We start from the raw sequence: 101,059 nt of genomic DNA, 5'->3' as shown, positions 1-101,059 counted from the left end.
GACAGCAAACAACTTTATAAGGTCTTATCTCAGTTTTATAAGACCTTTATAAGATCTTTATCTCAGCTCATCCATTAAAGCAGTGAGTTCTCCCTCAGTTGTCCCTACACCTTCTGCAGGACAGTCTCAGAATGGGGAATTCACCCTGATTGTTAGGTTAAGCTAATGTCAAGAGAGGGATCCTGTTCTACACTAACTCATAATCACTGGCTATGCCTGTCTGGACAGATCCACAGTGGGTGGATTCAGCCGTGATGTGTGGATTGAAACAAAAAATGAATACTGCTTCTTCCTTTACCCTAGCCCCTCTACACCTATTGGGGGGAAACTGAGGCAATGGGATAAGTGCTGAGAAGTCAACAAGGATTTATTAAGTATTTCCAGTGTGCCAAGCACTGAGGATACAAAGAGAGACAAAAATGGACAAACTATCAGGGCATGAAGACACTAGGTCATGTGATAGATAGATTAGGAGTAAGGAGGCTTGAGCTCTTCCCTGAACTAGCCACACAGTCTAGGGCAAGTCAGTCACTTCACAGACTGTTGAGAGCTGGAAAGGAGCTCAGAGGCTGTCGAGTCTAAACCCAATCAGTGAGAATTCTTTGCATAGCATGCAAGGAGACTCATCCAGCTTCCTTTAGGAGATATTCAAGGATGGGGAAATAATGTTGCTTTAGGAAGAATTTTGAATTTGGAGTTAAAAGACATGGGTTCAAATCTGACCTCAGACATTTCCAAGCTGTGTGATCTGGACAAGTCACTTAACCATGACTGCCTATCCCTTGCCAGTCTTCTGTGTTAGAATTTATACTAAGACAGAAGGTAAGAGTGGAAGGAAGGAAGGAAGGAAGGAAGGAAGGAAGGAAGGAAGGAAGGAAGGAAGGAAGGAAGGAAGGAAGGAAGGAAGGAAGGAAGGAAGGAAGGAAGGAAGGAAGAAGAAAGGGAGGAAGGAAGGAAGGAAGGAAGGAAGGAAGGAAGGAAGGAAGGAAGGAAGGAAGGAAGGAAGGAAGGAAGAAGGAAGGGAGGAAGCAGGGGAGAGGAAGGGAGCAGGAGGAAGGGAGGGAGGGAGTAAGGAAGAGAAGACTTCAGTTTCCTCAAGTATAAAGTGATGGAGTTGAATAAATGAATGAATAAATAAAAATATATTAATTGCTTATTATGTGCAAAGAAGGTGCAAACAGTACAAATGCAAAAAGCAAAAAATAGTGTCTGCCCTCAAAGAGATTACATTTAATGGAAAAAACACAGCACATACTAGGATGATGGCCAGGGAGACATACCACCAGGGAGACCAGGAGCAATGACAGAGTTGATTTAAGCAAGTTCAGGGTTCCAGGATTGGGGGTGGGAAGGAGAGTGAGAAAAGGGTCAATGTCAAAGGCAAAGTAGTTTGGAAGATTATGGAGGAGATGGCCAGGGGTGACCTCTAAGATCCAGCTCTAAATCTAAGCTCCTATCACCTTCTGAGGCAGCCCATTCCAATTTTGGGTAGTTCTCATTTCAAGAAAGCTTCTCCTGCTGTCCAACCTAATTTTGTCTTTCTGTAACTTCCACCCATGACTTCCAGGAGAAGCAAATATACTTCAAATGCATGAAAATGGTGATGCTACATTACTATCCCTACCTGAGAGACTTCTTTCAGCCAGGGTTCTTTGCCCATCTGCCCAGTGAAGGGATAGACTTAATAGTCTCCAAGGTCCCATTCAGCTCTGAAATTCTAGGTTTATTCGGTCTATGATTTGTCCAAGAGAAAGCTAGGACAAGAGGTTCACTGAGAGGTCCTTCCTACCTAACTCACTTTTCGTTGCCTACAAGCTCTAAATGAGGCAATTTGCTACATCTCGAGTTTCTCAGTTTTTATGGGACTAGATGGCCTCTCAGCTCTCTCCCACCTTTAGATTCAGGATCCTATAGGGAGAAGAAAATGGTCAAGCACTCCAGTATCTGCCAAGAAAATTCCATGGGCAGTATTGACATGCTACAGTCCATAGGGTCATGAAGAGTTGGACACAGCTGAACAACTACAATAAGGAATTAGCTAAGGGGTGCAGTGTCCATCATTCTTCCGGCAGGGGTGGGTGGTGAGCTTTTATCTCCTGTCCTCTAGAATAATGGTTTACCATTTCACTGATCAAACTTCCAAAACATGTTTCTTCTTTACAATATTACTATCATGGAGTGCTAGACCTGCAGACAGAAGACTAGAGCTCAAATACTCCTTCAGACACTAGCTGTGTGACCCTAGGCAAATTACTTTGCCTTTGTCTGCCTCAGTTTCCTCAACTGTACAATGGGGATAATAATAGCACCTACTTCTCCATCTAGGTGTGAGGACCCAATGAGGTAAAAACGGAAAGCCTTATTGCTCTGCGATTTAGGATGGCGTGACAGCTGTCAAATGGATGAAGGATGAGCCTGGTTCTTTTGGTCCCGGGGCAATGGGCTGAAGCTGCAAAGAAGCCAATGTGGGCCAGAAGTCAGGAAAAAACGTGCCCCGAAGAGAGCTCCTTGTTCACTTCCTTCTTCCCTCAATGGAATGGGCTGATGAAATGGGTCATGAGTTCCCCATTCCTGGAGGTATCCAAGCAGAGGTAGGGCGGGCTCTTGCTCCGCAGCCTGCACTGGACAGTCCAGGCAGTGAGATCCCTGCTCTTCAAGGTCAAGGCCACCACGGCCCCTAGACCAGCGTCCAGCCCGCGGGCTCAGTGCCCTCGAGGCGCGGCCTCCTTCTCTTCCCAGTCTTTCCCTTACCCCTTCTCCCCTGCCCCAGCGCCCCCCTGCGCGCCCTCGAGCCACGCGCCCCGCAGAGCGCGCCTCCGTGCGCGCGCTCCTCGGTCCCGCCCCCCCGTCACCGCCCCTCCAATCGCGGCTGGGGCCCGGCGCGACGCATTGTGGGAGTTGTGGTCCCTCCCCCGCCCGGCTCCGCGGAGCGAGCACAGCGGCAGCAGCGGGGGTCGGGGCCGGGGAGGCAGCGGAGGAGGAGGCATCCCCGCGAGGCGGCGGCCAGGAGGAGAGGAGGAGGAAAAGGAAAAGGAAAAGGAGGGGGCGGCCAGCCACCCCCACCCTCCCAGGCTGGGCGGGCCGAGGGCGGAGGCAGCCCCCGGCCCCGGGCGCGGCCAGAGCCAGGTAAGGGACGAGTGAACGAGGAGCGCCCGAGGGATGGAATAGGAGGAAGGATGGGGAGGGGGAAAAGAGGAAGGGGATCCCCTGGACCCCAGCCCGGCCTGACCCCAAGGGTCAGAGGCTCCCACCGCCCTCTGCTCATCTCCCTCTCCATCCTGCCTCTCCATCCCTCTTCATCCCTCCTTCTCCCCACCACTACCCCTTCTCCCCATCTCCCTCCCCTTTCCCATCATCCTCTCTCCTCCCCCTCCCCATCTTCTTCCTCCCTCTCCCAACTATCCTTCCCTAGCCTCTTCTTTTCCTCCTTCCTGTCTCCTTTCTCCCCACTCTTTTGACTCCTTGTTCCCTCTCCTCTCTTCCTTCCCCTTCCTGTCCTCTCCCCACTCCTTAACTCCCCTCTCTTCTCTCCCCCTACCTTCTACTTCTCTCCTTCCCTACTCCTTCTCACTTCTTCCTTTCCCTCTCTCCTCCCTTCCCCATTCCACTCTTTTCTCATCTCATTTCTACCCCTTTCCCGTGTCCCTTGTTTCCCCTGCCTCCTTCTCTCCCACCTACTCTCTCTTCTCTCCATCTCTGCCTCCAAATGCTAGGAATGGGGGAGGGGACAGTCTGTTTTCCCTGGAAAGGCCTCTTCCTACCTGCCCCAGCCCTGATTACTTCTGCCAGGGTTATCTAACCCCTTTGATTAGAGTTCCCAAACCTTAAGCTTTAAAACGAGATGAAAAATTAGATTGACCCTTAGAGCCCCCATCTCCCCAAATCTACTGATTAGCACCTAGATTTGGGGGTCACAAGATCATGGATGTAAGCTGGGAGAGACCAAAGTCAAAAGACTTGTTTTCAGCTGGTGACTCATTTTCTTACTACTTCTATGACCAGAGACAAGTCACTCACACTCTCTGGGCCTTTTCTCCATCCGTAAAAATGGGGGAGTGGACTAGAATGTGATAGACAAACTCACTGGCCTGAAGCTAATAAAGTGAAATTTAATGGGGAGAAATGTTAACTCTTGTACTTGGGTCTAAAGAATGGATGTCACAAGTACAAGAAAGGGGGAGCAGTCATGGTTAGGCAAAGACTCCTATTAATGTGGAAGGAAGGGAGGAAGGAAGAAAGGATGAGAGGAAGGGAGGGAGGAAAGGAGGAAGAAAGGAAGAAAAAGGAGGGAGGGAAGGAAGAAAGAAGGAGGGAAGGAAGGAAGGAAGGAAGGAAGGAAGGAAGGAAAGGAAGGAAGGAAGGAAGGAAGGAAGGAAGGAAGGAAGGAAGGAAGGAAGGAAGGAAGGAAGGAAGGAAGGAAGGAAGGAAGGAAGGAAGGAAGGAAGGAAGGAAGGAAGAAAGGAAGGAAGGAAGGAAAAGGAGGAAGGAAGGAAGGAAAGAAGGAAGGAAAAGGAGGGAGGGAAGGAAGAAAGGAAGGAAAAGGAGGGAGGGAAAGAAGGAAGGGAGGGAAGGAAGGAATCAGAGATTTTAGTGGATTACAAACTCAGCTTGAGTCAATGGTGTGATATGGCAGTCAAAAAGCAAGTGCAATCTTCATCGGTTATAATGGTCCTTCTGAACCCTGTCCTGGTGTGGCAATGTCAGAAGTAGTACGCTCTATTCTGGACATTGCTGTTTAGGAAGGGCCTTGAAAAGCTTCACAGTGTCCAAAGTAGCATGGTGGATGGCCTTGAATTCATACCCCTATTGGATTGGTTGAAGGCACAGGAGATGCCTAGCATAGAGAAGCCTTGGGGGTGACAGGACAGCTCTCTTGTCATTCAGATAAGATCAGGCTAGAACCCAGAATGGTGAGTGGAAGTTCCAAGAGGCACATTTAGGCTGGATATAAGAGAAAACTTTCTAACTAGTCAAGCTATCCCAAAGCGTAAGAGGCTGCCTTGGGAGGCTGTGAGTTCTCTTGCATTGGCTGTCTTCAGGCAGAGGCTAGATGACAAGATTTTGGTTCAGGTATGGGCTGGACTGGAAGGCTACTGAGATCTCTTCTAGCCCGGAGATTCTGTGCTTCTGTGACTAGATGTTTTCTCAAACCCTTCCTTACCTTCTATCTTAGAATTAATACTAAATTTCAATTCTATGGCAGAAGAGTGGTCAGGGCTAGGGGAAATGGGGTTAAGTGACTTGCCCAGGATCACACAGCTAGCCAGTATCTGAGAGCATATTCGAACCCAGGACCTTCCAGTTCCAGGCCTGGCCTCTCAATTCACTCAGCTACCTGACTAGCTCTCCAGATTCTACAGTTTGCCCCCCAGACAGGTCATCTTGGAGCTTTTGGTAAACAGCACATCTACTAGATTGCCTACTCTGCATATCAGATCCTGCCAGTTTTTTTGGCACAGGACTAGGCACACGATAGGTGCTCTTAAAGTAGTCCGACTGTATGGGAGGGACAGCTGGGTAGCTCAGTGGATAGAGAGCCAAGCCTAGAGATGGGAGGTCCTGGGTTCAAATGTGACCTCAGACACTTCCCAGCTGTGTGACCCTGGGCAAGTCACTTCACCCCCATTGCCTAGCCCTTACCACTCTTCTGCCTTGGAGCCAATACACAGTATTGATTCTAAGACAGAAGGTGAGAGGTTAAAAAAGAAAAAGGGGATTGTATGCCTACTGGAACCTAGCTAGCACCTGACCCAAAGCAGGCACTTAATCTAGGCTTTTGGAATAAATCCTGCTGGTTCAAGGAGGAAGACCAGCCATTGCACTGAAAGATAACCCCGTCTGTATTTGCAGGGAGGAGAGCGAGGGCTACACATAAGGAGACCAGAGACTGCAGGGGTCCAGCTACAAGGCACCATTTAGCCTCAGCAGTTCCTGGGCATTCATACATGTTGTAAACATTTATTAAGTACAGAGAAGCAGTGACTGGAAGCTGGAAATCCAGCCCTGCCAAGTCCCTTCTCTTCTCCGAGGCGCCTTCCTTTGTCTGTCAAATCAGGTTAATGATCTTAACACTCTCTACCTCACAGGTTGTCGAGAACAAAGTGCCGTGTAAACCGTGAAATGCTGTGTGAATGTGAGTCGGGCTTGTTGTCATGGGCTAAACACTAGCACTCAGGGAGGTACCAAGATTTTGCAAAGGCTCCAGGAGCAGCAGGCACGAGATTGGCTTAAACGTAGCCTCTCTCCGGGCCTCGGCCAATGATCTCAGACTTTATGTTCCCAGTCTAGACCAGCCAGATCAGTCTGAGATTTGGTGGTGTGTGACACCTAGCACCGGAGGGGCCAGGACCCTGGGCTTGAGAGCTAGCCTCGGGCTGGAGTTTGGGGCTTGTCTTTTAGTATGACTGTGTGACCTTGGGCGAGTTAGCTGATCTCCTGGGCACTAGTACTACTCTAGCTTTTGGTCCTGGGAAAGTCATAACCCCCCTGAGTCTCAGTTTCCTCATCTGTCAAATGGGGATCATAATAACACTTACCTCCTAGGATTGTTGTAAGGAACACATGAAATGCATCTTTGTAAAAATGTTTAATTGACACTGTAACTGTAATTAATAACTGCTTGCTCCCTGCCAAAAGAAGGATGGCTTCTGATGGTTACTTTCTACCCTTTAAAAAAAACAAAACCCTTACCTCTTGTCTTAGAATTGATATTAAGTGTCTGTTCCAAGACAGAAGGGTAGTAAGAGCTAGGCAGTTGGGGTTAAGTGACTTGCCCAGGGTCACACAGCTAGAAAGTGTCTAAAGTCAGATTTAAAGCCAGGACCTCCTGTCTTCAGGTCTGCCTCTCTAACCACTGAACAACCTAACTGCCTCCTACTTTCTACTCTTAAAGTGAGTTGTATTTGTGTCCACCTATCTTTTAAAACTCTTACCTTCTGTCTTCTTATCAATTCTAAGACAGAAGAGCAGCAAGGGCTAGGCAATCAGAGTTAAGTGACTTGCCCAAGGTCACACAGCTAGAAAGTGTCTAAAGTCCAATTTAAAGCCAGGACCTCCTGTCTTCAGGTCTGCCTCTCTAACCACTGAACAACCTAACTGCCTCCTACTTTCTACTCTTAAAGTGAGTTGTGTCTACCTATTTTTTAAAACTCTTACCTTCTGTCTTCTTATCAATTCTAAGACAGAAGAGCAGCAAGGGCTAGGCAATCAGAGTTAAGTGACTTGCCCAAGGTCACACAGCTAGAAAGTGTCTAAAGTCCAATTTAAAGCCAGGACCTCCTGTCTTCAGGTCTGCCTCTCTAACCACTGAACAACCTAACTGCCTCCTACTTTCTACTCTTAAAGTGAGTTGTGTCTACCTATTTTTTAAAACTCTTACCTTCTGTCTTCTTATCAATTCTAAGACAGAAGAGCAGCAAGGGCTAGGCAATCAGAGCTAAGTGACTTGCCCAGGGTTACAAGTATTTTAGGGTAATTTTGAACCCAAGTCCTTGAGAGACTCCCGGTCTGACATTCAGTCGCCTGTGCCTGTTTGGGTTTTTTGTCTTTGTTTTTAAACAATTGAAGGCCTTCACTGCTTATTGCAGACACAGTGAATTGAGAAGCAGCAAAGCATGCTGGCTGAAGTCCTTGCCTCAATTTTGCTAGCCCCAGGACTTGAGGTTTGTGCTCAGATTTTGCCCCAGACATTAGCGTTCCTTCACGTTCTCAGCCTTAGTTTCCTCATCTGCCCGATGAGAATAAGAACCGCAGGGATCCTCTCGGGGTTGTAGTGATGATCAGAGGAGATAATCTGGGTGCTGAAAGGCGGCATAGTTTGGCCGGGCCCCCAGAACAGCCGACAGCCATGGCAAGTCCCTATTTCAGACTGTTTATAGTCTCGTGGAGAGCACTGGGCAGAGAATCGAATCGGGAGTTCCTGGCCTCGTGTTCCCACCAGTCATTTGTTTATCATCTCAGCCTCTCCTTGGAGAGAGATCTGTAAATTGGCAACATGGGTAGGGAGGGGCACCCCTTATGGAAACCAGCATCTCTCTTCATGTGTTTGACTGAAACACCTGCGATTCGAGAGGCAGCTTGGGGTTTCCTCTCGTGGATGTCTACCTGTTCAGTTATTTTTTTATTTTATTTTTTATTATTTTAATCTTTGAGATTATTGCTTCCCTTTCCCCTCAAGAGAGTCTGAAGGGGCAGCTGGGTAGCTCAGTGGATTGAGAGTCAGGCCTGGAGACGGGAAGTCCTGGGTTCAAATCTGACCTCAGACACTTCCCAGCTGTGTGACCCTGGGCAAGTCACTTGACCCCCATTGCCTAGCCCATACTGCTCTTCTGCCTTGCAGCCAATACACAGTATTGACTCCAAGACAGAAGGTGAGGGTTTAAAAAAAAAAAAGAGAGTCTGAAAATCCAGGCGGTTATTATGGTTCTCTCCAATGGGCCCTCCTCAACTGCCACACACAGGATTTCCAGGAATCCTCAGTTCCAGGAAAGGAATTCCTAAGTTGAAAGGCCTCACCCTTGTTTGCCTACCTTGCCCTAAAGGAGAAACAAACCACCACAGGGGAGAGGAGGGAGGACTTGGGGAAGGAGAGTGCTGGGAGGATGCCGGAAGCCCCGAAAACCTTGATTGACAACCAAAAGGAGTACAGAGCACCCACATGACAAGAAACGGTGACGTCACCATCAGAACTCGATTTCTATTGCCCAGTAAGTCTCTGAAGCCCTTGTCCTGGGCCCCAGGGTTCCGGGTCAGCCTACCCAGGTGGCTCTACCCTGATGATTCCGTGAAAACATGCGGAGCGTCCAGCTGCTAAGAGAAGTCATGAGACAACATCAGCCCTATCTGAGGGAAAGCTTATGTGCTTTATTAGACAGGTCTAGACTCCACAGCTTCCTAGGCAAAGGGCAAACATTTATTTCCAATTGTTATATCAGGTGCCTTCCCCTCTTTTTCTTTTCTTTTTCTTTCTTTTCTCTTTTCTTTTCTTTCTTTTCTCTTTTCTTTCTTTTCTTTTCTTTTCTCTTTTCTCTTCTTTTTTCTTTTCTCTTTTCTTTCTCCTTTCCTTTCCTTTCCTTTCCTTTCCTTTCCTTTCCTTTCCTTTCCTTTCCTTTCCTTTCCTTTCCTTTCCTTTCCTTTCCTTTCCTTTCCTTTCCTTTCCTTCCCTTCCCTTCCCTTCCCTTCCCTTCCCTTCCCTTCCCTTCCCTTCCCTTCCCTTCCCTTCCCTTCCCCTTCCCCTTCCCCTTCCCCTTCCCCTTCCCCTTCCCCTTCCCCTTCCCCTTCCCCTTCCCCTTCCCCTTCCCCTTCCCCTTCCCCTTCCCCTTCCCCTTCCCCTTCCCCTTCCCCTTCCCCTTCCCCTTCCCCTTCCTTCCCCTTCCTCTTCCTTCCCTTCCCCTTCCCCTTCCCCTTCCCCTTCCCTCCGCTTCCCCTTTCCTTTCCTTTCCTTTTTTTTAAACCCTGACCTTCTGTCTTAGAATCAAACTGTGTATTGGTTCCAAGGAAGAAGAATGATAAGACGAGGCAATGGGAGTATAAGTGACTTGTCCAGGGTCACACAGCTAGGAGGTGTCTTGGGCCAAATTTGAACCCAAGACTGATTGCTATGCCTTACCTATTCAGTAATTTCAAAAAGAACCTAAAGAAGTATAAACGGATCCCCTGGAAACTCAACTCTCTGCTAAGTGGCTTTTAGGGGAAGAAGTGTTTTCTTTGTGTAGTTGATACTCAAATATCACATATCAGATATGTCAGATGCGGGGGTGGACAGGATGACCTCGAAGGCCCTTCCAGCTCCAAATCTTTGGTCAGTGCCATCAGAACTCTGTTTGCAGCTTCTAAAAACAAAAATATCATGGCGCCTAATAAATATTTTTGACTGGCCGATGGCCTTGTTTTTAGCTCATTGTTTATCCATTCCAAACATGGAAACAGTGAGAATGGGATCGAGAAACTCTTGAGATTTCTCTTCCATTTTGTTCTCTATAAAACTGGGGAAAGAAACCAGAAACATTTGGAGTGCTGACCCATTGTGGGTCAGTCGAGATCCACTCAGTGTTGGCTTATAGTCTCAGCAGTCACTGATCAAATGTGCTTCTTCTTGAACCCTTCTTTCCTGCCTTGGAATCAGTCCTGTGCATCTGTTCCAAGGCAGAAGACTGGTAGGGGCTAGGCAATGGGGGTTAAGTGACTTGCCCAGGGTCACGCAGCTAGGGAACTTACATTCTAAGATACATTCTAGAATAAAGACCCATTTGCTTTGGTTCTAAAATCCGTGAACTTCCACCCAAATAGTTTGCCTCTCAAATAGCCCCCCGTTTACACAGGCAGCTTTCTGGGACCAGGGACGGCTCCCCCAGTTAGGGCTGAGTTCGCCTCCAAGCCCGTTACTCCTGACTTCTCTGAGCAGCTGGACGCTCCTCGCATTTTCACAGCATCATCAGGGTAGAGCCGCCTGGGTAGGCTGAGCCAGATCCCCCGGGAACTTGCTCGGCAATAGAAATTAGGTTCCGATGGTGCCGTAACCATTTCTTGTCATGGGTTTACTAGATTCTGTGTTTCTTTGTGACCCCGTTTGGAGTGTTCTTGGCAAAGAAACTGGAGTGATTCGCCGTTTCCTTTTCCAGCTCATTTTACAAATGAAGAACTGAGACAAACAGAGAAAAGGGAATGGCCCAAGGTCACACGCTAGCTAGGAAATGTCTGGAGCCCAGATTGGAACTCTTCCTGGTTCCAAGGCCAGTGCTGTCTCTAACCATTGGACCACTGAGCTTCCCTGCAGCTAGATACTGCTACCAGCAGCCCTAAAGGGGTCAGGGGGAGGCTCCATGGCCCACCAGCACTTGCTCTGCATCTCTTGTGCTGTGAAAAGGAGAGGATTCCTGGAAAAGGGCCACATTTGCGTTCCTGGTTGGTAGCGACTTTAGGCTGCATCCTCTGCTTTTCTCCCCTTCGCAGGAGAGAATACGGAGCTACCTAACTGATTTCCAATCAAGGACCAAGTACCTTCTCGAGGTCTAACCCAGCAGACGTCTCATCTCCTCTCTCAGAGATTCCAAAGAGAAGGATGCTCATGGCTGACACCAGAGAGCAACGTGGGTAAAAAAATGGGAATAACAGGGCTCTCACAAGGGTCACGTGTAACGTTATCTAGAAAGTGATCGGCAAGCCTAGGGGCCCAAGTGGCCAGAGTCCAGGACCTGAAGTCAGGAAGACTCATCCTGAGTTCAAATCTGACCCCAGACAAGAGATGGATGACCCTAAGCAAGTCACTTCACCCTGTTTACCTTCGTTTCCTTCTCTGTAAAATAAGCTAGAGAAGGAAATGGAAAATTACTCCAGGATCTCTGCCAAGAAGACTCCAAATGGGGTCACATAGTTGGACAAGACTGAAAAATGACTGAACAATAACAAAAAAAAACCTTAAAATGCTTTAAAAATATAAACTAAGCTAAGCTGATCCCCACTCTGCCACTTCCTGGCTGGCTGACCTTGGGCAAGTCACCTCACTTCTCTAGTGCTCAATTTTTTTTCTTTCCCCAAATGACCTCCGAGGTCCCTTCCAGCTCTGGGATCCTCTAATTAATCTTAGAAAGCAAAACTTGGGCTCTGATCAAACAGCCTCCTTTGCCCTTTGCCTCAGAAGCTTGAGGATCTAAGCCTATCTAGTGAAGCATCTAGGAAGCACCTTCTGTTAGTGGAGACCAGCCATTGATGAAATGGAAATCGGGCTCTCCCATCAATACCTAATCTAGGGGCGGCTAGGTGGCATGGTAGATAGAGAGCTGGGTCTGAAATCAGGAGGATCTGGGTTCAAATGTAGCCTGAGGGGTTGTTGCATGGTGGTGGTAGGACCTAAGAAGCCATCCACACACCCGAAAAAAAAAGGAAAATCAATCACCTCAAAACAAATATGGCCCCAGCTATGTGATCCTGGACAAGTCACTTAACCCTGATTTCCTAGCCCTTGCTTCTCTTTTGTTTTAGAATTAATACTAAGGGGTGGCAGCTGGGTGACTCAATGGATGGAGAGCCAAGCCTAGAGATGGGAGGTCCAGGGTTCAAATTTGACCTCAGACATTTCATAGCTCTGTGACCCTGGGCAAGTCACTTAATCCTGATTTCCTAGCCCTTGCCTCTTTTTTGTTTTAGAATTAATATTAAGGGGGCAGCTGGGTGGCTCAATGGATAAAGAGCCAAACCTAGAGATGGGAGGGAGGTCCAGGGTTCAAATTTGACCTCAGACATTTCATAGCTCTGTGACCCTGGGCAAGTCATTTAACCCCATTGCTTAGCCCTTACTGCTCTTCTTCCTTGATTCTAAGATGGAAGGTAAGGATTTAGGGGGGGGGGAGACAGAGAGAGAAGGAAAGAGAGAAAGACAGACAGACAGAGAGGAGACAGAGACAGAGAGGGGAGACAGAGACAGAGACAGAGAGAGACAGAGAGGAGACAGAGACAGAGAGGGGAGAGAGAGAGAGAGAGAAGAGAGAAAAGGAGAAAAATGAGAGTGATAATGAGAAAATGAAAAGAGAGTGGATGAGAATGAGAGAGAATAAGAATGAATGAGAGTAATGAGAGAATGAGAATAAAAGAGAAAGGGAGGGAGAGAGGGGGAGAGAGAATAAAAAAGAAAGAGAAGAGAAGAAAGAATGAAAGTGATTATGAGAGAATTAAAGAGAAAGAGTGAATGAGAATGAATGAGAGTGATAAGGAGAGAATGAGAATGAAAGAGAAAAGAGAGAGAGAGAAAGGCAGTAAGACAGAGAGAGAGAGAGGAGAGAGAGAGAGAGAAGGACGGAGAGTGAGAGAGACAGACAGAGACAGACAGAGAGGGGGAGGGAAAGAGAGACAGAGAGGGAGAGAGAGAGACAGACAGACAGAGAGACTCAGAGAGAGAGACAAAGAGAGAGGGAGAGAGACAGACAGATGGGGAGGAGGGAGACAGAGAGAGAAGGAAAGAGAGAGACAGACAGACAGAGAGGAGACAGAGAGGGGAGAGAGAGAGGGAGAGAGAGAGGGATAGAGAGGGGGGGTGGAAGGGAGAGAAGAGAAAAGGAGAATAATGAGAGTGATAATGAGAAAATGAAAAGAGTGGATGAGAATGAGAGAGAATAAGAATGAATGAGAGTGATGAGAGAATGAGAATAAAAGAGAAAGAGGGAGGGAGAGGGGGGAGAGAGAATAAAAAAGAAAGAGAGGGGAGAAAGAATGAAAGTGATTATGAGAGAATTAAAGAGAAAGAGTGTGAATGAGAATGAATGAGAGTGATAAGGAGAGAATGAGAATTAAAGAGAAAAGAAAGAGAGAGAAAGGCAGTAAGACAGAGATAGGAGGGAGAGAGAGAAGGAGGGAGAGAGAGAGAGAGAGGGAGAGGGAGAGACAGACAGAGAGAGAGACAGAGAGACTCAGAGAGAGAGAGAAGTCCTACTAAGACAGATGGCAAGAGTTTAAAGAACACACAGTCTAATTGGGGAGCTTATATTTTAAACGCGCATGAGAAACCTAACCCACTTCTGGGTCTTCACTTTTCCCAGCCTTGAGCCGCTTCGGGACTATTGGAGAATGACTCGTCCCAGCTAAGGAACCCAACTCTGCCTGGTCTGCCCCCTCCCTCCCCTCCCACGTGGCAATGACTTTGGCCAGAAATGAAGAGGTGGTCCGGCGTCCCGGGATTCGTCCATGAAGCCCAGGCCGGCGTGCAGGGAGCAGCCGCAGCCATGCCTTCCCCTTCCTGAGCCCCCTCTCCTCCTCCGTGCTGCCCTGCATGGTGTGGGTGCCCTTGGGACATCCAAGGACCAATCGCCTGACCATCCTCCGCACGTCTAACAACAGCTGCACGAAGATGTCGGTGGCGTGGCTGCTGGACTGGAGCTGGTCGCTGGACGGACTCCGGGACTGCATCGCCACCGGCATCCAGTCTGTGCGGGACTGCGACACCACGGCGCTGACCACGGTGGCCTGCCTGCTGGTGCTGTTCGTGTGGTACTGCTACCACGTGGGCCGCGAGCAGCCTCGGCCCTACGTCACCGTGAACGCGCTCATGCAGAGCGCGGACGTCAACGGGCTCCAGAACGGCTACGTGTACTGCCAGTCCCCCGAGTGCGTGCGCTGCACCCACAACGATGGCCTCAACCAGAAACTCTACCACAACTTGCAGGAGTACGCCAAGCGCTATTCCTGGTCCGGCATGGGCAGGATCCACAAGGGCATCCGCGAGCAAGGGCGCTACCTGAACAGCCGGCCGTCCATCCAGAAGCCCGAGGTCTTCTTCCTCCCCGACTTGCCCACCACTCCTTATTTCTCCCGGGACGCGCAGAAGCACGACGTGGAGCTGCTGGAGCGCAACTTCCAGACGATTCTGTGCGAATTCGAGACCCTCTACAAGGCTTTCTCCAACTGCAGCCTTCCGCAAGGATGGAAGATGAACAGCACCCCCAGCGGGGAATGGTTCACCTTTTACTTGGTGAACCAGGGGGTGTGCATTCCCAGGAACTGCAGGAAATGCCCACGGACGTACCGCTTGCTCGGCAGCCTTCGCACCTGCATTGGTAACAATGTCTTTGGGAACGCGTGCATCTCGGTCCTGAGTCCCGGGACGGTGATCACCGAGCACTATGGACCTACCAATATCCGCGTCCGATGCCACTTGGGTACGTAAGTTGTCAGGATAGGAGGGATGAAAGGCTACAGGAGGGGCCGTTCCTAAGTACGCTCAACTCATGTTATCAGAAATCCCAGGAAGGGGGGCAGCTGGGTGGCTCAGTGGATTGAGCCAAGCAGGACCACGGTTCAAATTTGGACTCAGACACTTCCTAGCTGGGTGACCCAGGGCAAGTCACTTGATCCCCTTTGCCTAGTCCTTACTGCTCCTCTACCTTGGAACCAATGCACAATATTCCATGAGCTGTGTGACCCTGGGCAAGTCACTCCACCCTATTTCGCTAACTTTTTATCACTCTTCTGCCTTGGAACCAATACTTAGTATCAATAATAAGACAGAAGGTAAGAGTTTGAGGGACGGGGTAATATCAGCCTCATAGGACAGCTAGGTGGCATAGTGGCTAGAGAGGACCTAAAGGATCTGAGTTCAAATGGGACCCCAGACACTGTTTTAGAATTGTTACTTAGACATATTGGAAGCAAATTTCTCTCTCCATTCTGTCACTTAAAAAAAAAAAGTGACCCAATAGAGAGAGAAATCTGCTTCCAACAGACAGAAAGTAAGGGTTAAAAATAAAAAAGGGATCAGCCCAGCTAATGGGGGAGACACAAGTATATCACCAGGGTATGAGTTCTTTGTGGCCACAGCAATGCTTGGGGACGAAGGCGTGGAAACATCACCACCTGCATCTGTAGGAGGGTTGTCCACACACTGCTGAAATCCCAGCACCCCAAAGGACCAAAAGAAGTCCTGTGGCTTCATCAGTCAACATTTATCAAGCCCCAACTCTGTGCCAGGCACCATGCCAAGTGCTGAAGATACAAAAAGAGGCAGAAGGCAATCCTTGTCCTCAAGGAGCTTACTGTCTACTGGAGAGGTGGTGTGGCAAGCCTCTCTCTCTCTCTCTCTCCCTCTCTCTCTGTCTCTCTCTCTCCCTCTCTCTCTGTCTCTCTCTCTCCTGTCTCTGTCTCTGTCGCTCTCTCTGTCTCTCTGTCTCTCTGTCTCTCTATCTCCTGTCTCTGTCTCTGTCTCTCTCCTGTCTCTGTCTCTCTCTCTCTCTTCTCTCTCTCTGTCTCTCTGTCTCTCTCTCTGTCTCTCTGTCTCTCTCTGTCCCTCTCTCTTTCTCTCCTGTTTCTCTCTTCTCTCTCTGTCTCTTTCTCTGTCTCTCTCTTCTCTCTCTGTCTCTCTGTCTCTGTCTCTCTCTCTCAGTCTCTCTGTCGCTCTCTCTCTGTCTCTCTGTCTGTCTCTGTCTCTCAGTCTCTCTGTCTCTCTCTCTCTCTGTCTCTCTGTCTCTGTCTCTCTCATTCTCTGGAAACTGCTCTTGTAAGTGCAGAAATGGAAAATAAGCAGACATAGTCATTAACCAGAACACCCCATTCCCCAGCCATCTGGGCAAGAAGGAGGTTACTGTCTATTGACAGTTGGCCTTGTTAGCATTCTTGGAAAGGGAAGCGTTCTAAGGGGGCCTCGGCAAAGGGAAGCTTCTAGCAGAAGCCGCTGATCCCAGTGGATTGGCTTTAGAGAGGAGGGAGGGGAACTCTGGAGAACAGACTCCTCCAATGGAAGGGGAGGAAGGCATCCATCAGATAAGGAGTGTCTGGGCTGCCTTGGACCAAGGGCAGAGGAGGAAGCGGGCAGCCCTCCAGGGAAGCTGCAGGCAGGTCTGCAGCCTCAGAGTTCTTAGAGTCGAGATGAGGCGAGGGCAGAGGACCAGCCTCATGAAAAGGGAAGTCTGTGCTGTTCCACCTGAGCACGTGGAGCAGACAAGTCATATTGGGAGAGGTTAGAGGAAGACGAGGTCTGAACTGGTCAGGGGAGGCTTTCTGGGGGGGGGAAAGGCAGCACTTGAGTTATAGCTTGAAAATTCAGGAGGATTCTGGGTAATAGAAAGTAAGGGAGTGGGTCTTTCCAGATGGGAGGTGGGAGTGCCAGAGGTGTACTGAGGGTGAGGGTAGGTGAGGAGCTGGGGAGTAGTAAGCACGAAATAAGAGTAGCAAAGACGTTTGAGGAGCCTTGAATGGCAGACTCAGGAATAGTGGATAGAGAAGCATTATTTTTGAAGAGGGATCTGATATGATTGAATTGAATTCAGTAAACATGGAGCTTCTGTATACAAGGCAGTAGTGAGGATTCCCAAAAGATGGCTCACTCGTCCTTCTTCCAAAGACTTGCTGTCTAACTGGATGGGGGGACGGCAAAAATACAAGGAGCTAGGATACAAGGGAGAGTGAATTCAGGGCAAAGGGGAGATAATAGGCCGAGTGCTGGACTGGAGGAAATCAAGCTCACCAGCAAGGGTTTGTGGGGCAGGATAGTAGGAGGAAGATGGCCTTGAAGGAAAGGCCAGATTTCATTTCAGGGAGGAGGGAGCCAAAGCAGGATGAGTCAGGGAGGGAAAGAGAAGATCAGTTTGGCTGAAACAGAAACTACATAAAGGAAATAGTGAGATAAGATCAAGCCAGTGGGTCACAACTATATGCAGAGGGTTGTTTGGTGATTTTTTTTTAAATAAAACCTTTACCTTCTGTTTTAGTATCAACTGAAGACAGAAGGGCAAGAGCTAGGGGTGAAGTGACTTGTCCAGGGTCACGCAGCTAGGAAGTGTCTGAGGCCAGATTTGAACCCAGGACTCCCTCTCTCTAGGCCTGTCTTTCTATTGTGCTAGCTCGCTGCCCCCCATAAAAGGGCTTTGAATGACAATTATGATGAAGGCAGCCTCTGAAGGTCATCTGCTGGCACTGTGAAGAGTTGGGAGAAATTTGAGGCGGGGAGACTTGATAGAAGGTAAAAGGCGTGTATGTGTGTGTACGTGTGCGTGCAATGTATTTATATCCTCCAAGAGATTGCTTACACAGATGCCTGCGATGTGGAAGTTCCTCTACACTCTGGAAAGCAATTATTCCAGCAGCAGGACTCAGGGCTGCCAGGTCCCTCTGCTCGAAAGGTTCCAAGTAGCAGCTTTCAGACCAGCCTAAATAAGTGAGGAGAGGCTTGTTGCCTTCTAGAAGGTTGTCCACAAGTGGGCCTTTTTCTCCATTAAAGTAACTCATGAAACTATTAAGATCCAGAAGGATCACGATCTGTACCTTTGGAGGGAAGTCTACACCCAGTTAGGAAATGGTAGATCCTGAAGTCCCGTGTAAAACACAAACCCTTGTGAATGGACTGGGGTCCATCAGACAAAGAAGGTCTTTCTGCTAGAAAACTGGAGTTAGACATCAGGCACATTTCAAGTCCCCTAACGATGGGCCTCTGGGTTTTTGCTGTGTAATGGGCGCCTGATCAAAAGATTTCAAAGCTTTATTATTAGAAAGGTCCTTATTAATCATTTAGTCTGACACTCTCATGTTGTAGCTGAGGGAACAAGCATCTGAGAAGATCAGTGCCTTTTCCCAGAATCCCACAGCGAGTAGGCAATAGAAGCAAAAGTCAAACCCAGACCTGCTGATTCCAAATTCAGTGATCTTTCCACAGATCCAGGTTCCTGGGTAGCCAGCTGAGCTTTAGCTTTCTTGAGATCCGCACTCCTCGGATGAATGTTCCCTTTCTTGCCTTTTTTTAGGCTCTCTCAGGAAGGGAATGGGTTGTAGCCAAGAGAGCCCGCTGTCTCGTGTCTCTCATGATGGGAATGTCCAGCTCAGAAGCTCAGGGTGAGGCCACCCCTCCCTCTTCACAGGCAAACCATCTGGGATCAGAAAAGAGGCAGGACCCTGGCAGCAGGGGCCGACTATAAAAATAATTTTAGGGTTGTGACTTAAAAATCTAAATTAATTGGTTGCCAGTGAAAAATCCCAAATAAAATACCCAAGTCAGTCTGGAATTTTATGGTAATTTTAATTAATATAGAAGGAAGGATTTTAAGGAGAAAGAGGGAAGAGGGTATATAGGATTTCTCCCACCTGGCCTGTGCCAGGGGGAGTTCAAGATCTCCGCCACTGGGTCTCTGAAGGAGATTAGAGGCTTCTAAGAGGATAAAGTTTGGAAAGTAAAGGAGGGGAAACTCAGTCAGCAACTTACCACTGAACCAGACAATAGCTGTGGCCACCCAAGGTGCCGGAGAGAGGAAGTGATGCAAAATATATATAGACCTTTTACTCTTGTATCTCCTCTAAATTTTCACGTCAACCAATCACATCAGAGGCTTTTCTCCAGGACTGCCCATTCTTTAGTTCTCATCTTCTTTGATTAGATTATATCTTTTGAGTTACTTAACACTTCTTTTAAGTTCACCTTTTGTTAGTTCCTTAACCTTTTTGTGATTAATTTACCCTTTATAGTTACTTAACACCTTTTTGTATTAAGATCTAAAAATAGACTTAGCTTAAAGTTCTAGCTTCACCATAAAGAAAGAACTAAGTACCTTCATTGTTCAATCAGGAGATTACAATTTCATCTTCTCCATAAAGTAAGATCTAAGTAGGGTGGAGTAATCTAAATTTCACACCCCCTTAAAGGGCACTGCCCAGAGCCAGGACATTACCTTCCCACTCTGATTCTTGAATGTGACCCGTTCCAGGCTAGAGTGGCAGCTGAGATCTATAGCCCATATATTACCCAGCATTCCTAATGTATTGGTTGCATTGCCAATGAGCTCCAAAATGAGGCAGCCTTTGAGCCCAAAGAGCCAGATGTTAGTGGAGCATGATACCCTTCCCAGCAGCCAACCATCAGTCAAGTTCAGAGGACAATCTCATCTGGCTTCAGCTCCCAGAACAAAATACATGACTTTGTGGAATAAATGCAAGTTAAACACAGGTTTTTGATTAATTAATTAAAATGTTAAAATACTCATTAAATCAATTTTTAAATTTTAATCAATTTAGACATTTTAATTATTCCTGATTCATTTTAAATTCATTCATGAAAGCTCCTTTTTCTCTTTCTTTGTATGTTCTTGTTAGATTTTTGGCAGCCCCAGGGGAGTAGCCCATCCACCTAAGTCTTGGGGGAGACCAGCAGCTCTCTAGATTAATGAAGTGACAACAGCTAGTAGGCACCCCGCTTTCTCTGTCCCCCACGCCTGACTGAGTCTTCATCCATTGTTGAGGGAGAAAGTCCTATTCTTTCTTTCGAAAAAGAATTTCAGGCAAAACATCCCCCTCCTAAACCACAAAGGCCCCAAGAGAAAAGCCATCTTTGGCAGCGTGGAGTTGCTCCCCAGCTTCCAAGATGCCTAATGCTAGCCAGGACAGAGACGTTACCCAATCACGTAGTGAGATGTGGGGCAAGGATCATTTCTGCCAGCAAAGCTAATCTGGTTGGCAATGGAGAGAAATGGTAGGCAGCTAGAAAGTGGGTCTACAAAAGAAACTCAAGCTGGAGATCCAAAGCCAGGAATGTTTTTCGGCTCTAATGTGGTGAGTGGTGATGAGTCATGCAGAGGCCCGTGGGAAGGAAGGGCATCTTTCCTCTCCACTCCAGTGGAGGGGGGCAGGAAAATAACTGATTGGAAGACTTCCCTCCGCCCCAACTGTGCCCTATTGGAGGAGCTCTGTCCAGTGTAACGGGCCTAATGATTGTCAGTGAGCCTTGAGGAATCGCCTTCTGTTTGTTCAGGATGTGGTGGGTTGCTTTTAGGTCACAGACACATAGAAGAGGGAAGCAAGGAAAAAATTGTAAAAATCACTGAGCCCAACTTTGTTATCTGATGATGAAGAAAGTAGAGGCTCAAATATATCTCAGTGGCTAGAGAGCCTGGCCTCTAGGCAGGAGGTCCCGGGTTCAAATAGGATCGCAGACACTTCCTAGCTGTTTGACCTTGAGTAAGTCACTTAACCCCAATGGCCTCACCTTTACTGCTCTTCCGCCTTGGAACCAACACAGTATTGGTTCTAAGATGGAAGGTGGGAGTTAAAAAAAAGTTTCAATGACCCCTTGAGTGGGGATTGGTCTCAATGGTCTCTGAAACATCATTCCAACTCTGCAAGTCAGATTTTCCAATTGGGCTCTGTTGCAGAGGGCAGGGGCGGAGTTTTTCTAAAACAGAAGGTATGGGCTTATTTTTTTTAATGTTTTCTTTTTTCTTTTAATTTTAATTTTTTTTAGTCAATTGAGAACATTATTCCTTGGTTTCAAGAATCATATTCTTTCCCTCCCTTCCCTCCCTCCACCCTTTAAAAATGTTTTTTAAAAAGTGGAGGCCTAGAAAAGTATCATCCAGATGGCAGCAGAGCCTGGTTCCCTGCCTCCAAGCCCACTGCCCTTCCCCTTTTCCCCATGTTGCTTAGAGCTCCTGGTACCCCTGCACGAGGAATCCATCCTGGGGCAGCTGGGGCCCCGTCATCGTTGTCATCCATGGCCGGTGTCTGCCCGTTCCAGGAAACACATTGGCTACTGTTGAGAAATGCATTATGTGCACAAATCAGATTAGCTCTAATTGGACTAATTACCATGTGTGCACTGACGTGGCTGCATCCGTTTTTGTGGCACAGCGTACGTTACCAGCAGGATGATGGCAGCGGGAAGGAAGTGTTATGTGTTCCGCCTCTGGAGAGGAGGCCGTGTGTTATGGTTGAGAGTCCTGGCCCGGGAGCTGGAAGGCCCTCAGCTGTCGTCCGGCCTCTACGTTTGCTGACTTTGCAGCAGCCTTCATTTCTGAGGGAGCTGTCCTGGGCTGGGCACTCCGTAAGGCCTAGCGGGCCATGGAAATGGCGGCTCTTATCATTATTGGGAAAGGAAATTGCAGCAAGGGAATGAAAGAACTTGGGCAGTCAGAGTTGCCATAGTGAGTCAGTGAAGCCAGAAATAGAGGCGCAGTGGGCCAAATGCTCTTCTGTGGCTCCTTCTTGATGATCTTATGTGAATCTAAAGAAAAGTTTCCTTCTGGGTAAATCTTTCCAGAAAGGGCCAGCCGGTTAAATCATAATTAAAGGCTTCAGTGTGAAGGTTTCACTGATAAATGACAGAAGCAAGAGGTTATGGGGTAGCAACTCAAGGCAAAATTTTACTGGTTTACTTCTTTGGTCCCCTAAACCCGAAAGGTTCTTTCCCTCCTATGAACTACATTCATATTTTGTTTGTTCTTCTTTCATAGTTATTATCACAGTCACGAGTATTCATGTTTTATTTGCTCTAGTAAACTAGAAGCTTCTTGAAGGGAGAAGCCATGTCTTACTAAAACACAAAAAAATCTTTATTGGTTTACAGTCTTTATTACCAAAAATCGTAAAAACCTGTAAACTTAAAAACTGAGGGGGCAGCTGGGTAGTGGATTGAGAGCCAGGCCTAGAGGCAGGAGGTTCCTGGCTCAAATATGATCTCAGATACTTCCTAGCTGTGTGACCCTGGGCAAGTCACTTAACCCCCATTGCCTAGCCCTTTCCGCTGTTTTGCCTTGGAACCAATACACAGTATTGACTCTAAGATGAAAGGTAAAGCATTAAAAAAAAAGTTGAGGGTATGAAGGATAGCATCACCTATGGAAGGGAAATTGGGCATTTTCCTGGGCTTGCAGCATGGTTTGAATTGGGAAATACTGGTTCATATGACCTCAGATTTCCTGTCTAGTTCAAACATTCTAGAGCCGTTTGTTTTGGTGATTAGTTGTGTCTGACTCTCCATGACCCCATTTGGAGTTTTCTTGGCAAAGATACTGGCCATTTTCTTCTCCAGTTCATTTTCCAGATGAAGAAACTTAAGCATACAGGGTTATGTGACCTGCCTTATACCTAGTGTCTAGGGCAAGATTTGAATTCAAGTCCTTTTAACAGCAGGGCTGGCGCTCTATCCAACTGGACCACCTAGTTGCCTAGAGCCATAGCAATTCTAGAACTCCTTCCATCCAAATCATTATAATGCTAGGAATCCTTCAACCTTAGATGATAAATACTAGAGAAAAGAAAGCCCTGTGATCTCGTTTCCACATTTCCCTTTTGGTGTTTCCTCCTTGGGCTTTCTCATCATCTTGCTCATCACTTGGCATCGACTCCAATGGGTTTGAGTTATTAATCTGGTTTTCTTTTATGTATTTCCAAATCCTTCAACCATCCTGATTTGTCACAACTATGAAAGGCTACAATTTTAGTATTTCCTTCCAGGTCTCCTTTGGCCTTCCAGTAGGAGATGAAGGAAACTCCTTGTATTGATAAAGTCACATTAGGCCCTTATGGAGGTGATGCATACCATGAGGTATGCCATCAGGACTCATCTCCTTTTGAGGTTGTTAAGGGTCCCTTTGTGGTCGCCAGACTATTAAGGGTAAATGTTTGGGTTGAGAATGAAATAATTATATTAGTGGTTGCCAGGGATTTAAATTCTATCCCAATGAAATACTCAAGTCAGTTTGGGATTTTGTGGTGGTTTAACTACAATAGAAGGAAGAAATTAAGAAGAAGTAGAAAAGGGAAAGGGTATAAGATTTTCTGCAGCCTGGCCTAAGCCAAGGGGAGTTCAGAGGCCTCAGCCAAGGGGCCTTCTCAGAAGATTAAATCTAACTCGATTTCCAGCCACAAGGCCTCCTCTAAGATGAGGGGCCTCCTCAAAGGCCTTTAGCAGGTCAAGGAAAAGAGGAGTCAGCCTTCTCACTCAGCAAGGTACTTAAGGGAAACCGCTTCACCTAAACCATGCTACATAGCTCCTCCTCCTCCTCCACTGCAAAAGTCCACCAAAGCGGTAAGCACACAAAATGCCATTGAGAGAGTGATCACAGGAAGTGACGCAAAATATATAGGCAGTGCTTTACATCACTTCCTGTGTCTCACATGTACCAATGGTGGCTTAAGCTTGGCTTAGGACAGCCCAGGGGGTCAGTCAATTGTTTCTGATTTGTCACTTGCTAGTACATGCTGGTCATAGGCCATCCTTCCCTACAGTTAATCCTTACGTGGGGGTGTATACATTCCTGGTTGCTAGAATTCTAAAGACTAAGCAGGGTGGAGTAACACCAAAATTCACAAGGTGCCAACACCTGGAGTACAATAAACAGAATTCCCTAGCAGAGGGACTTGGTTTAATGAATACTAAGCTTGGTCTAGGAGGTACAGATGAATACAACCCAGCCTCTGCCCTCTGTGAGCTCAGAGTTTGGTAAGGAAGAATAGATTTTTGTCCTGAATAAATGGAGATTTTGAGCCTTTGGACTTCGTCCCCCCTGAAGTCCCTTAGTATTTCCCAAAATTCCCTTTTCCTTGGTCCCCGCATTTTGTGTGATTATATTTAAGTGGCTGTAACTCCTCCCTCTTTCTCTTTTTGAACCTGCAACTGGGCTGAATTCAGGCAGTTCTTTTGTCCTAGTTATTATTAATAAAACTTTAAAAATATAATACTTAGTTACTGAATAGTAATTTTAAAACTCACAATCCCAAGTGTTGCCATCCTGGAGTTGCCATTTCCATCTTCCTACTGTGTCTTCTAGTACAGTAACGAGACTGAATAATACCAGGTTAGTTATGTTGGGGTTTTTTAAATGCTTTCTTTGCTGAAGTGGAATGCCCTTTGAATGTCTGACTGTTCCTGACTCGTGCCTCTTGTTCTCTTTTATTTTGAACCCAAAGGTCTGAAGACACCCAGTGGCTGTGAGCTGGTGGTAGGAGGAGAGCCCCAGTGCTGGGCAGAGGGCCGGTGCCTGCTGTTTGATGACTCTTTTCTGCATACTGCATTCCATGAAGGCAAGTATCTTCCCCATCACTAAAATGTCTCCCTAGTGAGTCATCCCATAAGGAGGCTGACAGATAAAAAAGAAGGAGCCCTCCTACCAACTGAGGTTCCGAAATGGTACCTTTATTTTCACCTTCCCCATATTTCAGCTCTAAAAGTTTGGTGAGTATGATTTTCAGAAGGGAAACCCTTCCTGGTTCCATTCTAGATCTTCTAAGGCTCCATGCCTCCTCCTAAGGGGTTGTTCTGGGAAGCTGGAGATTTCTAAAGAGATCTTCTTGGGCATGGCATTCTAAGAATTGGATGGCTGATTTGGACATCATTTTTTCACTCATACATATAAACAGACATACATTTTCCTACCTACATATATATGGGTATATATGGTCAAGGGACTTGCCCATAGCTAGTTAAGTGTCTGAGGCCAGATTTGAATTCATGAAGATGAGTCTTCCTGATTCCAAGTCCAGTGTTCCATCCACTGCACTACTTATGCATGTGCGTGTCTGTGTGTCCTGGTCTATAAACAGGCCAGCATTTGAAGTCCTTCCAGGTTCTAGCCTTATTTGCAGCTTAGTGCATCTTGGGCTGAGGGACAAGACGAACACATCTGCCAAGTTACAGCACAGTCTGAGATGGCGGGAATATTCCATGATTCTCTTATGTCCCATTTTCTCTGTAGGTTCAGCAGAAGAAGGGCCACGCGTGGTTTTCATGGTCGATCTGTGGCACCCGAATGTGGCAGCGGCTGAACGCCAGGCCCTTGATTTTATCTTTGCTCCAGGACGATGAGCCCGTCTCTGTGCTGGAGTGGGTCAGAGGGACAGAGGCTTAGCCTGGGAAGGGCTCCGGCACAGTGTGCCCCTTGCTGAGGTGGCACTGCCATAGACAGAAGCCTGCCTCAGTAGAAAGCTTTCCTTTGGGATTCATGCCATGTTGTATTTCTCTCTTCCTTGGTTATTGTAAATGGAAGTTTCCAGCTTGTATTTTCTTAGGTTTGGTTTTTTCCAATCATCCGCTCCAGGGGTTTCTTTCGAACACATCTCTGCATTGTTTTCTCTCCGTGACTAGGTACAGTCCCCCTGTTGTCTTATGTTGCTCCTGTGTTTAGAAGTGTTAAGTATCAGAGTAACCACAAGGTTGTTTGTTAAATGTCATCATGTGAAAATTCTTGTGGTCGTCTTAAAAAAAAATAACAAAACGAGGAACAAAACCAGAGGGCTGCCAAGCGAGCTCAGCTCAGCGTCTGTTGCTGTTCTGATCATGACCACAGCCGCCCAGGGGCCAAAGGGACACGGCCTCCGGCCCCAACCCCAGGCTTCGGGGGCTGTTGGGCACAGCGTTTGGGGCAGCTTCAGGACCTGGGGAAACGGCACTCCTGTGCACCGCTGCTGTTTGGCTGGTGATCTCAAAGGGCATTTAGACTGGTGGAACTGGAGACTTTTTAAACATCCCTTTCCTACCGAGCTGAAGCTGGTCCCTTTGGGCCCACTCCTGGCTTCCCAAGGCCCAGGCCCAGAGAGGGTGATTCTCTTACCTCACTGCCTACAGAAACCCCACTGCCAAATCGGGCATGAAGTATTCCCAGAGTGAGTTCTTTTCAGCCAACTCGTGCTCAAGGTAGACTGCAGGTTAGCTGGAAGGCTCTATGAGGAAAAGGAATCGCTTGGTCGCTGACATTCCAGGGAGGCCTCTCCAGCAAAGCTGGAAGCTGCCACTTGACCGGTCTCTGTTCTGCTTTGGGGTTTCGTCACCCACGATGCTCATTTCTTGTCTGTTGCACAAACGTCCGCCGTCTGGACGCGGGGTGGCCTCTGGATGTGGCCTGGCCCGGGCTGGCCTACTCCATGGTCACTGCCAACTGATTGTGTGGGCTTCTTAACGACGTGGCGTCGATTAACCCCCAAAGCACTCACGGCCTCTTTCCCAAAGCGCCAGCCTTCAATGAAGGATGTTCGGTCCTGCGTCTGGACAAAGGGCCGGAGACTGGCCCGGCAGGACGGGGTCGTGTCACCTGGGGGCTCGGTGGTGAGGAAGCTGCCTCCTGTTGGCCTCGCTCGCCCATTGCACTAAATGCCTTTATCCAAGCGTGTGTCCTGGTCAGGATGGATGGGGAAGGAGCGGAGGCCCAGCACAGACTAAGCAAGGGGCGTCATCCCCTCAGCGAATATTCTGAGCAGAAAGCTCCTGGGAAGAGCACACAGAGAGCAGCGAATTTACTGGAAAGGCCCTTGCAGCGGTCACTAGCCAATATGCAAAGGAAGTGTTTAAACAGAAGAAACATTTCTGTGCTTTTTTCAATAACCGGATGGTGGGAAACGGCAGAAATTTCAACTACACCTTAAGGATTTTTACACCTGACAACAACTGAGGTGCATGATTTCTACACATATTGAACACTCTAAAATGAGTCAACAAAGCAAATAGTATTTATAGGTAAACCGGTTACCTGAAGGAGCGTGGCCTGGATGTGGAGCAGGAGAATAATAAAGAACTTGGCTGAAAACCAGAATGAAGTGGTTTTGTTGGAAAGGCTTCCTGGCCCGCTCGGGCAGTCTAGATTCGGGGCGCGTGGGGCTCTTGTTCAGAGGAAGGGAGGCCATGAAAATGGCTGGTTTTGAACAAAGAACCAAAGGTCGATTTTAAGAGAGAAGCAGGAGGAACCCTGCTGGATTATGAATCATTTCAGAACTAACAGTTTTGGCTTAGTTGCACAAGAGGCATGGCGGGTAAGCTTCCTGTCTAAGCTGGGGAGGCTGGTAGGTGGTGGGCTTCGTGGCAGAAGGTAGTTCTCCCCGGCTGCCTTCTCTAATTCATGGCCCTGGGAGTAGGGGGTTGGGATAAAGGAAACATCAATATTATTTTGGGGTTTTTTTCCCCTTACTCTTGGCTTTTTATTCTTTAAAAACAGAAGTAAAGGGGGTGGGGGGCAGAGAGCCAGGCTTAGTGATGGGAAGTCCTGGGTTCAAATGTGGCCTCAGATACTTCCCAGCTGTGTGACCCTGGGCAAGTCACTTGACCCGCATTACCTAGCCCTCACCATTCTTCTGCCTTGGAACTAATACACAGTAGTGAAGGGTCTGCAAAAGCCCAGGACTCACGTTTGCCCAAAGAACAGCAATTTCAATTGATTTAGCATTTATTTCCTGTCGGTCATCTCTGGCCTGTTGTCTTCCGTGCGCAGAAAAGGAAGAGGCCCCAGCCTCGGGCTGTGACGTTTCTCACTGTCTGAATGTGTGCGATACCAACAAGGCAATTACTAAAGTAATTTTCACATTACTGCCAGAGCTGAGCAAGGTGCTAGGAAAGGAGCAAATCCGTAGCGTGGCCTAAATCAAGCTGCATCCCGGAACCAGGCAGCAGAGCCAGGCCTGGAAGGACCTCAAGCCATCCTGCCCCCCTCCTAGGAAGCCCTGAAGCGCGCAGCCCGGTTACATTGTGTGTCCTCAGAGGCAGATGCAGGGCTGGCTGCCCCCACATAGCTTTTTTTTTTTTTTAACTCTTATCTTCCACTCAATCTATGCTGCGTGTCCCTCTGAGGCAGAACAATGATAGAGCTAAGTGACTTGCCCAGGGCCTCACAGCTGGGAAGTGTCTGAGGCCAGATTTGAACCCAGGACCGCCTGGTCCACTGTGCCACCCGGCTGTTCCCACCACTCCCCATCAGCCAGGTCGGCCACAATCTGGAGCCAGGCTTGTACTTTGAGAATAAAACGGATGGCCACTTCAGGAGCATCTCCGGTTAGGGACCTCCCCATTCCCACTTGCTCCCAGGTAAAGCCCCACTAATTCGGTTTAGAAGTGGGGAAATGGCAGGACGTTCGGCTGTAAGTTTCCTTCTCCTGACAGATGGCAAGAGCAGGAGCTGGGCCGATTGTCGCACTGGCTGGCAGGCAGCATCAGACAAAAGGACTTATTTACTTTCTGCTCCATTAGGGAGCACACCCAGCTCACTGATCCTAATCTCTTCCTCCCACCCTCTGGATACTTGAACAATGCTTAGATCTTCAGCCGCTGTTCTGGAACGCATCAGCACCATCCACCGCCTCGTCCCTGACGCCCAGCTGGGCCTGCACAGGGGGTCCTGCTCGCTTCTGCCCACAGCACGACTCCCAGTGGCTTGGCGGAGCGCTGTGTGGCCCCAAACCACACAAGTCGCTGCCTTCCCTTTGCTCACCCTCAGCGGCCCTCACTGGTCTCTCACTCTTGGGGCCTCCCCTCCCCTCCCAAGATCTGCTTGTGATGTTGACATATAGTCAACCTTGAGGTCCTGAGCCACTGATAGGAGATAGTCCTTGATTTTGTTTTAATCTCTTACCTTTCATCTCAGAATGAACACTGTGTATAAGGCAGAAAAGCAGTAAGAGCTGGGCAATGGGGGTGAAGTGACTTGCCCAGGGTCACACAGCTAGGAAGTGCCTGAGGCTAAATTTGAACCCAGAACCTATCTCTAGGCCTGGCGCTCAATCCACTGAGCCATCCTATTCGTTGGATTTTTGAAGGACTTGGGAAAGAACTTGGGAATTAGTCCCTGAGGAAAGGCGAAGAGCAGTTTTTCAGCTCTGCCATGAAGTGCTTCTCGTGTGTTAAAAATGAATGAATAGAATGAAACCTGCCACGACTTGAAATCATAGTCTCAGGAACTAGAGGGCACCCTAGATTGGAGCCCTCTGCTCTGCCCTCACACTCTGGTTGTTTTTCGAACCAGAGCCTTGCTATGTTGCAAGGCAGATGCTGTGCTTAAGTCAGAACTTGGGGGTGGGGTAGAGGGTACAAAGAGATAGATTGAGGTATGATATTATGTGAGGGAAAGCCCCCTTCATTAGAACCATCCCAAAGGGCACAGGCTGCCTAGGGAGGAAGAGTTTCCCTCTCTGGGGAGGACTCCAAGCACAGGCTTTCTTTGGTCTTCCATCCTGCAGGGATTGGAGCCGGGGGTGTGGGGTGGGGAGTCTCTCTCCTCTAATGGGCTGTGAAGCCAGTCTCTTAGCAAACAGGTCAGCTACTTGTGGCTTCATTGCCCCTACTTCCTGGATTTAGATCTGCTTCATAAGAGTCAGTGTGGGAGCAATGGGGTGAAGGGCAAAGGAAGACCGGCTCTCTTATGAGGTATTTCTCAGGCATCAAACCTTTTAGCACTTAAAGTGTGTTTGGGACCAAACGCATCCTCGCCAAGTAGTGGAGTAGGGCTTGTCAGACCAGAGGAGGGATGGTCTGCTCTTTCAGAGTCGGACACCCGCCAGCACACAGAGTCGCTGCTTCATGAGGCGGGCCCCGCTTTGGAAGAGGTCTTCAAACAACAGCACATCAGGAGGGGCCTAGCTCCAAATGGAGTACTGGAGTCTGAATGTGGAAAACCCAAGACTCCACATGCTGGCATTTGGGCAGAATTTTGGACAGGGCACATTCAAGCACACAAGGGAGTCTTTGAAAAAGATTCTTTTCTAGATAAGAAATATTTTTGTCATAAATAAGCCCTGGGTTCAAGTTCAGACCCCAATAATAAGTGGCTCTGTGACCACAGTAAGTCATTTCACTTTTCCGAACCTCAGTTTCCTCATCTGTCAAATGGGGATAGTTAGTGTTGCCTACCTCACGGGGCTATTGAGGAAGGAAGGAGCAGCCAGATTTCCTCCTGTGAGCTGAGAAGACTGAGATTCCTAAGGTGGTCGCCTAGTCACTGGAGGGAGAGCAGAACTGATGCTATTCTTTAGTCAGGCCTCTGCTATTTGTAAAGGACAAATCATTTGAGTAGTCAAACAAGTCATAGAAAGATGCAGAAGTGTCCACAAAGCACATTTATTGACACATTTGTGACTCCTAACTTGTTCATTAAAGTGTACTGTTTAGGGTTAGGGATATAGTAACATTTCAAATTGCTTCCTAAGAATGGGTGTTTATAAATAAGAATAAACAGCGCGCCTTCAAAGTTAATACATCAGTTCACTGTCTTACAGTTTTTCTTTAAACCCTTACCTTCTGCCTTAGGATCAATGCTATGTTCTAGCTTCCAAGGCAGAGAAGTGGTAAGGGATAGGCAACGGAGGTTAAATGCCATGTCTGGGAACAGATCTGAACCCAGGACCTCCCGTCTCTAGGCCTGCTTCTCAATCTACTGAGCCACCCAGTCACCCCCGCCTTACAATTTTTTATGTCTTGATTAACAAAAAGGAATCCCAAGTATTGCTGGAAGAGATTGGGTTGTGCCTTGGGATAGATGTTTTGCTTCTAACACCAGAAAGGTCAGCTGGGGCAGATTCTCTAACAGCAGCCTCCCAGCTGGACCACCCTGGCCCCTTCTCCAAAGGAAAAGCGCCAGACTTAACAATACAGGCTTGTGCCAAATGGCTTGGGGGGCAGGGGGTGGACCTGTTTGTACCGTAAGCATCGGAGAAAACCAACAGTATGACGACTTTGCAGCCAAGGCTCATGGCTGTTTTTTACCAGAAGCAGCACTACCCAGCCTGATTGCCCACCTTACTCTCCAGCGGGGGCTCCATATGGCTTATGGTTGTTTCCAAAAATCGAATTTGTATCCTCATATTTCAAGAATTTGCCCTGACTGGGGAACCTTTAAAGAATGTGCTGCAGGCTCTGAAAGCTATTTCCATCGAGAAGGCCCCAAATAACCTAAGCAATGGTGACCTCCCTGGAACAAGTGGGGGGTCTCCCAAGGTGACAGCTTTGAAGTGGACAGCCCTGTCCAGGTGTGGACGTATTGATCCAACTGCTGAAAATACATCACCGTCTGCTGCTATTATGACCACACCCAGTAAGACGGGGAGAGGAAGCTTTCTCCTGGGAGCAAGGCCTGCTCAGGAGGCCAAGCTACACCTGCAACAGAGTGATTAAAAGGAGCCAGAGAACGGGCGGTGGTAGCAGCAAATGCAAACAGCACCTTCTGAGGCTCGCAGGCCAGGCGGCCTCGGCCTCTGCCTCTAACTCCTGGGTGACTCACTCCTTCCTGACAGATCCACGGAAGCTGCACAAAGGCTCTGGACCTGCTGGTCTCAAAGGGAATATTCCCACCACACCCCCAAACCCCTGAAAAAGAAGTGCTCAGCAAAAATCAGGCCTGATCCCTCACACCTCACCAGAACCTACAAACGTGCCCGAGGCAGGGCAGGGCAGGCCTGGGCTGGCTTGAGAGACGGTGACGGGAGCTCAGCCTCCCTGGAGGAGCCCCTTCAGTAGCCTCTCTGCTGGAGCCATCATCCATCCTGCTCAAAGTAAGTTCACGCCATGCTTCAGAAGCTTCTGCTTGGCCTTGCCAGGGAGGGAGAAAATGCCATCCTGGGGGCTGGGAAAACCAGAGCTTCGAGTCGGGGAGGCCATCTGCTGGAAATAGGTTTCCTGGGCAGGGTTGCAGCAGGCATACACTGCTGTGGAGGCATTTCTAATGGAGGGAGAGAGTCGAGGACAGTCACAACAGGTCCCTGCCTCAAACTGGAAATCCCCAACCGTTAAAGATCATTTTATAACCAGATTGGACAGGGAGTTTTAGGGCTAGATGGGACCTGAGGGACTATCTAGACTAAGCCTTATATTTTACAGATGGGAAATGGGTCCAGTGAGGGGGAAAAGTCACACATGAAAAACCCTGCTCACGACAACAGTGCAACAAGCGGCTGAGTTGATGCTGAATTCAAAGGCAGATTGCAGAAATTTAGAGCTGAAGGCGCCCCCGGGGGCCATTCTAGTCCACCTCCCCTCGATGTAGAGGCACCCAATGGTCCCAGAAAGGAGAAGTCATTTGTATAATACAATAAGGAACAGGGCTAAGCTTTGAACCCAAGTCCTTCTACCACACCAGGCTGCCTCTCCTACAATAACACAAGTCCCATGGTTAATAAGTTTGTCATTTGGTCATTGCAGTCACGACTGACTCTTCATGACCTCTTCTGAGGTTTCCTTGACAAAGATACTGGAATGCTTTGCCATCTCCTTTTCCATTCATTTCATAAATGAGGAAACTGCGGCCAACAGAGTTAAGTGGCTTGCCCAGGATCACACACAGCTAGCAAGTGTCTGAGATTAGATTTGAATTCAGGTCTTCCCAACTTCAGGCCATATGCCTTATCCACTTAGCTGCCCTCCTACAATTTCAGTTTTCAGGAATTCAATTCAGCAAGAATTTATGGAATGCCTGTTCTGTGCCAGGTACTGTTAGGTGATGAAGACAGAAGGACAAAAATGAAAGTCTCCCTGCCCTCAAGAACCTTCTATTCTACTGCAGAGAATGTACTATGTTCAGGAATAACATGCTAAATCTGCATTTGGTCATGTAAGGTCTGTGTGCCACTTATGGAGGATAGGGATCGTGACCTCCATTTTAAAGGAAAGGAAAATGGATCCCAAAGATATGAAGTGAGAACCCCACACCCATGGGCACTGTCGAGTCAGCCTGGGGTCAGAAGCACGGCCCAATTAATGCCTAAAGTAGAAAAGGAGAGCATCTGGGGCCTCTACTGATCAGGAGAGTCTGAGAATAGTAGGAGAACACCAGACTGATAGAAGTATGAATGAACCTGCGAGTGAGGACTAATAACTCATATTGAGGGGGCAGCTGGGTGGCTCAGTGGATTGAGAGATGGGAGGTCCTGGGTTCAAAACTGGCCTCAGATACTTCCTAGCTGTGTAGCCCTGGGCAAGTCACTTAACCCCGATTGCTTAGTATTGATTCCAAGACAGAAGATAAGGGTTTAAAATAAATAAATTTTAAACCCAGATTTATAGGGCAGTTTAAGGCTTTCCAAGCATTTTCTTCTAATAATTCTGAGACACATGACCACTGCCATCGTCCTCATGTTATAGATAAGGAAACTGAGGCTCTCTAACAACATCACTGAATTGCCCATGATAATAGCAATGATGATGAGTATCCAAGGTAGGATTCGAAATCAGACCTCCTGACTCCAAATCCAATGCACTCCCCACTGGGGCAGCAACCCACACTAAATGATGCCACACTCTCCAGATTAGAATGGGCTTTGCTTAATAGTCCTGGGAGGAGGCAGAGTAAGAAGCACTGGGGCATAAGGAAGCGAGATCAGATGAAATGACAAGCCCCTGGGCCCCAATGTCTGAGTCAGGCCTCCACCCAAGATCCACCCAATCCAGGGTTCTTTCAACATCCAAGGAGCTGAAGGATTGAAGGTATTGTGACCAGCCAAGTTGGTCCAGAGAAGCAGACTTTCAGGGAAAGCTCCAGAAAGGAAAGAAGACATCCTTCATCCCTTCCCACCCCACTACCTGCCCCTGGCCCAGGAGGCTGGAGGCGGTCAGCCTGGGTGGCTCCTCTCCCTTCCAGCCTAGAGGGACCCAAGGCTCCTGCAGAGCAGGGCTGCAGCAGCTCTCGCCACAACTCAGGGGGAGTTCCTACACTTTTCTGGGATGCTAATTGGATTAGCAGCTTAAATACCAGCTAATACTACCTTAGGTGCGCTAACTGCCAGAGGCTGCTGGCCCTTGCACTCAAAATTTCTCACCACACTTCAGTGCTCTGCCCCAGGGAGTTCAGACAGTGAAGGACTCAGAGAGAGCCAAATACTTGACCTTTAGGGCTTGGCACACCAGGTGTCACAGGCCTTATTTTTTATGACCAACCTGCTAAGGTAAGCATATACCCACATATACTGCCCCACTCCCCCCCACCCCCTGCCCCAGCCCAGTTCCTAATGCAGTACAACTTTCTGTTGCCAGTTTTGGGAAACCTTGAATACAAGCCCAATAAGCCAAACTGATTATGCTAAGTTCTATTTAAATACTGGATGGACTGTCTAGTCCTGGAAGGCAGCAAATACCCTGGCACAAGCCTTGAACACTCATTTCAGGGGCTCAACTCCTCTCTCCACTGAACTTCAGTCATTCCAGTGGGCGCCAAAAGAAAAAAGTCCCATTTCTAAGAGGCAGCAAACCCTTTTTCCTCCAGTGAAAAAAGAAAAGAAGAGATGGTGGCAGCAAGGCTCAGCAGCAGAGGGAGCAGATGAAGGCCTGGAGAAAAGGGAAGGGACTCACACGAACCAAACTCTTCTCCTTTCTTTTTCTCATTGCAACACCTTCATTTCTAAACATTAACTCTCTCCCTGGACCACAGTTCCTTCATCTGAATAATACAGAGACTAGGAGGTAAGAGCCCACAGCACATATGACCCAAAGCTCAGGATGTGTCATTTGATCCTGCTCCCCAAGAGAGAAGGTTATTTCTACTCCAAGTCAGTCTTACTTTTTCTTCCTTCCTTTCTTTCTTCCCTCGCTCCCTTCTCTCATTTTTCTTTTTTTCCTTTCCTCCCTTTCTCTTTCCTCTTTTTCATCCTTCCTTCCTTTCCTTCCTTCTTTCCCTCTCTCCCACTTTCCTTCCTTCATTCCTTCTTTCCCTCATCCCTCTCTCTTCTTAGCTTCCTTTCCTTCTGTCTTGCTCTAACAGGCTATCCAACAAGTATTTATTATACAACTACTATATACAAGGAATTGTTCTAGGCCCTTCAGAACAAAAGATAATCCTGCTCAAGGAGCTCAGGTTCTCCGGGAGGAAGACCACACATCAACAACCTATTCACTTCCCAGGTAAGTTCCTACTTGGAGAGCACTTTGAGAAGGGAGAGAACACTGACTGTTCAGGAGAATGGTTGGATGGGGGAGGGAGGAGTGGCCAGGAAAGGCTGTCCTTAAGAAGTGGAGGGGTGGGAGGGAGTGAAAAGAATCTTTTTAAGTTTCTTAGTTTTATGTTGACTAGGAGGTTTTGAAAAGAAGTAGAGTTAATGAGAATCATAGCAAAAAAGAAAGAAAAGAACCCTGATGAATCGTTTAAAAATACAAATGAGAGAACAAAAGAAAATGCAGAATAGGGCCTAAACAAGCAAAGCAGTTGAAACTACCATGTTAAATTTGAAATATTTATGTTTTAAAATCTGCCTATAAGGGGGAAACTGGGTAGTTCAGTGGATTGAGAGCCAGGCCTAGAGATGGGAGGTCCTAGGTTCAAATCTGGTCTCAGACACTTCCCAGCTGTGTGACCCTGGGCAAGTCACTTGACCCTCATTGCCTAGCTCTTACCACTCTTCTGCCTTGGAGCCAATACACAGTATTGATTCTAAGACAGAAGGGAAGGGTTTAAAAAAAAAAGAAAGGAAAGTATATAAAAATAAATTATAAAATCTGCATGTAATGGAGGCTCACAATTTCATATGTGGTCCTCTTTTTTTTCTGTTCTTGGAATGTGGAAATGTTCATGTTAAAAAATAAATAAATAAAAGAAAAAGTGGGCTCTGAAGGGGTAACAAGGTGGATAGAAAGCCAGGTATAGAGATGGGAGGTCCTGGGTTCAAATCTGACCTCAGACCCTTCCTAGCTATGTGGCCCTGAGCAAGTCACTTAACTCCACTTGCCTAGCCCTTATCACGCTCCTGCCTTGGAACTGATATTTAGTATGGGTGGTAAGACAGAAGGTAAGGGTTTAAGAAAAAAAAGAAGTGCGTTCTGAGTCAAGATCTAAAGGTTCAGGGGAAGCACGGATAGAAATGAATAACTGAGGAGAACATGTCTCCTTGGTAGAACCTGAGGAGGAATCTTACCTGACTGTCATCTCATACAGAGTTGGCAGCTGGGTGAAGTCAGAATGGATCAAACTGACTGCCCGGAGAAGGTGTTGATCCTGGGAAGTGGGTGCTTGGGGCAGGTTGGCTATTGAGAGTTAAAACAGAATCTGTAAATCGCAAGACCCGCCCCCGACCCCCTACCCCTAACCCCCAACCTCCAGGGGAAACTATGGCATAGAAGGGAATCTTCAGAGAGAGACAAAAACCTCCAAGCCTAAATCAAAGTCAGAGAATAAAAGTGAGCCAACTGACAGCTATAAGCAAAAGCCAGTTTCTCCTCAAACCCAGGCTCAGATTCATCTGCTTCCCTGAATGCCAAGGAAGGGAGAATGATGACCTTTTAACCATCGCTCTGTGGTGGAGCTCACCCCCCATTTCAGAAACGTCAGACCAACAAGGGAAGCTTTTGCAAACTCCAAGTGAGTCTTTATTCCATTTCAGAGCAGCCCTGGATGACCAAGCACAGCTTGCCTTACCAGTGAGAACATTCTGAATGCTGTCGTAGTGCAGAAAGTTGTACGTAGCTCGGACAGGCTCCTCCTGGGGCAACGTCTCCTTCAGGTGAACCTCCAGACCGTTCAGTGACGCCAGGCTGCTGTGATACTGGGGAGGAGCCAATGGAAAGGAGCACTTGAAAAGGCTGGTTAACCTCATTTCGAGCAGCCGCTTCAAAGTTTTGTTTTGCTGCAGCAGTGACTGGGTTCACAGCCTGCAAATAGCAGAATCTCTCGGTGGGAGCTAAGACATAACCCCAAAGAGGTTTTTCAGAGGTAGAGTGAGCTTGAAAGCCCCCCTTCGGAGGCATTTACTACCTACAGATGTTTGCACACAGAGTCTTAATGGCTCTTTGACAATGCAGGAATTCTAATGTGGGCTTAGAACAACTCTGACCAGGAGTTCGGCAAACTCTTAGACCCCAGTGATTGAGAGCAAGCACAGCAGATGTGTGCAGGACAGCGGCAGTGGGCTGAGGCGAGTTCTAGCTGAGAAAAGGTGCTCCATGAGGCCCCTCCAGCGAATGGGTCCTAACGAATGCTGGCCACAGTCCCATGGCCAGCGTGGCTGCTCAGTCACTTCCCTCAGTCAGTGAGATGAGAATTAGCAGTGTGATATGTGTGCCTTTAATGGGCACGCAGAGATTATCATCTGACTGTGCAACAGCTGTGGGAGAGAATTAACTGTAATGTGCACTGACTTGGGCAGAATGATCTGGGAGTGAAAGAGAAGACTCCCAAGTCCTATTCTGTAGCATCCCCATTTTTGCCCTGTGATAATATTGATCACAGAGGTCAGCAGCCTAGGCTGTGCTAGAGAGAGCCTTGTCTTGGGCACAGCTTTCCATGAATACATCAGATGCTAAATAAATGAACTTCATCGATAAGCCCTGGTTAATGAAGTGATGAGGCCAACCTAATAACCTCCACCAAGAGGGCCTGATAAACAGCCTGGCCTGTTGCTGTTTGATCCCATTTAGAGATACCTTCTTGTGATTAAAAACAGAACCAGAATGAATGCCTTCTTGGGAGCTCCTGAACAAGCTACCTGGCCACTGGATCTCCTCTCAAGTGTGAGGCTAGTTCTTCTGTGGAAGAGTGCAGGAGGCCACTGGCATGCAGAATATGCATGGAAATACTTTAAGAGACAAAGCACTTTCATCACCCCCACTGGAAGGCAGTTAAAACAAGTTTACAGGTGAGAAAACCAAGGCTCAGTGAGATTCAGTGACTTACTCAGTAAGTAGCTACTAAATCCTGGAGGGGGCATTCATTCATTCATTCATTCATTCATTCATTCCTTTAAGCCCTGATACTAAGTATGAGTTCCAAGAGAAGTAAGGGCTAGGCACTGGGGGTTAAGGGGCAAGTGACCAGGATCAGCCAGCTAAGAAGTGTCTGAGGCCACATTTGAACCCAGACCTCCCATCTCCAGGTCTGGCTCTATGCACTGAGCCATCTTGCTGTCCCTGAAGGTGGCATTTAACCACAGAAGTGCTGACTTCCAGGCAAGCTCTTTCCACTATACCATGCAGACAGTTGCCTAGAGAACCTCTGGCCAAGAGCACTGGCAAGAACCCCCCCCCCCCAATAACATCTTCTGAACATAACAGCAGCATCTGAATGCAGGGCTTTGGATTCCCAATCCAAGGCTCTTTCCCATTTTATTTATATATATATAAAATATATTTTAATTTATTTATATATATATTTAAATATATTTTAATTTATTTATATATATATATATAAATGAAATCTATACAGGCTTGTTTACAAGCACCAGCTCCATGAAAGGATCTGTTTCCTTGCACATTGAAATTCTCCATGGCAGGGCTTCTTGCAAGGTCTGAGAAGAGGTTCACCATGAGCCTGGGGCCTGGGCCATGGGCAGTTATAGCAGCTCCCTGCTGCCCCCTGGTGCTGTCCTGGTCCCCCTGCACCCTTTTCCCATCTTTCTCTCCCTCTGAGCACTTACTGAGATTTTCACACCAAAGAGGAAGCAAAGCCACCTAAAGCTGGGCGGACTAACTTCAAACAGAGCTCTGGGGTGGCAGGCGACATAATCGGTGCAAAACTCCGAGGTGGGAACGATCACGGTCCCTTCTCTGCCTGTGCTGGAGCCCTGGGCCTCCGGGCCAGCAGCCTCGGGGCATCAGAGGGATCCTCCCAGGAGGCTGCCAGTCAGCTGAGCTCCTGAACCACAAAGATCCTCCAGTCTGGCTCTTTCCACCATTCTTACGAGCACGTCACACCTAGGTCACCAAAGGCCCTCATTTCAAGGAACACTCAATGCACAAAACAAGGCCGTTGCACCCTTGCAGAACTGGCTGTTCCTTTACAAGCTGGACCTTAGAAGTTTCTCATAGCCGTCATGGCTCTAGTTGCCAAGACGAGGCATAGACAGATCTTCAAAATTCAGATCCAGGACAGAATTCTGCTCTCTCTTTTTTCCTTGGATACTGCTCTATCAGCAGCAGGGATTTAACTGATCTCATTCTAGGGATTTAATCTGCTCCCTAAACTGTTCTTAGGCAGAAGGACGACTGTCTGCTGTTTCTGGGCTCTCTGGGAAGATGGCCCGAGTGCTGAACACACCTCAGCCCCTAAGAGCCAGGCTTCTCATGTCCCCTGCAGGGCACACAGGTCCAAAAGCTGAATTCTCTTCAGCTAGATTCCCAGAACTGTAGTCAGGGCTTCCAGGGGCTACTCATGCATAAAGCCCCTCCTCACCACAGAGGGGGAGAAGCTGAAAAAGCTCCATCTGTGTTAGCTTGTGCCTGGAGGCGATCAGAGCATCAGGAGAGAAGTTGTAGATCAGGCAGAGAAACCTTCTCTCTTCCATGGGATTTGTGCAAGGAGGGCCCCAAACCCCTCCTGCAGCCTCCTCCCCTTCCCCACGTATGCAGCAAGGTGACTTGCCCGCTTAAAGAGGGTCACAAGCTTTGCATGCTAATGAGCGAAGCTTAAAATAATATAGACCTAAGAACAAAAACAAGGCAGGCCCCAGAACACCACTCACCCTGCAGCCATCTCCTTGAGCAGTTTCTGGATGCCACTACACTCCCTGCCATCAAAGGAGGCAGTTACCATGGCAACTGTCATCTTTCCAATCCCACACCCCAGAGGCCTCAAGGATGCAGGAGCCCCATCGGTCAATGTATCACCCGAGCCGTACAACCTTTTCTAAAGGAAGAAAGAGTCAAATGCCAAGTGGTGACCAGTCTGGCCATGCCAACGCCAAGGATGGGTGAACCATCACTACTTCTCCCTCAAGTGACACAGTCGGAGGCTGCTGGACCTGCCAAGATCCAGGGCTGAGGCCGTGGACAGGAGGCCAGCTCCACAAGGCAAACACTGATTCAGAGGAACCCATGACCCATGACCTAAGGCTTCCCAGGAAATCAAGGAGAATCAGTGAGTGCTGGGGGGAGGAGGGGGGGAAGGGGGGAATGGGGGGGGGCAGTTCCCCCAGAGAACCACCTACTGGGCTCATGAGCAGGCCCTGAGCAGCCATAGGGTAAGCATAGCAGGGGCTCACCCCAGTACACCCCTCAGGCTAAAAGGAGGAAGGGAGATGACCGCCAATGGGTGGGTGCTGGCGGCCAGGACAGAGCACTGGATTCTGAGTGGGAACATCAGATCCTCAGTCCAGCTCTGCTGCTTCTTGCTTTTGTGAGGCTAGGTGGGTCATGTCTTTGGACCCATCCCCTCCTCTCATAACATGAACGTGAGGGACTGGCCAACACTCTCCCATGATCTTCAACCCTAAAGAGAAGTAAATTGAGGTCTGGGATCACTGAGACACTTAAGTGATACAAAGAATAGAGCTCTGAGTCTAGAATCTTCAAGAAGACCTGAGTTCAAATCGAGCCCTAGACATTTACTAGCCGTGTGACCTTGGCCAAGTCACTTACCCTTTCTATGCCTGTTTCCTCATCTGTAAAACAGAAATAATAATACCACCTACCTCACAATGTTGTTGTGGAGACCAAGTAAGATATCTGCAGGTGCTCTGTAAATGCCTCCTCCACTTACCACATCCTCGATGAGTGCTGCATCCTTGAGCAGAGGTTCTTCGGCCAGCAGGGACAAGGCCAGCCCTTTAACACTGTGAGTATACAGGTACATCTTGACCAGTATGGGCTGAGGGTTCCTCCAGGGGAAGCTCAAGTCAGGTCCAATTGTAGAGAAGTCACTGCCCTGAGACCCCAGTGAGCCAGAACGGCCCCCCAGTCCATGGGCTGACTCCTGTGGGCTGTCCCCTACCACAAGCTGACCAGAATCCTGTTCTTCAGCAGAGAGCTCCTCCTGTCTTAGATGCTTGGAGCCTGAGAGAGATGAGGCCATGGGGCTGCCAGGCGTGTGGGGGAGATGGCCTCCTCCGGGAGCATAGACCTGGCTGGGACTCCCTAAATCATCTTCACAGAGGCCTTCCAGGGGGGTCTGCATGAGTTCCTTGGGAGGGCACGAGGTGAGACTACCAGGGGATCCCTCTAGTGACCCAGGTTCTGCTGCCGTTGACTCTGGACTAACGGTGTTCTGGTATGGATCATGACCCTCATGGGAACAAACACTTGGGAAGTCCAAAGGCACTGAGGATGTCTCCATCTCCTTACCTCCTGGACTGGGGACTGCAGAAGGTTGGGAGAAGGACCCATGTTCCCTTTGGAGCAACCCGGGCTCCTTCCCTGGGCTAGTGCCGAGTCCTGGTCCCTGGCTCTTAGCAGGCTCTTGAAATCTTGGGGGGTTGATGCTATCTGAGTTATGGCTGAGCAGATGTCCTGTCCCCTCACAGGCTTCTGTGGGACCATCTGGACAAACGGAGTCACCCACCAGTGCTGTTGCCAGTTTCCAAGCCAGATAATCGTCATCCCCATGGTCGACTCCTCTAGGTCCTGGAGGACTCTGGCTCCCTTGAGTCGGTGAGTCTGGTTTCTCTTTGCCTTTGGCCAGAGTTTCAGGAGACCTGATAAATGAGACAAATGTTAGGGACATTCCCAGACGTCGGCCAGTTTCAGAGAGCAGGCCACTCGTTGAGAAAGCTAAATGATGATTGTACTAAACCACTAATGAAAAGTCAACAATACATCTCTTGGGCAAGGTGCCTCCAGGCAATGGGAACACAGAGAGGAAATGATGTCTGACCCATGTGCGTGAAACCAGTCAGTGCCCTACTGCCAGGATGAATATCAAGGAATGGGTATAGTTATTCTTACAACAAAAATAAAAGCAGTATGAGGGCATTTAAGGCTTAAATACTACCTGGCCTCATTTTCCTCATCTGCAGTATGACCATAATAGCAATATCTGCCCAAGGAGAGTCACCGGCAAAAACACCGGCAATCTTAAAACTGGGCAAATGCGAATTTTTGTTACTGTTGTCACAGTTAATACAGGCTGGCCTGTCTGCAGCATCAGAAATTGACAGAAGGGCTTTGAGATCAGTGGTCACATCTGGCCACTCACCCCACTGAAGGGCCAAGCTGCCCACATGGGGGATGTGTGTGTGTGTGTGTGCTGGTGGACGTCTACCAGAATTGATGTTCTGAACATCCCACCTTGTCATCCATTCTACTGGGAAATCTCGAAGGCTAACAGCTTCATCTTCTGTAAGGAAAACAGGGGTGATCTGGACATTCGCCGGCAGTGCACATTCTGGAATTGCAAAATAGAATAAAGACTGAGTGCACCCACATAATAAACCCTTAGCAGCAAAACTTGGAATGAGCTCCCAGCCCATGCTGCCACGGGGAAGAGAAGGGAGATGCCTGGGCAGGGGATCGGCAAGCAGCATTTTGGAAGGAGACAGCTGAACAAAAGCAAATTAAAGGTAGGTAGAGGGGAAGCCCAGGCTGGGATGGGTGGGTGGTATTATGATGAGGTTACAAAGGGCTCACAGAGGTCCAGGCTTCTGGATCTTTTCTCATCTGGGCAATAAATAAGCTCCCCTGATGACAGTTCTCTCCAGTAAATAATTGCCAGGTAAAATCCTTTACTGGGACCCAAAGACTCAAAGGAATCTTGGAAATCATTCAGCCTGGGGTGGGTGGGTGGGTGGGTACTGTACTGCATCTAGCCCCTAAACTGCCTTATAAGACCGAGTCTCTGGTAGAAAGAACTCCCTCATGGCAGCAACCCCTAGCTCTACCCTCAGGCATGGCCCAAAAGACAGGCACACAGCCACCTCTGGAAGCTGTCTGGACAGTCACAGCAATAACAGAGAAGGATCAGAAACAAGGATTCAAAAGTCCTGGCTTGAAAACCGAGCTCAGAACCCAGGACTGAGAGACAGGCTTTTCTTCGTCTGTTTTCACCACCTTGTGACCAGATGAAGGAGGCATATGGGGATACAGAAATAATCATTTACGTTCGTCAGCCTTTAAAGCCAAACATGATTCTTAGGGGGTAGCAGAAGAGCCTGCCATTTTCAAGATGCTATAATGACTCGGAGCACTTACCATGTTCATGAAGGGCGTCCCTTCCTGCAGGTAGATTCTGAAAATAAACACACATCAGTTGGCTCTCACTGCTGCTCCCTCTTTCACTCCAAGTTGGGCCTGACCTAACCATCAGGAATCTACCATACCATCTGCTTGCAAAATTCAACTGTGCACACAGAGTCCATCTTTTGTCTAAACCAAGAGCAAAACAGATGGGCCAGAAGCTTTCCCAAGCTGCTCACCCACTAGCATGGCAGGGATTGGGCAAGGAGAGACTACAGGCCAGCGAGCAGCGCCCACTATTGGCTTCCTTTGGCAAACTCGACTCCAAACTCTCAATATTGGAGTCAGAACCCCATGTTCTCTGTGAGGCCATGAAAAACCCTCATCTAGAAATTCCATTTTTGGATTTGAGTCCCAGACCTGACACAGGTATTACGGCCACAAAGAATTATGGGCTCAAGTTTCTGGGGCTTTTTCATCTGAGCAATAAATAAGCTCCCCGGGGGCAGCTGGATAGCTCAGTGTGTTGAGAGCTAGGCCTAGAGACGGGAGGTCCTAGGTTCAAATCTGGCCTCGGACACTTCCCAGTTGTGTGACCCTGGGCAAGTCACTTGACCCCCATTGCCTAGCCCTTACCACTCTTCTGCCTTGGAGCCAATACACAGTATTGACTCCAAGACGGAAGGTAAGGGTTTAAAAAAAAATAAAAATAAAAAAATAAAAAATAAATAAATAAATAAGCTCCCCAATGACAATTCTTTCCAATAAATGGCCAGGTAAAATCTTCTACTGGGACACAAAGACTCAAAGTATGCCAGAGTTAAAAGGAACCTTGGAAATCATTCAGCCTGATCCCATCATTGTGCAGGTAGGAAAACCTGGCCCAGAGAGACCTGACCAAGGCCAAATGTCAGCCAAGTCAATGGCAGAACCTCAGGTATCCTAAGAACAGGCCAGGATTGGTACCACTACACCACACTGCCTCTCACTACATTTGTGAAAAACAAGGCTCTCACATTTTGCTATTGTTCAGTCATGTCTGACTCTTTGTGGCCCTACAAGAAGTTTTCTTGGCAGAGACACTGGGATGGTTTGTCATTTTGTTCTCCAGACCATTTTACAGATGAGGAAACTGAGGCAAACAGGGTGAAGTGACTTGTGTCTGAGGCCAGATTTGAACTAAGGTCCTCCTGACTTTAAGCTTGGTGCTCTATCCACTGTGCAACCTGGCTGCTTTTCTATCTCACAGGTGGATTCTTTTTACAAATTCCACTATCTGTCTTTGAGTATATTAACTCTAACAAGGTCATTAATAAAAATGTCCCATTTGCTTCCACATCCCTTTCCTGGATACGCTTCCCAGATGGGTGTGGTTTAAACTGCTTTACTTCTTACAAGTTAAAGGCAGGGTGTATGGCTAGACTGATTTTGCTTCCTTCTCTCAGCAACACCTAACACAGGTCCCTCTAGGTTTCCTGGGTCTCCTCGATTGTCATTTCTTATGATGCAATATGACTCCACCCCATTCATAAGCCAGGAATGGCTGTCATTCTGGAATCACCAGACATGTGAGTTATTAGCACATCATACTGCTTCTTCCACATTGATTTTCATGAGGAAAATTAGAACGAGGAAAAAGAAATCTAGGAAAACTGAGCTCTTGTTTATAGCAACTGACTTTCAGCTCTCTTCATACTCTCCTACTTCAAACAATCCAAGCTCCCAACGACCCTCCAGAAGCCCCCATCAAAACAAAATCACATGCAAATGACCTAAGGTCAACCGGGGAGGCTTTGACAATATTTAAAAAATAAAACAAAACAAAAAAAATCCCTTACTTTCTGTCTTAAGAGTCAATACTGTGTATTGGCTCCAAGGCAGAAGAGCATAAGGGCTAGGCAATGGGGGTTAAGTGACTTGCCCAGGGTCACACAGCCAGGAAGTGTCTGAGGCCAGTTTTGAACCTAGGACCTCCTATCTCTCAATCCACTGAGCCTCCCAGCTTCCCCCTTTGATAGTATTTTTTAAAATTAATTCTTCCTTCCATATAAGTATATCTTCATGGGAAATCAAACTCATCAAGTCCTGCTTGATGTGAGGAATTAACCAACTAAGGCCACCACCTAGATAATTGGTGTCACAGAAAAATCACTTGACTCTGGAGTTGAGAAAATTCTGTTCCAATTCCAGTTCTAGCAATTACCAACTGGGTGCCTGCCCCAGGGCAAATCACTTGGCTCCTTGGAGCCTCAGCTGTTTCATCTGTAAAATGAAGGTGTCAGGCTGTAGCATGTTTTAGAAACTTGCTAGTCCTACTGAGAGCTATTGGTTTGCCTTTCAGCTTTCTCCAGTGACTTTATTCCTGAGAAACGGGAAATGGCCAGAGTGCAGTGGAGGGGCAGGAGTGACCCCTGCAACTTGGGAGATGGCACAAGAGACAACCTGGAGGGCCCCCTCTAACTCCAGCTGATGAAGTCGATTATCCAACTACAGCTTCTGGATAAATCTACCACTTAGCATCAGTCACTCTGGAGAATGCCAGGTTCAAGGGGAGAAGAGAAGGAACAGGCAGGCAGCCCAAACCCCACCCTTTACTGTACCTTGTGAGGAGATGATGCTCGATGGAGAAGGATTTTGGCAGTGAGCGAAGGTGGCAGCTGGGTACTCACAATCCTAGGAGGTGCAACACACAGACAATAACGAGTGACTCCCGAGGCCACGGAGAACTCAGCGGCAGATGCAGGGTCTCATACAATTCCTCCCAACCAGGAAAGTGGCAAAAATGTACAGGACAAGGGCAGCGAAGTGGCTCTGTGGATAGAGCACCAGGTCTATCTAGAGACAGGAGGACCTGGGTTCAGATCTGGCCTTAGAGACTTCTTAGCTATGCGCCTGGGCAAGTCACTTAACCCTCATTGCCCATCTTCCTGGGTTCTTAGTAAACAACTATTTTAAAAATGATTAGTTTGGGGGGCTGCTAGGCAGCACAGTGGAGAGAGCCAGGCCTGGAGTCAGGAGGACCTGAGTTACAATCTGGCCTCAGACACTTCCTAGCTGTGTGACCCTAAGCAAGTCACTTGTCCTCAATCTTTATCCCTCTTCTATCTTAGAACTGATCTTATGTACTGATTCTAAGACAGAAAGTAAAGATTGAAAAATAGATAAATAAATAACTCCAGTTTCTATCCTTCTCCATCCCACTGGGGACAAATAGCAATGTAAAATCCCTCAGAAATATACCTATAATCCCAAGATCTATGACCTCGGAATCTCTTTCTGCCCACAATTTCCTGACCTTTCAATCTTCCCACAAGCTAACTCCTGTAAAGTGTAAGTTGTTAGCACGTTTTTCTTTTCCTGGAGCCTCAGGTTGCCTCTCTGCACCTTCCTGTGGGGCATCCTGGTCATGTCTTCAGGGACTACTCAGAACAAGACTTCTCTCTTCTCCACAGGGCAGCTCCAGACAACAAGCACAGCCAGCCCTTCTCTTATCAAGATAAACAACCTGTTCTTTCAAGTGACCTTACTATGGGATGACCTTTCAGCTCTTCTTCATCCTGGTCACCTTCCTCTGGACACTATCAGTGTCTTTCTTCTGTGCTGCTCAGTACTGACCACGTGTGGTTGGACCAAGGCAGAATATAGCAGGCCTGTTACCTTCCTAGCCTGGACACATCTCACAGCCTAACGCAGCATTAACTTCCTTTGGTAGACAGATCACTGATGTCTCAAGATGAGCCAGTGGTCCATTAAGACCCCCAGTTCTCCTTTTAGATGTGTCTCTGTCTAGCAGTATCTACCTCATCTGGAACTCATGGGAGTAAGGAGTAGGTGAGACAATGAACAGAGTAGGAAAAGTCACACAGCCAAGACAACTGAGTCCCTGACAAATTGAAGTTCTCCAATTTGACCTTGACCCACCTGGCTACACAGTCATTCTGTTATTTCTTCCCTGATTTTGTGACTACCTATAATAATGCTACGATTCCCTACTCTCTTCAGACTTTTCTTACCACCCTCTCACCCACTTTCAGGAGAGGACATTGAGGCTATCCTTGTCCCCTTCTTTGCAATTCTATAATTCTAAATCCTTCTATGGCATCCCCCACTCTCACCTCCTTTACTTCAGATCTTTGAGAAAGAAAGAGCACTTCTTCCTTGCTGAGACCACAACTTCTCCTTGTGCCCTTGATTCCATTCCCTCCTATCAATGCTTTCCGATTGAATGCCTTCTATAAAGACTACCCTTCAAATATTCCTCTCTCATCTTCTTTCTCTCCATTTCAACTATTTTCCTGTTGCCTAGAAGCCCACCCAGGAATCTCCAATCCTTCAAGAACTTGTCACCATCATCTGTCCAAACTACCATCTCATACCTCTTCCCCTTGCATAGACAACTGCATAGAAATGTTGTCTGTACCTCCATTTTCTCATTTGCACATTTCTCGACCTGTTACATTGGGCTTCCAACCTCAACACTCAACTGAGTTGGTTAACAAGGTTGCCAATCACATCCAAGAGCCTTTTAAGATTCTCCTTGACCTCTGCAGGCTCTGACATTGTTGAGTTCTCATCCTTTGGCTTCTGGGGTCATACTTTAAGCTAGTTCTCCTTCCACCTGACTTCTCCTTCGCCCTTCTTAAAGCATCAGCCATCTCCTGCCATGTGAGTGTACATTTTCCCCATGGTTCTGCTCTGGATCCCTTTCTTTCTCTAGACTCTCTCCCTTGGTGATCCCATCTGCTCTAATGAATCTTCTATGCAGATAACTGCCAAACAGAGCAAGCAGGCAACCTATCTAGTCCTAATCTCTCTTTGCTCCTGCATTTCAGTCCTACACCACCCCCTGCCTGCTGGATAGCTCCACCTGGAGCTCATTAGCATTTCACACTCAGTACATCCAAAAGTGGACTCATTATCTTTTCCCCTTTCCCAGCCCTCCTACCCCCATGCCTAGCTTTCCTCTGAAATTCTCAATTTCTATTTCTAATCACCCAGTTTTGCAACCTTGGAGTCTTTATTCTCTCTTCTGTAACCCTAAGCCCACCCCCAGCTCCATTTTTAATCAGTAGTCAAGTCTTGTCAATTCTATGGATGGATGGATGGGTGGACAGACAGACAGACGGACGGATGGATGGATAGACAGACGGAAGGAAGGAAGGAAGGAAGGAAGGAAGGAAGGAAGGAAGGAAGGAAGGAAGGAAGGAAGGAAGGAAGGAAGGAAGGAAGGAAGGAAGGAAGGAAGGAAGGGAGGGAGGGAGGAAGGGAGGAAGGAAGGAAGGAAGGAAAGGAGGAAGGGAGGAAGGGAGGAAGGGAGGGAGGGAGGGAGGGAGGGAGGAAGGGAGGAAGGGAGGAAGAAAGGAAGGGAGGAAGGGAGGAAGGGAGGGAGGGAGGGAGGAAGGAAGGAAGGAAGGAAGGAAGGAAGGAAGGAAGGAAGGAAGGAAGGAAGGAAGGAAGGAAGGAAGGAAGGAAGGAAGGAAGGAAGGAAGGAAGGAAGGAAGGAAGGAAGGAAGGAAGGAAGGAAGGAAGGAAGGAAGGAAGGAAGGAAGGAAGGAAGGAAGGAAGGAAGGAAGGAAGGAAGGGAGGAAGGAAGGAAGGGAGGAAGGAAGGGAGGAAGGGAAAAAGCCTGGAGAGATGCCTCTAAGTTGGGGAAGTTATAGTATATATGTGATAAGAATACTATTGTGATGTAAGAAGGTGGTTTCAGAGAAATCTTTGAAGATTTGTTATGAACTGAGGCAGAGTGAAATGAGAAGAAACAGAGGACAATTTATACAATGACAACAATATAGTAAAGACAACACTCTGAATTAGGAACTGTGATCCGTATAATGATGGACAACAATTCCAGAGGACTGAGAAAATCTGCTGCCTGCTTCCAGGTAGAAATGATGGACCCAAGAGGATGGCCAAAACATTTTTTTGGATGTAGCCAATGCAGAAATTTATTGTGCATAATGTCACATCTCTGCAACAAGGATTTTATTTTTCTTTCATTCTCAATTAGTTAAGGGAAGAAGGGGGGGTGGGTTGGAGTAGGAGGGAGGAAAGATAGATTTTTACTGATTGAAAAAATTTAAATTAGTTCTCATTAAAAAATAAATTCATCCATCTCCACAACCCCTCCAACTTTACCCCACCTCCCCCCAAATCAAATGGGGAGCATCTTCTGTTTCAACACATGTCTATACCCTGAGTACCAAAGACTTGGCTTCCCCTCTCAAGACCACAGGCAAGAGGGAGCTCTGGACAAGGCAGTCAATGCCATGCCAAGCTCTGAAGCATGTATGACTACCACAATAAATAAGATGGGCCCCTTAGTGACTCACAGTCCCTGATAGAGGATGCAGCCAGCCAGAATGTGAGGGTATCGCTGGCAGGTTTGCAGAATGAGAGCAGCTTTTAGTAAGAGGAGAGGCTCCACCTGTGGAAAAAAGTCAGACAATAGACAACACATTAAAGAGGACAAGATGGAGGCGGAATGGACAATCCTAAATTTAACTCTAGAAAAGCTGAGCATGCTATATGGTGAGATCTGAGTCAACCACTTGGCCTGGCATTGGTGAGGACAGGCTTGATAGCTAGAAGAGATGACAAATTGCCCTCCAAGCCATCCCTGATGCTGAGTAAATGAGGACATCTGGATGGCGGGGGGGGGGGGGGGGGGGGGGGGGGGAGGGAACGGACTATTCTCTGCCAAGGGAGCTAGAACTACCCTTCAACAGTGAGTGGGAGGAAATGGTTTCTGATACTAGCACTGGTGCTAAAAATGGCCTAAGGCCCCCCACCCACCCCAATACAATTAGTGCCAGCAAATATCAATCAGCCCTACTCCACCACCTTCCTCCAGAAGCACTCCAGCTCCTCTCCTTGTCTGGTTTCCCTTACAACACAATAGAAAGACAAAACCCCAGGCCGGACCCAGAAACATTTCCTTGGGTGAGGATGCTAAAACTGTCAGAAACTTGCTATAATACCTGACAAGCAAACTCCTGGCCATCTCCCTTTTCAGTAACAGTGTCCTAGAAATGTCATTAATTTGTTGGTGCTATATAAATAAGTCGATATCTTGGGTTTGATCCCCTTTTTTGTTCAACCACATACTAAAGACATCTCTCAAGTCCATGAAGACATTATTAAAAAAAAACACAAACTCTGTGGACTTGTGAGTTGGACTCTGTGTAAACCCATCTTCAAGGCTAGAGAACTGACTGAAGGCAACTAACCAACCAGGAAGCTTTTATTCAGCTTCTACCAGGCCAGGCTCTGTACCAAGCGCTGGAAGCCATGGGTGAGTCATCACCATCCCATTTCTAGATACTAGGCACCTTAGCCTCGAGAAGCACCGAAGCCACTAACAGAAAGAGCAGTCAAGGAAATCAATCTCCTCAGCCACCTTCAAGGACTTCAGTTTTCAAAGAGAAAAAAACTCCCTTTGTTTCCCTTGGGTGCCTTCTCAAAGGACATAATGTTCACCATTATACAAAATACCAATAAGCAGAGTGTGGGATGCCCAGGTCAGCTGCCTGCCCAGCCCACCTCTTACCCACTCCCTCCCCAGAGCAAAGAGAATGTCTCCAATTAAAAAGCAGGGGCTTTGCCACCTCTCTCTCCCACCTCAATCTAGTCTTGCCTTCTCTCTTCCCAAATGTGGCCAAAACTTGTATCAGCTCTAAGTAGCGGAAGAGTGGGTGATTCTGACCACCAAATCCAACACCCCTAATGAGATAGGAGCAGAAAAAACAAGATACAGCCCATGGCTAGAGCACATGTTGAGAGGGGCCTTTAGAGTCTTAGGTCTTCTCAACACCCCCCATATAGATCACAACTTCTCTGTAAAACAGGCAGCTAGGAGGCAAAAGGGATAAAGTGCTGGACTTGGGAGTCAGAATGACCTGGGTTTAAATTCCGTCTTGGCCATTTCCCAGCTGTGTGACACAGGACAAGTCACTTAACCTCAATTTTCTCTTCTATAAAATGGGGATGATTATAGCAGCTATTTCTCAGGGCTATTGTGGGAATCCAGTGATGGTAACATCTGTAAAATGCCTTGCCAACCTTAAAGCATTAGAGAAAATGCTAGTTACTCTTATTAAAAAGAGAGAAGTCGGGGGCAGCTGGGTAGCTCAGTGGATTGAGAACCAGCCCTAGAGACGGGAGGTCCTAGGTTCAAATCTGGCCTCAGACACTTCCCAGCTGTGTGACCCTGGGCAAGTCACTTGACCCCCATTGCCTAGCCCTGACCACTCTTCTGTGTTGGAGCCAATACACAGTATTGACTCTTAAGATGGAAGGTAAGGGTTTTAAAAAAAATTAAAAAAGAGAGAGAGAAGTCAGACTTAATGGCTTCTAAAGGCCCTTCCAGCTCTTAAATCTGAAATCCTAAGACATTATTGCCTTAGAGAAATGCCAGAAACTCAAAGAAGATCACAGAGAGTAGGTATCAAGGACACATTAGAATCCAGACCTTCCTGGTTTGGAGACCATGACTCTACCCATTTGGCCATGTTGCTTCTTTATAGTGTATAGTGTAAAATCATATAGATTATATTACATCGTGCAATATCATATATGTGTGTAAGTGTGTTTATATGGACATATACACAGGGTAGGGCCTGGATATGGTCTAAGACCTATGGATGGTTGAAACGGAGAATATAAGCTAAAACCTGCTCAGCCCCCAAAATATGTGCTCTCTCCTGCTCCTGCTCCTTGGCGTGGCACACCTAAACCTCCATCCCTCACCATAAAATAACAACAACAATAATAATAAGCTTAAAAAAGTGAAAGTGAAATCAGAAACTGCCTCAGGTCGATGCCTTCACTTCCTGGTTGACCTTGGATAACTGAAACCATGGAAAGCCAAACCACAGATAAGGGAGTTCTACTCTATAGGCATATGTGCATGGAGGTGTATGTGTGCATATATACATATACATAGATATAGATATAGTTGTTCCATTTTTAAAATAGGCTGGAGAAGCAATTCTTCTCCTACATGTAATAAATAAAGGGCAAAAGGAGAAGTTAGGTTACCTTAGTTTTGTCCAAGTTCCAAAGAGAATTGAATATTTTGTGCAGCTCATTGGTATTTTTTAGAATAGAGGTGATGAAGCTATCCCACTCTTTGCTGAGCTCTTCCTGAGGATGATTCTACAGTGGGAAAGATTCGCAGTAAATTCATTCCACCTGAAACAGCCTCTTGGGCCAGGGTCATTCATCCCCAGCTCTGCTCTGCTCTCCCAGGGAGTGGGGAAGGCCCCTTGACTGCACACACTCTTTTCAGCAGTGCAGCCCAAGGCCCTGGGGGTTTGGGATGCTCTCCTCCAGTTGCACAGGCCTGGAAGCCAAGAGCTGAACAAAAACACCTGCTTTCCAACCCTCAGAATGCTCAGGCTGAGCAGAAGGGAAGACAACAGGATGGACCACCATGGCCATTGACTGCATCCACGGGTGCTCAGGGAGAACTCTGTCACCCGCCCAGAGGGCAGATGCTAACAGCTCCAGGAGGAAAAGGATCTTCCTATAAATAGGATCAAAGAGCAGCCTCAGAGTTACTGGTAACATTTGTCTTCCAAAAGGGCCCCGCAGATGAAGCAGTGTAACCTAATCTATAACCACATACCTTGTAAGCTGGAGAAATGGGTCCATTATAAAAACTAAAAAGTCCAATCAGCTGATCCAGGAATTCCTTGCATCTGACATCAGGGAGGTCTATAGTGCAGCCCAGCACCTTCAGAACACAAGAGGGATACCACAAAGCTGCAGCTAAGGCCATGCTCCCTCTCACTGGGGCATTAAACATCTCCATGGTCTGGTCTCACCACCCTATCCAGGCTCCCCAACACAATCCTCTGTTCCAGCCTGCTGTCTTCAAAGAGCCTTGGATTCCTCCTATCCCTCTTCATCATAACTCCTATTGACTCCCACTCTACTGCTCTCCCTGGCTTCTTCTGTTCCAATTAATGTCCTTATCTCACAGGACCCAGCTCAACAAATGACTCTCTTCCAGGAAGCCTCTCCTGTAAAATGCACTAATATTTTTCTTCTTTGCTGAAAGTCCATCATACTGGTGGGAGGCAGCTGGGTAGCTCAGTGGTCTGAGCCAGGCCTAGACATGGGAATTCAAATCTGGCCTCAGTTACTTTCTAGGCAAGTCACTTAACCCTCTTTGTCTAGCTCTTACTACTCTTCTGCTTTGGAACCAATACTCAGTTTTGATTCCAAGATGGAAGGTAAGGGTTTAAAAGGAAAAAAGTCCATCACACTAACTATATCATATGATATATCCCATTAGACCATGAGCTCCTTGAAGGCAGGTCTGTTTTTTGCCCTTTTTGTATCCCCCAGGGCTTGGCACAGTACCTGGCATTTAGCATGTATGAAAGGGAATTCTTTATTCTCTTTGTCTACTTTGAGTTAACACTTAGTCAACTCTTTCTTTTTAGTACCCCTACTTAGAACCTAGCTAACCACTAAGTAAAGAGAGCTCCACCCTTTAACCCAATCAGTCAGAAATGTGTGAATCCCATGATAAAACAAGGTTTACAACTTCAGAGGCCTAGAATAAGAATTAACGCCTTCAGAGGTGAGAAGTGAATCCCATAAGACACTGCACCCCTGGGCAGTGCTGAACCATTTGGAAACTGTGATTGGCCCCTGTGAAGAGGAGAAGGGACAAGAAGTCACTATGAAGAAAGCTCCTGAATTTCTGGGGCTGGGTAGTCGGCTTCAAGAAGAGTAGGCTTCAGGAGTCATCGTCAGCTTGAGTCATCTTGACCTGCCTCTTGGAGAGAACTTGGGTGAGTGAATAGCTGGCTTTCCTTTCCTGACTTCCAGAGAGAGTTAACTTTGGTTGAGAGGGTTATCAAATTGTGCTTGGCTGAGTCGAGCACCAGAGAAATATTTTGTGTGATAGGCTAGACATCTTCTCTATACCTTTTTGTATTTCTCTACTTTTACTCTTTCCACCTCTTTTGTAAGTAAAAGCTATTAAAAGTCATTGACTCTGAGCTATAATATTTTAAATCTGTGACCATCACATTAATTATAATTTTCATATATTTTAGTCACACCATTAAAGTATAATTCATAAATGTTTACTGGCTGACTGACATTTTGGAACCTGATTATATCCTATTTAGCCCTTTATTATACAGGACTTGGAATATTTCCAGTTTTTCTATGTGTAAGTTTCTCATGTCCCTAAGTAGACCATGAGCTTCCTATACAGGGGGCCCTAGAATGCTGTGGTCCCACAGAAGACATTCAATGAATACTTGCTTAACTGAATAAACTACCTGTCTCACTTCTATAGAAATAGTCGTGAGGTACTCCACTGCACTAACATGTAGGCTACCCTTGAAATGAGAGACAGACATAAAGCAAATGGCTATGTGACCCTGGCTCACTTGTTTGGCCTCCTGGTCCCTCAGTATCTTTATCCTTGCCAATAGGCAACTCGACTAGTTTAAAAGTCTTAAGATTCTGGGCAGCTAGGGAGAACAATAGATAGAGAGCCCAGCCTGGAGATGGGGGTCTTGGGTTCAAATCTGGCCTCAGACACTTCCTAGCTGTGTGTCCCTGGTGAGTCACTTAACCCCAAATGCCTAGCCCTTACAACTCTTCTGCTTTAGAATCAATACATTCTAAGACAGAAGATAGGAGCTTAAAAATTTAAAAAGTCTTACTAGCTAAAGAAAGCACATGTCTAAATTGCTTTATGGAAATGAAAATGTCTTTAATTTTGTGTTCCCTAAAACTCAAGGAATTATACATCTAAATACATATAACTATACATGCATTCCGGTTTCTAGGTCATCCTGCCCATAATCCTGATGAACCAATACAATTATGAAGGCAAAAGCTCAATTTGTAAATCAGACTAAATGGGGGTCCTGGCTATTGGGCAAAAGACTACAATGCCCTCTGGTTAGAAACAAGCATTAGGAAGTATCTGGCTGCAGAGAAGGGAAGAAGGTGACTGTTCTTACAAGCAGTAAATAACATCATGGGCTTGGGTATTTTTTGACCAAAGGACTCATACTGTCTAAATTTAGTTACACCAATCTTTTTTACTTTTGTTTTTAAACACTTACTTTCTGTCCTAGTAACGACTCTAGAAGAGGAAAGGCTAGACAAATGGGGTTAAGTGACTTGCCCAAGGTCACACAGCCAGGAAGTGTCTGAGGCCAGTTTGGAACCTAGGTCTTCCTGACTCTAAACCTGGCTCTCTATCTACTGTGTTGTCTAGCTTCCCCCAAACTAATAATTTTTTAATAGCTCTCAACTAAGACACCAGGAAGACCAGAGTTCAAGTTCTGCCTCTGACACTCCCTGACTGTATGGCTCTCAGAAAGTCACTTGACCTCTAAGAGCTCTGGGCAACTCCCTAAGACTCCAAGTTCAGAGAAGTTCCCCACCCCAATGAAATCCAGGGCCTATTCCTATCTCATAATAAACATAATTTTAAACTTACCCAAAGGTAATCTCCGTCTACCCTTATGGCAAATTTCAATTTCCTTAGGCGAATAAGACTGGGAGGAGAACCAGAAATTTCAAAAATACAGCGGACAACTCCAGCAATCTGTCCACAGAGTAACTCCTGCTGGTCAAGGGCAGTCTGTGGGAAAGGAGTGAATTCCGTTGAAGAAATTGAAATCCTGCCCCTCTTGCCTGGACACAGAAGGTTCACTCACTATGTGGATGGTTGAACAATAGAGAATATCGACCGAGTGAGCCTGCCCACATTCTGTACTGTGGAAGCAGGAGGGAATAAGCACATAGTAGAACTACAGGCCAGGCACTGGGCATGAGCACATGCAGAAAAACCCTCGCCTTTCAGGGCTAAGTATCAACCTTCTCTAAAGACCAGAGTGGCACAAATTAAGGGGGTAATCCCAGGACCACGATGAGGACATTGTCCAAGCCTTGGTTATCACATTAGTTGACACTAATATCTACTTTGCTAAGGAGAAGGAAAATGAATGCAGGGGGGGACAGCAGGGATGGTTGCAGTAGGACAAAATAATGCAGAGAGTTCGAGACTAAAACCTGCAATCTGATGACTAAGGCCTGGGGATAAAGTGTGAGCTTCATGCAGACAGATTTTATGCTTCAACTATAAACTATGTGTCTTCCCAAAGGCACGGTCTGAGTTCCAGTGACATGGAAAGTACTTTATAGATCTTTGTGGTCATGCTTGCACACGTTCCAAATAAAACAAAACATTCACAGCTCACACATGGCTGATGGCCCCACTATTACTACTGAACTTTCAAAAAAGTTGTCATGTGGGAATAACAGGTGTTTGACTCCTGAGTAAAGAAGTGGCTTACCTGAGAAGGGTAGAAATAGCAAATGCCAGCCCTTGTTGGGTCTCCTTCTTCCTTTACCTTTGAACCATCATAAAGGAAAAAATAATTCCACCTAGAGAGACAGAGAGGCAGGATAACAGCATGTTTCTTAGCATCTGATGGGGCTGCCATTTTTAACATAGCTTCTCATCTCCACCTAGTCCCTGGAAGGTTCATGATTCAATGTCAGTGAATCCTTCCAACTCTGGAGAAAAAGCACAAAACTCATGCCCAAGTGCCGGAATGTTAACCTAAAAAGATGCCTCTACCCATTCTGAATCATGTGTCCAGAAAAGAAGAAGAGTAAGAGAAAGGAGAAATAAAGTGCTCACAATGACAAATTATCTTTGAAACAATGAGCCTTCACTTTTCAACCACACAATTGACCACTTTCTCTTGATAACGCAGTTCCTGCAGCACTAAGAGGAAGTTGGAGGCAGTGGATAATGTTAGCACAGTGGAAGCCAGGATAATGCAAAAGACACCCAATGATATCAGAAGAGCCCTGGGAACCCAGACTCAGATCTGCAGCTGAAAGGGCCTTCATGGCCCTCTAGTCCAATACCCTCCTCCTCCAGATGGAGAGGCCCATGTCTGGTCTAGAAGGATGGGAGTCACAACAGTAACAGTAGTAGTAGTAGTAGTAGTAGTAGTAGTAGTAGTAGTAGTAGTAGTACTACTACTACTACTACTACTACTACTACTACTACTACTACTAATACTAATACTAATACTAGTACTTGCTAGCATTTCTAGGGCTCAAGTTTTGCAAAGCATTACACAAATATCTCATTTGATCTACAAAAGGTTGGTGTTAGAATTATCTCCACTTTACAGATGAGGAAACTGAGACAGATAGTAGTTAAGGGACTTGCCCAGAGGCACACTGCTAGAAGTATCTGAGGCCAGGTCTTCCTGACTCCAAGAAGACATTTAAAGTGTTTGATAAGTTAACTTTGATTACTGAATTCGATCGCTTTGTGTTATAAAACATCTTGAAATAAATCAGGCAGCCAGCTGTATCCTGGTCAGACCTCCACGGATAGGGAAATTCAGCACATCGCAAACATTTGCCATCCCTCTACAATGATGGAAATGACTTAATTATAACTAACAAGAGCTGACATTTATATTATGCCAGAACGCATCCAAAAGAACTATTCCATACAGAGGGTCGCAAAAATTGTGTGAGGCTGAGTAAGAGTTAAGTACTTGGGTTGGTCCTTAAGGCAATGGTGGCATGCTCACTTTCTGACAGATTTTAAAAGGCGTCAACTTGCTTGGGAAATGGCTTACATAGTGGTCCAAAGTGTATAAGCCTGACAGGAGTACTGGAGTCAGATGGCCTGGATTTGAGTTTGGGGGCAGTCACTTATTAGGATAGTGACTCTGGGCATGTCATTTCACCTAAGACCATCTCCTTGTTGATTAAACAGGTACAATATAACCTAACACAGGGCAATCATGAGGAACAAATGACATAAGAGATGTGAAAATCTCCTACATATAAACTAAAGGAGGTAGGACTAGGCAACAGTTAAAGGGGTCTGAGCAGGACTGAAGGCTCAATCTGTATCACCAGTCATAGAGGGCAGCCAAAAACAATGGGTCTTGGGGTGCATCAAAACAGGCAGAGGCTAGAAAGAAAGAGTGCTCATTTCATCTCCCCAGACTGTCTCTAGAGTACTGGGTGTGGTATGAGAAACCACAGTTTAGGAATGAGGCTGATAATCTGTAGGGTGTCTAAAGGAGGGCAACAAGAAAGGTAAGGGGGTACAACTTAAAACGGATACAGTAACTGTCTCCAAATAGTCAACCAGCTGCCATCTGGAAAAGGGGTGACCTCTATTCTAAAAGGTGCCAAAGGGAAGCACGAGGGTCAAGGACAGAAATTTTCCAGAGAAGGGGTAGCTAGATATCTCAGTGGATTGAGAACCAGGCCCAGAGATGGGAGGTCCTGGTTTCCAATCTGACCTCAGACAATTCATAGCTGTGTGACCCTAACCAAGTCACTTAACTCCCATTGCCTATTCCTAACTGCTCTTCTGTCTTGGAACTGATTCTAAGATAGAAGATAAGGGCTTAAAAAAATAAAAAAGAAAGAAGTTGCCCAGAGGGCAATTGAGGCAGGACATAAGGAAAAATTTCCTGATCATGAAAGTCATCCCAAAGAGGAATGGGAGGTCCCAAAGGGTAGGCAGTGGGTTTCCTTTTTTTGGACATCTTCAAGAAATGAAAGAGTACATGCCAGTTATGCTGTTCAGAGATGGCTTAGACTAGATGGTCTCCTGGATCCCTTCAAAACCTGAGATTCTGTGACTTTACTAAAGCACTTTGAAACTGTATATTATCTGCTGCATGTAAGGTTTATTAAACATTTTGTTGGACTGAAGCTACTATTGAATCAGCACCCTCACAAAATGCATTTTAAAAATACCTGGCAGAGCTGTTTCGCAACAGACTACACGTAATTCATGAGGCTGATAGGCTACTCACCAAGAGACTGCTTTGGTCCCTGCTGAGACAGAGGTGGCCATTTACTTGAGGTTGTCTTACATCTGCCTCATGCTTCTCACATGAGTTCTCTCCACTAGAAATTGCTCAGCCATCTCTCTTTTCCAGAAGCAACTCTTCTTTGATTTTTCCAATCCAATGGAAGAAGGCCTGGTGGCCTTTATTTTAGGTGTTTCTAATTACAAAACTGAGCTTGAGTGAAGGTACAAGATGCCTTCTTCCTTGCAGGTCTATGGGTCTCTTGAATGTCTCAAGGGAAGGAGATAGAGCTTTATATCTCCTTATCAGGAGATCTCCTCAACAAAACAAAGCTTCTACCAAGAAATCCAAGCCGACTACACAGCACCCAGTCCTAATGCATTCCTTTATCCACTGTACTGAGAAACTTCCAAGGCACTTTTGCCTGGCAAAATCCTATTGGAGAAGCTCACACTTCAGACTCAGAGGAATCACTCGTTCTCTTCCAGTTCAAAGATGACCAGATACTTCTATTTTCAAAGCCTGTAGCTTTCAGTTCAAACCAGTATTTTAGTCCTAGAATGAATATAATGAATAAATTATTTCAAAGTCCATGCTCCCATCATGTGACTTAACAGCCATCAGCAGATGCAAACATTTTCAGAGCTTTCTTTGAGGTTTAAGAACTATTATTAAGAAAAGAAAGATTAAGAAAAGAAAAATGTGAGGTCCTGGATGAAAATCTGCTTCAGATACTTCCAAACAGAGTGACTCTGGGCCAGTCATTTAACTCCAATTGCCTAGCCCTTACCACTCTTCTGCCTTGGAACTAAGACAGAAGGTAGGGGTTAAAAAAAAAAAAGTAAATGGGTGGAAGATCACCCCAAAAGAATCAAATATCATATAAACGTATACTATTCTCCTAGATTCATATTTCTCTTTATTTCACTTGCTTCTTACAAAATCCTTGTGAGTTAAAGATCCCCAGTATATTCAACTTAGGAGCAGAGGGCTCAAAAGTCACATAGTGGATAAACCAGGAAGCAAAATTTGAATCCAGATTTTCTAGAACTTTTCACTCTAAATCTGGTAATCTTTTCTCTCTACCCTTCTCCTCCTCCTCCTCTCCTCACTGGAGTTGCTATCCAGTAATGAGGAGGCAAAACTTCAGGATGAAGAGGGTAAAGCAATCGAACTGTTGTAGGGGGCTTGAGGTGAATCCCCAGGGTTTGGGAAGGGTACCTTTTGCAAGGATGCAAGACTCTGAAACTTAGCTTAAAACTAAAAAGAGAAATTTATTCATTTAGAAGGTAATGTTGAATCTGGCCAGAAGGACAGTATAGGTGGAAGACTGCCTTCTAGGGGAATAGCATGAGTGGAAAGCTTTTCTCCCAGATGACGTGATTTCTGGGGTCTTTATACTCTTTACAACAACGAAGACGTGACTTTGTGCCACGCTGAAGACGTGACTTTAGAGTAGTGCACTGAGGCATGGGCAGAGGAAGTTTGGTCATCTGACCAGGTCTGCCTGAAGACATAGGAGGTGACCTTCATAGTTTAGGGAACATGACAGATAGATAGATGTCTTAGATACAACCTGATGGTATCAAGGCATAGCCTGGAGGTGTACCTCTCTGTTGTAAGGGTTAAAAGTTTCACATCTTCACACTGTCCATCTGAAGGATGATCCAAAGATGATAATTCTCTCAGGATCTTATAGGAGTTATCAGATATTTTGGGGTTAGGAGTCACAAGGATAGAAGGGAGCAAAGGAATTTCCCTGCTTATAGTTTGCCTGAAACACTTCTATGGTTTGGGGGGTACAATGCCCATGGCAGAACCATTCAGCTACCTAACCATACACAGCATTAACAAAACAAAAATTAAGGAACTGTCTTGGAAACTGGAGACTGAAATGAAAGAAAAGAATGCAAATTTCCCAGAAGTGAGCAGGTTCTGAACCACAAAAGCAGAATTTGCCAGTCGGGCTTTTGAATCATCATAATTAACAAAGAAGTTTAGGGTCGGTCCCAGGAGGTGGAAAGCCCCATGAGGGACACCAGAACTGATACAAATGTCTATCTGCAGTGCCTGCCCTCTAAGAACATAGAACCTACAAGGATGGTCATCCCTTTCCCCACAGGCCAAAGCGGTTCAAGTTTGCAGAAAGTGTTCAGCTCCCAGGATAACAGGCAATTCTGACAAAGGGGAGACAAGAGTATCTACCATCCTTTTTTACCTCTGTATCTAACAACAGCAGCTGACCCTGAGCATAGAGAGTTTGTGACCTGAAATGAACCAAAGAAGCTTAAGAGCCCTCAGAAAGACTGGTAGGGAAATAAGAAAAGGGGCATGGACTGGAAATCAGGGGACTTGGGTTCTAAGTCTTGGCTCTGCCACTAATTTGGTGTGTGACCTTCGGGGCTCAGTTTTGTCCTCTGTAAAAGAAGGAACTGGTCTAGCTCCTAAAGTAACTCCCAGGCGCAGGTTCTAAGCTCCTACAAGCCTGACATTCTGTGCTCTAAAGTTCCCTTCTTGAATCTTCCAGTTTGTGGCTGGGCTCCTTGGTGTTGCTCACACAAGACTGTCTCCAGACTCCATGCCTGGAATGGTCTCCCTCCTTATCTATGCTCACTGGTTCCAAGTTCCAGAAAAGATCCCATCTTCTCTAGAAAACGTTTCAATTCCTTTTATTCCATCTATAGCTTGTTTGTACAAAGCTATCTCCCATCTCCCCATTGGATTCTGAGTTCCTCCTCCTCCTCTGCCTTTTACCTTTCTGCTTGGCACACAGTAGGTGCTTATTGACTTATCTGCATTCTCAGCGATAAGCATAGGGCCGGTTGGAACTTTATATTTATTTTGTTTCCCCGGCTCTGTACACAGTGCCAGGCACACATTAAGCGCTTACTAAATGCACCTGTCTCCCCAGTGCTGAGAGCACAGTGTCTGGCACGCAATAGGAGCCGAATAAACACTTGCTGACTAAAGCGAGCCGAGGTCCCTCAGCCGCCCAACCTCCCCCCAGCCCTGGCGCTCATTCCTGGCCCTGGCCGTCTCCGGGTCTCAGTTTCCCACAGTACCCATGGGGGAACAGCACACCAGGTCCCACTTCCCTTCACGCTAGCTGCCTCCCCCGCCCCTCAGGCCCAGGTCTGCGCGTGCGCAGTCCGCCCGAGGGAGAGGGTCGGGGCGTCCAACCAAGTCCTGAAGACCCGAACCGCTACCTCTTAGAGAAGTCAAGGGGCAAGCGACCCGCGTGAGAATCGAGAGAGGGGCCGAGAGAAGTCGCTCTCCCCAACCATCCTTCCTCCCTCCTCCAGTCCCGTCCCAGGCTACCTGAACATGGTGCGAGTGGCGGCCCCTCCCGGTCACGCGCAGGACCCACCCCGCTCTCTCCCGTCCTCTTCCCAAATCCCTCCCCCCGTCCCGCCCCCTTCACTTCCCCTCCTCTGCACACTCTTCCCCTCCCCCCGTTTAGTCGCGGGGTACGCCGGGAGCTGTCACGGGGTGATGACGTCGGCTGCAGTTTCATGGAGGCGACCGCAGCTGATGAATGGAGGACTGTCCCGAAGCGCAGGGGGCGGCGCCCGAGACCAGCCAAGCTGCACATGGCAGACGGGGATCCTGAGATGGGCGGGGATGGCGATGCAGTACGAAGGCGGGTCTGTGAGGCCCGGTAAGCGCCAAGTAGCCCGGGGGGGTGGATCCCACACCAGATGGGGAAACTGAGGTCCTGGAGCTCTTCTGAGGTTCACCTCGGACGCTTCTCCTTTCTCTGAGCCTCGGGAGCCCCCGAGCGCCTGGAGGGGCCCCTCGTCCGCAGGCAAGAAGACCTCAGCTCGAATCCATCCCCAGACTTCACCTCGGGCCGCCTCAGTTTCCTCCTCATTAAAATGAAAGCAGTAACAGCTGCTGCCCGGTGCTGTTGTTAGGGTCTGATGGGATGATATTTGTGAAGGGCCCAGTCCTGGGCTTGCAATAGGCAGCTAATCCATGCATACACAACCACCTCTTCTTCTCCCCCCCTCTCCCAATGCTGTTGTAAAGCCCCCACAGTTACTGCGTCTTCTGTTCCCAGGCAGTAGGCCTTTGCTTTTTTGTGCTTAGGATCCCTTGGTCAGTACCTAAAACGGAGTGATTGGAACAAGGCAGCCAGGTGGCTCAGTGGATTGAGATCCAGGCCCAAAGATGGGAGGTCCTGGGATCCAGTCTGCCCGCAGACACTTCCCAGCTGTGTGACCCTGGGCAAGTCACTTAACCCCATTGCCTAGCCCTTATAAGCTCTTCTGCCTTGAAACCAATCACAGAATTGATTGTAAAAAGTTTAAAAAAAAAAAGGATTGCAAAGGACCCCCATTATATTCTAATGCATTTAACAAAATAGGTATTTTTTTTTAAATCCAAGTCTTTAACCCTCTTTAAAAAACCCAGCTCTGTCAACACAGGGCACTCACCTTGGAACTCCTTTGCTCCTCTTTCCCTGTAACATTGCAATGTTTACCTCTTTCTTGGAGCTTCCTGATTAGCATGCACTTCTCCAAAACAGAAAAGCAAGAAAGTCAATTTGTGGTGCAAAGGGCATTGATTCCCCCAAGTTGGAAGGGGACCTTCACAGTGAAACTAGCTATCAACAAGGTTCAAGACCTTGAATAAGTCACTTCCCTTTATTAAATGAAGAGATGAAACCAAATGCTCTCCAAGGGACTTTCCAAGTTGGGTAGACTTCAGGTGTAAGAAAACACAATTGGATCTGGGGAAAAGGAAATGTCAAAACTTTTAATTATCCAATAAGACTTTATTAAATGCTTGCTTTTTGTCAGGCCCTTGGCTAAGGGCTAGGATATAAAAACAATGTCCCTACCTTCATGCACTTTATGCCTTCCTAAGAGATGAAACAGCTGTACATAAATAAGAAAATACAAAGTAATGAAGGGTCAGGAGAAAGGAGAAGAGCATTCACAATAGTAAGGCCTAGAAAGATATAGGGGGCATGAATTTGACCTTGAAGTAACTAGATTAGGGATAGTGTTGTTTCTGCCCCTCCCACTCCTTCAGGCCTTGCCTTCCCAAATGGGTTACTTGTTATAGGGCTAGTATAAATTTAGGGAAGAGCAATGGATATGGGGTCTCTGCTTCTTAACCAGAGTCTCTCCGTTTTATTCTCTTATAAAGCCTGGATTCTTCTTTCCTATAGTTCAGGAGAATCACAGTATAGTTCCCACTTATTACTGCCCAAGGCGATCATAAGCAGCCCACACATAGTCTGCCCCAGCTTCCATGGTGGAGTCTGAATGCAAGTTTCCATGCTTGCTGGGTGGAAGGTAGCTGCAGCTTCTGTTGGCCTTGGGCATCTCTTGAGAAAATGAATTCAATTGACTTTGAAATGATGAATTCCCCTATGTGAATGAACAGGGTAAAAAGTGTTTGGGCACTAGCCTCTGCTCTGAGGGTCAAATAAAACGGGTAGTCAAAAGAATTTTAGAAAGAAAAGGAAGAAATAATTTCATATTTATCATTAACAGGGAGGACTTGGTCACCTCTGATTTCTGGCGTTTAACAGAGGGTAAGTAATACCCCATTCATCCCTGAGTGCAGAAGAAAAGTACCAGAGGAGGTTTATTAAGGCATTGGTGGATGCTGAGAAAAATCCGTTTATTTCAGCTTCTCTTTGTCTGTTCCCTAGTCTTTTAAGAAAATAGTATATTTGATAAATTTAGTATTGATTATAAGTTCATAAACATTCAGGAAATTAACCTAGCAATCCACAATGGAAAAAGAAAGTGTCAGAAATCATTTATTTCTCATACTTTGACCAGCCAGATGATTTTGTCCATCAGCGCATACATCTTAGATAGGTACTACCTAGAAAGTGAATGGAGCCCGTACACCATTAGGAAATTGCATATCATTTTAAATGGTCCAAAGCTATGTACTGCTGCAAAAGCCCATCATTTTTATCATTTCTCCCAAAGGTGCTAAATTGATGTTAAAAATATCATTATCTTGGAAGAATCCAAGTTGCAGCAGTAAGATGCATGGTATACGTAGGCTGTGTTCTACTAGTAATTACCTTCAAAAGTGGCCCAAAAGATATTATCCATGTCACATGTGATCAGAAAGGGAGATGAGCTGGGAATCATGTTATGAGATCAAAGGTTAACAGATAGGTAGCCTTAAGAGTGTTCAAGGAATATGAGAGAATTGGTGAAAGGCCAACAGATAGTACATTGGATAACTCATCTTTGGAAGAGTTATAGAAGACATGGGCAGCAGAAAGCTATTAAACCGAGTCTAGTCTAGCTCCCTGCACAAATAGAGGGAGATCATGAATTCCTTAAAGTCTCAAGTGAAAGTAGTGTGTAAGTCAGCATCTCACATACTAAAACGACAATAATCCAGTGTTCACTAGAATGTGGCCACTGAGAAGCGATGGACATGCAAATTCACAAAATAATGTAAAAAATAAGCATCACCATTTGTTAAAAGTTAAAATTCAAGAATGGCAGACTTCACATTTGTCTCTTTTCCATAAATCAAAAGACTAGGTTGTGAGAGACCAGGGGGCACCTGTTTCTTCCCTGGGTTTGTAGGCCATTTTCAAAGACCTCATTCCTAGCTTGTTAACATTTCTGCTACCTGCCGGGAAAAGAGGGCCTCCCTCAGAATGGACTAGACCAATTGCAGTTGTCTGTCTCTTCCACAGATTGAAGAACACTGAAATAAAACTGGTGTAGAATCGTTAGGAACAATTATTTAAGAGCCTTTCGGTTTCCAAATATTATCTTCATATTTCTCTTTCTCATTGCTGTAGCCCCAGTCCTTTGCTCATTACTGTGCATGAAGTGTAGAACTTAAGTGTTGCTTTCACTGGATAGTGTTCTTTTCTAAGGAAGGCTCCTTGGGGTGGTAGGACGGGGTTTTTGCCTACTACTTCAGTACAGAGCCACAGTTATTCACTTTAACAATTCATTAAGCACTTATACTATCTGGAAGGCCTGTTAGGCACTGAGTAATGTAATTTTGTAATGAGAAGCAAGGGAAACCTTTTCACTGATATCAGTCTTCTTGTCTTTCTTCCTTTCAAACACTTAATGTCAATCATGTGATTTACAATCTCAAACCACCTCTTCTATTGGAATTTTTGTTTCTTGATATTCAGAACTCATCCAGAAGTGTTTTACTAAACCTAAGGACCAACTACAGGAAAGTCCAGAGCCCATTTCAGAAGTCCTTGAACATCTCTGTCTCGAACCATCACAGCACCCAGTTGAGGCACCCAATTCCAACTTGAGGAAAGAGTCATTAGAGAGGACAAGCCATTTTAAGTGTGTTTGCTATGGAATTGGGAAGTTTGCTTCATGTGTAATAGCTCGAAATCAACTAGCATTTTTACTTCTCTTTCTGGAAAAGTTACAGGTAAGAATAGTACATTTGTAATGGAAATGAAAATGGAAAGATCTGGCTGACTCATTAGCATCTCATTTCTCTTTCTTGTGCAGATTCCCAGAAATCACTGCTATATATTTGATCCTCTCTTTAATGAACTTGAAATTTCAGTTCTTAATGCCTTTGGTCTTACTGTTCTCAATGAGAATGAGGTAAGATTTTAAGAATAAGAATGTGCTGGGGGCGGGTAGGTGGCTCTGTGAATAGAAAAAACAGGCCCAGAGTCAAGAGGTCTGGAGTTCAAGTGTGTCCTCAGATACTTCCTAGCTGAGTGACCCTGGGCAAATCACTTAACCCCAAATTGCCTGGCCATTACTGCTCTTATGCCTTGGAAATGTAAAAATAGACTCGAACTCTGGACTTCAATCTCCACAAGCCCTTGCTCCACTTCCCCAAAATGCTTTGTAATCTCACGGAATTCTCAGGTGGGCCGAGATCGAGAAGGGATTTAACCTGACTGCAAAGGCTTTTGTGGTCTCTTTTGGACTTCCGTTTTGGAGCAGACGTGGCTCTTCCATGATGTGAGATTATCTTGTCTAGGCCTCTCTGGCCTAGGCATGTTTTCTTATCCTGTATTTTCTTTAATCCTTAACTTTTAATAAACCTCTAAAAAATATAATACTCCTTGCAGAGAGAAACTAATTTCTACCTGCCTCGGTCTCCCCATATTCCTTAAATTTTAATCTTTACAGAACTAATACATAGTATTGATCCTAAGATGGAAAATAAGGGTTTAAAAAAATAAAAGAATTAGAATATGCTGGGGGAACTTAGCACAAATTTTCTCAGCTCAAGCTGAGGTTCTAGACCATGGGAGTCACCTCTCTCTGGAAGGATGATTTTCAAATAGGCTAGTAAAGTTCTTTACTTAGTAAGGCTAGCTCCCAGGTAACCATCAGTTAGAGAGACCTTGGCCAGTGCCATGGATTGATAGGATTCTGTCAGGTTCCACTGCCCTAGCACAGACTTCACAAACTTAAAGTCCTATCTCTACCACCAGGAGAATTCAGAGGACCTTAGTGGAGGCTGGGAATGCTTCTCAGTCTTGGGCTTTGTATGTACCCATGCAAAGGTATTAAACACACAGCCCACTCTCCAGTGCCTTCAGCAAGGTTTTAGTGGCCTGGGTGTCTATGAGTTTGACCCTTCTGAGCTAATGACATCAGTGTGTGGGCCATGATCAAGTTGCTTTTGTTGAATTTGATGAATAGTTTCTATGGAGCCTAAATCATCTGTATTCTGTCAGTCACATAATTGCATAATTTGTCCATAGGAAGGAAAACGGAACATCTGTGGTGAACCCACCATTTTTTACATGATCCACTGTGGAACGGCTTTGTATAATAATCTATTATGGAGTAACTGGTCCGTCGATTCTCTTTCCAAGGTGATGATCATTGGAAATAGTTTCAAAGGAATTGAAGCAAAGTAAGTGCCTGAAATCATCTACTTAAGGCTTGAGTTGAAGTTTGCTCTTAGCCTTGGAGCATTTTCAGATCACCCTCCCATCTTGACCTGCTTTGCCATTCTCCTAAAATTAAGTATTAAAAAGTGGACAAAAAAAATGAATCTCAGAGGCTAGTAAGATAAAATGTGAGTGAATCATAGAATCTCTTCCACATCAAGTAAAATGTCCCTTTTGACAACAAATTTGTAAATAGTTGAATAGCTGCAGTCAGGCTTTGAGGTTACAGCCACATCCAGTGGATCAGTGCTTTCCTGGGATGATTATCTATTGGAGCCGAGCATTAGCTTCTGAGGATTCATCTTCCTAAGGAATAAAATCCTGAAGCATTAGGACAGGAAATGTGGATGCTGAAGGGAAGCAAATTTAGGCTTGGCCAAAGGAAACTAAGAGCCAACTAAAAGTAGAATGGTCTACCTGGGAAGGCGGTAAGCTTCCTTTCCTTCCTGGAAGTCTTTAGGCAGAGACTGGAGGATCAACCTCTGGCTAGGGATGTTGTAGAAGGGATCATATACTCCCCTTGTCTATTTATTTTCTCACTCTTGATCATGGTTTATTTCTAGGTTGTTAACAAGGATTCTGCAGGAAAATTACCCCTATGTAGCAAAGGTATGTATACTCTGGTTAGACTGGGAAAACAATTTAGTCTTTTTAGCTTTTCCTCAGTGTTTGAAAAAAAAAATTCTACATTCAAATTATGTAGGAGGAAATAAATTAGCCTATAATTGAAACAAGAATTAAGTGAATATAGATCTGTTCTTAGGAAGTGATTCAGTAAGCTTGATTACAATAATGGGTCTATTTCAGTCCATTGAGACAACTCTTAGGTTGCTTCCTAATGTCTTTGTTAAATTGTTTCTAATTTTTACTCTGCTCATTAAAATTATGGTCAAACATTTCATTGCTCATGGGACTTTGAGGCAGGAGCACCAAAGGTTTGTTTTTTTTTTTTAACTGGAAGCCAACATCTGTTGTGTAAGTTAGAATAAACACCACCAAAAGACTACATCTAGCATTCACTGAGAAGGAAGGAAATAAGCTTGAGAGGCTAATTGATTTTTATCTTTGGATTCTTTCTAGATTTTAAAGGGAATAGAAGAAATTGAATTTCCCCAGACATCACAATATATGGATGTATTTAATGATACTGCCATCCTTTGGTTTCCTTTACAAAACCTGAAGGAGTTCCCCAGTGAAATGTGGACATTCCAAGATGGGCCAGTCTATTCAGAAAGTGAAGAGCTGGAAATCATCAGGAACAAGAGGAAGTTGACTCAGCCCTTTCTTCAGTGATAGTTTGCCATTATGGTATAGTGGACAGAAGAACAGACCCAGTGTAGCAGTCCACAGTTGTGTTTACTCTAGAGATAATTAAGCTGTAAAGATGGTCTTAGCAGAGCGCATTCTCTGTCCTGCGCATGGCCAGTAAGGCACTGAACTTTGATCCCAACGGGGAAATCAGGTTTATTTGTTCTCCCCAGGCTGAAAAAGGATCCGCCCGTATGACAATTTACCTTTCTACCAATGATAATCCGCTATGTCTTTAATATGTTTTATGTATGTTTGCATATGAATGTTAATAAAAGAGGAGCTCACAGGCCTAGCCCAGCTTTTCCACTTATCTCTCTTCCTTGCTACTATCTCTTTTTCTCTCTCTTGGAGCTGGCCTCTGGCCATGCTCACTACCTTTGTTTCTCTAATCCCTATCATTAAGCCAACAGTTCCGCCCTGGTTTAAGGACTGTGGCTTGTCTCTATTGATCTTGTAAGCTTATTTCTGATGTCCATGATGTTGTGTTATGATCTTTTCACTGTCTCATGTATCTATGAAGTGGAAGGCCGGAGCTAAAGTCTGTGGGCTCGATTTATGTATTTGGTGTCTGGTTCTCTCTCTTGCCATCCCTCCGGCTTCAGATTCTGATCCCCTAGAGAGCTAAACTTCTATCTTTCCTCTTGTGTGAGGGCTGCTGGCCAGTCCCTTTCACACCCAGAAAGACCTGGTCTCAAGTCTGGCCTTGTTTTTATTCTGAGTTACTTTATTTCTGTTCCCCAAAGAAACTACAATTTCTGGAGGCCCCATGCTCTAGACAGACAGACTAAGGCAAAACATGTCTCATCTGAAAGCTAAGAAGCAGCTATTGCTTTAGATGATTACAAAAAATTCATTGTTTCTTTTATCCAAACAGACCCAGGCTGGGAGAATTTAGGAGGAGGAATCATGTGATATGCCAGGCCTTCCCATCAGGAAGATATTTTATAAATAACTCTTGGAAATAAATGCGTAGCGTTTCCTTTAATTGTGAAGTTGGATTGAGGACAAGGGAATGTTTGAGAGAAAGTTGAGAAGGCCCATGATTAGGTTCCATTGCTGAAGTGTTTGGGTTCATATTGTTGTAGGTAAAGGGGTTAATTCTTAGAAGGAAGTCAGCAAGAGGCTGGATCATCAGGGCTCTAACCTGATCTTGATGATAGCCTCACATATTGAGGCCATGTCCACCCTTATGGGGTTCTGGCTTAGAGAAGCTTACCATAAACCAGTTCCCCTGCTGATCACTTAACTAGCCATATGGCATGACCGCAGGTTACTAGAGCTGTCATCAGAATTCCAGGAAAGGAAGGAGGCTACTTTTCCCCAAGACATGATCTGGATGTGATCTGAGTCTCCCGGCCTACTGTGGATTCAGTGCAGTCCCAATAAGTTCATTTTTTAAAAAGTCTTTAATACATCCTTTTTACAACTCAGAAGTCACACCCTACTTTGCCATATCGATCAGACTTTGGAGGGATGTTGGCACCCAAGTCTTCTCCCCTTGCACAAACACAACACCCCGGTCAATGTAGACTACAATCCGCCCAAAAGTGTAGAGTTGTTTCCCTTCGTGCCTTTTCCCAATAACAGGCATGAAAACAATGTTATGTTCTTCAGCCTTTGTTTGAATGAGGTCTTTGAAGTTCATGGGCACAGAGCTGGCCGCCATGCCTATGCCCCTCTGGGCCATGTTCTCTGCTTCTCGGCGTTCCTGCATGGCCTCGTACTGAAAGTCTTTCCTCCGCTCTGTGTGAGTAAGATAGGCAATGTTCTCCCGAGCTCCTGGCTGCATATAGGCCCCTGTGAACATACAGGAGAAAAAAGTAGATGTGAGGACAAGAGTGTGCTTCAGAGATGGAGCAGATGCAGAAGTTTCTGTTTTACCCTGGGCCTGGGTTTAATAAAAACATTCTAATAAACCACATCTTTCAACGGTTTGAAGTTCAGCTCCAGAACAAAGTTCTAAAATAAAATGCGGCCCTGTGCCTTTGGGGGAAATGTAAATAAATAGTTCAACAGGCTCATGTCTGATCCAAAACAACATCCACACACCTAGAGACAATTGCACTTTGAAGGCCAAAGCCTATTACAGTCTGCACTGGACTGGACTGCAGATGCCTGAGTGCACTTCCTGAGGGGCCTAATTGGAAATGAAGCCTCGTACTGACAGGCAGCACCACAAAACAGAAGAATTGGGTTCAAAGCCTGACTCCAACACTCCTTGACTGGTTGTAGCCAAGGACAAGCAAGTCCCCCTGGTCTCTGAGCTCATTTTTGCATCTATAACACAAGAACTGCAGATTTTATTCTAACTAGAGGGGAGAGGGAGAGGGAGAGGGAGAGGGAGAGGGAGAAGGAGAGGGAGAGGGAGAGGGAGAAGGAGAGGGAGAGGGAGAGGGAGAGGGAGAGGGAGAGGGAGAGAGAGAGAGAGAGAGAGAGAGAGAGAGAGAGAGAGAGAGAGAGAGAGAGAGCAAGAGCGAGAGAGAGAGAGGGGGGGGGGGAGAGAGAGAGAGAGAGAGAGAGAGAGAGAGAGAGAGAGAGAGAGGGAGGGAGGGAGAGAGAGAGAGAGAGAGAGAGAGTGTGTGTGTGTGTGTGTGTGTGTGTGTGTGTGTGTGTGTTTAAAAAGTCTCCTTCACAATGGCAGGTTAAAGCCTCAGCAAGCATTCGGAGTTAGTCATCAACTAAAAAAACCATCCCTCCCTTCAGATATCTCTGCAATCAGCTCCAGCCAGGCCCCAATAATAATACATGTTTTAAGCAGCACTTAAAGTTTACAATTGCAGGTGGTATACTGGAAAGAGTGCCAGGCTAGGAATGAGGAAGAATCCAATAGGCTGTGTGAGCTGGGGCAACTTACTTAACTGCTGTCTACCTCAGTGTTCTTGCCAATAAAATGGGGATAATAGTAGCACCTATCTCCCACGGCTGTTGTGAGGATCAAGTGAGAAAACAAAGTGCTTGGCAATCCAAGGACTATGTAAACAATTGATATTTTTTATTACTACTGATCCTCACAAGATCTACATGTATTACAGTCCCCTTTGTACCCAAGGTGACACACATACACACACACACAACCAAAACACAGGCAGGATTCAGAATCAAGAGTCCAAGAGTGCTTTTCCCCCCATATCTGGGAAACAGTGTGAGCTATCAAGCAGGAAGAGTCCCTGCTATGAGGTGGTGAGAGAAATGAGAAGAACCAAGAAAACATTCTATGCAGCAAAAGAAATATTGCTTGAAGAATGCTTTGTACGTGTCCACCTCTAGAGAAAGAACTGATAAACAGAAACAAGCAAGACAGCTTTCTATGTACAGGTATCTTTTTGTCAAATAATACCTTCTCTAGTGTGGGAGAGGAGGGAGGGAGAGAGATACCTGGGAATTTTAACGAAACAAATTTTGAGGCAGCTTGTAAATTACCCTCTTTGGTTAGTCTATGGCAGCCTTCCTCTCTTGAGGGCACAGTGTGAAGAAGTGGCTACAGCTTGGGGACCTTCAAGCAGTGTTATGAGTGTCCCTTAATGCTTAATATACTAGGCCAGTGATGGCGTACCTATGGCACAGGTGCCAAAGATAGCATGCAGAGCACTCTGGGCATGTGGCTACCCCCCTCCCCCCTCAGTTCATTATTAGAAAGGCAGAGACTCAGGTGGAACTTATAAACCTTAAAATTTCTTAGACTTATAAATGTTGGAAATTTCACCATTGGGAAATTTCATACTTGAAAAATTTCCTATTGATAGTGGGTCTTGGCTATTGGAATGTGAACCCCACTGGCATGGGAGGTTCCTCCTCCTCCTCCCTTCTTAAGATTACTTTAGGACAGAAACCTTTTGCTGAACAATGGAAAGGACTTTGACCTATGCTTAAGCATAGAACAGGAATTTCTTTGAGTCATGATTGATTTTAGAATTGATACAATGGAGATACTTGGAATGACAGAACCAAGTCTTGGAAATTGCAATCTCCACCCTACTCAGTCCTAACAGGATTTAGGAAGGGCTGCAGCCTAGATCAAAATTTAATTATTCCAATCTCTACCCTACTCAGGGTAACAGGATTTAGGAAGGGCTGTAGCAAAAGATCAAGATTTAATTATTTGAGAATATGACCTCCAACAGACATGTGCAAAGCCACAGACCTCTGGGAGGTCCTGGGTTAAGCTAGAGCCACCATTGGCACAGGGAAAATGATGGACAGTGATTGGTAGATGTGAGAACTGAGGGGAGGCAACTTGGATGGTTTCCTTAAAGATAGAGGGGTCTGAGGACTGGGGGGGTGGGTTAGAGAGTTTTGGCTCTGAGTGGTTGGAGAGGTGCTCTGAGAAGCTTGCTCTGAAGGAAGCTGGAGGTGGGGGCCCTGAGACTGTTTCTCCATTTTGGTCACGTGAGTAATAGGGACTGATCTCCTTTCTTTGCCCCAGCTATCTAAGGGCTTGGGCCTTTTGACCCAGCCTAAACAGAAGGGGTATTTAAGCCCTATTCCCTTCTCTCCCCTTTCTCTCTCCCTTTCTCTCTCTATCTCTAATTCCTTTCTTCCTCCTGTTTGTAATTAAACTCTATAAAAGGTTGATGGCTGACTTGAGTTTTCATTTAGGAATTACATAGCTGAATTCCTTGGCAACCTTAAATTAATATATATATCAGTCTTTTAAAGTGATTTCCTTGTCACAAACTGCTCCTCTCCCCCTCTTCACTGTGCCTGACAACATTTTTTCACATCCCCCATCCCTCTGTCCAGCAGCCCAATGGGAACACACAGTGGGTAAGACGGGCAGCTCATAGACGGCAGAGTGCTCCAGTCAACCCTCTCTACACGTACTGAGGACATTCCTCACTTTACTTGCCCCTCTGCCCAATGGGAGCTTTCTCCTCCCACCCTGTATGGGGTAAGGAGGGGACAGGGCATGCCTGGCACCTGGTAGGGGGAAGGGCCCAGCACTCCATCTCTAAAAGGTTCACCATCACTGTCATAGGCCTTGGAGAAGAGGGGGTTGGTCCACTTACCGACATTGGAAGAAACAGCCCTGTTCATGATATCAAGGGCTTCATTAAATTTGTCCTTGATAGATGGATGTGCCAAAACCTGGTCTGAGAACATGGACTTCCAGCCCAAGTACCATTTGGTGATCTCTTCATAATTTGGACTATTACTGAGCCAGGAGCAGAGAACCTACCAAGGAACGAAAACTATCAGAAAGATGGTCACAGACACAGATAATGCATTTCACTTTCAATCAGAGCTGCATGAATAAAAAAATCGAAGGACTTCAATATCTACTACCTATCACTAACCCAATTTCATTTTGCAGAGACAGGGTCTCATTCATTCCTACCCCCTATAATTCTGAAATTAAAATGTCATTTGACATTTACTGACTCCAAAAGGCTTGATTCTCAGGCCTATGAGCAGGCTCTTAACATCATTTTTCAATTTTCTCTTTTTGAAGACAATTAGATCTTTACTGTGCTACAAACATACCTGAAGCCATTTAGGAAAGAAATGTTTCTCGAGGAGTCCTACTAGGCTGGAAACTGAGATCATTCCTTCCCAGTCAATCACCCAATAGAAAGCATCCATGTGTTGCTGGTGAGGGTTAATGATTAATTCATTAAGACACATTCCTGGAATAGAAAAAAGAAAAATGGTGGAACGATTTTAATGGAGGCTCCAATTTGACCTTAACTTTAGGGCTTTTGAGAAAAAGAATCAAAACTTTAAAAATACAATGTCCATTATTAGAAGTAGAAGCAGCTTGCTTTAACTATCAGTTGTAAACTCGATACATCAAACTTTTAAACCAATTTTCATTCAATCTAGGAATCACTTATTTCATGATTTTTTTTTTTAAGGTAAGCAAGAAGAGGCCACAAAGTTTCAAGAACTATGATGGGTGTTCCATGATGAGGATTCAAACTGAATTTGTTAAAAAAAAAAGTCTAAAAGGTTCAAAAAAGCAGGTGTCATTAGGAGTGCGGCACAGAGTAGGTGATTCATAAATGACTGTTGGAGTGAGCTATTCTTAGGGGCAAGCCCTTCAAAGCCCATTTCAGATGCTGCCGGACCTATTTACAGAGATATTTTATTCACTGGGCACAGGATTGCACTACCTGCCTCTCGGGAGGATTCAAGGATTCAGGCAAAGAACCAATTAAAACCAGCTCTTTGTGAGACTGATTTATAGTCAGCCTCATCCCAGAGGCAGCAGCACTGAGGAAAAAGTATTGAATGTGAAAACCATTTGGAGTCAAGCCCTATCTCTCTGGAATAGAATTGAAGCTGTGTGACCTTTGCAAGTCCCTTGAGCATTTGGGGCTTCAAGTCTCCGATTTGTAAAATAAGGGTGTTAAATTAGACGAAACACTAGATTCCCTTTCAGTTCTAAATCTACCATACTATGAGTAAGAGATACCACGCAGGAAAATAAGTAGTAAAAATAATTACAATCACTAGTAGTACCAGGCACTGCTAAGAGCTTTGTAAATGTCTCATTTGATCTTCACAACCCTGGGAAATAGGTGCTATTATGATCTCCATTTTATAGTTAAGGAAACTGAGGCAAACAGGTAGAGTGATTTGCCCAGTGTCACACAACTAGTGAGTATCTGTAGCAGAGTTTGAACTCGGGTCTTCCTGGTGCCAGGCCCAGCACTCTATCCCATGGACCACCCAGCTGCCTCAGATCTTCAAAGGAGAAGACAAGTTTCTATTCTATAAAAAGCTGCAAACTAAATCCATGTTTAATTACCATAGAAAGGCTAAGCAAACTGTAGTATATAAATGTTACATCAGTATGTCATAAGAGAAGCTAAGAATATTACACAGAAAGAGAAACAGGGTAAGACATACAAGAAACCAAAGCCAGAATTCTACATCCACAAGGCAGATAATGGCAGCATATTGACTGAGGGAGCTGCTCTCGGGTCCCGTAAAACCATCAATATAAGCTGATGATGTTCAGTCGTTTCTGACTTCATTACCCTACTTGGGATTTTCTTGGCAAAGATCCTAGGGTGATCTGCCATTTCCTTCTCCAATTCTTTTTACAAATGAGGAAACTGAGGTAACTGGGTAAACTGACTTGCCTAGGTTCACAAAGCTAAGACACACACAGTGTCTAAGGCTGTATTTGAACCCAACGCCTTCCTAATTCAAGGCCCTATGCTCTGCCTACTGCATTGCCACCTACCTACCTCAATCAATATTAGTATTAGATTATAAATACCAAAGGGGATGACTAAGTGGCACTGCAGTGCCAGGTCTGGAGCCCATAAGACATCTTCCTAAGTTCAAATGTGGTCTCAGTTACTTCCCATCTGTATGACCCTGGGCAAGTCACTTAACCCTGTTAGCCTTAGTTCCCTCATCTATAAAATGAGCTAGAGAAGGAAATGGCAAATCACTTTACTGTCTTAACTGTGTGACTCTGGACAAGTCACTTCACTTTGTTACCCTCAGTTCTCTTAGCTATAAAATGAGCTGGAGAAGGAAATAACAAACCACTCTAGGATCTTTGCCAAGAAAACCCCAAAAGAGGTCATGAAGAGTGAGTGAGATGTGACTCAAACAACTGAACTACATGAATACCAAAGGCTCCTAAATCCCTATCAGTTAACAACTGATAAACTATTTTGGGGGGAGTTTGCTATGGCCTGGGCTTAGCACAGTGCCTGGGACACAGTGTTTAATGAATGCCAGCTGAATGATAGGTGAGTAAATGTAAGGAAGTGTATCTTTGCAGGGAAGCATCAGGACAAAAGACATCAATAAGGGAGCAGCTGGGTAGCTCAGTAGACTGAGAGTCAGGCCTAGAGAAGGGAGGTCCTAGGTTCAAATCTGGCCTCAGACACTTCCCAGCTGTGTGACCCTGGGCAAGTCACTTTTCCCCCATTGCCTAGCCCTTACCAGTCTTCTGCCTTGGAGCCAATACAAAGTATTGATTCCAAAACAGAAGGTGAGGGTTTAAAAAAAGACATTAATAACTTCTTTTAAGGGAAAATAGTTATTATAATAGCTAATAAGAGTATCAACTGTATTATAAGCATCAAAAATGTGGGTCAAAAGATTTCAAGATGGTCCTTGGAAGCCCCGGAACAGAAGCTGTCCAATCCAGGACCCAGCCTTCAAATCACCTCACCTAATTTGGGCACAATATTTTTGACCATGAAAGCCTCCCAGGAGCCAGGGGTAAACACATCCTTCCAGGGCTGCAGGATAAGCTTGGCTGAGGAATCACTGGGATGCCATTTCTGCAGAGCACTGGATAACTTGTTCCGGATCGGAGAGTACAAAGGCTCTAAGCGTGACTGCATGAGAGGAAGCCAGGGATGTATCCATGAGTGGATGGGAACCGTGTCCGTCAGAGGGTTCCAGTTTTCAACCTAGAAAAAGGAAGACAAAAAAAAAGATTAACTTCAAGGGGAAATTCCCCTTCTTTTAAAGTCATTTATCTGTCACCTCAGTAGAAGGTGGGATGCTTCTGGCACATGAGGGGCTGCTCCTACACCAGTAGGCAAGATGGTGGTCCATTATGAACTTACTTTTTCCTTCCATGAAAGATGATCTCTACCTAAAATTCTGCCACATCTTGCAATATCCTTTGCCCTGCCAATTCTACAGGACAAATTAAGGGAGAAAGGGCAAGTATGGGCATTTTGATTTGATAGGAAAATGACGAATCCTTTCATGCTTAACCTAAGCCCAGACTGGTACAAGTCACTGCCCCAAGTATCAGATGAGACAAAGATGCGCCTTCTCAGTTCTAGCTAATGAGACTACCGTCACTCTTCGCTGCCCTGCCTCCTCCACCTCCCAAGGACAGTCTGACCCAGAAGGGCCAGGAAAAGCATGTCCCAAGGAGCTCAGATCACAGAGAAGCACTAACCAGGGGCATTCTAAGAGTCCCAAGCAGAGAGGCGTCACCATGACCTGCTCAAAGACAAGAAAGCCTCAAAGAAAAGGGATGAGGTAGATCCAAGGAAAGGAGATGAGGAAGGGGCATTCTGGGCCAGAAACCATTGTGAGCAGATGAGGAGGAGGTACAAGTGCACAAGACAGGTACAGGAGTTCTCCCAGAAGATTTGCCCAGCAGCTGAAGGCCAACTGTGAAAGGCCTGGAATGCAGGATTCATCGCCTCTGAACTTTGTTGGCCAATGAGGAGCCACAGAAAATTTCTCAGTAGGACAGTGGCATAATCACTGTTTTAGGAAGATGAATCTTGTGGTGCCTATGGGATGAGTGGAAGGGGAGAGTGCACAAGGGAAGGCCAAGTAGGAGGTTATTGTAACAACCCAAACAAGCAGAAATAAGGGCCTGAAATAGGTGGGAGCCATGAGAATGACAGCAGGAATGAGAGATCCTTCAAGACCGGACCACGGCTGCATATAGCAGTCTTCCTGGAGGCTGCTGAGAGGTGCCTTCAATGTAAAGAGCCAGAGAGTATTTCCTGCAGGCTGCTGCAGGTGCTTCTTCACTGTACCTCCTTTTGCAGTTTGGGGAAGATGAGCTGGTCCAGTATGTTATCCAGGATCCACACAGGAATAATATGCACCCAGCTATCCAAAAAGTCCACCATTGGGTCACAGTTCCTCGGCTGCCACTGAGTTACAATATTTCGAACAAAAGGCATCCACATTTCCCAGATCAACCTAGAGTAAGAGGGGAAGTAAATTACAGAGAATTAGAATAAAACCCATGAAAACAGATCATAATCAACAGGGTGACCTTTAACCTTTAGGGAATATCAACAGATCATGTAAACAAGCATATGGCAGTTCATAAAACAGGGTGTTGGTATAGGATTATGTTCATTTTACCCCTAGAACCTACTATGTGCTAGGCACTGGGCCAGGAAGACAAATACAGAGAGGAACTGTCCCTGCTCTCAAGCATCTGATCTACTAAAGGGAGAGCCCATATGAAATGCTACATAGTATAAAGAGAATGCTAATAGGGGCAGCTAGGAGGTTCAGTGAATTGAGAGTCAGGCCTTGAGGAGGAGGCTCCTGGGTTCGACTCTGCCTCAGACACTTCCCAGCTCTATGACCCTGGGCAAGTCACTGAACCCCTACTACCTAGCCCTTATTACTCTTCAGTCTCAGAACTAATACTTAGGACTGATTCTAAGATGGAAGGTAAGGGTTTAAAAAAAAGAAAAAAGTTAATAAAGGGAGAGATGAATTAGTTTACTATAAGGCTGTCTGTGAGAGAAGGCATTAGCCTTGGGGAATCAGAAATGGATTGATTTCTGCAAATGGGACTCGAGCTACATCTTCTAAGGGGAGGAGAGAGGGAGAGAGGGAGAGAGGGAGAGAGGGAGAGTCTTGCCAAGTCACAAGTGGAAAGGGAGGGCACTGCAGGTCCAGAGCACAACAAGAACATGGGCATAGAGACAGGAGATGGAGGGTCACTTATAAGGAACAGAGAGAAGGCCAGCCTGGTAGCATCCCAGAATGTATGAAGTGGGGCCATGCTCAATGAGACTGGAAAGCAAGGTTGGAACAAGGTTGTGGAGGGATTTAAAAGCTAAAAAGAGGGGCAGTTATGTGGCCCAGTAAAGAGAAAGCCAGGCCTAGAGATGAGAAGACTTGGGTTCAATTCTGACCTCAGACACTTCCTAGCTGTGTGACCCTGGGCAAGTCACTTAACCCCCATTGCCTAACCTCTACCACTCTTCTGCCTTGGAACCAATACACAATATTGATTCTAAGACAGAAGGTAAGGGTTCTATTAAAAAAAAAAAAGCTAAACAGATTAAATAGAGAAGTTCCTAGTTTATCCTAGAGATATAGAAAGCCACTAGAAGTGTCTAAGGAGAGCTCACAGGGCCACATATGGATTTAGAGAAGAGATTGCACTAGCAGCCATGCACGGATGGATTGGTAGAAGAAGAAATTTGATGGACCTCTGGGGACCATTTGAGAGGTGATAACTACTACATGAACTACAATAGGAGTTAGGTGAATGGAGGAAAGATAGACTTGCAAATGTGAGATGAGGGAAAATGAGAAGTCCAGGATAATGCTGATGTGAAGAACCCAGGAATCTAGAAGGGTGTTACCTTCAAAAGAAACAGGGAGGGTTTAGAAGGAAAGAGACTTGAGTTCAGTTTTGGAAATGTTGAATTTAAAATATTTCTGGTGGATCTAGCTTGAAATGTAAAATGAGGCAATTGGTGAGGAGGGAATGAAGTTGGGGGAGGGACGACACTGGGGCTGGAAATATAGATCTTGGAATCATTTGTATAGAGGTGACAGTTGATCCTATGGAAGCTGAAGAAGTTCTTGGAAGAGTATATCAAGAATTCTGAATGTAGGTTTCAGGTGGTTTGTGAATTTTTTAAAAAATAGAATAACTAAGGGGGCAGCTAGCTGGCTCAGTGGATTGAACGCCAGGTCTAGAGATAGGTCCTGGGTTCAAATCTGGCCTCAGACACTTCCTAGCTGTGTGACCCTGGGCAAGTTACTTAATCCCCATTGCCTAGCTCTTACCTCTCTTCTGCTTTGGAACTAATACATAGTATCAATTCTAAAATAGAATAACTTTCATTATAATTGTTTTCCTTTTTAAGTATATATTTTATTTTGCAATTTAAAAGAAATGTCATTCTGAGAATGCTTGCTGCTGTTGATTTAAGAAATAGTCCATAGACCTTACTAGGCCATGGCAAGAACCCCTGGTGTAGCAGGAATGAACCCTGGGGCACACTTAGATCTGGGGAGCAAGAGACAGATGTTGAACCAGCAAAGGAGGCCAAGAAAGGGTTGTGAGGAGACAGGAAGGAGGCAAACCAGGAGAGAGCAGAGAGGCTCCAGGAGGAAAAGTTGATCAAAAGCATCAAATGAGAAGACAAAAAAGACCTGGTAATGAGGACATCACTGCAGAGGGGCTCTGGAGGGCAGTTTCAGTTGGGTGATGAACATCCAAAGCCAAATGATAAAAGGCTGTGGCGTGAGAATTAGGACAGGGTCAAGGCAATGAGTGCAAACAGCTTTGCAAGGGGTTGTGCTGAGCCAGGACTTCTGGCTACAAGTTGAGTGTCCTTTTCAGGACAGAACAAACAATCTAGGAACCAATAAGGCCACCATGCCCAGCTGTGAATTTTAGATTTACTCCACCCTGCTTAGTCTTTAGAATTTTAGCAACCAGGAATGTATACACCCTGACTTAAGGATTAAGTATGGGGAAGGAAGGTCCACGACCTGCATGTGCTAGCAAGTGACAAATCAGAAACAACTGACTGACCCCCCTGGGCGCCAAGTTTAAGCCACCACTGAAACATGTAAGACACAGGAAGTGATGTAAAGAACTGCCTTTATATTTCATGTGACTTCCTGTGAGAGGGAGCTTGGCAGTGGAACTTGACTTGGAGGAGCTGGAACGTGAGACCTCAGACTGCTTCCCTGAGACGATCAAGTGGTGAGTGTTAAGGCTGATTCTCCTTTCCTTGGCTTTTTGGAGGCACCAGCTTCCAAGGAGGCCCATCAACTTGGAGGAGGCCACCTGGCTGGAAGCCGAGCTAGATTTAATCTTCTGGAAAAGACCCTTGGCCAAGGTCTCTAAACTAAACAGCTATTCTCCCCTTTCCCCCCCCTCTCTCTCTCTCTCATTTTTAATTTCTTCTTTGTATTGTAAATAAACCACCATAAAATTCTGTTCTGACTTGAGTATTTCATTGGGATTTAGAATTTAAATCTATGGCAACAAACTTAAAAATATATTCAGTCTCAACTCTAAATTTTACCCTTAACACAGCACAATTCTTACTTCTACATACAGAGAGTAAATCCAGTCCTTGCACCCACCCATCCCATCCCAGGACACCTGGGACTAGGATGTTTTCAAGTGCCCCAAGCATCCCCAGGAGGCTTCAGGGAAACAGCGTACCACCCCCATCACCTGTGGAAAGCATCTGCAGCAAGGTCTTGGCCCCCATGAGACAGGATCTGATCATTCTCCAAAAGGCTTTTCCACTTGGCAATGATGCCAGTGCCATAAGTGCAGTCCTGAACACAAAAACACACAGTGACTTCTGAGAACTCAGGAAACCTTCCTCCCCTGCAGCCCTTTCTGAATCAGATGATACCTCTTCCCCAGCAAGAGTACCCCCCAAAGCTACTGAACCCTCCGCATCCTCTGTCTCAGGCAGCACGGACCTTGAGGGGATCCCAGTCCTTGAAGTAATCTTTCATGAGTGGGTAGACAATAGCCACGGCCAGGTCCACGCGGTCAGACATGCGGTATTCCTCATAGTACTTCTCTTGGAGAGTCTCAAATATTCTGGCACACTCATCCAGTGTGAGAGGATCGCTGCAGTCTGGCTGCATCCTTCTCTCACACTCCTCCACCATTTCCAGGACCTTACTGAGGTTGGTGATCACTGTCTCTTCATGGGACAGAACCTCAGACATTTTCTCCAGCTCGTGGGACAGATTGACGACCATGTCTCTCTCGTACTGCAGCTGCCGGTCATTCTGAATGATCTCCTGCTCAGTGATATCAATGAGCAACTGGAGGTTGTGCTCTAGCTCAGGCAGGGCGAAGGCCTGTGGCTTGGCATCTTTGCCAGGCAGTGGCAGCTGCTGCTGCTGAAGTCCATCCTCTGGTATGTTGTGCTTGTGGCTAATTTGGCTGTAACTGTAATAGACCTTCTGTTCCCGGCCTGTCATGTCAATAACCTGTCAAATCAGGACAATAAAGGCCTGGATTAGCACTAAAGCCCCCTTTTGCAGTGAGAACAGCATCCATGGGGGCAGCATTGCACTGCTAGCACCAGGCACTGTTCTAAACATCTTCTGAAGTACAAAGAGGATGGCTGTGATCAGAAAGGTGAGGATCTTAAGTCTAAGCTAGCGAGATTTTTGGAGGGGAAGTAGAAGACTTGGGTGCAAATCCTAACTGCCTCAGTCATATTCTAGATGAGACTGTGATGAGCCATCTAACCACTGACCTTCAGTTTCTTCATTTGTGAAGAAGAAATCTGTCACATTTGTACTATCCATCCTGTAGATATGATGTGGGACAAATGCTTTGTAAACATTAAACCATTAGATAGTAGCCAAGTGGCTCAATGGATTGAGAGCCAGGCCTGGAGATGGGAGGTTCTGGGTTCAAATCTAGATTCAGATACTTCCTAGCTGTGTGACTCTGGACAAATAACTTAACCCCCATTGCCTAGTCCTTATTCTAAAACAGAAGGTAAGGGTTTAAAAAAAATGTCCTATTTCAAGTCAGAATCTGTTGAGAATCATTACTGCTACGGGCACAAACCTATAAATTGTTGAAACACAGAATTTCAGGTTGAAAAAGGTCTCCAGATACCACTCAGAATCCCTAACCACATCACTAACAGAGGACAGGGCAATCTGACCCCTGCCCTCCTGCCCTGACAGCTGCTGGACAGCTCTAATGCCCTTGGAGCCAAGAGAACAAGGCTCACCCCACTCCCAAGGGGTAGCCCTTTAGACACTTGAAGGAAGGTCTCATGCTGCCCCCAATCTACTGTTCTCTAGGCTACATCCCCATCATGAGACACAGAGTTAATTCTAAATAATCTCAGGATGGTGTCAAGTTTCAAAATTCACCATACCTTAACCTGGGAAAGCTCCTTCTGGGGAGCAGAGAGTTTCTTGCCAATTCTACCCTTTGCCTTCAATTCTTCAACTGTCTTATAGGAGTATTTTGGTTTCTTCTTGCCCCCACTTGGATCTTTCCGCCACTGGCTGAGCTCCTTCTGAAACTCCTGAAAAAAGCAATTGGGTCAGTCTAGAAAAGGAAAGAACTGATTCATAACATGATTATTTACGGTTAGAAAGTCTGCTAGAAGAGATTCAAACTTCATTGGTGATACTCCCCGACCTCCTCCATCCTAAAAAAAATCCATGGAATGCTAGCAGCAGATGCTCCCAAGCAGCAGAAATCTTCCTTACACAGCAGATTGCATCATATGCCCATCAAATCCAACAAGAATCATAAACAGCATGTTCTATTGACAGCTTTTTTAGAAAGGAAACAGAGACAAAGACAGCTTGCAGACAAACTCTGGCATCCTGAGATTCTGTTTACACTCAAGGCTTGCATACTGTTCAGCAAGAGAAGCCAAAGGGTTTACTATCCAATGAGAGAGCCTACAGAAGCAGGGAAATAAAGTGCCCTCCTTCCCCAGTGGCAGAGCAGATAAAGTAGACATTCAAGCCCCCAGAGAAGCTCTTGCCAGCTCCCCTCTCCTCTCTTACTCCACTGAAGGGCCAGGCACCTTCTGAGAAAGTAGCTGGCTCTTGCGTCTGCCTCCCACCCCAGGGAAAGCCGGCCCTCCCAAGTTACCTCTTCCGCCTCTTCTTCTGAGTCAACCACAGGGAAATCTTGCACTGACTGAGTGGTCCGTTCTGACCCATAGGCTCCCACAGCACCCTTGCCTTTTCTCTGCTTAGCTTCAATTGGATTAATGATACCTGACAAAAGGTACACAGAAAGTCTATTTAGTGATGCAGCTAGGCTAGAGGGCGCCACTCATTCATGAATGTCAACCTTTCAATAAGAAGTACAAGAGCAGCCCACAGTGACAAGGGCCCAAGTGAACAGTCCAGGACAACAAAAGTAACTCCTACTTATCAGAATGCTAGAGTTGGAAGAGACCTTCTGGAGTACCCAATCACAGGAGCACAAGCGCAAGAAGTACCAGATCCCACCTCATCTAACCCTCTCATTTTAAATTAGAAGAAACTGAGGCCCAACAAGAGCAAGTGACTTGTCCATTTGGTAAATGACAGAATCAACAATTGGAACCTGGCTCTCCTGGCTCCCAGTTCAGTTGTAATTTATATTCAAAGGGTCAAAATATGGAGGAAGCAGTTATACAGCAGGGATAGAAAGCCGATTCAGAGGCAGGTAGACCTGGGTTCAGGTCCCATCTCAGCTGAATGGACTGGAGGACTCACTTCCCCCTAAGGCCTGTAGCCAACTCTCTTAAGACTAAGCTTTAGGGAAGGTGCCAAACTGCATTCATGATAATAATCCTAGCTAGCACTGTATGGTGTGCAAGGAGCTTTATAGAGTTTTTTTCATTTGTTCCCTACAACAATCTTGTGAAGTGTGTATAAGTATTGTCCCCATTTTATAGATGAGGAAACTAAGGCTGAGAGAATGGTTAAGTGACCCACTTGGGGCCCACATAATTAGTAAGTGTCTGAGACAGGATCCTGACTGACTGTGCCCCCTTACCTACCTAGAAGAATCTGTATCAATGAAATAACAGTCCAGTTGAAAAAAAAGAAATGACTGAGATTTATTCCTAATGCTTTATCACTTTTATTTCAAAACACTGCTGACTATACTATTTGATTCCTAATAGGGCTTGGTAATGTATTTTTCAAGCCCTTTTCCTTATTCTGTGGTCCTGACCATCTTAGGAATGCCCTCACATTCCCTGCCCCAGAGCAGCTTCTAAAATCAGGATAATTAAGATGGAGAATATAAGCTCCATCTTGTCTAGTAAACAAAAACCAGTTTAGGAGCAGCGTGGCAATGTCCCTGAGTCCCCAATGGGGATAGATGGGGGGAAAGTGAATCTTAACCAGGCTTACCCTGATTTCTTCATCTGGCCCAGTAAGGAGAGTAGGATCCTAAGATCAGGTGATTTCCCCCATCTTCATAAGAGCATCAGGGAGAGACTATTAGCCTAACTCCCTCTTTAGATATCCACTAATTAAGAGATATCGAGCTTCCAAAATTGTATTTAATGATTCAAGGATTTGTCTTGGATCACAAGGACAGATCACTGACCATTTGTTCATTGATTACTTCTATCCTAATCAATAAATTGATTTTCTTCACCTAGAACCCAGTTTCTCAGAATTTTAAATCATCAGAAGACAATTTTATCTCAGCAATCTTGGACAAAGATTTTTTTTTAAGTTATATACCTGAGATAACTAAAATTACCTTCTTCAGCTAGAAGTGTTATCTCCCCTAAGTTGATGAAGTCTCTTTTTGGTTCACTAAGCACAGCCTAATTTAAATCTCTATATAAGCTTATCTGCCAACTGGATGTTAAACTCCCCGAGGGCAGAACTTTGGAGCTTCTTACCTCTGTATTCCCAGCACACAGTAGAGTACACTATTAATAGCAGGTGTTTAATGAATAACTACTGAATTACTAAGAGACCTCTTATATATATATATATATATATGTACATATATATATATATATATCAAGTTATGTATTTCCATATGAATTAACAGTAGGAAAATATAGGATAATTTTAGCTGCTATAGCAACTTTTGATATAAATTCCAAAACTTCACTGACTAATTCAGACAGAATATGTAATGGGGTAAATTAAAAAATATATTGATATATATGGAACATATCTATTGTCAGAGAAAGAACTGATGGAGGCTGAATGCAGACCAAAACACACTATACTTCACTTTCTTTCTTCTTCTTTTTCCCTTTTTTCTGTTTGTTTCTTTGAGATTACTTCTACAAAATGTCTAATATGGAAAAATGTTTTACATGATTGGATGGATGGCTGGCTGGCCCAATGGCTTGAGAGTCAGGTCAAGAGATGGGAGGTCCTAAGTTCAAATCTGGCCTCAGAAACTTCCTCTTAGCTGTTGTGACTCTGGGAAAGTTACTTAATCCCCACTGCCTAGCCCTTACTATTCTTCTACCTTGGAACCAATACACAGAAATGATTCCAAGATGAAAGGTAAGAGTTTTTTTAAAAATAAATAAGTAATAAAATCTATAGCAGATTGCTTACCATCTAAGGGAGTGGAAAAGGGTGGAAGTGAGGTGGGGGAGTTGGGATACTAGGAAAGAAAAAGCTAATTTGGAACTCAAACTGTAAAAAAAAAGAAGTGATTTTTTTGTTTTTGTGTATAATTTGGAGGAGATAAATTATTATTAAAATATTTTAAATTATTTATTAGTATGTAATATATGTATACATGTATATATACATATATGTGTGTACACACATATATGGCACAGATATAGGACTTTTATGTTTATAATGCATCTTGCAATTCCTCATATGAAATATATATGTAGGGCTATCCTTGGGGCCTAAAAGCTTTGGATTCTAATCCTGCCTCTGAAACAGCCTGGCTGTGGAACTGTGGGCAAGCTGGTGAACCTCTCAGTGCTCTTAGCAATTTTTTAACAAGGAAGAGATATGAATATGCACCTGTGGAGGGCATTTCCCTCTTGGAGATCCCTAAACTGATGAAATCACTAGTTGGGACCTGGCCAAAAAAAATATTTTTTTCTGTAGTTCATTGTAATTACAAGGCAGAGAATTTTTCACAGACTTCATTTTACTCATTAGTACACAGTAACAATGTAATTTTTTATAAATCAATACTTGGGAATAATGAAAATGTCTTTTTTTTTTTACATCTGCAACTTAATATTTCCAAAACATGTATAAGTTTCTCTCCTTTCATTATTCTAAATGAACATTGTCATAATATATATTCTTCTAGCTCTCCTTCTAGAATCTCAATTTTCAAACCTGTTTCAATGCCCCTTCCCCACCTCCCCCCAGTAAAAAAGAAAAACTTATTGGATCCCCAACTCATACCACATGACTTATTTGATACCTTGTGCATTCTTCCCAAGGCCCTTCCCTGGAACATAACCCATCTTCTGCAAAAGCTTCTGTCCAATTCCTTTGGTGTGCCTTTCCCAGCTGCCGAAGTCTGTGAACGATTTGGCTCCACCTACAAAGCCTTTCTGGCTGGGCTTAAAATTGCCACCCTGATGAAACAAAAGCATAATTTAAAAAAAAGAAGAAAGTGTAGCAGTAACTTAACGTTGAAAAAGTTGTGGTTGAACCAAAAATGTACTTGTAATACATACTGTGGAATTATTAGGGGAAATGTAATTGTACTCTTAAAAACCCCACAAAGAGAAAGAGAACTCATAGGAATAAAACCTGGTGTATCTCTAGCCAACCGCCACCCCCATATACAAACACTGTGTTCCCTCAGTCTTGATCACCAGCAGCTGGGTAACTTGGAAGCCCAGCATGCGGGGCTCTTGGCTGTGCATAGGGCACTCTGAGGGTGTGAGCACATTCCCAACTCTCTAGGAAAACCTTACTGTTTTTAACTTCTTTGGGCCAAAATCTTTAGGAAAGTCCTCCTGCTTAATGGGCTTCTCTTCCTCATCGGAATCCTCCTCGTCTGCTTCATCAGCTGCTTTCTTCAGGCCAGCACTAATGAAATTCACAGGAGCCGAAAAGTCTCGGGAGCTGTGAACATAGCCCAAAAGAAGGGATTACAAAGACAGCCCTTAGAAAATCCTCAGCAGTGAACAGGTTCCACTGCTGTCAGAGGAGCAAAGGCTGCAGGAGAACTGTGTCACCAGAATGCTACAAAGTAGCTTCCAAGGGAGTCATTTGTTTTTAAACCCTTACCTTCTGGCCAAGATTCTAAGGCCAAAGAGCAGCAAGAGCTAGGCATGGGGTTAAGTGATTTGCCCAAGGTCACATAGTTAGGAAGAGTCTGAGACCACAGTTGAACTCCCAATTCCAGGCCTGTCACTCTATCCATTGTGCCACCTAGCTGCCCTGCAAGTAACTGATTTAAATCCAAAGAATATTAAATGTGACAGAGACAGATATAGTCTATTAAAATAGATATCTGAAACACCACAAACATATTTAGTTCAAAAAAGTCTAAATCTCTGCTCTAGATTGAAATGTAGGCCTTGAGAATAATCATTATTAACTAAAGGAATCAAAAGTCCAAAGGATTTATGTTCATCTCTCTTCTTTAGCAATACACTTTATCAAGCCATTCCACTGGCTACTGTTCCACTCAACAAGACAAACTACTTAACTAGGTGACCATGAGAGCAAGAGTAGCTGAATGAAAAGAATCTTATAGAACAAACCCATCTACAAAGGAAACGAAGAAAAGACTATACTAATAATATGTTATATATATAAAACCACTTGATGAAACAAAATGCTAGAAAACCTGCACATCCATGAAATTAGCAACAGGAAAACTCAAGAGGTGAAGAAATGAATGCCGTGATTAACATGACAGGGGTTTGAAAATAGCCTCCTTCAGGAACACTAACCAGTGTCATTTCATCTCAGTTCCTTCCAGAAAAAAATAAAATTGCTTTGGGCAGTCAAGAGAACATCAGAAAAATCACAAAAAATTTAAACTAAAAGTCACTTGATGGGATACGAGAATCAATCAATTAATATGAATGTCTACATCACCATAACCCTTAGCAAAGCATATGGCACCTCTCATGTATGAAGATGTCATTACTGACTCACACCAGGAAAATGATTCCTCTAAACCTTCACCTTATGTCTTTAGTAACTAACCACACACATGCTTGCTCTTGCATTCACTCTGCTTCTCTCTCTCTCTCTCTCTCTCTCTCTCTCTCTCTCTCACTCACACACACACAAACACACACACACACACACACTTTCCTCAAATCATGGTGTACTTCCTAATCTGTGTGTACGTGTTGCATCGCACCAACTTCTTTTGGTATCTTTAGCACAAATTCCTTAAATAGCTGGACCTTAATAGAAACTTAATGAATGACTGAATGAATGCTGTAAGAATTTATTTTTTAATAATCTGGTTAGGGTATTGTATTAGAAAGAATTCCTATATATTAGAGAAAATTCCTGTGTCAGGGCCTTGGATCACAGACTCCAATTAGTCTCTGGACTTTTGCACTTCTTTTTAGTTAGGATTGCTTTTCTGATTAATAGGTAAAGGAGACAATGACTCTCCTCCTGACTACATAACCCCCATCACCTATGGGGTGAAAAGGAGTTCAAGAGTTTGATGGACCAATATCTAATTAGCTATTAACCAATTAGAGATTTCTTGAGATGTTCAAGGGGATGAATAAACTCCTAAAAATGTATTTTTAGATTTGCTTAAGGGACATTTGGGGTCCTTGGGGACCACTGACCCTTCAATCTATTGGTTATTTGCTAGTATAATCAATAAATTGATAATCTTATCCAAAACCAGTCTCTCAAATATTTTAATTGTAACAATGCTGATTAGGATCTGTAAGATAATGATATCTAGATGGAATCTCAAAGCAGCTTCCTAGTCTAATTGGTCTACATGCCTACTCATAGATTCATAACCTCTGGCTGCAGAACAGAATACATGCCAAGTCTTTATCTCGATAGCAACATGCTCTAATCATTGGTATTCACTGGCCAATAACAACAATCCATACATTAGGGAGTAATGACCTGCACCTACATAAAACCCAGAACTGAAAAGCTGACCTTAAATGGCACAGTATATATTTTTCCTGAACAAGAAAACTGAACTCCCAGAAGTAATGCTCTAGCATCTGACAGGAGGAGGGAGAATCAGAAGAGAAGTAGCCTTGGATATATTGAATCCTCTCATAACTGCACCCAGAAACAGCCAGGCCTATACAGTAAATCCCAGTACCGTTTGCCTCCAAAGCTGGGCCGCTCATCTTCAAGTTCACGCTCAGCCCATACTCCGTATGTGGCCTCCTCCTTGGTTTGCCAATGACGTTGCCGGTTTGGGTTGAATTCATTCTGGAGGTCCCAATCAGTGATCTCAAAGTTCTCCATCTCATCTTCTTCCTCATCAATGGCTCCTTCACCCTCTCGGTAAAGATGGGACAGAGACATGGTGGCAAACTCTGGTGGAGAAAGGGAGAAAGAAATTAAATGGATAGGATCTTGTAATGAGCCTTAAGCCTGAATCCTATCCATAACTCCTACAAGAGGTCTATCTGGCTGCCACTTGAAGAAATGCCCTCATAAAGAACACCTGACCTACCACAACAATTAATTCTAAAGTCAAATAGTTCTAAATAGTAGGAAGTTCTGCTCTTTTTCAAGCTGAAATTTGCCCCCTCATCACTTAGTCACTGGAAATAGTTCTGCCCTCAAAGACCAAGAAGAATGAAATCTGATCCCTCTCTCCTTAAACAGCAATTAAAATCTTTGAAGTAAACAACCATGATTTTTTATTTTAATCTTTATACCTCCATTCCCCATTCTTTTAAATAGTCTTCAGGCAGCAGAATTGCAAATTCCCCTTTCCACTTAGATGATAAAATATGTGTTTTGCACTTTAGGAACTCAATATTGGAAGAAATCTAGTTAAAACTTATTGTTTTGAGAAGTTTCCAATGCTGGCAGACAAACAAGAGTGAAACCTCAAGGAAAAACAAGGATCAATTGAAGGACATGGAGAAGGGAAGGGAAAAATCTTGGGATGGTAAAGTAGCATAGCACTAGCTTTAGGATTAAAAAAAGATCATTATTCATTTTGCACAGAAGGAAACTGAAGCTTCTGGGAGGAATTGGCTTGCTTAAGGACAACAAGTAACAGCAGAAGCAAGATGCAGAAGGTAATAGAGAATATTTCTGAGAAATCTTCAATTGTTTTCATTAACTTGGCTTGCTCATTCCAGTTATTTAGGTACATACAATTCAAAGAAAACCTCTAATTAAACACTACTAAACAGTTTAGAAAATTTTGCTATTACCCAAATTTTCATGTATACAACAGTGGACCTATGGTGGGCGCATGCTTCTCACATTTAGTAAAAATATAACTAGATAGGGAACTTCCACCTGTCTGAACCTCAGTTTCCATCTCTGTAAAACAAGAACATCCTATGTGATTTAAAAGTAATCAAAGCTTTTTTTCAAGTTCCAAAACTACAACAATGGCTCAAAATCCATTCCTATTTCCACTATACAACTTCCTGCCCCCCGTTTCAGCTCTGACATCCATGTGTATGCTTTTAAGGTCACTTTCGGATACGAAATCCTGAAATTCCAGCCAGATTATAGAGCTGTCACAAGCCAAATGGCAGGGATTCTAGCTTCTTCTATTGACTTGTTTGGTCGGTAACCCTTGAGTAGATCACTTTCCCTTCTCTAGATCTCAACTTGCAATTCCATGTCCTAATGTCCCTCCCAGCTCTGACATTCCAAGTTCTAAACTCTTTCCCCAGTTGACATCCTCCGTTCTAGGCTCCCTCCCTCCTTTGATACTCCCTGATCTAGGTTCCTTGAAGTCTTTGACCTTCCACGTTCTAGGCTCCCTCCCAACTCTGACATTCTTCGCGAGGAAAGGACGCTGATCTGGAGTCCTGAGACTACAGTTAGAATTCCCCAGGATGACCCCTCTGGGGTCTCGTCCAGCTCTAGACCTGGGCGCCTCCTCTAGGCTGTACTCTGGGCAGTAACGTCCCCCACCCCGGGCCGGCCATGCTCCGCCCTCACCTCTGGGGGACTTCGAAGGGATCTCGCTGACAACTGCGCCACCGCTGACGCCCCCAAGCTTCTGCCTCACCTAGAAATGCTTCTTTGGCTTCTTCAGGGTCCTTGGGAGTTATTAGCTACAGGAAGTGGCCGCCTACTGAAGACGAGTTCAGCGCGCAGGAAGTGATGCCAGAGACTCCACGCGGAAGAGAGGTGGTTGCCCTGGGAACAGTGAAGCTGGTCCTAGAGCGACCTCATCTCTATGGCCTTGGAGGACCTCTGGCTGGAGATGCCTCCTGGAGACGTAAGTGGGAGGAGCACGGAGGCCCCACCCTTCTCCTCTCCCTATAGAGCGGTCCTATTTCTTCTAAATCCCTTCACGTGCTTTCTCTTAAAGCTACAATCGCTTCTATACTTCGCTTCCAAACTACCCAGCTTCTCTGGGCTTCTCAAGTTTGAGGACGTCTAAACTGTTCTAGGAGCCTCCAGTTAGGGGAGGAATCACCCTTAACTCCAGAGCGGCCCCCACCCACCACCTCCAAAAAAGAAAAAGGGAAACAAAGCCAGTGAGGCAATGCGCACCTACTGTGTGCCGAACACTAGGCTGTGCCCAGGCGATACAACCACGAGTTGACTAAATGGCTAGGGATGTTTATTACGTTTCACCCCCTCCTACCAGAGTTCTAGGAGACCCTGTGGTGGATTTGAAGCGGAGTCCAAGTCCCTCTGCCATTGGCTTCAGCTCCAATCATTGGGGTCCCTTTCAGTTTGGGGGTTCCTGTACCTCAGTTCCATTTTACCACTTAATGGCAGTAATAACTTTTACAAAGGAACATTTACTTCAAAGGTATACTAAGAATAAACAAACACTTCCTTCCCCTACTTCCAACCCTGGAGGAGAATAATCCTCCCCACCCAGTGCCACTTAAGCTGTGAAGAAAAAGGGATTAAGTTCACAGTTTAGCGCAATTCCTTTATAGCACAAAACCAAGCCCACTTTGGGCTCAGTTCCAGGTGCCTTCTACTGCCTTCTCAGGGCATCTTTGCTAGGCTAGGTGGAAGCACATTCTATGGGGTCACTGGGTCTGGATTCTGGTCCAGCTGGGATTCACCTAGAACTGAAAAGGACAAATGAAACCACCAAAACAAAACAGAAAGCCCATTTCTCAGAGCCACAGGGTTAAAGGTAGAGAGAAGGAGAAATAGAACCCTTTCTCCCAGCCACTGAGTTCACAGACCTCATGATATGGGTGAATAGGATCTTCACCTCTTTCTGGATTCTTATCAAAAAGAATGAGAGACTTTTCCCAGGTAGTTCTAAAGACAGTCTTTTTTCCGCTACGCAGTCAATTAAAAGAGGCTATCCGTGTGGTAAGAGGACACAGAACGTCTCCTAGAAGCTGGCCCCTGGCCTCTCCCACTTGTGAACCTCCTTTCTGGGTAAATCTGGCATTCAAAAAGGCTGGTTACATAAAGTTAAAAATAGTTCCAGCTCCCAAATTCACATTGAAATGGGAAAGATGGCTATGGACAAACAAGGTTTATGTGGGGAGTGAGAAATTAAGTGTGTTATTCACAAAGATATTAGCAATATTGATATCTCCAAAATGAATATGCCTACAACCTCAGTAGAAGTTAGTAAAGCTGGTCTCTCTGAGCCAGCATCCCTTGCAGGACAAGATTGCCCCACTCCATTCAGTCCACAAAAGACTCTTTAATTACCTTTGGCCTGAGTGAGACAGAAACTACTTATGTCCTTACTACCAGAAGCAACCAGTGTCTGCAAAGTATTTGGGGGTTTGGGACGTTGTCGTGGGAAAAAAAGAGCTATTAAATAGTCAGAAAAATCACTCTTTAATCAAGGAAAAGGGGTTCAGTGTAATAGTCGGTCTCCACACAGAACTGCATGCTGACAATCACAGAGTCCAAGGATGGAACTCTGGATGCTCTGGACACTGACCCCTGGGGGAGCCAACTGAGCTAGATGGACAACACCAAAGAACAAAAGAAATTGGGGAACCTATATACCATTTGGGGGATCCAGGGTCAGGGAAAGATGATTGACATTACTATAGCTACAAAGAAAATGGGAAGTGTTCAAACTATACTGACAAAATACAATCAAGCTTGGGAAAAGAATCAGAGCTAGAGGTTAGAGTCTAAGGGAAGGGACTGCTAATGTGGGAAAGGGTCTCCAGTACAATAGTGAAGACTACCTAAGACAAAAGGATACTTAGCATATGCTTAGTCCCACCTAACTAGAACTGTTATTTACCTTAGGGTCCATCATTCAGTCTGAAACTGCTAGCCTGAGATTCCCTTCAAGGTGGATTCTCACAGGAACAAGGAACAAGAACAAGCTTTGGAGTCTCCAATTTACAAGTTAGTCCTAAAACTTGGGGTTCATCAGATCTTGCTAGGCTACAAGTTTGGGGGTTCTAGATTCCACGTTGACAGGGTATTTCTTTTATGTTGGTACTTTTTAAATGCTTAAAACTATAGTTAGTGATTTAGTAATAAGCTTTATGAACCGGAAGCTAGGCTAATAGACTTTTTCCTGTTCAATAACCCCCTTTCCCAGCTTCTTTCAGAAGCAATCTAGAGCTGTTTTAACTTGTATTCTTAGTTCCCTCACCCCTTATCCCTCACCCAGCCAGTTCAATTTGCATTCAAAGGAGTACCTGCCTGAGAGACCAGGTGGACCAGAAGCTCTGGAAAACACAATTGTGGCTTGTTAGAGGTAGCAATCACCCCATCAGCCCTGCACCCTAGATGTATCATACACTGTCCTGGGTTTGTATGTAGATTAGAACCTTACTTCAACCCTGGACCATTTGCTAAAAGAAGTTAATTTGGAGGTTACCTGCTTCAGGAAGGCTGGAACATAGTGGGGGGGAAATGTGTCAGGATGATGTCATTTAACCTGAGGGTTGTATTTTCCAATAAATAAGGGTTTTCCTGTTTTTCTGTAAACTGGAGCTTTTTTGGGGGGCCACCTTTTTTCTTTCTCTCCCTCTATAAAGCATTGCATTTGAAATGGCTTCCCAGTTCCTTGAATAGTGGCTAAAGGGGATAAACCTTGATATTTCAAGGTCCCCTTAAACTTCCACTTCACACAGATGGTTCCCTGACTGGGAAACCAGAACAACAGAGGGTGCCTCAGTTTGCCTATCTGAACAAATTATTTGTTGGCATGGGCAGATTAGACCTCTCCTGCTTCTAAAGAACCTCAGTATTGAGAGAGCAGTGAGAAAGCCAGATGCAAAGCAGGAAACACTAACTTGTTCCACCTGAGTGTGTGTCTTAGGGGAAAGAAGCAGGGAGAGAGATGAGGATTTGTATCTAGAATAGGAAACAAAAGGACTGAATGGAAGAAACTCTATTCAATAAAAGCCAAGCATCAGACTCCATCACTGTGGTGAGCAGCTTGAGATCATTTTATTCAGTTTCCTTTGTTTATAGACTGGGAGAGCTAAGAAAGGCCACAAGCAGCTAGCCAGGGGCCAGGAGCTGTTGCTTTAAGCAAGAGGAAGCACTTAGTTACAGAATTGTATTGGGAATGTGAGTTGATGAACCCATAGGAATAAGCCAGCTAATTGCTGTAGTTTGTAGGGTTGTGCCCTGGCTAGTTCACAAGAAAGTCTTGGCTGGTGAGCCTGTTGTGGGGTGTAGAGGTGTACCCCTGGGGTTCAGGAAGGATAACTTTCCCAGGAATGCAAGACTCTGAAACTTAGCTTAAAAGTAAAGAGATTTATTAGTAATGTTACATTTTTTGGCCAGCAAGACAGCATGAGTGGAACAACCTGGGGGGTTGCTCCCAGAATGCCCCCATTCTGGGTTTTTTATATTCTTCTACAGCAGTGACTCTGGAGCAAGGGTTTGGGGTGGGGTAGCCCAAGGGCATAGGGGTAGTTTGAGATTTGGATGAATGAATGAGGTGTCTCTTTGTCCATCTCAATTCAATGGGGCAATAAAAGGGGGGGGGGGTAATCTCCAAGGTCAGGTGTTTTGTGTTGGGAGTCATGAGGGCCTAAGGGAGCAGAGGAATTTTCCTGATAATAGTTTGCCAGGGTTTCTGGGGGTACAATGCCCATGCCAAGCTTAAGGTTTGAGTGATGTAAGGGTTAAATTTAAATGGTTTGATTGAAATATATGCTCAAAATCGAAAATGACTTTAATAGCTTTTATTTACAAAAAGAGGTGGAAAGAGTGAAAGTAGAGAAGTACAAAGGTAGAGAAAGTATTTAGCCTATCTAACTAAATATTGCTCTGGTGCTTGACTCAGTCTGGACTTGTTGACTTTCAACTGGAATTAAACTCTCTCCAGAAGACAGGAAGGGAAAGCAAGCCAGCTATCCACTCACCCAAGTTCTCTCTAAGAGGCAGATCAAGATGACCAGAGCTGAAGTTGACTCCTAAATGGACGACTCCTTCTTCCTTAAGCTGACTTCCTTCTTGAAGCTGACTTCCTTTTTACCTCAGAAATCCAGGGCCTTTTATAGTGGCTTCTTGTCTCCTCCCCTCTTCACAGGGGCCAATCACATCTTCCAAATTGTCTAGCACTGCTCAGGGTCAGTGTCTGTAGAATTCACACCTCTCATTCTCTAAAGGTGTCAATTCTTATCAAAGGCCTCTGAAGGTCAATTTTTCATCAAAAGGTTCACAGCTAAGGCCTCTAAATCTCACCCTCTGGAGAGGTGAATACCCATCAAAAGAATCCACAGACTCCTGCCTGACTGAGGTGTGAACTCTCCAAGTGGTTTTCCAGCTCCTCCATCCAGCCAAAGCAGGGGTACTTTAAGTTATTGCTAACCAAAGTATTAACTCCAACTAGGCAAAGATTGCCTTTTTTACAAGTGTAAATTCAGACTAGGCAAAGAGAACCAAGAATTTCCTTTCATAGTGACTAGTATTCTAATTTGCAAAATATCTCAGGCAAGATACAGGTAGCCTGCTGGACTGGTGAGTCTGAGCAAGTAACCCAGGGTCTGATTCACAATACATCTCTGGCAAAAGAGTGAGTGAATCAGGGAAAAAGTTAGCGTGCAAGATATCTGGGCTGGGGAGTCTGGATTGAGCCACTACCACTAGGATGGAGACACCCGAGGTATTTGGGGATTGGATAGACATTCTAGATTTTACTGATAATTGAAGATCAGAGATTAAAACCCTAGACAAAAGACCATGAGACAGAAACAATCTTCAATAGAGAATGAGAGGCAGCAACAGGCCATAAAATATGAGGCTGAGCAGAGTAGGAGAGAATCAGCCTGTATCCCTTGGGGCAGCCCATTGTGATTAAAATTACAAGCTTGGAATAGGTCTTCCCATTTTGCTGTTTATGATAGAAGAATTCTTATTAAACATTATTTAGTCTGGGCAGGAACAGAAGTTGACAGAGAGAATAATATCCTGTGGTCCTGCTTTGGAAATTCAGACAGCTTGATCTGTGAAAATTATATTTGACCATTGGTAGGAGAAAGATGAAGAATGATAAGGAGCTAGCTTGTGCAGCCTTGTGGGTATCCAAAGTGGAGGAAGGGAGAAGGGCAGCAGTGGCAGAGGCAGAAAAGGGAGAGAAGGAGAAGGATTCAGAATTGGGGTGAGAGGAGAAGAGGACCCAAGACCCAATTGAGGTCCTCCCTTCTCCTTCTTTGGTTCCTCCTCCAGTTCCCCAGGTGCCATCTCCTCCTGCTCCTGTTTCTCCTGTACCAGTACCACCACCCCCTCTTATAGGCTCACTTCCTCTTACTGTTCCTCAACCTCCATCAGTTCCTCCAGTGCTTTAGCTAGAAGCAGAAGCATCTTTCCCTCTTGAGGAGATCATGATCCTGTCTCTCAGTAGTCTGAACAGCTGGTAGGAGATCAGAGAAACTTACTTCTAGGTGGAATGGTGAAGCACTGCCCACTGAGGGAAGCTCCACTAGGATGGGGAATTGGCTGTGATAATATTCTCCTTGGTGGCTCTGAAATGAAAAATTTTAAGAGAGATGGAAAGTGCCCTAGACCCAGGAGGAGAGCAGAGCCAGATCAGACGAGGCACTATGAAAATAACGATAATATATGATAATGAAAATCCCATAGTGCAAAGTGGACACAGAGGTGAATAGGGATTTCCTCTCTGGAATAGCAATGAATCCACCCACCATACAAACAGGAGGGATCTAGCAATGCCCCAGAGTCAGAATCTCAATTAAATCTATGAGATCAAGCAGAGAAAAGATGAGACTCTCACTGAATTTGTAAACTGACTAAGGGAGGCATTTAGACAACAAATCTCTAAAGGGTTTGTATGAAAGAAAGAATGGAGCAATCAGTTTGGAAGGCCTCCAGAGGTCACATGTGCCCCTCCTATGTGCTCTACCTGTGGAGTAGGTTACTTGGAAAAAAGATTGTCCCAAACAATAGAAAGAGCAGAGGATTCTCTCTCTCATAAAAACTGGGGACCGAAAGAGTCAGTCTGTTCTTTGATGACTCCCATCTGGAGCCCTTGGTAACATTGAAAGTGGGTTTTGACTTAGGGATAATTTTTAAGGTTGATGTATGTGGTTTTAGAAAATCACGAGTGATTCTGGAATGTACTTGTGAAACTAAATAAAGTCAATGTAAAGTTGATTCAGTGTTAACAATTGTGTTAAGATTCCAGAAGGGTTCTATTCTGTTTTTGTAGTGAGAATACTGTATGTTCCCAGTGAAATTTAAAATGAACAATGGTTAGAGATTTGAATGTTTGAACATGCCTAAAATGTTTACTAATTGAATAAACTGAAGTTGGGGATTGAAATGTCCTGGATTACTTGCCTGATTGGCTTACTATTTGCTGACTATTTTAGTATAATATGTAATATTAAGAAGATTCTGTATAATCTAAATTGTGGGGTTTACAAATGAAAATGTGGAAATGTTATTTGGGGTATGTGCTGTTGAAGTGAGCAACAAGTGAATATAAGAACTACTGGGAATGGGAAGCTTTAAATTTGTGAATTTGAAATGGAACCTGTACTAAGAGTTTAGAATGCTGTTAAAAAGAATTTCTGAATTTGTGACTAAATTGTGATATGTTGTTTGTTACCAAAATATGTACTTTGTACAAGAATGATTCTGCTAAAATGTAAACATATGTTTAGATGTGGACATGTGTTTAGATGCAATTTGTTAGAATGTGATTCTGGGGGGCAGCTGGGTGGCTCAGTGGATTGAGAGTAAGGCCTAGACGCAGGAGGTCCTAGGTTCAAATTTGACCTCAGACACTTCCCAGCTGTGTGATCCTGGGCAAGTCACTTGACCCCCATTGCCTAGCCCTTACCACTCTTCTGCCTTGGAGCCAATACACAGTATTGACTCCAAGACTAGAAGGTGAGGGTTTAAAAAAAAAAAGAATGTGATTCTGTTTACTCACAAATGACTTGTGATTTGTATTGTGAACCAAATTAATGTTGAGGTGAATTGGACATGAAAATATGCAAAAGATATGTATGTGGGTGATACAATGGTTAATAAGATTGAAAATCTAAGCTCTTCTGAATCACTAATAGCATGTAGAAATGATACCTGGTAGAGTGGGAGTTTAGAGAATAGGCAGTTAGATCTGTAGTAGAGTAAAAGTTAAAGAGTAGATATAGATATTTTATTTGTAAACTTTGTTAGGACTTGAGAAGCCAGAAGAGTGAGGAAATAGATAAAACAAAATGTTTGTGTTGTGAAATTTTAGGAGTGGAATTATGTTACTGAGAGTGATTTTCTCTGAACTGTAATAAGAATTGTCATTTAAGGCAAAAAGGCTTTTGGGAGCTCAACTAAGGATATTGTAAGATGCTTGAAAACCATCTATGGCTGTTTGGTGATTGATCTCTCACCAAAAAGGGAGACGACAATGAGGTACCCAGAGGAAAGCCCTTAGGAAAAGTTGGAAAGGTAGTCCAAGACTTGACTTGGACAAGACCTTCCTGACTTAAGTAAGGATGATGATCCCTGAGTAAAAGTTATGGTATAAGCCAGTCACAGCTCTGGCTTGTACAAGAAGCCACTCATGTGTACTTTTGGGACATAAGGACATCTTTTCCCTGCCTGCCTTTTCCTTTGTGACAAATTCCTATGGTCAGCACAAGAAAGGCAAATTGTAAAATGGAAGTTCCAAAGTTCCATTTCCCAAACAAACCAAGTAGATGAATATATAAGGATTAGTTAACATGCTAGATAAGTGAGATTTCCAGGAGATCCTGTATCTCTTGCAGGACCTGGGGAGGAGAAATTTGTTTGTCCTTTTAGCAAGAGCATCTCCAAAGTTTCCACAAACAACTCAAGAGCAGAAAGAGCAAGTTTCTACAAGCAACTGAGAAGATTCTTCTTGGATGAAGACAACGTCTGAAGAGGAGGAGCATCTAGTTAGCAATATTATTAGTTGTTGTTACATATAGGGGAGGCAGGCGAGAATAACACAACTTTGAAAGTTAAAATGGGAGAGTTGGTAACATTAATATCTCCAAAATGAATATGTCTAGGACCCCAGTAGAACTTAGTAAAGCTGGTCTCTCTGGGACAGCATCCCTAGCAGGACTAGATTGCCCCATCCCAGTTAGAATACAAAGGACTATCAATTACCTTTGGCCTGAGTGAGACAAACAACTAATGACTTTACTATACAAAATCTTTTTGGGATTTGGAGATGTCATTTAAGTTGGTACTTTAACAATGTTTAAAAGTGTAGTCTAGTAATTTAGGAATAAGTTTTCTGAACCAGAGGCTAGGCCCTCATTGGTGAAGCCATGGCACGTGTGCACAGCTAGCACTGGGGAGCTGCTCTGTTCCCCTCTTCCCAGTGCCCTAGGGCATTCTTTTGCTTGCCCCACCCCTCTGTCCCTCTGCCCAAAGCAAGCACTTTCTCCTTCAAGTCCCTACAGTAAAAAGGGACTCACAGACAGCTTGAATTTACTCCTGGGTACTTGAACTAGGAAAGGTTAG

The 101,059-nt window shown here is 45.4% G+C and overlaps 4 protein-coding genes and 1 long non-coding RNA gene across 13 annotated transcripts; 3 read left to right on the top strand and 2 right to left on the bottom strand.

Annotated features, from left to right (window-relative positions):
- The first annotated feature begins 2,889 nt into the window (after positions 1-2,889).
- Positions 2,890-26,759, top strand: ASPHD2 (aspartate beta-hydroxylase domain containing 2). Of its 5 annotated transcripts, none has more exons than XM_056821565.1 (6): positions 2,890-3,126; positions 6,087-6,133; positions 10,951-11,087; positions 13,530-14,645; positions 24,148-24,261; positions 24,933-26,759. In XM_056821565.1, exons 4-6 carry the CDS (start codon positions 13,760-13,762, stop codon positions 25,040-25,042), a joined length of 1,110 nt encoding a protein of 369 aa, XP_056677543.1. In that variant the 5' UTR covers positions 2,890-3,126; positions 6,087-6,133; positions 10,951-11,087; positions 13,530-13,759; the 3' UTR covers positions 25,043-26,759. The 5 variants fall into 5 exon arrangements, with proteins under 5 accessions (XP_056677543.1, XP_056677544.1, XP_056677545.1 ...); XM_056821566.1 differs by having other exon boundaries at positions 10,951-11,091; XM_056821567.1 differs by lacking the exon at positions 6,087-6,133.
- A 3,274-nt stretch (positions 26,760-30,033) lies between these two features.
- On the bottom strand, positions 30,034-62,055 carry HPS4 (HPS4 biogenesis of lysosomal organelles complex 3 subunit 2). 2 transcript variants are annotated; one of them, XM_007490064.3, is made up of 14 exons: positions 61,951-62,055; positions 58,636-59,187; positions 56,122-56,212; positions 55,263-55,406; positions 52,410-52,517; positions 51,821-51,937; positions 49,114-49,208; positions 45,385-45,457; positions 42,800-42,836; positions 41,900-41,996; positions 40,377-41,307; positions 36,324-36,450; positions 35,824-35,932; positions 30,034-31,646 (listed from the first exon to the last, which is right to left on the bottom strand). In XM_007490064.3, the coding sequence occupies exons 2-14, from the start codon at positions 58,674-58,676 to the stop codon at positions 31,475-31,477; spliced, it is 2,142 nt and encodes a 713-aa protein (XP_007490126.2). In that variant the 5' UTR covers positions 58,677-59,187; positions 61,951-62,055; the 3' UTR covers positions 30,034-31,474. The 2 variants fall into 2 exon arrangements, with proteins under 2 accessions (XP_007490126.2, XP_007490127.2); XM_007490065.3 differs by lacking the exon at positions 61,951-62,055 and adding an exon at positions 61,839-61,909.
- Positions 40,286-41,597, top strand: LOC103097068 (uncharacterized). Its single transcript, XR_001629452.2, has 2 exons — positions 40,286-40,451; positions 41,137-41,597. It is a non-coding gene; the product is annotated as an uncharacterized LOC103097068 (long non-coding RNA).
- On the top strand, positions 61,923-69,396 carry SRRD (SRR1 domain containing). 2 transcript variants are annotated; one of them, XM_007490063.3, is made up of 7 exons: positions 61,923-62,290; positions 64,137-64,177; positions 65,774-66,030; positions 66,114-66,212; positions 67,334-67,488; positions 68,089-68,134; positions 68,606-69,396. In XM_007490063.3, the coding sequence occupies exons 1-7, from the start codon at positions 62,145-62,147 to the stop codon at positions 68,816-68,818; spliced, it is 957 nt and encodes a 318-aa protein (XP_007490125.2). In that variant the 5' UTR covers positions 61,923-62,144; the 3' UTR covers positions 68,819-69,396. The 2 variants fall into 2 exon arrangements, with proteins under 2 accessions (XP_007490125.2, XP_056677547.1); XM_056821569.1 differs by lacking the exon at positions 64,137-64,177 and having other exon boundaries at positions 62,080-62,290.
- Positions 69,397-69,798: 402 nt separating this feature from the next.
- Positions 69,799-92,332, bottom strand: TFIP11 (tuftelin interacting protein 11). Of its 3 annotated transcripts, none has more exons than XM_007490053.3 (13): positions 92,190-92,332; positions 90,300-90,519; positions 87,943-88,093; positions 87,441-87,597; positions 84,159-84,286; positions 83,425-83,577; positions 81,992-82,513; positions 81,735-81,841; positions 78,316-78,484; positions 76,974-77,217; positions 74,318-74,460; positions 73,843-74,008; positions 69,799-70,633 (listed from the first exon to the last, which is right to left on the bottom strand). In XM_007490053.3, exons 2-13 carry the CDS (start codon positions 90,506-90,508, stop codon positions 70,278-70,280), a joined length of 2,505 nt encoding a protein of 834 aa, XP_007490115.1. In that variant the 5' UTR covers positions 90,509-90,519; positions 92,190-92,332; the 3' UTR covers positions 69,799-70,277.
- Positions 92,333-101,059: the final 8,727 nt, after the last annotated feature.

The sequence above is a fragment of the Monodelphis domestica genome, chromosome 3, assembly GCF_027887165.1.
Source record: "Monodelphis domestica isolate mMonDom1 chromosome 3, mMonDom1.pri, whole genome shotgun sequence".
NCBI lineage: Eukaryota > Metazoa > Chordata > Mammalia > Didelphimorphia > Didelphidae > Monodelphis > Monodelphis domestica.
The sequence above is the reverse complement of the archived record's forward strand: the minus strand, read 5'-3'. Positions and strand labels throughout refer to the sequence as shown.

Excerpts from the sequence above, each read along its gene's own strand:
- ASPHD2 (XM_001364511.5), top strand. The coding sequence starts at position 13,760 with ATGGTGTGGGTGCCCTTGGGACATCCAAGGACCAATCGCCTGACCATC. Across the intron at positions 14,646-24,147 it reads CCGCGTCCGATGCCACTTGG|GTCTGAAGACACCCAGTGGC; the intron begins GTACGTAAGTTG and ends TTGAACCCAAAG. Across the intron at positions 24,262-24,932 it reads GCATACTGCATTCCATGAAG|GTTCAGCAGAAGAAGGGCCA; the intron begins GCAAGTATCTTC and ends TTTTCTCTGTAG.
- HPS4 (XM_007490064.3), bottom strand. The coding sequence starts at position 58,676 with ATGGCCACCTCTGTCTCAGCAGGGACCAAAGCAGTCTCTTG. Across the intron at positions 56,213-58,635 it reads GGGACCAAAGCAGTCTCTTG|GTGGAATTATTTTTTCCTTT; the intron begins GTGAGTAGCCTA and ends CTGTCTCTCTAG. Across the intron at positions 36,451-40,376 it reads CAGCACTCATCGAGGATGTG|TATCACAGCAGCCTGGCGTC; the intron begins GTAAGTGGAGGA and ends GCTCCTCCCCAG.
- SRRD (XM_007490063.3), top strand. The coding sequence starts at position 62,145 with ATGGAGGCGACCGCAGCTGATGAATGGAGGACTGTCCCGAAGCGCAGG. Across the intron at positions 62,291-64,136 it reads AGGCGGGTCTGTGAGGCCCG|GGAGGACTTGGTCACCTCTG; the intron begins GTAAGCGCCAAG and ends TATCATTAACAG. Across the intron at positions 67,489-68,088 it reads TTCAAAGGAATTGAAGCAAA|GTTGTTAACAAGGATTCTGC; the intron begins GTAAGTGCCTGA and ends GTTTATTTCTAG.
- TFIP11 (XM_007490053.3), bottom strand. The coding sequence starts at position 90,508 with ATGTCTCTGTCCCATCTTTACCGAGAGGGTGAAGGAGCCATTGATGAG. Across the intron at positions 87,598-87,942 it reads GCCCAAAGAAGTTAAAAACA|GGTGGCAATTTTAAGCCCAG; the intron begins GTAAGGTTTTCC and ends TTGTTTCATCAG. Across the intron at positions 84,287-87,440 it reads CCTTGGGAAGAATGCACAAG|GTATCATTAATCCAATTGAA; the intron begins GTATCAAATAAG and ends ACCTTTTGTCAG.